This window comes from Columba livia, chromosome 1, assembly GCF_036013475.1.
Source record: "Columba livia isolate bColLiv1 breed racing homer chromosome 1, bColLiv1.pat.W.v2, whole genome shotgun sequence".
NCBI lineage: Eukaryota > Metazoa > Chordata > Aves > Columbiformes > Columbidae > Columba > Columba livia.
In genome coordinates this window covers 91155430-91299608 of record NC_088602.1, presented here as the reverse complement: position 1 = coordinate 91299608, position 144179 = coordinate 91155430, and the positions used below count along the sequence as shown (strand labels likewise).

The 144179-nt window shown below is 43.7% G+C and overlaps 2 protein-coding genes across 3 annotated transcripts; both read right to left on the bottom strand.

Moving 5' to 3' along the window:
- Nucleotides 1-54106: 54106 nt before the first annotated feature.
- Nucleotides 54107-114260, bottom strand: HUNK (hormonally up-regulated Neu-associated kinase). 2 transcript variants are annotated; one of them, XM_065066349.1, is made up of 10 exons: nucleotides 113849-114260; nucleotides 94399-94691; nucleotides 85140-85195; nucleotides 79228-79363; nucleotides 77276-77403; nucleotides 71662-71797; nucleotides 67360-67528; nucleotides 65621-65704; nucleotides 60030-60210; nucleotides 54107-57221 (listed from the first exon to the last, which is right to left on the bottom strand). In XM_065066349.1, the coding sequence occupies exons 1-10, from the start codon at nucleotides 114110-114112 to the stop codon at nucleotides 56575-56577; spliced, it is 2094 nt and encodes a 697-aa protein (XP_064922421.1). In that variant the 5' UTR covers nucleotides 114113-114260; the 3' UTR covers nucleotides 54107-56574. The 2 variants fall into 2 exon arrangements, with proteins under 2 accessions (XP_064922421.1, XP_064922431.1); XM_065066359.1 differs by having other exon boundaries at nucleotides 60030-60093.
- LOC135578248 (collagen alpha-1(III) chain-like) lies at nucleotides 114127-115077 on the bottom strand. Its single transcript, XM_065049312.1, has one exon. It carries the CDS (start codon nucleotides 115075-115077, stop codon nucleotides 114127-114129), a length of 951 nt encoding a protein of 316 aa, XP_064905384.1.
- Between the last annotated feature and the right edge of the window lie 29102 nt (nucleotides 115078-144179).

The window sequence follows — 144179 nt, the reverse complement described above, 5'->3', positions numbered from 1 at the left end:
GTGACCCACTCATTCACCTCCCAGGCACTGGCTGCTCCAGGGACATACAGGGTGGGTATGGCCTGTGGACAGGACAGGCTGCAGGGGCTCATGAGGCAGAGCCAGCCCCGTAACTAACACCCCCAGCCCATCCCTCCCTGGCAGACCCCCAGGTGTGAAGCTTAGATCAGCTGAGGCTCATCTGCTTTTTAGCTCCTTCGTGGCCCCTTGCTGCCACTGATGGGCTTCTCCAGTACCCAAAGGAGTTTGGCTGCAGGTAGTTCAGGTGAACACACAATAGCTGCACAGCAGTATTGGTGTGGCTCTCGTTTTGGAAGGACTGTGTCCCCCCAGCTGCTCTATGGAGCAAGGAGATGTGGTGAAACTTGCGGGATGTGCTGCAGGAGCCAAGTGCAGGTGTGTATCACACCATCCTTGCAAGGCTGAGGCTGAGGCTGCTGGTGTGACTACGGACCTGTGACCAGCCTGCCCTCCTGCTGTCCCCGGCCATTGTCACCATAGGGAGCAGCTTTCACCCAGAGCCTCCATGGTCATCCTGTTGGAGCCATCCTGGGCAGCCCAGAAAAAACAGACCTGAGCTGCTGTGCCTCCCTGCTCCCTGGAGAGGGAGGTCACTGGGAAGGATGTGACACCACTTTTCAGGTAGTTGCTGTCTCTTGAAGCTTTGAAGCACATAGAATCATAGAATATCCTGTGTTGGAAGGGACCCAATAAGGATTGTTGAGTCCAACTCCTGTCCCTGCATATGACAACCCCACAGTTCACACCATGTGTCTGAGGGCTTGTCCAGACTCTTCTTGAACACTGTCAGGCTTGGGGCCGTGACACCTCCCTGGGGAGCCTGTTCCAGTGCTCCACCACCCTCTGGGGGAAGAACCTTTTCCTCATGTCCAACCTAAACCTTCCCTGGCACATCTTCCTGACATTCCCTCGGGTTCTGTTCACTGGTCACCAGAGAGAAGAGCTCAGCACCTACCCCTCCTCCTCCCCTTGTGAGGAAGCTGTAGCTGCCATGAGGTCTGCCCTCAGTCTGCTCTTCTCCAGGCTGAATAGACCAAGTGACTTTAGCTTCTCCTCATACGGTTTCCTCTCTTAACCCTTCACCAACTTTGTAGTCCTCTTCTGGACACCCTCCAGTAGCTTTATATCCTTTTTACCCTGTGTTGCCCAGAACTGCACACAGTGCTCCAGGTGAGGCCGCATCAGTGCAGAGCAGAGCGGGAAATGAGCGATGCAGCAACTCCCTGTGCAGGTCTACCCCCGCTACCTGGGTGCATATACTCAACAGGGCTCTCCCACACAGTTAGAGCTTTGCAGACTGTTCAAATAGAGATAAACACATTTGTCAGAGCAACAATTTCTTCGCCAGCTGCTGGTGGGCCTGGAAGAGGCTGAGAAAACAGCCAGAGAAGGGAAGTGGGAGTTGGGTGCCAGGACCTGCAGGGCTAACTCCAGAGGGAACTGTTTTGGGGAAGCTCCTTTATTAGTGCCTTAGTGCCTGGGCTTGGGAAATGGACCCAAAATGTCAGAAGAGAGGAGCACTGAGTGTCCAGGGTGATCACAGCAACTGGAGTGAGAAAGCTGCTTTCCTAGAGCTTTGTGGGGAGCCCACTCCCAAAAGGCGAGGGCAGAGCACCCATAGGAGAGTCCCCATTCACTTAGAGAGACACTGAAGGCGCTTTAGGAAAATGATGTGGCAGTATGTTATGTGCTCTGTGAAAATCCCCTGAAGATCAATGTTTTGCAGAGCTCCTCAATTTCAGACTATCAGAGAAAAGAATGAGTCATGCTGTCTCCTATTCTTGTCATACCATTGTTCATTCACTAGTTATTTTTCTTCTTATTTTAATTGCATTCTTCTTTCATAACATCTTGGATTGTGATTTAGGTATTACAGCCATACTGTGAGAGCTTGCTTTTATATGCACAAAAAAATGAGCTCAGCTGTTGCGCATATAACATGCAAAATTCGCTGTTTAGGTCTAGGAATTTCATTTCAATCTACAATTTCAGCTGAAAATGTTGAAAATATAATCTTGTTTCCAACCAGCTCTAAAGCTTATAAGAACTTGAAACTGACTCACCATTTTGGTTGCCATTTGAAGTTTTATTTAAAAAGACAGGATGTTCATGATCATGTTTGGTAAAAAATACATTTTTCAATTATATATTTTTAATTCTGTTTTGACTGGCAGGTCATTTATCAGTAGTTAATAAAACTGAAAAGAGTAATCAGCAATGTAAAAAATGTTACAAAATTTGCTTTCTGCTTCTGTGTTTCTAATAATGACAATCAACCAATTTACTGAAGGCATTTTAGGTTGCATCCTTTGGATTTCTTGCTCTTCAATACATTTTTATGATCCAGACTTCGAAGTCATCCAGAGGAAGCTGGAGCATTCCTCTTGACTTGTTTCAAAATTCACCAGAAAGATCAGATCAGACCACCTCTCAGAGTTGGCAGTGTTGCACATACAGACATGTCAGTATGGTGTAAAGCAGTGTTCTTTTTGTTAATCCAGTCCTTCTGCTCAAAGAGAAAATTGGGGTGTGAGCACTTTCAAGACCATTTTGCAGAAGCGGATGTGATGGCATTAAAATTGTGTGACAAGCTGGAAAAAATAAGGGTAAGAATTTTGCTTCATCTATTTAGCAAGCCTGCAGTCTAAAAAAAAAATCCCACCATAAACCAAGCACCTTCATTCTTTTTTCAACAGACAAATGGCTACAGATTATAACATACCTTACAAATTCATAGGACATGTGCTATTCCCCAGCTGTTGTAAAATCTATACGCCAACTCTCAGGAAAGGATTTGTGAAAAGCCCATGTTAAAATAAAACCAACAACTTCTTTGGTAAGATTTTCTGTCACCAAAAAGAAATAAACACAGAGCACATGCCTAAAATCAGAGTCAGAAAAAAAGAGCCGAAGTGTTTTTAGATTGTCTGGGTTCCCAGTCTAAGTATGGGAATGACTTTAATTAAATTTAGCCAAGCCTCAGCCATTCTTTCTGTGGTTGACTTCAGTTGTACATCTCACATTTTAGAACAGCTCTTCTCAATTGAACTCAGGCAACTTTGTTTATAGCCTAGGGAAGGATCAAATGGTTTCCATTTCGGGGGGAAGGGAGAGCAAAGGAAGGCATTTTCTTCTTAGTGATCCTTGCCTACAGAGGAAGCTTTATAACTCCACAAGAGAGGATACAATATGCTCAGCATATGTCAGTCTTTCCTCCCAGTAAGAGAGATGAATCACCTGTTTTCTCCAGAAGTTTAAATCCTCTCTGTTCATTAAGAATAGAGAACAGCTTTCTTATTATAATGCATATTAGTAATAATCCTAGCAAGAATAGTAACATATGCAGCTGATGCTTCACATTGGCCATTGATGCTGGCAGAAGGGACTTTTAGGAAAGGCCTGTTTTTCATGAATAATGCAAAGTACAGTGTTGGCAGTAACAGTAACTCACGGCCCAGGGTTGGAAGCCTGGTTTGTTCTGCATGGAGTCAGACTTCCCCTCCGAAGGAACGGATGACACGGCCAGCAGCCCACTCCAGGCTCTGAAAGAGGAGCTGTATCACCTCAGAGAAAAAATCCGGCTCAAAAGCACATGAAATTAAGGCCTGGAGAGGTGTGAGAGAGGCAACAAGTCTTCCAGGGATGTACGGACTTCAGTCCACCCCTGTCCAAGAAGACATTTCAATACAGTTTAATAGCAACAATTAATGGTCTTAAGTCCCCTCTAAAAGCCAAGTTTCTGTCAGAAACTCCCCAGAATAAGTGTGGTTCACAAATCAGGCTGCAAAGTTAAGGGAAACAGAGCTGTGTAACCTCAAGAAGGGCTATGGAGGCTCTACTGTAAATCAGATATTTGCGATTACTTCTCTGATGAAAACACCCACCAGCCTTAGCTGGGACCTGTTTGTTGCTGGGGACACTGCAAACACAGGGTAAAAAGATACTCTTTGCTCTGGAGAATTTGCAAGATAAGAAAAACTAGTGAAGGGCAGATGGAGCCCAAGAAACCAAAATATTGTGTCAACCAGAAATTATTTTTCTGGTGGATGGTTTGATTCTTTAGGCAATTTGTTGATTCTAACAAACTGCAAATATTTCAGAAGGCTACATACATCATTCTGTGATAGATTTTACTGTTTGCTTTGAACTGACTTCTTTGAAAATTGTCATATAAAGGGAAACATAATTCTTCTCTTGCCTGGAAAGAGCAGAAAGAAGTACTACTTTGAAAAGGCCAAGTGGTTTAAACTGTTTTCACAATCAGCCTTTCTTGGTATGTGAATTGATCAGCCATGTGGGGGCAAATGTCCTGCTTGTGTAGACAGTCGTGCTTGCACTGAGTCAAAGGAGCACACACAACCCAGGGTAGGTCAGGTCCCTCAGAGCACAGGTTGGTCATTCATTTTTATGTGAATAAGAAATAAAAATGAGCCAAAAGGCACCCAGTGTACTCAATATCACAGTTTGCTTCTGATTGTGGGGCAGGGCAATAAGTGAAGAGTTGAGTGCAAAGGAGGAATTGTTGCTCTAAACTCAGATTGAACTGAAATAGTTCAACAAATGAAATTTAGTGAAGCATCCTGAGAATTAAAGTATGGATTTACCTGGGAAGCAAGCAGTCAGAGCAAACTTTAAAGAAAGACCCTTGACTTCTTTAAAGTTAACATTTAAAATGCCTCTTATTGTCTCTAACCCTCTGGTCCCTGGATGGTTTTCTGGGGAAGGAGCATATTTTACCAACCCTGTTCTCTGTATGCCTCTTCTAAACACCTGTGAACAGCCACTCCTGGCAAGGTGAGCTAGCAGAAAGTCTGGATGGATGGATGGATGGCTGTCCTTCTGCCCCATCCCAGAAACATGTGGTGGATGTCGGGTTACTTCTTCTGATCACCCTGCTTTCCAGTCTATGCACATATCCTGTTAGCTTTTCTCTCATTCATGTAATGATAGATTATTTAATGCCTAAGTGTTGATTAGACTGAAAATCTTCCTCAACTCTCAAAGTATTTCACTGTGCTTAAAAAAAAAAGGAAGACAGACACCATCGGTCAATGAAATCTTTAGAATCAAGCTCCTACTGATGCATTTGTAACTATATTATAACTATCTATACTATTTATAACTATAGCAGCACATACTGTTCATGTCAGCAACTTCTTATAGTATCTACTAATCATTTTAATCCTTTGTAAAATATGCAAGGGAGTATTATGTACATAATGTATGACCTAGACTGTGAAAGTGTTAGGAACTGTGTTTCAATAGCTCTAAGATCTTAGGAAATCCATTTCCTACAAGCAGAAGAAAATAAATCTTTCCCCTGACTAATTCCAACGTGTACCTCTGCCTGTCACTGAAACAGTCTCCATGCTGCCTTGGCATGAATATTGTAGGTGGTAAATTTCTCACAGCACCTTGAATCCTGTTTAAAGTTCTTCTGTGGGTATAGAAATGTTCCTTATTCATTTGTGTAAAGCAAACACACGAGCTCGTGTCAGAATAATTTGGAGGTTTATTCTTGTTTTAAAAATATTTCTTTTCAAAGTTGAAAAGTTTAATTGTAGCCCCAAGCACAACACTTGTGGAAAAGCCTAAGGCTGAAACTGTACTGCCTTTGGATCTTGGATAACATACTTTATACGCACGATGTTTTCCTTTTGCCAAGTTTGAGAGTTAAGGTTGTGCAATTCTATTTTGGAATTAAATAAAACATTTTGCTTTTTCAGCTTGACAGTTTATAGGCATTTAGGTAAATGCATAGCAGGAATATTTTACCTTTGAAAAGTAATCTGGCTGAAAGAGCTGGAAGAGTATATTTTGGTGAGGTCTCTCTGGTCACTGACTAGACAGTATATAAAGAAGTTGTGGAGCTTTTTTCAGTGAGAACAGGAGAACCTCAGCCCTCTGACCTGTATTAATTGCCTCCATAAAACAGACTCTAACGTTCAGGGCCCTGAACACTGGTAAGCACATAATGGCTGCTCTGTTTGCCTACAAAGTCAATGCACTCTGCGCTTCCGATTGGCTCTTTACAAAGTGCCACAGCACAGTGACTCGTAAAACCCAGTCGTAGTGAAATTTGGGGTGGGAGGGGGCAAAGGCTCAAGTGCCATCCAGCTATCTCACTTGAGCTGTGCCCAAGGGGTGGGTGCAGGGAAAGTGGTCCCCAGCAGAGGCGAGGACATCTGATGGCCCCTGGGCACAAGGGCTGGTGGCACACCAGGCTGCGGTGGGAAGCCTGGGTGTCTGTACAGTCACATGCCCCGACTGCTGTTTTGTGGGTGATCAGACATCATCTGTAGTCAGTTGTTTTGTCGTTTTGTCCTCATCTGCAGGAAAACCCAGCTTCATCCCTGGGGCTGGCGAGATTCCACAGGGGCTGTCACCCCACACAGCCCCAGAGCCAAGCCAGCTTATCAGCCCCATGTTGGATGCCCATGATCTGACTGCCACCCCAGCTGGCTCTGGTGGGCAAGCAGTGCCCCCTGTGTGGGGAGAAGCAGGGAGAGCCCCCCCTGAGCACTTCCTTCCCTCCGCCCTCCTCACTGCTGGGACAATGCCCTGCCAACTGGGGCTGGGGGTGGCACGGGCGCCTCACCAGCCTTCTGAGCACCCCACAGGGTGAAAGATGTGAGGCCAGCAAAGCCATTGGGACCTGCCTGTCACAGTGGAGGTCACCCACCAGCTACATTCAGGGAGGGTAACCACCTTCACGGGCCTGCCCCTTTCTTTCCCTATGGCCAGGCACTCAGCCCCACAGTCTCGGGGGTCAGGCAGTGCAGGGGAGAGGCAGTGCAGAAGCAAAACCATCAAAAGATGGTCTGAAGCATAAGTCTGATGAGGAGCAGCTGAGGGAACTGGGGCTGTTTAGCCTGGAGAAAAGGAGGCTGAGGGGAGACCTGATCGCTGTCTACAACTACTTGAAAGGAGGTTGCAGCATGGAGGGTGTTGGTCTCTTCTCCCAAGTAGCAAGTGATAGGACAAGAGGAAATGGCCTCAAGTTGTGCCAGGGGAGGTTCAGATTGGATATAAGGAAAAATTTCTTCACAGAAAAGGTAGTCAGGCATTGGAACAGGCTGCCCAGGGAAGTGGTTGAGCTGGGGCTGTCCAGCCGACTGGTCTCCACAGTTTGGTAACAAACTTGATTCTACCCAGGCAGAGACACACAACTTGGACAGTGACTTCAAAGGTGCATGTCCGGGGAGGGGAAGGCATCGTTACACACTGCATCGTGACCCTGAAAGACCTAATAACAGCAACCAAGACCTAATAACAGCAACCAGCAATACGTAGCTTCCATGGGGCCGCTTGAAATTACAGCGTTGGTTGGATTAATAATCTTTTTGCTTGCTTGTTTGTTTGACATTTGTGTCTTCCCTTCCAGGGCTCTAGAGCCTGGTCCAGCACAACCCCTGTGTTGGGCTCCTGCTCCCCAAGGAAGTCCCTTCCTGGTCGCCCACAGAGAGACAGCAGCAGGGAGGCTCACACAGCACCGTGCTGTTCAGTACTGGCCTCACTGGGAGGGAAGAAAGGGCTGGGGGCTCAGGCAGAATGTGACAATTCTTGGAAATGCCTCTGCTGAAGCTATTGCTGTTTTCCAGGCACTGAACTCATGGCCGAAAGGCTGAGGAGTAGTTCCCTGCCTTGCCTGTGCCACAGTCAAAGGTGGTCTGTGTCTGACCTTCTATGAGGGCAAACTCAGAGCTGACTTTACAATAACCTTTCCATTTCACATGAAAACCTAAAATTTAAAATAGCAAATAAATAGTCAACTTTGAGTTTCATAACTGTTGAGTTTCATAATTTAGGTTGAGTTTCATAATTTAGGTTGCTTAAAGATCTTTTTCAAGATCAATTTTGAGTTCATCTATTTAGCACAGTGAATACAATTTCTATCTTTTATTACCAGAAGGAATCTCAAATTCATTCATTTAATGCTGGGCTGTTTGTTTAAAACATCACAGTTTGACTTTTTTAGACTTCTTTGATCACATTTCCTCTTCATGCAAAATTCATGGCAAAATATTTTAAAACTCTGCATTGTATTCAGGTATGTGATTTTATGCAAAGAAGAGCATATGTGTGTCAATGTATAGGTAGTATTTTTGTGTATGGAAAATCAATCAAATACCCCACAGAAAGTTTACAGATTTAACATCTATACTTACTGTCTATGGAGACAACACACGGGGATCAGAATATTCTGCAATGCATCACAGGGACACAGTTTTAAGTGCTTGCTCAGACAGAACTGCTGCTCATTGTGGAGTCTGGCTCTAGGCAAGCAAAGAGTATCATACACAGAAACCACATTCTCAAAAATGTACAAGCATTTCTACAGGAATTATCAGGATTTACAATGTGCATTTGCTCAAGCTGATAAAGGGCTACATTTTCAAACCCGACTTTAAGTGCCAAAATCTTTTGTGTCTACTAATTCACTTTGTATGTACACACCAACATTTTATAGTGTTGTAGTTTCTCCTGCCTGCTATAAATCTCTTTAGAAGGGATCAAGCTATACATACCAAGAATACACAAAGCATATTGAAATCTTGGCCCTGCTAAAATGAGCGGGAGTCTTGCCTTTGGCTTCTGCAAGTCCAAGATCTTACCCATGAAGTTTTAAGAACAGGAGGTTTTCTCTAGGCTTAAGAGTGTTTTTCTTCCTCTTACTGGCATTTACAGTTATACTGCATTTTTTTTTAACATGATATTGCATTGCTTCAATAGAAAGAAAAGGCAATGCTCTAAAGTGAAAGAGATCAGAGTGCCTAGTTTACTAATGAACTGTAATTATCCTTTTATTCAGTGCAAATTGCACTTAGCCCTGAGCCTAATGGGTTGCTGATTCTAAGAAGGAGGTTCTGGGCAAATTTTGTACATTAATACATGCAGAGAGATACCTGTATGTACACACAGACACACACAAAAAGGCTTTCCAGTGCCTATCAGCTCATTCATCTGACTTTTAAAGCAGCAGAACAAAACTAAAATAAAAGTTACGGTAATTTAGCTTTCCCACAAATCCCTTTCAGTGTGCTTATTGTGTATTTTTGTCCATTTTCCCCTGTTACCCATGCAGATGACAAGACTTGAAAATTCTGTATGTCAGTCCTCACCTTGGAAAGACATTGAGATAAGTCCTTGGTCACTAGATTAGATGTCTTTACCATCTGTGTACAGCTACAAAACATCCAGGTACATCACTCAACATAACTAATTTCCATGTTATGCTCATCCTGAATTCCTGTTACATATCTAAATAATTCTATTTACTCTAGGAATACATCTTCAACAGAAATTCAATTGAATTATTACATAATCACACTGTCTGTCTGGGTACAAAAGACTCTGACTCAAGTTAGTCAGACTTGCAGATGGAATTAGCTGGCTTATCTCAGACAAGAAGCTAAAATGAGGTCAGATCTAAATGCTGTCGAGCTCAGGAATTCACTGGCTTTGCTGTGGTGGTAGAGGCAAGCTCACAAAGTGCTATTTGGCCTTTGGTTCCATTCTATGGGTCCAGTTGCCCCGATGGGCCTGAGGGAAAAGCAATTTGATCCCTGGTCACTGGAGAGCTAGGGTAGAGCCACCCAGCTCAATGTAGGACCTTGCAGCTCTGCTCTTGAGGTCCGGTGAGGCCCAGTGGAGACTCATGTGCTCATATGGTGCTGGGGATAAGTAGCTGCACACCAGAGAAATGGCGTGACTTCATTTCGGGGAGTACTTAAAACAAGTGGAGTCTCAGCTGGCTAAGATCTGTGCTGCTTACTCCAGAGCTGAATCTGGCCTCTCCTGTTTCAGATATCCACATTCCACTAAATCCCTTGTTCTGTCAGTAAAAATCCCTTGCTGTCAGCCCAGATAGGTGCAGTGCAGTCACAGGAATATTTGTTTTGTTGTTGGTCCATCTGTATCTATTGTGCTAGACCAAAATGAGTATTTCTAAGAGCGTAACTGGCCATAGGAGTAACTTTTCTTGGAGAGAGTGGTACTATCAGCTCCTTTCAAAGAGATCTCTATAGTTCTCATTCCTCATAAAAGCATCTGAAAACATTACCAGGCAGGAATGATCTGGATAGATTTTGGGGAAGGTTTTTGTAATATCTCCTCCAGACCCTTTGTAAGAGTGTCAGCAGAAAGGCCTTGCCGTGCCAGTGAAGATCAGTCCATTTTTTCCTCCTGTGGGAGAACGCTTTGTGTAACAGATAAGACATGCATCACACACCAACAGAGTAATGTGCTTCCTATTTTATTCCCTTTATCCCCAAATTAACTCTCACAGAGAGGCTGAAATGACTTTAAAGGCTAGCCACTGCAGGACGGTGATTTCCCAAGGCTGCATGCTCTCAAATTGAGGGAGCTGTTATTCATTTGCTTCTGATCAGCCCAGCCTAAATGGAAACTCGATTACTTGTTGAGTTCTTAAGATAACCGTCTTTATTTGCATTCCCATTGCGTGCAGAGATTGTTTGGGCCCATATGCAGCACTGGTTGGTTTTAAGTTTCCATTTTGTTTTTAGGAGCAAGAGGCCTCACATACCTAAAACTACCTGTTTCCTCTCCCTTCTTTCATTAAGCCAACTGGCAACTGACATGTTTAACTTTATAAATTAAAAAAAAACAAAACAACCCAAAACAAAAACCAAAATCATGAAGTTCAGATCTGGTTTATGTGTGGAAAGACTCTCCTTTCCTCAGAGAGCCAGCTGGACCCAAGCCATGTGAAAAACTTCCTGTTAGGAAGACATAACTAGAAAGGAGAGAGGAATTTTACAATGATCCCTTCTGCATTAAAAACAGCTTCACAGTGTTGCCGGCTCTGCCAGCTTGCTGGGCTGGACTCTGTGAGGTCATTGCTGAAACGAGCTTGAAACGACTCCATGGGGGCATTTCTGCATGCATATAGGGCTGGATGCAGCTGCTGTGAGGACGGAGAGCAGGAAATCCTCAGGAGTTACGTGGCCGCTAGCACATCACACAGCTAAGAGAACATGTGCAGTAGCAGACGTGGCTAACAGGACAGGACAGTCGGGCCCTCCTCTTCAGTAAATCTTGACCTGATTGACTTTGTACACACCCATTCTGCCCTACGAGTACATGTAGCGATGATCTGCTGAAGCAAGGACATGAGCTTGGATTTCATCCCCGCTCCGAACAGTCTGACGTGCAACCTCAGTCTACTACAAGGCTTTCATGCTGTGTGCAGGTTTGCTCCAGAGACCATCAGAGTCAAAGGGAGACTTTCCAGCAACATCTATGAGCTTTTAATCAGCCACAGGGTGAAAAGCAGAACCCGTGACCTGAGGGCGCTGCAGTGCTGGCTGTGTCAGCACAGGACAGCATACCTCGTTGCTTTACTCCAGTGGGTAACTCACTGCAGAACAGTGAAAGAGGAGGTCACAGCTTTGTGCAGGACATTTAAACAGTGCATTTTGTGCGTTGACTGGGTCATAAAGCACAGCTGTGTCCGAAGCTTAATGCTGGCTTCCAGCCAGATAAGCCAAGAACAAATCCTTCCTCTGAATGACCTCTGCAGACCGGTATTTTAATCACACTGGGAAAAACATGCCAGTCAAAATTTGCAGGGAAAAATGAAAATACAAGTGTGATGCAGTGCATGTGCTGACTGAACTTACTCCTCCTTGAATTTTCATCGCAGGAGTTGGCAGCTCAGTGAAGCATACAGCCTAGCAGGGCCTGGAGAGTCTGTGTGCTGCACGTGCTATTGGACATAGCTTGGCAAAAGCAGTAGCACATGGAGACTATGATTTTCTTGGCTGCCCCTCCACTGTATTCAGCTCAACACTTGATTATGATTGTTCTACCTTTAGCATGTTATTGTTTCACAATGCTCCCTGTCAGAGCCTATTGTGGACCACGATGTGTAGGCTCTGGATATAGCATCTGTGCTCCTCCAGCAGAGACCACATGCTTAGTCTCCTCTGAGTCACTTTCCAAGCCTCATTGCTTGTAACCAGCAAATTAGGTGGAATCCCAGTTTTCTTGGGCAGTTTAAATGGGTGATGTCCTGCTAGGCGGCAGAATCCTAGCAACTTTGGGATGAAGCAACACGAAGCAGGATACACAGGGTTCCCTGTGGCGTGTGGGAACAGCTGATATCACCTTCCCCAGGATGGGATTTAGTCACCCACACTGGGTACAAAGCATTCAGAGAAATCCACGGTAAACAACCACTGAAGCTCAAAGTAGTGACAGCATGGATCCTTAGCACTTGAATGAGGATATGTCCTTGTCTCTCCCCTGGTAAAAAAGGGCAAAGCAGGGAGTCAGCCTGCCCGCTTCCCTCCAAGGTACAGGACTGAGGCAGCTGGGGAGATCTGGAGGTGTTGGAGGCTCTGGTGGCAGCCACATAGCCCATGTTACCAGATTTAAAGGAGATGGAGTCCTGTGGTGACAAGGAACAGCATGGTGCTGAAAGCTCTGATTTCAGGAAGGCCAGGGTCACCACAGGACTTGAAGGTCCCAGCTGCTTCAAATTGTGTCAGGCTGGAATTTAGCAAACAAATATGATGGAAGAAAACACGCACATTTGCAAAGTATTAAGTGGTATCTTCAGTGCAGGGCTTGGCTTTGCTTTTGGTTGCCATCATAGCTTTCTTTTACAGGGCTCTAAAGCGTGGGTGTGGGTTGCTTTTGACGTTAATATGTGGTTGTTTGCCCTGGCTTTGGTGGGAGTTCCAGTCACTGAACTGTAGAAACCAGTAAAGTCTGGTTCAGCCTCAAGTAGTTGGCTTTCAACTCACTGACATTTTGCGGTGATACCATTTCTTCTCCAGATCAGCTTCCAGGATTGCATTACTGATGCTGCTGAAAATGTTATTTTCCCCAAAACTAACAGCAGGGGTCAGAACTGATTTCTTAACATGCAAATCAAGATCTTCAGTTCAAGAAAACCTATCCATTTAAAAATGCCAGTTAATCTCATGTTTTCATACACCAAAAGATGTCAAACAAAATTAGTCATTATGGGTGTCAACCTGTTCCTTCATATTAGCTGGAGACAACATTGAGGCAATCTGTTGTCTTTGACAGGTACAAACTAAGTCAAAACTGCCCAAAAGCTGTTCTCCCTCCACCTGGGACAACCTGAATGAGAATTTAGACATGTGGATGTATGGTGCATCCTTAGCAATTTATTTTTTTTCCGATGGGAGAACAATTCCAATACAGACTGGAAATTCCTTATACAAAGATGAAAGCACTTTACAGTCTTCTTTTGAAACCTACAGCTTCTCTGTATTTCCCACTTCAGCTTGTAACCAATTTGCAACTGGAGGGGCTGAGAGCTAAAACCCAGGTAATTTAGCAAGCAATTAAGAACAACTCAATTCCACCTGCTAAACGACATGCAAAAGCAGGTTACTGTAACTCCACTGAATAGTTCATGTAGATTTTTATGCCCAAGGGAACATCAGAGAGGTAATTGCCTTTCCATTTAGAATAAATATGTTTTATTCTTTGCTGCTTAACATGGTGTTTTTAAAAGAAGCATCTCCATTAATGTGAGAAAAGAGACACTGCTCTTTAGGCAAAGAAGCCTGAAAGTGCTTGTTAAACAGGAATAGAGCATCTGCCACTAACATTAACTGTTTTGCAGCTGACTTTTTTTTTTCCAGTCTAAGCAGAGTTCACTTGCATAATTTGAAGACTCTCTGTATACTCCAGCATCTGCCACTGTTAGACTAAATATCTTACTTTTCATTCACCTAGCTCTGTTAAGCTCCTCTTCACAATTTTTCCACCTAAATCATCATTCAAAAATCATGACTAACACTAAGTCATTTTTGCTGCTTGCATATGTTGCCATTTTACAGTTTGTGGGGAGTTTTTAGTCATTCATAATATTGGTTTGATTTGAATAAAATCTTTCTGAATGTGCATGTTTAAGTAACCTCCTTCATTTTCAATTATTGAAAGAACAGATCGAAATACTTACCGATATGTTACCAGGCATCCCCTACCAAGATGAAAACATTTACAAAGCAATGATGGAATGTAGGGAGGAAAAATGGAAGGTGAAGACTTGGGTGCCTCTGAAAGGGAAATAGCAGAAAGATGGAAAGAATTCAAGAAGACAGTAAAAAAAACACCAGATGCAGCTTGACTTAGCACTGGGGATACATCAGCTAGAAACTCCTCTGGGGACACTTTTGATCTGACAGTTGTCTGGAAAGAGCCTGAAAAATGTAAGCAAAGAAATTGGCTTCTGCTGTAGGGTTTCAACTGGGTTCATTGCAACAGGGTTTTGTCCATCTTTATAAACAAACAGGTTTCTGTCACAGCTCCCCCATTCCACTATCCGTTTCTTCTCCTAACAGAAAGGGCCAAAGGGGCCCTGATTGCAGTTGATGGCTCGGATCAGAAGGGCTAATGATATAATGAGCCAATTCTTGTCTCACTGTGGGAAGTTTCATGGGCTCAACAGGGCTGAAAGGGACCTCAAGAGGTCAATCTCACAGCTCAAATGCAGGATCAGTTGTACTTAACCCCCCCTGACAGATGTTACTTCAGCTTGTTCTCAAAAACTTTCCCTGCTGGAACTTCCCCAGCTTCCCCAGGCAAGCTGGTCCAGAGCTTTGTCCAAAGCTCATTAGAAAGCTTTCCTCACAACTAACCTAAATCTTCCCTTGTGGCCATTAATTCTTCCTCTGTGCCCTGAGCACATGAAAGAGCAGTTTACTCTTTCCTCTGTGCAGTTACCTTTCATGTATTTGAAGACTTTTGGCATCTTTCCCTTCATTTTTCTTTTTTTTAGCCTAAACATTTTCATTTCCTTTAACATTTCCTTGCAGGTCTTATGTCTCAGACCTCTCCTCTGAAACATTCTCCAGCTCCAGCCCTTCTTGGAGAACTGCCCCTACAACTAGATAGAGCAGACACCAACCAATGTCTTCACAACCAGACCCAATGGAGTGAAGAATTGTTTTTGCTCATCTTACTCATGGCATTCCTGCCTGTACCTCTCACCACTGGGTACTTTCTTCTCAGTGGTTTGTCATTACTGATCCAAGTTCATCCCATTATCACTCAACATTTTTCTGCAAAACCGCTCTGCAACCAGTTGTTCTGTCCTGTGTTTGTGTGGATGGTCCCTCTGGACACACAGAGCAGTGTGCTTGTTCCTACTGGATTGCAGCTAATGTTTATCCAGACAGGGTCCCCAGCTGGGCAAGATTAATCTAAATTCTGTGCCAGTCCTTGAAACGGCTTACAGTCCTATACAGCTTCATAGTATCTATGTAATTTTTAAGTGTCTTATCTCTCTCATTAGGCATCAATGAAATTAGTGAGTAGCATTGACTCCAGGAGAGATCCCCAGGGAACCCAGCTCAGTACCATCTCCCAAGTGGATAGTGAATGACTGAGAAATATTATCTCACTGTCTTCCCCTTCCTTTTTCTTTTTATAGAGTTGCAGGCAGATGACAAGGCCACTGGCTGAGCCCTGGCCTAAAGTTAAGCTTACTGAACAGGACGTGGGAAACCGCTGGACAGGACATGAGAAATTGCCAGACCTGAGAGATAACAATGTGAGAAGCTGACAAAAATTACAGATAGCGCTGTAAGGGTTGGCTGGATTTGGCAGGTGGTTAAGAAGGTGTTAAGTGAGCGGTGGCCAGAAGTCACAGATAACTGGAGGAAGTCACAGATAACTGGAGGGAGGCACTGGGAGAATCTTTTGGGGAGTAGGACCTTGCAAGGCCAACAGCGCACAGGTTACCATATCTAGGAACACCATATAAAGGCAATGTTACCTAGGTACCCATATCAGAAATGTCAAATTTGGTACAGATGTAGCAAAACTGGGTCAAAAGAAGTAAAAGTAAGTAAGGGTGGACTGTTTATTTGTAAGAAGCCTGGGATGGAAAAAGGGACAAACAAAGCAAAACAAAGAGGATTAATAGATGCAAAAAGGGAGAATAAGATACATGAATAATGTGATCAGGATTGCGTGCCAGGCAGTCTTGAGCTTGATTACAACTCAGGCAGGGCCATGTGCCAAACCTGTTGCTCTAATAATACCATACAAGCCCAACCTGCCTCCACCATCAGGAGGATGGAGAGAAGAAGGGCTGCTTTCTCTGACAAATCTAGGGAACATCCAAAGACGGATCAAACATCCTGGCGTCACTGGGTCCATGTCTTGTCGTCACTTGAAAGAATGAATCCTGTCTGTAATTGCTAACATAAAGATATGTAAATCCTTTCAATTTTAGGTTGGTCTGCTCATATAACAAAGAGTGACTTGCAACACCTAGTCACGAACTACAGACACTACTGACCTTGCACCTTTAGACATTTTGAAGCTCACACAATTAGTTGAGTCTCGCTTTAACACATATCTCAAGACTGTTGGATAAAGTGTCCCTTAGCTTAAAGTTGCTTATTATACACTAAAAGGATTATGTAATGCAATATGCAAATGTATAACCAATTGGCTCTTTAGGACTGCCCTGAGCAGTAATAAGATTTTTGTATATAATGCCTTTTACTTTTCTTGCTGGCATGCTGGCTTCATTCCAGCATCCAGGCTTGTGCAACTCTGTAAATAAATATCTGGTCTCTGTCTGCTAATTTGGCTCATTTGTATGCATACCGGGTAAAGAATCTTGGTTTTGGGACAACCCATGCTCATGCCAAGTCTGATGGCATCACCATCTTTCCAACAACTTTCTAACACTCCTGCAGAGCTTTTATTTTTAAACTTGATCAGTTATTTGGGCCTGTTTGTAGCGTGGCTCCACAAATAGTTGTGTCAATGCAGTAAGGGCATATTGTGCTGCTGCTCAGGAGTGGAAATAAGAGCCCAGGAAAGGCACCTATTTAAGCCAGTGTTGTCACTAAAGCCTCCATTCCATCAAACCTTGGCCTGAGAATAAAAGAAAATTATTTTACACTATAGCCTACTCCTAGCCAAGATTCAGACACTTCTGAGTGAAAAGTTACATGTTCCTGCTTCTCATTTCCTCTCTCTCCTTTTATTCAGACATTTATTTATCATCCAAGAACAGAAACCTGAGGATTAACTTATTCCTTACATTGTGTTTTTTTCTTCCAGATCTTCCATATGACTAGAGGAGAATATTTGTCAGCTATTAATTTGTCCCCATTCTATTTATATTTGCATTCTTCCTGTGATAGCTACTTCACTTCACCCTCATGATATTTTTTTAGTCCAAAATGGGAAACTCTGGCCCCACTGACATCAACAGGACTTTAGCTATTGGTTTCACTAAAAATGCAATTTCAAACAGTGACCTGACAGACTGCAAAAAGCTATGCCCAGGCTTTCTGCCTGCAGGGGGCTGTCACCCTCATCACACATCACTTTCATATTCCTCTTATCCACCTCTAGATCCAGCTCAGAAATTCTCATAAGAATCAGTAACAGACTGGAAAGATGTGAGCCTTGATATTAACTATCTGCTTATATAGTTTCTCTGATGCTGGCTTCAGTTACCCGTAACTGGGGGTCATGCTTTGCTGCCAAGTCACTGAGCAACTTCCTCTGTTTAAATAGAATATATAAGCCTTACTCTTTTCCAGAGTTCATGACTCTTTTGTAAAGTGTTTTATGATACAGTTGTTATAGAATCCACCATCACAGTAACAGCTACAGACAAGGCTTCACTGTGGGTCTGGCTACAAGCCCATTTAATTGAATGGAAGTTTTTCCATTGCTATCAGTGGATACGTACATCAAACTGCACCACACATTCCACTGTAATAACAATGCCACAGTGTTTTAAGGGACGTGTCTGGTCACTGTTTTTCTAGGGAAAAATCAGAGATCATGAAACTAATGCCATGCAGAGGATCCACAAAAGGCTCATGCACCTCTGAGGCCCTTAGAATACATTTTGGGTGCATTTTCAGAGAGTCTTTGTGCTGGTACTCAGCACAGGAGCCGTGTTTAATCATTATGCATTAATTCATACAAAAGGCCCAAATTTCTTCTCTTTCCCTTTGATTTACCATTTTCAGAGACACTGTTCATTTGAAATTTAATACTGAGTGTTCAATATTGAAAGGCGGAGCAAACGTGGAATGTGATACATCTTCTTCCCACGGTGTTAGGTCAGGTCAGCTCATTAAGTCATGGCCATGGAGTAGTAAAGTTGGGTGGTGGATTCCAAAGGGCTCAGGACTGCAGGCACTTCTGCCCTTTGAAGTAAGTAGGGGGACACATCCCCAGCATGTCTGTGTCCTAAGGGTGACCATGGGCTTTAGCTGTTGCCTTTCTGCAGAGAAAACATTTCACTGTACTTCATGCTGAAAGAAATACTGCATTTTTGCATGGCATTGGTTTGCATATGCACACCATTTCCTTTGACATTATGTTGGGTGGCATTTAACTCAGCAAGTGAAGCAACAACTGTATGCAAGAGCATTTGGGAGATGGTACCATTGGAGGAAAAGTAAGGAAAAGACTAAATCAGCACATTGTATCATATTTAGTGGTTTCACATTAAAATCAGAGTACCTTGTGAGGGATGTTGGAATTCAGAGTAGGGTTTTGCTGTCATATTTTTAAATCTCACAGAATACATTTATTGTTAGAGGAAAGCATAATCTTGGTCTTAGATAGTTGAGATGACTTAGCTGTTGTGTGACCAGATGAATCAAAGTACATTCATAGTGTTGTTGTGCATGCAGCTTAAGCTGAACACCTACAGGCACTCAGATGAAACTTTTACTGCAATGTAGAGATTACATTTTATAGAAACAATATATCCTCATACTAGCAGAGCTCATTTTCCCATTCCTTTAAGTTCAGATTCATCCTTTGTAGCCTGACTCCAAGAAGTGACCAATGCCAGATGCTGCAGAACAAGGACTGGACAATTTTAAGCATGCTGGACAAGACGAAACCTTTTTCCTAGTATCAGTTTGAAGCACCAGTTGGCCTAACTTCTGAAGCATGTGGGGGAAGAAAAGGGGAAAGGCTGCACTTCCATAAATTCCCCTTAATGTAGATCTGAAATTGTGATTTTTGTTTCCCATGTGAGTTATTTTCTCTCCTATTAAAAAATGATCATGAAAAAAACATTCTGAACCAAAGGTTTTAGGTCATTAAAAGGGTAGAAAAATCTCTCTTGTGACTGGGGAAACTGGACTGCAGCTTGTGTGGAGTAATCAGTGCCCAGTTACCCTGGTCATCTGCTCTCCTAAAGCTGCTTGGAGTGCTCCTCATATGGGAGTATCTGGTTTTTCAGTGGTAACTGTTTTGCCTGGGCCTGAGGGAGCTTAGCCAATTTATTCAACTGCTCTATTTTATTTGCTCTGTTTCTGTTTTTAAAGCAAAACAGCCTGTATTTCAAAATCCCCTCGTAATGGATAAAAAAAGTAAAGAGAGTCCCCCGAAGTCCATATTAACATGCCAATTCAATTAGAGCGTAATTAGCCAGAACTGTTACTTGTTGAAATCCTGTCAACAAAAATAACTCACCCTTCCCCTTCAGATTACTCCAGCACCTCCATCTTCTTGACAAGGATTTTGAAAGAGAGACCACCATCCCCCCGCCCCTTTCATGCTGAAGGCAGGGAATGAAACACAGATGTGTTAACCATCATAAAGCAAGACATGGTGGGAAAAAGAGGAGGTCAAAGCTGGCCTGGCCAACCCACAGTTGTTCTTCCAGGGTGGGATGGGACCCTTGGGCAGGCTGGACCCTGCTTTCCCTGGTGTAACACTGCAGGCTGCTGCTGCTGCCTTCCCTGATTTACACGAGCCCAGACAGACAGGGGCCCACTCCTGGCACGCTTTATCTGCAATTCATTTAGAAAAGAGGCAGGTCCCCCTCCTCTGACCTAATTGAAAACAGGCGGCCTCCTCCTAATTGTGTGCTCTAGCTGGTTTGTGTGCATTAATGGAGGAAATTGGAGAGGAACAGTGTTCTGAGTTGTCATTAATTTCCTGCACTCAAAGGTCCGTATATCGGGAACACCGTCTGTTTATCCATATATTTATCATTCGCATTATTCTCCTCCTCTGTGTAGAAACTTGACCTCAAGTAAAATACAAGCATTAGGGGTTTTTTTCTGGCCTAATAATAGGCAAGTATGTAGAAGGATACTGATTTTCCAAAAAGCACCTCATAATACGTTTTAAATATTTTTCGGGGGGGGGTTCTTTTTTGTTTTGTTTGTTTGATTGCTGTTTTGGTTTTATTTTTGAATATAAAAAAACCTCATAATGCCAGAAGATGACTGCAGAGTTAATGTTGTCATAATGTTGCTCCTTTTCCTGAAAAGACCATTTCTGTGTTCAGTTCGGTCCACCTGCAGGGAAGTGGTCTGGTTTGTTTAAAACAGTGCAAAGCCAAAGCAGAAAGTGGTTGTTTCGGGGGCACAACATTCTTCCAGGCAGGGTGGCTGAGGACACGTGGAGACCCAGCAAAGTGTCATGGGAAAACCCTGCAGACACATCCAGTCTATGGCGCAGTGGGGGCCTGCGGTGTTGGGGGGGAGCAGAGCGTCTCGCAGAGCCTGGAAAGCATCCGGCAAGTCACAAAAATCAGATGCTGGGAGCAGGAAATGTCCTCACCGTGCCAGTCACCACCCTTGTCTGGGGAAGGTGTTGGTCACTGGTGGCTGCCCCCAAACCTGGGGTAGGTGGGAGGTTCTATGCATCTCACCGTCTCGCTGTGTCCCAGCAAGCAAATATTTCAGTGGGGCTTCTGCCTTTGTGTCTGTTGGTGGGACCACCCTGCCCATCTCTTGTGCCCCACCGCCAAGGGCTTGCTCAGGCATGGGCTGCGCCGGCCCCATGGCAGCTGTCTCAGACAAAGACACCCTGGTGTTTCTGTTGGTGGTCCACTTGGTCACACCTTTAAGGAGAAGAAGGCTTCATTGTCCTTGCACTGTGAAAACACTGTCACAACTTCTCTGCTTTTTTTCTTAATAAAAAAGAATTGTTATACTGTTACTCCTGTCCTCCTTTGTTCAAACTTGGGACACTTGTACCTGCTTGAATATGTATGTAAAATGCTGCTTTTTTTTAATTTGTCCTATACCTTCTTTAAAATGAACCCTCTTTTAATTTAAGCCTGGAAGGGGCCTCAAACATTGCTCTTTTTGAACCTGAACTCCACACCGTTGGATAACTGGCGCCATTCAAGCCAAAACCTTCAGCTATTTCAGGACTGAGATGGTCCTGGTGCAGCCAGTCTGGATATGCTCATGGGGAGCCCAGTCCCAGTGGCTCCTGTGCACAGCCCAGCGTCACAGTGTCTGGCGTATGGGATCCATACGGGATCTGCATGTGTCTCTCTGATAGCAGCCTGTGCCTGCCCCCCCACCACACTTCCCGGTTTTCCACCAAGGAAGGCACCAGAGCTGGGTGCAGCATATGGAGCTAAGCTGTGTTTGTTTATATACCTACGCAATAAAACCCGTGATTTGGAACCCAGCTGTGTCTTTATGATTTCCTCACGCTACTAATGAGAAAGGCTCCTTTAACAGTGTGCTGTTAATCGTTATCAAGGCTGAACAAAAAATAAAGTCACAGGCCATAGATAGACATTACATGCACCTGATTTAAGGAGATGACAACATGTCCCGTCCTTCAGACTTAAATTCACAGCTGAATAAAGATATGTGACTTTATCCAATTCCTCCCAGTCACTGCTAGTACGGAAAAGAAAGGATGTTGAAGTAGGAGAGGTCGGACTGACATGGAAAGTTTTCTGCAGTAACTCTAGCCTGAAATTGTATATGCTCATTTTAATAAGTGAATATCCAGTAGAAAAGTTGATTTTAATTTCAGTGAAGCTCTGGATAACTTTGGTCCAGATCTCCTCTGTGTACAAATTAAACACTTCAATAACTAGCCAACAAAATGAGGATGAGAAATCCCCTCTTTAGTCAGCAGCTTCAGGAGGTTTACATCCTACAAAGTCATAAGTACTCTGAATACAGGTTTACATTAAAGTAATACAAAAACAGCAATAAAACTTGAGACAGTATTTTAAGTCTGTGTTTGTATTTTCAGTGTTTCTGCACCTATACAGGTCTCAGTCGTGGGAACTCTCACACAGTCAAAGAACTTAAGAGTTATTTGAAAGTCACCATAGGATTTGGAATCTTGATTGTGTATGCCTGGTCATATATTTAATGTGCTTAAGCAGAAATAGAAATTGCTTTTAATTGCAATCAGGCGACTTACATACCAAGGTCACCACAATATGCTAAGGAGTATGCTAATGTCCCCCAGCATATGCTGATGCAGTGACACCAAAATGGAGAAAAAGAGAGAAAGATTTTTTGAGTGGGAGGTAAACCACAAAAGATGAAATCCTGAAGTTCACTGAAGGAGCAGGAAGTTAAAATCCGGCTTCTTGCCCAGTCTCACGCTGTCTACTGTGTAGCATCCAGACCCTGGGAACCGTGGCCATGGTCCCTCTGAAGCTTGCTCCCAGCTTTCTTCTGTAAGTGGAGTGTGCAGGAGCTACCAGCTACACAAAAGCTCTGCTACAGCGATGGAGGACATCTCACAGCTCCTCACATGGACTCTGCCATAGTGTCTCTTCTAGGATTTTATCCACCAAACAGGGCAGTTTTGCAATGTGCATACCAAGGCAGAGTCTTTTGGAAAACTGCTGCTTATCAGGTGGCATTTCTGGAAAACAGTGAAACTAGGGGCCTCCCTCCAAGTTTGGCATGGGCCACTGAAGCGGATGACACTTGAATTATTACTTGTGCTCTTTGTAGGTCCACTAATGCATGTGAAAAAGGGAACCTGCCTTCACTGTTATTGTTAGCTGTGAAGTTATTGATGGGAATTTTAAAGCTATTTGTCAGGTGGAGGTTTGGGGAACCAAAAGTGGCAAAAGATTTAAAGCAAGTCTGCTGGGTGCTGGCCAGTCATGTAGACCAAGAGTTGAAAGTGGGTGGTCTTGGAAAAGAGCCAGTTGCAATAGGGCCAGGAGATGGTGTCATCCTTGACTCCAACACATTCATACTTTGGCTTTCTAGCAAGGGTTATTTCTGCTCTTTATTCTGCAGTTCAGCACAAGCATCTCTCTCATTTTCTCAAATCTGTAGGATGATGTGTTCCACCTGCCAGGTGCAACACAGAAAAATCACAGCAAATTACTAGAAAGAATAGACTAAGAGCAGGCCTGAGAGAAAGCATCACACCTGCTAAGTCATCCAACTAGGAAAAAACTTGGCATTAGAGTCTCAGAAAGGTGCACAAAAGAATCTTGAAAATTACAAAATAAAGCAGCTTGATGTCAGTAGGACCTGTCTACACACTGAGCTTTGAAACTTACCTTAAAATATTTGCAGGACTGGTGTATAGTGGGTGTAAGGTTTTAGTACCATCCCCTTAGCTGCTGCCAAAGTTTTAAGCAGAGCAGCCTGACATTTTCCTAATGGTAGGAGGGATTTTCTAAATTTTAAATTTGTATTTCTTTTTCTTGTTTTCAGTAGGGGTTGGGTAAGTGCATACAGGTTTTTTAGCACTTTTGAAACACTGCCAAAATTCGATGCCAGCTGAATTGAGATGTGCCCTGCATCACCATGTTGGCACTGCAGGGCCCTTCCCAGGCCACCGAGTTCCAGATGTGCCTCACACTACTCAATTTTGCCCTGGGTTACAAACACATTTTAAAGATTTTAAGTTATGGAGACAATCTAAGCCACACTGTAGTTCTCATAAGCACGGTTGCTTGCTCCGCCTTGCCTGCCTTCACTTGGAAATCAGAGTTTTGCATTGCTGGGACTACAATTAACTAACCAAAAGGGCAAGCATACGGCCCTAACCTCACATTTATTCCATAAATGGTCTCATTCTCAACAGATGTCACCTTGAAAGTCACAGTGCTTCATTTATGTTAGAGCATGATGGAAATTTTGAGTTGTTCCCATAACTGATGCCACTTCAGTTTCTTGTTATTTTACTACTGCCATGTGACAAATATGTCGTGGTAGACACCCAGGTTAATTGTGGTGGTGATTTGGATTCCATGTGATCCTTTGCAGGAAAACATTACACAGTATATTAGATGTTATCTCTGTATCTTTCAGAACGGTGCAGCTACAGCTGTACCACATACAAATAGGCAGAGCTGTCAAAGTCAGAGGATTTGCAATTAAAGTGTAAATACAATTGAAAGAGAAAAATATTATTTTTCCTTTGTAGTTCTTCAAATTCACCATTAAATGACAAGACTAGATACAGAGTATTTCAGAAGAGCTTACTGGATGCTGCTTAGAGCTAAGAAAATAAAAGTGATTTTTTCAGTACATCAGCCAAACAAAGCAAATCAGCTCAAAATCCCTCTGGAGTGAACTAAGTTATGAAAGATTTCAAATTCATTTCTTCTGGGAGAAAAAAAAAAAAATCAAAACAAAAAGAAAGCATTCTTTTCTGCACAAAGTAGCCCCTTCAACCTGAACAAAATGCCGATTTCTGGGCTTTCGGGAAAAAAAAAAAAGCAACTGAAAAGGAAAGATAGGATATTAAAAACTATGAGAAGAAATGTCCCTCTTTTCTCACTGTTTCAGGCTGAAAGAACTCGCTCAAATGTGGGTAAATTTAGTTCTTTTCCTTCCTTTGCTTGAGGAGAGTTGAATCCCATCTCCCAACCTCCAGGCAGTTTTATGAATCTCTTCCCAAAAGAAATGTATTTCCAGCCCAGACAGTTCTAAAGCCACTGATGATTCCAGAAAGACCAAGGCCATATTCTTCAATGAATTTACAATTTGTAAATATCTATTCATGGCTCTGCTTCGGTCTAGCACAGAGTCTTATAAATATCACTCATCCAGTGTGTTAAATGTCTATTTTTAAGTTGCCTTCCAGTGCTCTAGAGAATGAAAAAGCAAGTAAGTTCAACTGCACTGTGAAGTTGGGTTTAAATTTTCTTTATTTAACCATTGAAGGTTTTCAGTGGGACTGGAACAGACATGGCCACCTCAGGACCTCATATGAAAAGCACCAAAGGGGGTCAAATGTCCTGAGGCCACAAAGCGTGCAGGCTTCCTCACTGTACTGCTCTGGGAAAGGTAAAAAACCTTCCTGTTCCCTTCCTTGCTTTGCTTGAGGTTTCCATCACACTTGCAGAGGACAGAGAGCAAGAGGGAAGACATTTGGTAGTCACCCTGCTTCCAACACCAAAATGTCTCCCTGTGGCACAGGTTTTCAGCAAAAAACTCTTGAAATCATTGCTGATGGGACAGAACAACTTCTGCCCAAGCCTGAGCCCAGCAAGTCGGTGCATCCAGCTGTGCAGGGATGGGGATGGGCAGTACCCCAGGTACTGGGACAAAACCAAGCACACCCCGTGCAACAGCAAGGGGCAACCTACCCAGAGAGAATCGTTCCTCTTGGCTGAGCTGACTAGCAGTTGACCAAGGTGGCGAATCCTAAATGTTTTGCAGTCTTTACAAAAACCTCTTCCAGTGTAACAGTGGCTATTTTCCACATCTGACCATTTTTAGGCTGATAGTCATACTTGTGGCATTGTGTTCTTTGGCTAAAGTGTGTGTAAATGGGAACGTATTTAATTTTGCTATCTTAAAAGCTGTGTGATCCTTGTCCAATGGCCTCTTGTTCTTCGGTGACCGAGAACAACACTGCCAGGTCTCTGTGTGTTATGCCCTCATTTTGTGTGCAGCATAGCACATCAGATGGAAGTGATGATGGACTGAAGCCAGTGAGGAGAACAGAGGGTTGGATGGAGTAAATCTTCAATCTCTACCTTCACCTGCCTTGGAGGACCTTTGACACCCTGGAAGAGCAAGATGGAGCCATGGCTATGTCTGCAAGGCAAGATATTCAGCCCAGAAAACACCAACCAAAGAAAGGACCTGACATTTATAGGCTCCTAGAGGCAAAACACAGACATAAACAGGATCTCCTTTAGCAGAAGAGAAAGCAAAGCCCAGTCTGTGTGAAAAGACAGTTTTAGCTATCGGCAGCTAAATTGGTCCTTAGATGTTGCTGAGGTATTTATAGAGCTTCTGGAAAGGGATTTGAAAATATGCTATAATTAAGCTTTTGAACAGGAATAATGTTATGATAAATGATCATATGGAGGTCCCGAACACCTTAAATAGTCACTCTGTGCTCCTAAAGCAGAATGTTATTGGTTCTGATCTTGATTTAATGTCCTCAAAAGGGGCTTTAAAAACAAACGTGGGACAGAGAAGTCAAGCATCAAGGTTTTATTTCAGAAGTCAAAAGCCTAATGAAGTAAGGAAGCTATCAAGAGAACTATAAAAAGAAAGGCAAAAGGTTGAACAGTCAACAAACTTAAATAGGAGGTGCTTGCAGATGTGCATGATATACAACACAGGGCAAATGCCAAACTTTTTATTTAAATATTAATCAAATCCTTTCAAAATAGAAGCAAGGAAAGAAGGACAACTCCTTTTCCTGTACTTCATCAGTTTGCAGTGGAGAGCCCGTCAAATGTAAAGAGGCTGATGGCTGCTGGGTACTGGCCTTCTGTTCTGGTAATAAGGATTGGATGAAGAGTGAGCTTTTTACCAAAACAGTTGTATTACTGTCATCCCTAACACAGATGTTGCTGAACAGGCATAAATGTATCTTTTACCACCAATGCATCAGTCCCTAGTGTACATTTTTCAGTAGCCATAAAATACGTTTTCATCAGTGTAACTTCAGTCATACTAAGGAGACCATGCCAGTGTCCAGCCATCTCAGTTCTTAGCTAAACCAAGAGGGCTTTACCACCACAGGAAAACCTTGCAAAAAGCAGCAAAGGTCACTCTGTGAAAACATAGGATGGGAACAATTTCATGGAATTTTCTCCAAACTGCATTTGGGTCAGATGGCAAAATATCGGAAATTTCTGGCACATGTCATGCCCTTGAAAATTTCAAAATGCAGAAAGCAAAGGCAGAAACACTCCAGTAGTAACCTGGTGCATCTGAACACTTTACACAGATTCTCATGTGTATGGTCAAAGCAATTTCTGCATTACGTGGCTGTACAAGTACGAACCAGCAATGTTTGCAAAAATACACCAGTCAGAACTATGCTAGAGCTACCACTTGAGCCTTGGTCTTTTAGGAAACCCTTTCTTCCATAGGTATATGTTAACTTTTAGAATGACTGGGCAAGTTTTGGAACAGCAAAGAATCCAAAATGGAACCGGCAATGGACAGTTAAATCTTTAACATTTTGGCACATCCTTACTTGGCATGACTGCTTGTCAGTGCTGAACTACAACAATTTACATCTCCTGAGAGACTTCATAGACATTCCTTCTTTACTGTATGACTATAAATAACACAGCGTTTTGACTTAAACTGTTTTTAGGGATGGGATAGCTGGCAGGCCTTTTGGAGTCCAATGTGAAGAGTGACAAGAAATGCCATGGTGAAAATGCCAGTGAATTTTCCATGGGCAGCCTTTTCTCTCTTCTTGCCTGCTGACTTTTCTGACAAATTCAGGATGATATTTTTTGAAGTGTCCTTCGAGTTACAGTTTTTCTCTCTCCATAATAAAAACTGAAGCTCAGGCAGGTTTCCCTGTCCTCCAAAGAGACACTCAAAAAGAAACCAGTTGGGGAATCCAAACAATTCCGATAGCAAGGCATAAGCAATCTGTCTTCCCTCGATACACATGCCAAACAAATACCCTGACATCATCATCATTCACCACACAAAATCTATAGCAAGTGCAAACACCCTTTTCCTTCCTTTCAGTTCAGCTTTAACTATGCAGAAAGTAATCCTACCTCACCATAGGAGAGATGGTCTCTTTTATTTGTATTTTCCTCTTCCTTTTCTTCTATAAATAAACTTGAGTTTTGCATCATTGTCTATTAAGCCAACACTGTTTTCTTTAACCTCTTTGACAGAAAAACTGGACAGGATGTAGCATGTGATCATGGGGTGAGTCTGTGACACTGTTATTTACAGTTAAGTCCCAAATCCTACCAGCAAAGTTTTGCTGACTTCAGTGAGTTGAATCCTGGCATGAAGTCTTGAGCTGAGCAAAGGAAGACATCAAAGTGTGGATCCTAAGGAGACCTACACCTTAAGAATATTAATACCGCTGTAAGAATATTAAATCTGAATTCTCCTGACTTCTGTGTATAGCATGATTAGTTGGTTTAGCATTACATTCATGGCATTTTCATACTGTCATTCAGATGCATAAGCCAAACATGCCAACATGCACATACAAATGTTAAGAGTATTTGAAGATTCTCTAAGACTTTGTAAGCACAAGGGATAAAGCCAAATGGAACAATTACTCTAGCACAGTATAATATACAGTAATGTCCTGAATATTTCCAGATGTATGCTGTCTCAAAGAAGTGAAATCAATCAGTCAAAAGCAATTGGTCCATTGAAATTATGAATGCGTGTGTGGAAATAATAAGACATGAGGGCCTTTGAGTACTTCTGTGATTTTTCAAGAGCTGCTAGATGTTCTTTGTTTGGGGTGAGTTGGTCAGTTAGCATCCTGGCTTTGCTTAAACAACCAGGAGACTTCTATGTGCATTAACACATCTTATTGCAAGAAGCTGACATGGCATATTTTCATTTCCCCTTAATTTGTCTGTGTATATATGGTGTATATATATATATGTATCAAATAAATATATACATGTCAAAATGAATTTCACTGTTAAATGCCTTCTTGTACAGAGTCATGACTAGGTTTCGGAGCCTGGCAGGGTCTTAATCCAATCTGCAGCACAGCAATGACAGGGTATGCCCTGAGCTGTGGCCCAAAGCAGCTCTGCAGTTCTTCCACCTTGTACAGAGGGACAAAATTAATGACCTGTATTTCCTAATGGAATCAGTTAAAAGAAAGTCGTGCCCAGCTGAGGCCACCACCTCATCTCAGCTGCCTGACGGATGAAAAAGCAGTGAGCTCAGATCTGGTATTGATGTAGCTGCTGCTTTGCTGTTTCTTCTCTCTCCCCTCCTCAAGACAAAGCAGGGGGCAGGGCCATCGGAGGCTGGTCTTCCCTCCACTCCTGAAAGCTGCTGCACACACGGTAATTCACCCCAGCCAACCTAACTGTGTGTCTTCTCTCTGCAGCACCAACCCTCAGGGCACAGGAACGTCTCCCTTCCTTCCCTGTCTTCACATCCGCCCACATGGATGGGGCCTTCATCCCACGCCTTAGTGTCTGCAAGGGGCACCAGCCCACTCCATGATGCAGCCAAGCACGTGCAATCGCTTAACACTCTGTCATCCCTTGCTCTTCTGCCTTGGTACCTCACGCAGGGCCTCCCTCCAGGAGAAAGCTTACAGCCCCCTGACACTTGCTTTTTGGAGTCTGCAGTCTCTTTTTTGTGGATTTGGGTTCAGAACCTCAGCCTGAATAAGAGAACGTCTGTGGAGAGCTCAAGTCCATATTCACAATGTATGTCTATCTCTTGTTTATGTACAGAGAAGCTGAGAGGACGATTGCCTCTGTAGATACACATATATTCAGACTCCAGGGAAATTCAGGGTTTAGATTTGCCGCTGGCCTCTCTTTCCTACTGTGAGCCGAAGGGAAAACCACACACCCCACAGAGCAGCTCTGGGTCTTGGTCTGGATCTCACAGCTGGCTGTATTTATAACACGCTTAGGAGTAACTAAATCCCATTCTGTGACTAAGATGGTCATGACGATAACAGGAACGTGCTCCAACTTTCCTGAGCAGTCAAGTTCATAACTCTGGGTGTCGTGCAGCAGTTGCATGAGAGAAAATACAATTTATGGGTTGTACGTTTGTCATCTACGAGAGTAAGGCTTCATAAATAATTCTAATATTTTAAATCAACAGAATCGTGATTTTTCCTTTTAGAGTGAGTAGCTACTACTTCAGATGGCAATAAACACTGTCTGCACAGTAGACCTTACTAATTAGACAAAGGAGACCCTCAGAGATCATCACCAGTGTGGGGAAACTCTTCTTTGGTTTAACCACCAGGTTCTCAGTTTTACAGATAACCATAATGTCAGACATTAAAAATTAGTTGGTGAATAAAAGCTATAACCGAGACTGGCTATGAGCATAATAAAGAAAACAATATTAATCAGGATGAAATATTGCAAATTCACCGGGTTTGTTCCACATAATTCTAGGGCTCTCTGAGGACAAAGCCTGAAGTAACACAAGAGCTGTCGGCAGATCTGAACCGCCAGCTTGCTGCAGGTAAGCCATGGCAGCGCCCCACCAGCTTTCGCCCTTGTCTCCCCACCTCTCATGTGAGAGCTTCCTGGCCAAGCTGGCCAACCCTGAGCAATGTGTGGTGCTGCTCCAGGCCCGTACGCTCTGTCTTGGCTGTATCTTGTGCTGCCAAAAGGAGCTGGAAAGAGTCCAGCCGCCTCACAAGCTTTCTTCCCTGCAAATTACCGCAGTGTGAGGTTAGTGACGATGCAGCCAGGTGGACAGTATGCTGCTTCTCACTTTTGGAAGACGAGCAAAGGACTTGACTGACTTCCAGCTAGCGCTGCAGCACATAAATTATGTTGGTGTGTGGAGTATTTGGCAGAAGGAATCCCCCATAGCAAGAATACAAATGCATTGGCCCGAAGCCCCCGTGTTTATCAGAACCAGAGGAGCCGTTCAGCGCATGCAGGAGCTCCTGCCAGGACAACCCAACTGGAGGAAGCTCAACCTCCAGCCATTGTGGATGGGCAGCCCTGAGAGGCGTTGGGATGCAGAGAGGTTAATCCTGCCAGATGGTTTCTAGAAAGACTCATGCATTTTCGGTAGCCTTCAGTCACGGGGGATTATGGTGGACAGGAACAGCATAGGAATGCTGCGGCTGCTATTTAATAAGGAAGGAGATTTTGCTTTTGCTGTGCTTGTAAAACTAATCGGAGTGTGTTTGTCTTTGGTTTCTGTAACATTTCTGAGGGAGCTGGGCTCCCAGGTGAGGGAACAGGGACTTTGTGTAATTGCACTCATATCTGCAGTGTTGGGGACATTTTCTGAGTAAGAATCATGTCCTGCCAGAGGAGGGTAAGGTGATGGCGAAACGGTCGGTGGTAACTTTGGCAGTTGCTGTACCATTCATCTGAGAGATAAGTGGATTTCAGATGCATTGAAAGCTTCCTCCGTATTATTAATCCTGCCACACAGTATCTGTGCCAGTAACAATGAGAAGATAACAAACAGTTTTCCGTACTCACTGGGTTACATACCTTCACCTGGGGGTGATTTTTCCCTCCTCTTTAGTGACATGTTGGAAAAGTGGAAGCATGTTTGTAAGTGAATGAACAGAAGGGAAGGAAAACTGAAAACCCGGAGACCAGCTCTCCCAATGAATTTTCAAGATCAAACAAACCGTGCTAAAACACGAAATTGTTCTCTTTTGATCCCTCCAGGCAGTCCATTGCGTGAACCAGAACTTGGGGGCAGCAGTGGGTGCAGGTGACCTGTGAGGCAGCCTGAGACAGGCCTTGGGAGCTGCAACGGGGCTCCTGTGGGCAGGGGAGTGCATGGAGGTCCTGAGCGAGGTTGCTCATGGCCATCTGGGACTGTGCACCCAATGCTCTGATTAAGGCTAAATTGGCTTTTGTAGCAAGGAAAATCAAAGGTGGGGGGACCAGAGAAGACAGGTTGCAAACATACAACCTGAGCCTCCAAAGGAGGGTCTGCATCTCCGGGAAAGCTGAGGCACTGGGACTGGACCTGGGAGTGGAGACGGACAGCACATCTCGTAGCTCAAGCACATGCTACAGGAGTCCAAAGGCAGAGTTTTCCAGTCCTGTGCTTAGTCTCTGGTGCATTGTGCATGCCTCCATGAAGGCTCCAAAATCTGCCGCCTCTCCAGCAGCCCAGGAAGAGGCAGAGGCAACTTGCAGGGTCAGTGGGATGGCTGTAGCGGCCAGGGAAAGTCAGAGCTCACCTTTCCTTACGGCAAGCTTTTCTCCTGCTGACGTGGGAGAAATTACTTCCATGTAGTTATGCTCTGCAGCTGAGTATTTTCATGGGACTGTCACCATCACCCTGTCTTCATGACCAGATTAGGTTGGTTTTAAGGCACTTTCAAAGCAGCAGCCACAAGATATTTTTAACTGACTTGTGCTTGCAAGAAAAATATAGTCACTTTTATTTAAATACAACCTGAAATTACTCAGCCCACGTTCACAGGGCATGTCAAGTGGGATGTGTAATGCCAACATGTCCTACAATCATCATGACATAGCTATATACGGTGGAGCATGCATTTTATATAAAAATCCCTGCACTGAGCACAAAGTGAATGGCTTTTCCACACCTGATGCTTAGAGAAGGAACACCATAAAATCAGCTGCTAAAGAGGCTTCTGTTTGTTTTGCTGCCATAATGTGTTGTCCAAAATAACACCCTCCCTCTGCATGCAGCAGTTTAACATCTCCTTGTCATGAAGGTGACGTCTTGCACAACACAGAGGCCCTTCCACTTGGAGGCTTTGGGAAAGAATCCTTTACTAGCATTAACAATTGATAAACAGGGCTGTCTCCACCCAGGCCCTGGTCATCTACACTGGGACCATCCAAAATTTTATCATTATTGATTTGGCTGTCACTGAAAGTTTTTGCCCCAGTTGCAAGGGTAATGGAGAAGGTGGAGTGCCATTTGGTCTGATGGCAACACGTCACTGGTGACAAAGGGGTGACAAACCACCCAGGCCACTGCCCCTGCTCTGAAGTATTTGACAGGCAAACAGCACTACAAGCAGGGGCAGTAAATTAACTAAGCCTGGCTCACAGGAGCTCAGCCAGACATGTCTTTGTGACCAGACCCCCTCACAGCAATTCATTCTTTATGCTTGTACAGGGAAACCAGCTCTTGTGGGCCAAATAGGAAGAGCAGAGCCCCCATAGTCTCAACAAGTAAACACTTTACAGACTGAGGGTTGTCCTAGGACCACCCAGCACTTGTACCATGTTCCTACTCAATGCCAACAATGGTAACTCTGTTGAGGTGGTTTATATCAGCCATGGGTCTGGCCCTCAGTCTTTTCACAAGCCTCCAAGTGATTTTAACTGGATCGTGGCACATAGCATATGGCACATCAAAGGTTTCTCTGTCAAGATTTCACATTATCCACTGTTGACAAATCAGGAAGGCTCCATCCAGTTTAATCATCCCATTGGAACTGAGCTGCTCCACCGACAAAACTGCAAATTAATATGAACTTGGTCTGTAAAAGTAGGACAGTGTAGTATCAGAACCCCTGCCTTCATTTATGATAAAAAAAACCCCACAAACAATGAAACCAACAATGAATTAGAGCAAGCCATTAGAATTACCATCCTTCCTCTTCCAAAGAAAAAGTTACCATCATAGATAACAAAAAACCCAACCTGTACAAAGCAATATTGCATGCTCCTGTGAAGTGCAGAATTAACAGAAGATATCATTATGCCTGTGTTATACCTATCAAACTCAGGAAAACAGGAGGATCTGAAACAGAAGTAATAAACAGATAGGAGAAATCAGCCAGAGGCACATACAGACACGATGTATCATGGAGGGATTATTCAGGCTTTGGTGACAGAAGACATTTGGATTCAGAAACATTTGCTGGGGGCCATCACTTGCTGGGAAAGCTGAGATGAGGACGCCTTTCAGTTCTCTTTCAAAGCAGCCTGGTGCGCATGTGGCCATGCAAGGCTAACACAAGTTAATGAAACAAGTGGCAGCATTTTATAAACTATGCAGTCACTGAAATGATTTTTTCAACATATCCTTTATTGCTGTAGTATTGCTATATGGACTCTTTTGTACTAGGGCAGATCTGGACCTACTGCATCATTATTTACTAAGACAGCACGTTCATCTGATTGTAGGTAATTTTACTGCATGAATGCTTGTTTAATAAATGAATGTTGGTTGATAAAGAAAGAAACCAAGGAGATGGGGAGGAAGAATGGCTCAGTCTTTCGTCAGCTGTGAAGGTTATTGTGGGACAGTGGAGGAACCACGGGTGCTGAGTCGTGTGACGTGACAGTCTGCAGAGCCTCTGACAAATAGACTTTGACAAGAGCAATTGACAAAAGCAAGAGACAGTGCCTGAATTTTAAGGACTCTGCTTTTTTTGCTTTTTTTTTCTTTCAGGAAGGCTGTTGTCAGACAGCTGTTTGATGCAACGCAGACTGATATATCACAGGGTCCCTGTGGGGATCTGAGGGACACAAACGTATGATCCAGCCCACCCTTTGATTGCCCGTCTTCACTGTGTCACACGCAAGGTGCCTGGTGGCCCCTACCCAGCCTCCCGCCTCACTTCAGTGCTGGTGGGTCATCTCCCACCTCTGAGGGGCCTGTGAGGAGAGCTACCTGCATTGCATTAGCAAACAGGCCTTGCCTGATTTCCCCAAGGTACCTGAGGGGAAATTCCCTTCAAGCATCTGTAAAACTAATTTAGACTTCTCCTCCTAACCCCCACATAAATGCTCCTGCAAAAAATAGACACAGCTTCTGGATATGGAGAAGAAAGTTTATCATGCTAGCCAGAATTAACTCCTTGTTATACTGTCCTCCATTTGTTTGCTATACACTGCAGTATCCTTGGGAGAGGAACAATCTTCATTGTGGGTATTTGCACAACACTTAGTATAAATTCCTTGCTGGTCCTTCACAAAGTCCTCCAGGCATTCCAGTTACCCACATAATACATTAAAGCAAGAAGTAGCAATCTCATAGGGCTTTGGCTGGGACAGGCATGCATTGTTCCTTCCTCTAAAATCCAGTTCTCTTTGATTCCTTCTAAATATTTAAACAAACAGTATCTTAACTTCAGGCTCTTTAACTCTTTCCTACACCTTGTGGCATCTTCCCAAAGAAAATTTCCAGGATTCCCAAATCCTGCTGATCCTGGTTAACAGACACGTGCATGTGGAGGACACACAACCAGAGCTTCATCTGTGCCTCAAGAGCTCTATAAAATCCTAGCCCTGCCTCTGTTTTCCCAGCAGATACTTATCTCCTGTCTCTGTTTTCACAGCAGACTCAAGGAACAAGCTTGGAACTCAATCAACACTTGTAGGCTACGCTAGCTTCAAGGTTGCTTTACACACATGGAGCTGCATAGAGGAAAAGCTAGTCCTATACTTTCATTTCAGTGGTTTCACCTTAAAATAGAATTTATAGTTTTGCCTTGAAAAATTAGCAACTTCACAGTGAGCTGGTGACTGATACACATTTCAGTCAAAATACTAGAAATGCAGGATGGGAAGGGACAGATTGAGTCAAGGTGCCCAAACCCTGAGTGGTATGGACAAACAAACCCTACCTGAGAGTTCAGAAAGACAGGTAGCTAGTTCAACCTTCATGTGGAACTGTGCTCAACATGTATGAAAAGAAATGAACATCAGGAGTTAAAAAAACCCAGACCATCACTGCAGTATGCCACAGGGAGAAAACAAGAGTCAGGGAGAAAACCAAGCCCTTAGTAAAGCTGGAGAGACAAAGAAAGCCTGGAGGTGCAGCTGGTGAGAAAGGAAGGGAATTGCGGGCTGCAAAGAGGGCTTGGCTGTGCAGCATCTAGGCTGCGTCTGCAGGGCCTTGCACAAAGCCTGCCCATCAATTATTGTTAGAGTTAGGCTAAGGTTTTGGGTTTAGGAAGGCTGACAGAAAAAGCCTGGAGGTGCGATTAGAGCATGGATGGAAAGGGAAGTGTGGGTTGACAGAAGAGGTTGACTGTGAGATATTTTCAACTTGGGCAAAGCCTTTCTCTAGAGTTTGACTGTCAGGACTACATTTACAAAAGAAAGAAATCAAGGACTTGCAGTTGAAATTAGGATAGAAGGGGGCTGGTCATGGATATTATGCATTGCTCAGAGAATTTGGTTATGTGATATGTTTCCTTACGGTAATACCACCTTATCTGAAGGTAAATCTTCATATTACCATTGGGTTGGCCATTAACAGTCCATTGGGTAGGCCACGAAGAGTATACTTGAAAGAGGGAGAGGGTCTGGATGTTGAGCTTTCATGTGGATGGAAAAGAGCTGCCCAAGGGAACTGATGGCTGCCAAGAGAGCCTGGCTGCAAGATTTTTGGAGGGGTTATGTCTGTGTGACCTGTTCAAAGGTCAGCCTTCATGGAGGGTTACAGTTAGGGTTAAGGTTGAGGGATAAAGGTAGCATGGAACTACAATCATTGTGTGCAACAGGAAATGTGTCTACAAGAGAACTTGGCTATGAAATGCTTTTTGTATGGGATATCTGGAAGGCCATGTCCAAAGGCTGTTCCTCAGGTAAGGTTAGGGGCAAGGCTAGGGTTGAGGAAGGAAGGCAACCTGGGGTTGCAGTTGACTTGAGTATAGAAAGAGACTGCCCAAAGTGTGGTGCCAAGAGAACTTGACTGTGAGTTATTTTTCAATTTAGTCAATGTCTCTGGTACCTTGTTCAAACATTGATCATCAGTTAGTGTTAGGTTTGAGGTTTGGGTTTGGGTTAAGAAACTGAGACGTCTAGAGTTGCTCTTATCTTGGAATGGAGAAGGCACTTGCAAAAGGGAAGTGTGGGCTACAAAGAGAGCTTGGATGCAAGGTTTTTATTATTTGGGTAATGCCTTGGGCTCCTTGCCCATAAGTCAATTGTCAGTGTGCATAAGAGTTAGGGCTAAGGGAGAAATCATGGAACTGCAATTGACACCAGGATGGAAAGGGAAGTGAGGATTGCTGAGAGAGCTTGGCAGTAAGATATATTTTGTCTGGTTGCCCTCTCCTCACTGTTTAAGTGAGGTTAGGATTAGGTTTAGGATTCAAAGTAAGCCTGAGGTTACTTTTGGAAAGGGACTTGAAGGATGCCGCCAAAGAGAAGGCTAATCTGTGGAGAGAGAGAGCTTGGCTGTGAAACAGATTTATCCGGGATCTATCTGCAGGCCCTTGTATAGCTGTCTGCCTTCCACCAGGGCTGTAACTGAGAGGGAAAGCCCAGTGCTGCTTTTGAAAAGGGGCCACCTGAGAAAAGTCTTGGCTGCAAGTCAAAGGCAAATAGTTCAGGTCCTCCTTACTCATCTGCAGCAATAGTCCAGACACCTAATTGAGCAACTGGTATAAACCTGGAGCAATTCTGAACAGCAATCTGAGCTTTTACTGGTTTTTATCCCTATTTGGAGAACAACAGAAAGTCGTAGTATAAGCTTAAGGTTATTCTTACTGCTTAACTTCCTCCTAGTGTCCTAAATGTAAATTTGTTCCCCTGTGTTGCACAGACCCCTTATCTGGATTGCAGGGTTGGTTTGAAAATAAGCATTGTTTCTCTTAGTCATTATTTGGGAGAGAAGGTGTGGGAGTTTTATTATCGTGGATTAGCCCAGCTGCCAAGTTTTAAACAATTGTGTCTAAGATCAGCTCGTTCGGCCTCCCTCCTGCTATACACCATTCCTGCATCCAGCCCCTTTGCAGGGCTATTTGGCTGCTTCTGTCCCCTCTGGCACCTCACGGGAGAGCTCAGGGGCTGAGCCTGGCCCATGGGACATGGTCATGGGGTCCCAGCATGGAACTGCTGCTGGGGACGAGCATTTCTGGAGAGACTGCCTGGGGAACCTTGCAAGAAGATATTCTCCCAGCTGCAGTCTGAGAGGGAGAAGTGACTGCTGTATCTCAGCAAATACATTGATTAAAACACTACCTGCTTAAGCCTTGCTGCCATCATCCTCTCCATTGGGACAGGTCCCTGATGCTTAGGGGAGAAAGAGAGGATGAGGCTCACCAAAGACACTACATCTGTTTGCAGCTGCTCTCTGTTATCACCTGCAGGTGAGCAGCACAGGGGATGTTTCAGAGTTCCCTGAGCAGAGTTAACTTTACCCATCCATCTGGCACCTCCACCTTTTAGAAGGAGTTAATCATGTGCAGAGCTTCCAGGCTCCCCTGAAAGCCAGGCTCAAGCATAACATGAAGCCTAAGACCAGCACTTACACTGTGAGGCTGCCAATATGGTTTTCCTTCTCTGGCTCTACCCTGCTCCACTGTTCCTAGTATCTATGCTTCCCAGTGTGTACATTCACCTTAAAAAAAAAAAAAAAAAAGTGCCAGTTCACATTTCTGAGGTTTTGGTTTTATTTATTCATTTATGTATCTATTTATTTATTTATTTGTTGCCCCATGTGAAGTGAAAACAGTCCAAATCCAAAAAAGCACACACTAACCTTAAATTCATGTCTCTAACATGTCTTTTTCTGGACTGGGGCTAATGTAGACTTTTTCTTAGCTGCTCAGTGGCAGCCTTACATCCATTAGGAGGATGTAGCAGTCCAGTATGATCTATTTTACAGACATGCCCTGAGGTTTTAAATTGTCTTGGTCTTTTACATAACTTGAACAAAAACCACAAAGCTGCTGTGTGGCTCCTGCACTTCAGTAGCTTTAGGGTTGTGTCCTCCTGTGATGAAATACATGAGACTGAAGAAACTTGCCAAGACTCTAAGAGGTAGGAAAAACAGGAGGGAAGAGTCATTAAAACACTTAGCACCTACTGCAAATGCAATTTGCATCTCTGTTTTATTGTAGAAAAACTAGCTAAATTTTCACAGTGACAGTCAGAGATAAATGAGATGTGTCCCCATTTTACAGGTAAAGAAAAGGAAACAAAGATTGTAAAAGCCTGGTTTTCATGCCTATGAAGGGCCCAGTGCTCCTCTCAGAGATAGTGGGAGCTGCTGCGTTTGTGCCTTTGGAAGCACCATAGGAAACACCTGGTGGAATATACATTCAGCCCAGACCCTCCAGGGAAAGATGACTCAGAGTAAAACTGCTCATGTAGGCACCCCCGCTGTGTTCCCACCCTGCTGTCCTCGCTAGACTACATCAGCTCATCAAGAAATTGCAGGCTGCTCCTCATCATCATGGAAACTCTGTTCTGCAAATGGAAATCAGAAATGGTATTTTCTGACAAGCGCCAGGATTTGGGCCCGCTTGTGTTTCCCTCACGATCTCTAACAGGAAACAATGACAGAAAAAATATGCCTGACTCATGCCTTTACTGATTCATGCCTAAGGAGCCCCAGTATTGGGAAGAGCCATGCGGATAGTCAGGGAGAGCTGTTAGTTGGCGGATTAAGGAACATCAGCATTTCTCTTCACTCAGTCTCTTGGCATTTCGCAGGCTGCGATGTGTATAACTGTCCAACGTGAAGTTGTGGAGCACAACTTAGAAGCCCTTCACCCTGAAGTCACACAGCTCCTGTCAGTGAGGAGCCACTTGGAGAAAGCATCCAGGAGAAACAGGTGCTTAGCACAACCTGTTATCATAAGCCAGTAAGCAAGGGACAGCAAGCTAGTACCATCTTACGTGAAGATTTCAGGCCTATCCTGTTTTTGCTCCCCAGTGCAAGAGGGCAGGAAAGTGCCAAGTGTGTAGGACTCCTCACTCTATGTCCCATGCAAAAGCAACCCTGATCTTGGGGCAGCCCAAGAGCTTGTCAGATACCAGCCCTGTCACCTGCAGCTACCAACCCACGCATTGCAAAGAAAGCTTGTACCAGAATACGGGCCTGTGCCCCAGGCTGCTGCTGCTGGAGCCACAGCCCAAGATCACGGCCCACCCAGGGACACCATGGGAGTCACAATGCAGTCCCATCCCCTATTTCACACCTGCTAGTGCAGCTGGGGCCTCTACTTTCTTCTTGCTCATGCAGACCCCAAATAGCTCAGCTTTTCCTCTGCTCTTTGCAAGCCTTAGTAAGCTACACTCCAGGGCCAGAGGAGCTTGTAACCTAAACAGGATGAGAAATACAAACAAGACAGGAAGTTGTCCCCTCAGGAGAGAGGGACAGGGAGGTGATTGATGAGGAGATGGGGGAGGGATAGATTGCAAAGAAAGGTTTTATGGCAATCATTGGCCTAATAGAAGTAGAACAGGACAATTTCTTATTCTGAAATCTGTCAGTGCTGCTTTGGGTGACCTTTGGCAAATCAATTAATCTCTGTCTATGCCTCTGGTAAATGGGAATAATACAGCCTCGCTGTCTCGATGTCTGGTAATTCTCAGATGAAAGATGCTTTATTGGTACCAGTATCATCCTTCATTGTCATTAGCATGATAACAGATCTATCACCTAGCAACAGAGCAGCGACTTTCCCTGCTCTGGTTGTCCATGTATTTTTCTTCAATTTTGGCTCTCTAGCGGTCTGCTTTTCATTTGGAGAGACTTCACAGCCTGTAACTGTTCTTCCCTTAACATTGCCTGCTATAGACAAGCACAGCTGCTACATCCCAAGTACCCCCACACCTCTTATCATTCACCCCTTTTATCTCTTCCCCGGCCCTGCTGTACATGCAAGTGGTGAGAGAGTATCACCATCAGCTGATACAACAAACAACATTTGCTCCTCTTTCCTAAGGCACCCCAGCAGAAATCTTGAACTTTGTAAGTATAAACTTTCAGTAAACTTTAAAATAGAGTTATTTAGCCGATGATTAGCACAAATGACAGGGGGGGGAAATGGTAATCAGGAAACTTTCTAATGTCTTGCAGAAGCAATCATTTTCACAGATATTTCATGCATCAGTTTTATGGACAAAGATGCATGTAAGTAACACCAGGCACTGAAGTTCTGGAGTCCTTCCAAGTCCTGTCATACCTTAGATGTGTGACAAGAGCAGTCCTTCCATCCTGCGGTGGACAGACCAACCAAAACCATTAAAACCAAGAAGAGCCATTCTTATTGTTTGTTTAAGCTAGTTTTCACATCATTACTCAAGGGAAACAGTTAAAAAATACCAAACCAAAACACAACCAAAATCTCCAATGCTTGAACCTGGGTCAGAACCTGAATTTGAGATCAGATCTGTCAGTTCATTACTGTGGCAAGCAGCAAGTTACCTTACCCCCACTGAGTTCAGTGAGACATCACCTATTTCCTTCAGATGGGGATTTGGGCTAAAAATACTTTTATTTATTTTACTACTTTCTCTCTCTCTCTCTTTTTTTTTTTTTTTTTTTTTAAAGTGCCCATCTCTCTGATTTGAGGGAAGATGGTAATGTAGCCTAAAACATGAAAACACACCAGTTCTGCTTGTACTGCAAGATACCTCAGGGACTGGTATCCCACTGCTCTTCAGGGGTGGAAGATCTGGCAGATTAAGCTTCTCTCCTTGGGAATGGCTGCTATAAAACAGTACTGCCCCTGGGTCATCCGTCTGACACTTCGCAGGAGGATAATGTGCCAGCGGGAGGTTTATTGCCCAGTAAACCCCATGCTGTTCCCTTGGGTTGTTGCTGTAAGGCAGAGGGACTGCTGGCATTCAATACAAATGCAGCTCCTCTCTAGGGGAAGGGATGGGGGGGAGTCTGGGTTTCAGATGTTTCTGGGCGCCAGTGCTGTGGGAGAAACCCCCCTTCCTGCCTCAGAAGATGCCTATCAGGAGGAGCACAGATGTTCACTCATGGAGCTGACGCATCCATCATCATTAGGTTTCCTTTCAGAGAAAACTCTTTTAGGACCATTGCTTTTTTCCATAGCATTTGTGCTTTTGAGTGAGTTTATGTGTGTGTGTGTGTGTTTCTTTCTTAAAGGCACTCTGGTCTGATGTGTGAAAAGAATTGATGTGTTTGATGTGTCGGTTGGCTGTCAGGATCCACTTCCCCAGCCTCGGCTTCTCCCAGTCTCTGCAGGTTGCTGCCGATAGCAGCCTTTCTGAGTCCTGGCCACCTTCTCCCCTTTCTCTGTTCCCAAAGAAGTGAGGAAAAAAACCCAACCAAACAACACACTAGAAGAAAAGTAACATGGAATTAACAAGAACTTCTTCTTTCCGCCCCTTCCCGTTGCCCTCTGCTCAAGCACAGCAGCTTTGGAAAGGCTCCTCGCTGGAAGACAGGCTATTTTTGTACCGCTTATGCAGCAGTACATTGAGGAATAAAGGAGGAATAAAGCCACAGGAGGCCAGGCCTGGTGAATGAGAGCCTCAACACACTTGACTCAACTGTCACTAAAGAAGCAGATTTTACCAGGAGCTGCAACTCCTCCAAAGATAAATGTGGAGGCACTCAGCCGCCTCCCTCTGTCAGCAGAGACAGGTCGGTTACTTCCCAGGGCAAAGGCAAATCATTCAGTCGTGCTCCTCCCTCAGCTGACTCAGAGCAGGAGCCTGACTCTCCCTGGTGCCTGGGAAGGAAGCTCCCCTGCCTAATTTAAGGAGCTGACTACAGTGCAGGAGTTATGAATGTCCCCCGCAGCCCTTTGCTGGTCAACATCAGCACATGCATCTGAGTTATGGGTCTGATGAGCAATAGAGAAGGCATTAGATAGATTTGATCTTATCTCCCTTCCCGTGGCTGTCAGAAGCATGGCTTTCACTCGCTGGAAAACACACCTCCCTAGGATGCGTTTTATAGCCTCACAGCTATTTGATCCCCAAGGAAGCTTATACAATAAACACAGACTATGGAGAAATATGGAGAAGTTGTGCACAAGGTTTTTTAGAACCTGAATTAAGAAGAAAAAGGAAAGCCTTTGGTGCTTGCTGGGGATTTGAGAAGGACTGAGATGACAAACTTAACAGTCAGCTGGAAGTAGTTGTCTGCATTTTAAAAGGAGAGAGGGGCATCACTGCCTGACAGAAAGAATATTTGAGTGAGTGGAGGGAAAAGGTTCTTCCCCCAGAGGGTGGTGGAGCACTGGAACAGGCTCCCCAGGGAGGTGTCACAGCCCCAAGCCTGACAGTGTTCAAGAAGAGACTGGAAAATGCCCTCAGACACATGGTGTGAACTGTGGGGTTGTCATATGCAGGGACAGGAGTTGGACTCGATGATCCTTGTGGGTCCCTTCCAACTCAGGACATTCTGTGATTCTACGAGTAATTAAGCCACGCCTCCCACACATCAGTCCCATAGCAGGGGTGTGTGGAGCCCATGGAGGACATTGGCTTTGACTGAAGCTTTCCCATAGCTGTGGTGGTGACAGCACCTATGTCCTAAGCAGGAACTCTCTGGCTTCTGTTGCAAGTTAGGTTCAGTCCATCCTCTATTGAAGTACAAGCTCTACCTTCTCTATCTCTCTATGTATTTTCATGAAACTTCTAGGAACAATGTGATTTCTGCCACTGCTGCATCTCTGTGAACTGCAGCTGAGCTTGGGCAATAGTGTAGAAATGACTGGGGTAGACAGACATAGACACTGAGGGACAGAAAACGGCTAATAATGTTGTGAGCCTGCCTGCTCCCACTTACCTTGCGTGTGAATTAGATAGCAGACACTCATCTGTGAGTTATATATTCATGTACAATAATACATCTGTATAGTAAAAATGCATGAATATGTGACTGTATTCCCCAGCTTATATTACTAGTTATTAAAAAATATGGTGTAGTCAGTAGCTCTTTAAAACTCTGAAGGCACAGCAGCCACATCAATGTATCAATAGCTTTTCCTTTCAAGGATGAAAAAAACCCCACACAGCTGTATCATGTTTCCAGGTCAGATCTGGGCCTAAGCAGTGCTGTCATCATGATGCTGCCTGGGACTTGAGCCCAAGAATGACAAGGGTAATTGCCAGCAATTTGCCTTTCTTGTCCTTAATCACCTCAACAACACAAAATACAAAATTCAATGGTTTTAAGAAACTGAATTTTAAGATTTAATTTTACATGCCTGAAAGCATTTGAGGTGAGGATGCTCAGTGTAAAATGCTTGTAAAAATTGTTTCCAAGGTGTCAGCATCCCTTTAAATAGGCTGAGTCTGATCCTCTATAATTGCCATGTAATCCTATCCTTCTAACATGGGATGCACAGGTAACTAATCGCTTTTCTAATCTGGCTGCAAGCTAGGGATTTGGTGTCTTCATTCAAAGAGGATTGCAGGTAACTGAATAAAGATGAGACAGGACTCCCTAAAGATGACACTGTCCATGCAACCTGCTTTCTCGGCAACCACAATTTGTGAAGCAGAAAATATCCAGAGAAGAGGATGAGCTGTAAAGAGGAGCAGTTGCCCGAGTACACAGATGCTAGGGTCTCCCAGAATGCACCTGCAAAGGCAGAAAAAGTGGAGGATACTTGCTTCATGACAAATGTTTTTTCCCTGTAATGTTTGACCATCCTTAAATCATTCTCGTAAGAAGTTTGCCCAACCGTCTCACAGACCAGGCAGTGAGTGGGCTCAGGTGGATGCCACATCCCCATTTCCTGGAAGGATCATTCAGCACATGCATCAGTGAACACCACGAGGATTTTCAATCTCCGGCACTGTCAGCCTGTGCCTTCTCATTGTGCATTTGGATCAGGTGTGGTAGGCAGAAAAGTCTCATCTTCCATGAAATTGCTTGTTTGGGTTACAGGGGGAATTCCCCATCTCTGCCTCAGCCCCGTGCTGCCATCTGAGCACCTTCTACAGACCTGGAGGGGCTGGGGAGCAGCAGCGGTAACACACAGCAGGTCTGCTGAATTAAATGTGTCTCTCCCCATTTTTTTACAAGCAAGGAGGCCTTCTGCTCTGCATCCGATTCCCCTGCCAAGTCACGATGCCCTGTCTGTGAAGTTACAATTAATCACTATGGAGACTGTTGCAAAGTCACCAATTTGGGCTTAGTGTTTCAGCTGAGCACTAAGCAACAGGTCCTGGGCAGCTTTTTGGAAAGTGGGGGTTTTTCACACTGCTGTGCAGTGCCTGAAGGCAAAAAGAGGTTTTTCCCCTCCCAGCTATCAGTAGGTGCACTGGCCAGGTGCTTAGGTGGGATTTCCCCTCATGCTAACAGAGGGTTTTAACCTCACAGAAAACTCTGCACTGTATGTAAAGCCTTGCAACAGCTCAAAAGGCAAAGAAATCAGTGGGAGCTGCAGGTATGCAGGTTGTCAAGGTGGATCTATGGGGCGGACGCAGGCAAACCTCAAGTTTCCATGTCAGGGCTTCCAGTTGTGTCTGGACCAGAGGCCAGATGGCTGTAATAGCCCAGGAACACAAAACTTGCTGAGGGAAACTGTGCCTTTCAGCAGTTGCAGCGTGCCTGGGTGTGCAGCCCTTGGGAAGCAGCACGTCCCCCTTGATCCCAGCACACAGTCTGAAATGCAAGAACATGACCCAGGAAAATCTTGAGCGGAGGGCTGGGGGGGAGGGAGCATTTAGCTGTCACTTACAGCCACGGTAAGTGTGTTACATGCTTTAATCACAGCCCCAGGCCATCTGCCAGCCCAGCTCCTCTCTCAGAGGCTGGTACAGGAGCATCTCTCAGCACCTCTCATCACTCTACCTGTCACTGCAGGCAGGAGCGGTACACGGTCAAGCACTGCTCTGCCAGGCCCTGCACAGACATGTCTTAGAGCTGAGACTAGCACATACCTTAGACACCTGAGTCCTTTCCTGATGCCTCAGCACAGGCAAACTGGGGGACTGCACTCAGCTGTAGGGAGTTTAAAGCATCCTTCTGGAGAGCAGACCTAAATACGTCATCTTTTCCATTTGGAAAAGAAAGCACATCTCTGACAAGAAGAAAATTTGGAGCATCCACGGGATTTGCCAGATTAGAGACAAACTGCACTAAAACACTGACGGTTCCTTGCTGAATTTGCACAGGCAGCCCTGCCCTGGCCCTACCCCCTCAGCAAGTCCACCTGACATCATACCCGGAGAAGAAGGGGAAGGGCAACTGTGGCTAACAACTGCACGGATTTATGCATTGACTGCTCTGTGCATTTCAGCAGCCTTGGAGCAGATGAATCTACAACCTGATAGGCACTCTGTGAAATAGCAGTTATGAATAACTGCATCCAGAGGCACCCCGGGATAGCAAAGCAAGCATTTTTTAATCAGGTGCTGCTGATGCAGAGCCATCAGCACAGCTCCACGTGAAAGTCCCAGCGCATCTGAAGGTTCATGCCCTCATTCAGTCGCTGGGAAAGGACGGAGGGGTCACATCCAGATGCAACCATGGATAAAATATTTAAATGAAATGCTGTGAAAAGGGCCCTCGGGGCATGGTAATATATTGTCCTTGTAATGCACAAGACAACCTGTCCTACTCCAGGCCTCTACTTTGCCCCAGTTCCATTACTGTAGACATACAGTAAAGACTGCTGATGTAGACCCTGAATAATTGGCCCCTTCCCTTTCCCAGTGGCTCCTTGATGGGACAGACACACTGAAATACCTGTCCACAGTGCAGTTTTGGCTTTGAGGTGTACTGAATACCTCGCAAATGAGATGCTGCAGAGCCCACTCTCTCCTGCTTGCACCCAGAGGCACCTAAGCCCTTAGGGATACACATGTCTACATGTGATTTAAAGCAGCTCTGCAGCAGCTCTCCCTGGGCTAGGCCTGAGTCAGTCTCCAGGCAGCCCTGCCTGGCAAAAACCCTCCATTTCAGCTTCCAGTCCATCCTTCAGATGTTGCACCAGCCACTGAAACTGCAATGGAGAAACTCCAGCTGAACTGAGCATTGTGGAGCAAGTACTGAAAGGTTTGCTGGTTCAGCAGAGAAACCCAAAATACAGCTGCTGGAAAGGATAAGGCACGCTTTTAAAAGCATCAGTTCCAGCTATTTTCCAGGCTCAGGAAGGGGAAATGTTAGAACTCGTTTCAGTTTGTGGAAAAGCATCAGATTCTCATTTTATCTCAATCCATGTTCTCAGACTTGGGCCATATGTCACCAATGCTGTGGTAGCCCCAGAAGATCACGGGTTTTTGCCCTGCTACATGTCTCTTCAAAATAAAGAAGTTATGTAGTCATCAACACTGGCCTAACAGAGGTCTGGGACAGTAAGAGCCACTGGTGAGGCAGGAGTTGTCTTTCTTTAATGCTGCAATCAGCAACCCACCCATAGTTTCCCCTATTTCCATGCAGTTCATACTCAGCTTGCATTGCTTTATTATGGGGAAAAATAGTAATTATTATTATTTAGCCCTATTCCTGCACATGAAATTTTCTTAGGTATGGAGTATCGTTTTGTTTTGTCAGCTTCATATTCCTAAACGCTTTCACTGGCCCAGCATCAACATTTTTTACCTGGGGCTTTGCATCCATCTGCCCAGCCTAGCTGCAGTGTAGCCTCTGGCCGTCTCAAGGCTGCAGGAGGGTGGTGGGCACGAGAAGAAAGGGGTGGATGGTCCAGCCGCAGCCTTGGTTTTGTGAGGTTCCAGCTGCAGGAGAGCTGCCCTTCATCTGCTCCCTCCCTCTGCCTGCCCTCTGGTTTTATTTGTCTGAGTTAATAATCGGTGTGTTGACTCCCAGAGAAAGCAACTCATGTCTGTCTTTGCTGAGATGGTTTCTGCCATGCTTTTGCTGCACATAACCACGAGCATGGGACTTACCCATGAACATCAGTACACAGCAGAGTACAGGCTAAAGTGAGATTTTTCCCTCCTAACACACAAAATAAGGCCAAATGAAGGAGCTCAGCCTGGCTCTGTGCTGATAAAGTGGGGATCCAGCAGATTTTTATCCTGAGGTGATTTGTGCTCTGCTGTAAATGAAATCTTTCCCCCTTCCTCTTCAGTACACCTGGCTCCGAGGGAGGTGTTACTTACTAACATTTCCTTTGGGATTTCACAGTCTCTGTTCACCTCTGGTTCCCTCAAGGCAGCACCAATTGGCTCCACATCCCATTTAAGCCTGGCTGAGCTGCTTGCACACCCCGTGCATGCCCATGCTGCTCTGGACATCAGCTGGCACCAGCAGCACCTTTTCTCCGAGGAGATACCCTACCCTGAGCAAGCCAAGTCATGCTGACCTTGGTGGCCTAAGTCGCTGCTGTATTTTATCCCCATTAAACTTGCAAATCGCGCTTGCTGAAGCGTATCACACATGTCACCTCGTTTGTAGGCTCAGGCTGGTAACTGTGAGAAGGAAACCCTTCACAGGTAAGGCATGAATATTGTGTCCAGTTCTGGGCCCCTCAATTCAAGAAGGACAGGGAACTGCTGATGCTCTCTGGACCAGCTTCCTGCAGCTGCTGGTGTCACTTATCTGTGCCATGACAGCGATGCACAGGTAGCTCTGCCTGCCATCCAGGCGTTACCTTGCAGCTTCCCTCAGTTCCAGAAGGACAGGGAACTGCTGGAGAGAGTCCAGCGCAGGGCAACAAAGATGATTAAGGGAGTGGAACATCCCCTCTATGAGGAAAGGCTGAGGGAGCTGGGTCTCTTTAGTTTGGAGAAGAGGAGACTGAGGGGTGACCTTATTAACATTTACAAATATATAAAGGGTGAGTGTCACGAGGATGGAGCCAGGATCTACTCAGTGACAACCAAAATATAAGACAAGGGGCGACGGGTATAAACTGGAACACAAGAGATTCCACTTAAATATGAGAAGAAATTTCTTCACAGTGAGGGTGACAGAGCACTGGAACAGGCTGCCCAGGGGCGTTGTTGAGTCTCCTTCTCTGGAGACATTCAAAACCCGCCTGGACACCTTCCTGTGTCTCCTCATCTAGGTGTTCCTGCTCTGGCGGGGTGATTGGACTAGATGGTCTTTCGAGGTCCCTTCCAATCCCTAACATTCTGTGATTCTGTGATGAGCTGCATGGAGGGAAAGGGAAGCCCCATGGAGCTCTCGTTAACTGCTCTACAGGAACAATGTGTTTTGGTGTCCTGCTTGCTCCAAGGACTATTTTAGCTGTGGCAAAGAGCAGGAGAGTCCCATCAGCTGCCCCGCTGTGGTCTTGCTGTCAGCCTGCTCCCCTGGACAGGTGTCCTCCACCTTCTCCCTTGCCCTCAGCCAGTGTCCAGAGCTGCCACCTGAAGGACCCAGCCCAAAGGCCACCTTTTTTCCTGCAGCAACTGCCTGCTGAGCGGCAGGACGGAGGCTTGTTCTCTTTCCTTTCACTCCTCTTCACCGGTGCTTGACAAAACAGCTGTGTGTGTTAAAATGTTGGCTGCAACACCTGCTACGCTGTTGTTTTCATAAATAAAGACTAGCTTTGTAACTCGCAATTTTGCTGCGTGCTCAAGTAACTAAATAAGAAGGTTTGCTTTGTGTGTGGTTGTTAGGAAGGTACACCTTAAACACATCAGTAAAAAGCCTGAAGTTTTTATCAATAGCCCTGGGGTTCAAAGCAAAATCTAATTAATCCATAAACCGTCACAAATTGGCGGCCTCTGCAGCGACTGGAGAGTTAAGCACCGACTTAAGACATTTTCTGTTGGGATAGCTAACTCCTCCATTCAGAAGGCATGCTGTGAAAATGGACTTTTTCACCCCGCTAAAACTGTTTTGCACTAACGTTTTACTTAATTGCTCTTTGGAAAGTGATAATCAATAAAGTGAAAGAGGAACTTTTGCTGGGGAAGTTATGGCCAATGCCCTGACTAAAATGTTAGGGCAGAAGATTCTCTCAGTTTTACAGATGTTGTCTGTGAGGGAGCTTCTGCTCTCTGTTGCCTTCGAGGGCGGCTTCCTGCTTCCCTGTGCAGGTGCTTGTGAGGTGCAGTCTGATGGAGGCAGCACTCCCAAACTATGATGGTGGCCTTTCTGAGGATGAGCCTCAAGGCCTGTGGACACTGCTTGGAAGACTTCCCATGCTGGTCACATGCAGCAAGACCACACCAGAAACTTGCCTAATCCTTCACAACCTTCAGCAGCTCCATGTCCCATCTCCAGCTTTCACTTAGATATTGTAGGGGGGTGGCTCTGCTGCCTGCCCGCCCCCTCCCTTAATTCCTTGCTCTTGTAGTGCCGAGGTCTTCAGGGCAGGGTCTTTGGGGAATCAATCTGCTAAAACAACACAGCCTTCCCACAAAAATCTGCTCACCACCATTTTTCAAAGACCGGTCTGATGTGAGTGGCTCCCATGGAGATGGGCCTATCACTCTCCAGCACTAAGCCCACCCGAAGGCTTTCTGGAGAAGGGTTTGTACTCTGAGAGCTGTTCAAAGACAGAAGCTGCAAGAGCTTGTGAGCCTGGCAAGTGCGAATCTGTATTTCCACTTCCAAACGCTGTCCTCTGAAGGGACAGAAACATTTTGCTTAATTAGAACAGTGTCTAAAAAGTGAAGCCACGAAAAAAATCCCAGTAATTTCAAATGGCCGGCCTGCCTGATAGTTGGGCATGTGGATGTCAGCTTGCTGTATGAGTGTGCTCAAGTAATTTCTGCTGTTGGGTAAATGCCTCATACATTGGATATCAGCACGTATCAGATACTCCCCTCAGTAACACTTGGGATGATGTAAGGTGAAAAATACATTTTTTCTGTGGATCATGGATCAGTCTGCCCATCCCTTTGTCAGCCTCCTGAACAACATCTGAGGGTACCTGGCTGCTTTCAACAAAAGGAGGTCTCTGAAATCCAAAGTTTTCACAGATTTCATGAAGATTGGAGACTAGGTAGAGGAGACTCAGATCAGCTGAGTGGGGTGCACAAGAAACATGAGTCCAAGTCCACACACAGGCAAGTCAGAAACAAATTGTCTCGGGGTAGGTAGAGGTTAGAGGAAAAAAACCCAGTTTTATCTAACAGCCATCCCTATGCTATAAGCACGGGACAATGCTTCTGTTTCCTCAGGTGAAACAGAAAAAGGGAAGCTATTTGAAATAAAGCCTCTGATGGCTTTTCTTTGTTTTAGTTTGAGTCTGTTTTTTCTGGTTGTAGGAGATAGAAAGAACCGGGGGATTTTTACATTTATAGGTAGAAGAGTGCTATACATACAAACATTAATAAATATATTTCTTTATGATCTATACCGCAAAAATGCACTAGTGCTGTTTTTAATTAAAATGTTATACCAAGTTTAGTACTTCACGCTTAATTAATAAACCACTTCAGTTTTCTTCTCTCTTGGGCTTTCCACTGGTCTGCCATCAGCAGGCAGACAGCAGAGATGCTCAGGTGAACACCAAATCCTGCTCTAGGCTCTATCCTGACATCCTTTGTTTCTAACAACAGCTAATTGCCTGTACTCAGAAAGCATCAAATTACAGGCTTCTTTTGATATTAAATTTTGAAAGGACTCAAAATGGTTTCACCTGTCTTCCACCCCCCCACATCCACCTGCAAGCCATTTTTGTGAAAGACAATTACACGCAATTCAAACATGCCCCAGGAAACACATGCCAATGTATGCGGTTTAGGAATCAATGCTCAAGCAGCTCCCTTGACAGAAAACCTGCTGCAAATGAGACACTTGCTCACTTCTGATGGAGCACGTTTCTCTCAATGAGAAGCAATGACATGAAGTTGAAGCCTCTCCTGGTATTTCCCCATGCTACTCCTGCTTGAGACTGCCTCTGATGTAAAAAAGTCGTGTAAGCAGGAGGCAGGGAGCATGCTGAAGGGCCATACAGTCACACCGAGTAATGAATTTGCCACACGGCTGTATTTCTGCACGTGAATGATTTGTAGGTCTCAGTCCACAGAGCTATTGTAACTTTTTAATATGAAAACCAGGCCCCAGCGCTGGACCCAGCAGTTTTGTTTTGCTCCAGGGAAGGTATGTAGAGGGGGAAACAAAAGAGAAAATGAACAGTTTGTGACCACTGAGTACTAAAAAAGCAGGGAAGAGGCAGGCAAACTCCAAACTACTGCACAGTGCAAGAGCGTCTGTGAAATTTCTGCTCACTTCTTGATAGGCAAGGCCTTTATGAGCTTGGTGTGCTTCAAACAGCAAAGTTTAAAGCTTAATCACAAATAAGCAAATAAAAGGTCAGCTTCACAGTATCACAGTATCACAGTATGTTTGGGATTGGAAGGGACCTCAAAAGATCATCTAGTCCAATCCCCCTGCTGGAGCAGGAACGCCTAGGTGAGGTCGCACAGGAACATGTCCAGGCGGGTTTTGAATGTCTCCAGAGAAGGAGACTCCACAACCCCCCTGGGCAGCCTGTTCCAGTGTTCTGTCACCCTTACTGAGAAGAAGTTTTTTCTCAAATTTAAGCGGAACCTCTTGTGTTCCAGCTTGATCCCATTACCCCTTGTCCTATCATTGTTGGCCACCGAGAAGAGCCTGGCTCCATCCTCATGGCACTCACCCTTTATATATTTATAAACATTAATGAGGTCCCCCCTTAGTCTCCTCTTCTCCAAACTAAAGAGCCCCAGCTCCCTCAGCCTTTCTTCATAAGGGAGGTGCTCCACTCCCTTAATCATCTTGGTTGCCCTACGCTGGACCCTCTCCAGCAGTTCCCTGTCCTTCTTGAACTGAGGGGCCCAGAACTGGACACAATATTCCAGATGTGGTCTCACCAGGGCGGAGTAGAGGGGAAGGAGAACCTCTCTCGATCTACTAGCCACTCCCCTTCTAATACACCCCAGGATGCCATTGGCCTTCCTGGCCACAAGGGCACAGTGCTGGCTCATGGTCATCCTGTTGTCCACCAGGACCCTCAGGTCCCTTTCCCCTACACTGCTCTCTAATATGTAATTTCCCAACCTATACTGGAACCTGGGGTTGTTCCTGCCCAGATGCAGGACTCTACACTTTCCCTTGTTAAATTTCATCAGGTTATTCCCCGCCCAACTCTCCAGCCTGGCCAGGTCCCACTGGATGGCAGCACAGCCTTCTGGGGTGTCAGCCACACCTCCCAGCTTAGTGCCATCAGCAAACTCGCTGATAGTACACTCTATTCCCTCGTCTAAATCGTTAATGAATATATTGAATAATATTGGCCCCAGCACTGACCCCTGAGGCACTCCACTAGATACTGGCCTCCTCCTTCCCCTTGGTTTGGAGGTTTTTGTCACACCAGCTGTGGAGGGGGTTTATCCGTGCCACCCTAAAACTCCTTCACCATTTGCAGCAGCCCAAGACCCACCAACAGGCTGAATCTACCCACCAGCCTCACGCTCTACCATTGACACTCAGTCTGCCCGGCAGATGTACAGCAAAGCTATACTGACCATTGAGTCTTTCTCCACCCTCCTTCTTCCATACATTAGCCACATCGCTGGCCTAGGCACATCCGTGCTGGGCTGTCTCCAGGGGGTGGCTGACAAACCATCTCACTGCTGCATTAGAGACTGAAAAGTCTCCTGCAAACCCAACCCAACCTTTTTGCAGCTGCACACTAAGGGATTTTGTTGCAAAGATCAAGTGAGGTCAAGTGAAAAAGCATGAAAGTAACTGTTATTTATTTTTAGGATTTGTAAACCTAGATACTTGGGAATTTTCATATTTGTAAGCCCATTTACCGCAGAAATACGAAGGCAAACACCTTTAACAGATACTGATATTTGGTTTTTGCCTTGCTGAATAAATTCAACACCTATTTTTCCAGGTAGAGGAACCTGAATAAAATAACTTTTATCACTATGGATCCTGATCCAGAGATCAGTTAGTTTGTAAAACCTCTTTAAGTGCTTCACAGCTGCTCCACTGACTTCTGCACATGAACAGTACCTGAAAAAGGTCCCAGAAAGCCATGGTGCCTCCACCTTGCATCCAAAGTTTGGCAGTGCTCTTTTTCCCAGTGCACGACCTGAAGTCAAAAGTGTATTTTCAGATCTAGCAAACAGGTTCATTACAGGCTTAGTGCCAAGCCTATTGCAAACACCAGAAAAAGACCAAAGCTGAAGTCTTTGGATCAGCTGTTGTAGGAAACACATCTTTAAAATGGTAGGAGGATGAAGAAACAGTACTTAGAAGAACTGTGGGATCAAGGACAGAAATGCTCCGGTTGAAGTTGCAAGGCTGTTTGCCAGTTTGCATGGTGGTGCTAAGCTTAGCAAAGACAGGACTAACCCCTACAACTTGAAGACACTACGTCCAGAAGTGCAGAAAGCTGATCAGTAAATGCTTTTGTTTATATTCGCATGATTTCCCATGGCTTTCTAAAAGCTGGGTTCTCATCCAAACTGGCCAACCCGATTCCCTCCCTCATATCTGGGAACAGCTACATGCTGCTGAGGAGCAATTCATTCCCACCATTTCGGACCTCTGTTTTAAGGTGGAAAAAACTGGAGATACCTACCAGTCTTCACGGGTGACAAACAGAGTTTGGATGATGACTGGAGACCAGATGCACAACTTGCAGAGGACTAGTATTAAGCATGGGAAATCCTACCTTGTGCCTTTTAGATCACTTGGGGTTTATAAACAAGTCAGCAGCCAGATTCAAAGGGATAGTCTTTGATGGGTGAAGGTAAAGGTGCTGGCAATCCTCTTGTCACCTCACCATCTTGCTGGTTGTTTTTGTACTTAGATAATCCTTGCTACATTGTAACCTGGCAAACAAAGTCAATAGTCCATGTCAATCTTGTTCAAAAAGTACATATATTTAATAATTATAACAAATACATTTTCCCCCTGGAATTTCCTCTACTATATTTCAGTAAGTCCCTTCTATGGTCACTGAAGTTTGACTGTACATAGCTACTGTCTACGGTGGATACATGGGCACGTTTTAGCAGTGTAATACGCATATATTCTCTATAAATATAATAAAAGATTTAACATTTCTGTTTCCATTCTGATTCTTACACATATTTACTGGGTTTTCACAAAAATATGTCTCTTTCCTGCCTCTCCCAACCTTATACTGGGTTCCAAATAAACCTGAGTTTGTAATTCAAGTCAGTATCTGTCATCTGTTCAGGTATGCAAGTCCGATGCATGCAAAAGATGAGATTTCAGTGGTCCCCGCTTGCCAGCTTTGCAGTGCAAACATGTTCTTAGCATGAAGAAAAGGAAGATGCTTTGATGTTTTTAAATGATAGAAGAGCTAAAATACACCCCGTGGATGCACAGGTGCTCTGTACAAACAGAAGATGACATTTTTCAGTCTGAAAATGAGTAATATTATTTCAGGGTTGTTTCTTATCATATCGGGATTTTTATCTATACTATCTTCCAGGTAACTTAGCTACCTCAGAGGTGAGTGTCTTCACTACACCGAAGAGTAAAAGACACATAGGGATTCCCTCATACTTAACTGATGGGCAGCTTCAGTGCCAAGACAAAGGTCCCATCTGTGGAGATAAGGTCGCTTTGGGCATTCACACTCTGCTGGTTTTTCCAGCAAGCATTCAAAATACTGAACTTCACCTATTCTGTCAGTATTTGGATTAACGTCCAATTTTTCTATTTCAGATTTTGGTGTTAGACTGAGAATCTGGAACAAGCGTTCAGCTATGGGCTCTGCTGAGGACCTTCTCCCCTGCCTCTGCTGGCCCTCCCTCCCCACCAGCCCCTGTGTATCTCTCACATGAAACTGGGAGAAATGGGAAACTCTCAGCATTCGCCCAGATACAAAAGCAATGGGGATACAAAAGCATTTGCAAAAATATTGATAAAAATAGGGCTTGGATTCCTACTGATGGTCTCGAGGTAAATCCCTGTCTTCCAGCAACAACCCCAAGAAGAAGACAAAGCCTCTGCTGCCTGGGTTTTGAAATGACATTGAGTGGGCAGCAGTGGGGCATACGTGGGCCAGGGCTGCCCACTTGGGAACCATGCTGGAATAAGCTTTGTTGACATATCCCATACACACAAACACATATGCAAGCACGGTACAGATGAAAGAAAAGAGTAGTCTTTGGCTAAACCTTCTAATTTATAGGAAATGGTTTGAAGATAAAAACAGAACCAAAAAAACGCCGCCAACCTCTCAGATGTATCATTTACTTAGAAAAACAAGACCGGTATGCAGAACATGGTGCCTTTTAAGAAAGTTACCTTCACCGCTCGTAACAATACTGAATTTTTGGTAACCACTGCATTACCAATCTTGCAGTATAAAATGGCATTGGTACAGGCTCATGTGTCCTTTATTAGTCTTTTTCATTCACTGCAACCTCTCAGGAAAGCCCTCAGGTGTGTCCAACGCTGCCTTGCTGTAACAGGCTAAAGCAGCCCTGCACATAGGTGTGCTCTGGAGCTAGTATGACTACAAAAATCAGAGGTGAATGGATTGTTTAAACACAGCGTGTTGCAATCTGGATTACTGTTCGAAGCATCTGCTTGCAGACCCATCATATGAAAGGAATGGGCCTCTAGTGCAGTGAATTTCCATGTGATGAAACTTGTTTTTAAAGAATAATGTTTCTTCTGAATGACATCATTAAATCACCATTTTATTTAGGAAAAAAATGATTCCATTATTAGCTACTCTATGTAATTAACAGTAAAATCTGCTTTGACTTCCAATACTCTCACTTCTGAATATTTAGATCACTTGTGTCTTTATTCAAGCTTCATCTTCTTGGCAGTACTTGTTAGCAAGTTGACCTTGGACACAGAATCTTGAGTTTTTCCACTTGTTTAGCCATGTGAAGAATACCTGTAGCAGTACCATGTACTGTGTGGAACAGGCAGATGAAGCACAGCTAGTCTTACCACAGATCCTGAATGGGACTGGCAATCATGGCACCACGCAGCTTACCGTGGCGAATCAAACCATTAATGTTCACTGCTCTTCCAGTCAACCTTCCTGCAATACTAGATGAGAGCAGTGAAAATACATATTCATGTAGCTCTTTCAAGACATGTTTTACTGTACAGTCAGATGCCAAATGCTAGTATTTAACAGCACAAGCAGAACCCTTTTCCTTCAACTTTATTAGTTAGGACAACACCTTCCTTTCAAGCAGACCTCTGATTTTCTACATTGGACCACTGTAGTGTATTACATAGTGACAGTAACATGCCTGTGGCTTTCCCTTCTTGTTAAAAGTAAAAAAAAAAAGGTCCCAGAGGACAGCAGTGCAAATCCTGGGATGTCAGACTAACACTGGCCACTGACAGCATCTGCCGCATTGAAGGAAATCTGCGTGGGGCTCATCTGCTGCAGCTGAGGCATCCTTGCTTCCAGCGGCTTGTCTGTCGCCGACTGCATCGTCTGGTTCCGCTTCCGCAGCATCTGTCCAATCCCCATCATGGGGAATCTGCCTCTGCTTTTAACGCAGTTAGGGCTGCCCAAGGGGTTGTTGGAAACCAGCTGAGTAGGAGACACTGTTTCTTCCTTTGCTGGATATGCTTTTTCTTCGTATGTGAAAGAGACTTGGGTGGGGTGGATGGGAGATGTACTCCCCGGCTGAAACAGCGGGGACAGTGTCCTTTCACTTGAGCTTTTGTAAGGGAAATTCATTGGCGAGCCTAAAATCCTGTACTGATGAGAGGGGGAAACCTGGTCTATTTGGTCCTCTCTGTCAACCGACTCGAAGGAGTGCACGATATTCAGGATGAGAGGAGAGTCCTTTGCCCGGCCCCCGATCCGGGCTGGCTCCTGCTGCGGGGACTCCTGCCTCTTGAGGAGCCGAGGGGTTCTGGGGGGCGGCTGCTGGACTTCCAGGTACTCCAGGGAGCTGGAAGTGACGCAGCCCGTCTTGGTTGCCAGGGGTTCGTGGAAAGGGCTTACCCCACCGCTGGAGTCTGCAAAGCAATCAGAAAAGGAACCAGAAGACCAGATTGCATTTAATAGCACCACCTTCTCTGCCTTAGGGCAGACAGCATCCAGCATCACCTTTAACAAATTTTAGATGAGCATGACAAATGCACTAGCTAAAGCAAATGGTCTTATGGATACACCCAGGACCTAATTCCCTTACTTTCATTTGATACTTACATTGTTGTTTCATGGGTAATTTATCTGCCACTTTCCTCAAAGGCAGGAACAGTGCTTAAACTGAGCAAGGCAAGGACATGAAATAGAAACTCACAGATGTCTTCAGCTGTTTGTATTAATTATATCCTCTAAGGCCATGTCTGAGAAATCTCACATTTCTCCTTTCTTAGCACAACTTTGCATAGTTTTAACTGGGTCTGTGTACCGTATTCACCAACATACCTAGAGACATAGGGGACAAGAGTCTTCACTTGCACTTTGGAGGAAAATCTCTTCTTGGTTTCACACATGTAAATATGGAGTAGCTGCACCGGCCAGATTCAGGCTGTTACAGTTGGAACAGATTTGCTGCATTGACTTCAGCAAGAATCATCCCCCAGCAAGGACCAAATATAAATGGAACAATCTTTGCAGGATTTAGCCCAGTAAAACAAAACAGCTTATAGAGAAGATCTGCTCAGTTTCTATCAGGATGCTGGCACTCGCTTATGCCAAGTTAGTTGCAAGAAAACATGTTTTGCTGTGTTTATGGAAAGCTGTCCAAGGAGCCTGCTTTGCTAGGTTCCCCCTAATTGAAAGAACAGTGGACCACCAGTTAATCACTGTCCCTGAGTTCCCTGGGTCTCAAACCATCTAAAAGGGATATAAAATAATTCAGGTCTGTCAGGCCTCAGGACACAGCCACAAATCTCATGTATATTTCTTTTGAAAGGGATGATCTTGGCAGGGGTTGAGACCTGCATGGAGGTACAGGATGAAATCACTCACAATGAGTTGTTTGGACAAAGCAGACCAGGCTTAATCTGACTAGTTTCTTACCAAAACTGGTAAAATTATTTGACCACTTCATTTAAGAGGTGTCAAAACATGGTTTCCATAAGCAGAGAAATGCTTTAGCTGAGATCTGAATGATTTTTAGGTTTCAGCTCAAAAAAGCAGGGAGAAACCTAAAGAGGAAAAAAAATGTCCCTCCCTCCCAGAAGAAATGATGAATTCTGAACAAAATAAGCATTTAAAAATATTTTTTACATTTTTCACAATAAGTATGCCCCATTTCTGACCAACTCTGTGGAGTACTGTTACCTTGCAGTGGAGGTGCCTGTGCTGCCTGCTGAACACTATTTTGACTTTTTATTAGGTAGAAAACATCAAACAATAACTTACCAAGTCACTAGAAAGAGTATAAAAACACCATAAGCCAGCACTCTAAATAACCCCTTGACACCACAGCAAATCTTTTACATCACCCTATTTCCCTCCTCTGCTCTGTAGTGACCTGCCCTTGTTTAATTCCCTCATCTAACAGCTGGCTACATCACCTTCCTGCTCCTCAGTGTCTCCCAGACAGGTGTGCACCACTGACACCCCGTTTTCCTTCTCCTCCACTCATTTCTTCTGCCACCTTTTGCAAGCAGCTCTCACCCATCCCTCTCAGGCTGCCTCCTACCCTGTGTGACTACTGCTCTGCTCTCCTCTGGCTGTCTCCTCTTTCCCCACCTGCAGTCCTGCGTCCAGCTTTGGGGTCACCAGCACAGGAAAGACATGGAGCTGTTCAAGAGGGTCCAGAGGAGGCCACAAAAATGATCAGAGGGCTGGATCACTGCCCCTATGAGGACAGGCTGAGAGAGTTGGGGTTGTTCAGCCTGGAGAAGGCCCCAGGGAGACCTTATTGTGGCCTTTCAGTTCTTAAAAGGGGCTTATAAGAAAGACGGGGACAGACCCTTTAGCCCAGCCTGTTGCGATGGGACAAGGGGTGATGGTTTGAAACTAAAGGAGGGGAGAGTCAGGCTAGACATGAGGAAGAATTTTTCTATAATGAGTGGGGTAAAGCACTGTCCCAGGTTGCCCAGTGATGTGGTAGATGCCCCACCCCTGGAAACATTCCAGGCCAGGCTGGATGGGGCTCTGAGCAACCTGATCTAATTGAAGATGTCCCTGCTCAGTGCAGAGGGGTTGGATTAGATGACCTTTGAAGGTCCCTTCCAACCCAAACTGTTGTATAATTCTATTCTATTCCTTTCCCCATTAATGCTTTTCTCCCTTTCTGCTGCCTGAAATTTGCTGGGTTGGCAGTTCCACCTGCGTTTCCTCTCAGCTCCGTTTCCCCTTCCACCACCATCAGCTGCTTCTCACTACTTCTCCAGTCAGGGTTATTTTCCTGTGCTGCCCCTTTTAGCCCTCTTAGCAAAAACACATTCACTCATAGGAAGAAGGGTTTCTACCAGCTTTCGTTTGATAGTGGTCTGGGGTGAGCGTTGATGCTTTCAAAGCACCATTGTGAAGCACAGATGAATTTGTATAAGTATGTATAAATAGAGAAAGAAAAGTTTTTTTTAAAAAACACTGTGGGAAATCTGTCAAATAAAAAGAGAAGTGAGGACTCATGACTGTTGAACATCATCATGGTTTGCTCAGGATGTTTTGTTCAATGTTTGATTACATTATCCACATACCTCTTTCACATACCGCCTGTGGAGCAGACAGCAAATGCAAGACCACAACTGTTTACTACCAATTTACTAACAAACACACAACACAAGACACTCATTAATACCACACATGCCCATGCATGCACATGCACACAGGGACACACCACTGTTTTTTCTCCCACTGACCTTTCTCCGGACCTCCAGCCTTGGTGACTTTCCAGTCCTTTGGCAGAGCCTTGGTGTTCTGTATCTGTGAGATAAGACAGGAAGAAGGCTGTCTATATGAAACTGGACTTTTCTCAGTTTTCTTTGGGAGCTGACGGTGAAGAATCTCCCCTTTCTTTTCTTGTTCTTTGAGTTTTTTGTCCTTTAAGTTGTAAAACAAACAAGAACAATTTGGTTTACTTAAGGGAAGTTTAAATGATCCCCAGACTTACAACTACACCACTTACTGCAGCTGATTTAAAAACTATACATTTACAAGGAACTTATCCTGGCTACTCAAAATAACTAAATCTTCCATGTCTTATTTTCCTCTGATCTGTTTGACATGGATTTCATGGTTCCCATCTGCTCTGACACTCATGCAATGTGAAAGTCAGTTTTGGAAAACTAAAGGAAAATGAAAGCTTTCTCTTCAGAGGCCACTTGTCCTAGGAGACCTCGTTGAAGTAAGCAGATAGAAGTTTGCACTCCTCTATACCTAAAATTTGCCTCCCTATTTAAGCATCGAAGAAAGGTCTTTGATTTCTCTCTATTGCACTTCCTCTGGCATTTGAAAAGCTGAGCTGCAAAGTTTTAAAGACTCTTTGAGTCACCTATCTTTTGTCCACACAAGATCTGAAGGAACACGGTCCTTGCTTTTACAGCAACTCTGCAACTGCAGAAGACATGGAGGGGGAGAAAATTACCAATCCAACCTTTCACTGAACCCTAACTCCTTTTTGTGACAGAGAAGGCAGCTGAAGGTGGGATTGCAAGCGCATACATCCTAAAAGGTAGGTTTGACCTCCAGTGACGACAGAGGAAAAACAGAACCTGGGAGTGGGACTCTGAAGAGGAATCCAATTTTCAAAGTCATATTTTACAGTGAAAATTCATTTTATCTTTTTTCAACAGGAATTGCTAGATTCTGCAAGCTGTGTAACACTGTTTGCCTGCCACCGATTCCTGGGAGAGCCAAAAGTCTTACTTCACTTCTAAAAATCAGGCGTCACATTTGTGGCCCATATTTTGCTATCCCTCAAAGACTTCAAGAATGTCTTGCCTTTCTGGAACAAATCTGTGTGGTCTGGTTTTAGATGTCAATCTCAAAGAAGAGGGGCTTTTGTTTTGGGGTTGTTTCTTCAGAGGAGAATCTACAGGACATTCTTTGTGTGGCTGTAATTCTCATTTAAGCAACATATTTCACTATGTCTTACTCAAAAGTCACTGTAACTACAAGTCTTTTTTAAAAAATGCAGGAAAGTTCCTTCACCTAATTATGTGCTGAGGCCTGTATTTTGTCTGATAATTATGCACTGCCAAAGGGCTGGCTCTCTTGATGATTTTCTTTTGAAAGTTCATTGCCATGCAGTCTATTGAAACCCTCAAATACAAAGTGATGTGCATATATGTGAGAGAGGTGAAAGGAAGACACAGAAGACAATTTAGGTTCTCTTGGGCCACTAAACAGCTCTGGAAACATATTAAGATACATAAGAGGAAAATAACCGTATTGCACCTGTTGTGATCATTCTCAGCTCAGACAGAGTCCAGCTCCCTGCACAAACCGTGCCTGGGCACCACTAGGCTAATTAACCTTCGAATTTTCAGAAGTTAACAGAGTTGGAAGGAAGAGCTTCAGTGAATCACAAAAAAGTTTTTGGTTTCATTACAGAAGTAGTTAAGTGACTTGGGAGAGCAAGAACCAGAGACTTTCTGGGAACTCCTCACTGTTTCCACCTCAGTCTCCCTTCACACACGCGTGTTTTGTCCCCAGCCTTCTCTCCATCTGTCCCTTATCTCCTTCAATTTCTTTCCCTTCAGCTAGCTAAAGCTGGCTAACCCTTTCACATAAACAAACCAATGCATGATGGAGCCATCATCAATTTGCTTGCCTGATACCTCTTTGTCCACCTGATGTCTTTCCCCTTGCCTTTTAGGGGCTTTGACACCTCTGGCACAAAGCATTTATTCCTCCCTGCCCATGCTGTGCTTGGAACAACACAATGTCTGCAATCAGACATAGTATCCCAGGCACTACCTTGGCAAGCAGTCACTACTGATGAAATGAAGTAATAACAACAATAGCAATAATTAATAATAATGCTGTGTGAATAACACAATAGAGCCAGTGGGAGCTGTACAGTTAATTCTGAGCCCACCACACTATTTTTCCTCTCAAGGCTCTGAAACTCTGCAGCCACATTCAGCAGAGACTGGGCTCTACAGAACATCTTTTTTTAAAGGTACTTGTGAGGATGAGACCAAGTGGTGACTATATTAAGCCTAAAAGAGCCAATCAAGATTGTTAGCAGCTTTCTGCTATTTTGGATAGGTGAGGAAAGAATCTGCATGTTGGTTGCTGCAGCATCTGTTAGAATGCAGGACGGTTCGGTGCTGTAGTATTTTTAGCCTAATGGTGCAAGAGCCAAGCCACAGCTCCTCACCTGCCAATGGCACCTGAATTTGTCTTCACACTGCTTATGTGCTTATGTGTTCTAAGCAGCAGTAACACAGTCATGCCATACAATTAAAGCACTCCCGAAAAAGAAAATTCACATACCCGGTGTTGGCAATTAATTAGTTTACCCTTGATGAAAGTTGTTACAAATAGTCTTATAAGTATTTTTAAAACTTACTAACATTGTTTCTCTTAGACGATGGTTGTGTGAGGGGAAATGACCAAAATCCTAAACTCCCAAAGTGCCATACATTATTACATTTTAAAAGGAAAGGAAGATTTCTTTCAGGGGAGTTATGAAAGTTTGCTCTTCACTGTACCGTGCATAGCCGTGCAGTGGCATGCTGTTGCACAATGCAGGAGTTGTACCGGTATGTTATACTTGAATAGGTTTGGCATTACATCACGCTCTGCTATTTCCTGTCCTGACCTCGACCTGAAAACCTACTCTAGTCCCAGCAATAGAATCTACAGGATGATAAAGGATATTTGCGTTGGCCATGTCTGAAATGGTGACATGGCAATGACACAAGCTCTTAAAAATTGCAAATTCCTGGAGTCTGAGCCCACTAGCTACCCTGCAGCAGGGAGGTATGCCCAGCACTCATTCCCTGGATTCACTGGATGGACGGCTGCCCATTACCTGGGGCCTCTCCAACAAGGAGAGATGGAGAGAGACAGCTTGCTGCCTCTCTCCTTCCCTCCCTCTCTCCCTCCTCCCTGCGCTGCTTGTCTGCCCTGAGCACTCCCATGCAACCAGCCACATAGCCAGCTTATTGAGCTCCAACAGCAGCTCTCAGACCTGGTGCTGGTCTCAGCAGCCTAGACTGGGAAACCTCAAGGAGAAGAGGGGCTGGACACGACCACTGACCACCTGCCCTTCTGCCTACCCCGGCAACCTGCAGTGCTGCTGGCTGGCAGCCTTCACCCGCGGCAAAGTCCTTATTCCGCATGGCTGGAATGATGGGGAAGAAATTCAGTCAGCGGCTGAAGCTGAAGCTGACCAGCTCTCCCCCTGCTATTCCCATGGCAACACATAGCTTACGCTCTCCTTGCAGTGCCTGCTGAGGGACCAGTGCCTCCTGGCTCCCCTCTGGAAATGGGAGGTGATAAGGGGACTCTATGTGCAGCTCATGAACCTGCCTGAGCTTACAGAATCCCTAGCCCTGAGTCCCAGTGGCACCCACTGATCCCAGTGGCATGAATGAGACACTACCAGGGTTGTGTTCCTGTCCACATGAAGACATTTTAGAATCATAGAATCATTTTGTTTGGAAGAGATGCTTAAGATCATCGAGACCAACTCTAGCACTAAACCATGTCCCTAAGAGCCTCATCTACACATCTTTTAAACCTCTCCAGGGATGGTGACTCCACCACTTAGGAGAGATGTCTGCCGTAGTTACAAACAGCAGTAGCCTCCCAGGGTCTGTATTCATTCAGCTGTGCTGCTGTAACTGTCCTGGTACAGTAAGGGTAACACAATCCCCTTGTGTAAATACAGCTAAAGCGATATAAAACATGCTTTATGCTCTGCTATGCCCATGCAGAAACAGAATATATGGTATTATTATCCCAGTGTCTGCACTGTGACTGCATCAAGGTAACTATTTCAAGGAAGAAATGACACCCCCTCATCCCTAAATAGCTACACTGGGACTAACTCTGAATGCAGGAGAGGCTTTGGAGGGAGCCTTTATCTCTAAGCATGCCTGCAAACCAAACGGGGGTCATACAGTAGCACTACCATTAGTTTTTAATTATCCTTAAGGAAGTCAAACATCAGTTCCCCTCTAGAGGCACAGAGATTTCAGGGCCACCATGCACTTCTCTATGGCAGACCTTGTTGCAGGCTCCCCTTCATGGGGCAGGTAGGCAGAAGCTGCAAGGTAATGCCTGGAAGGCAGGCAGAGCTACTCGTGCGTCTCTGTCATGGCACAGATAAGTGACACCAGCAGCTGCAGGAAGCTGGTCCAGTGAGCATCAGGATGCACCATGTTAGATCTGCAGCATTCACCTCCAAGTACCTGCCTGTGTTTCCAGGGGAAGGTTGCCCTGCAACAGCTTGAAGTAAGCTGTCAAAGAGCATTTTGAAAGATTACATTCATTGAGTCTACCCACTGTTGATACATTTGAAGTAAGGTGGTTTTTGATTTATGTAAGGGAAGAATGATAAGTACTTTGCCCTAATATTTCCATCTGGCTTGCAGTTCAACCTGTCTTGGAAGCAGTCTTTAAAATAAACAAAACCAGCCATGGTACAAATCTCCTGCAATTAGATCATCAATTTGGCACTGAAAAGTAGCTTTTGAAATAGGTAGGCTCTTCAAGAATACTGCCTTTTGTGTTGGTAGGTAAGACTTGCACAGCTCTCATTACTCTTGTAATATTAATGCTTGGCAAAGAATCAATCAGGGAAGAAAAATCCAGCTGTGAGAGAAGGCTATTATCTGATGTGTAGTCTTTTAATACAAACTATTTTCCCTGTTTGCAGGCAAAAAGGCTGGAGACTGACAGAGCAAAAGGTGACCTGGTTAAATCTTTTCTCTGGCCAAGGGAAGTGCCTCATGATGCATTTTGCTAGTTCATGCATCACTTCTGCTAAGAAGCAAAAAATACTAACCTGGTCAGAGTTTTGTGCAAAAACAGTTTTATCATTTCTTGTAGACAACCCAGGCTTGGGCCAGGACAACAGGAACACCAGATGACTGGGGAGGGTCACCCTGGCTGTCACTCAGCTCTCTGCCCTACACTACCAAGGTCTTGAGACTCAAGGCAACATGGTTACGGTCTTCTTACAACACCAGCAACTTGCACCCCAGAATGAAACTACAGAGCCCCCTGAAGAAGTTTGCATTACTTTGCTAAATAGAGCATTTAAAACTTTTATTTTCTTCATAAAAGCTGAAAGTCACCCTTACACTTCAACCCTAGGTGGTTGTTATTTGTTCCTTCAAAAAGAAATTGAAGGAATTATTTGTCCTGCACAGGAAAGACCACAAGTCTCTTTTTCTCCACAGGTCCAGAAACCCAACATGTTAATCACAATCACCGAGGTTTCTCAAATTCAGTCTGTTTTCAAAGTACCTTAACAAGCTTTAATGAGCTTTACCTCATAGGAGTCTTTATTTGCCTTGTATTTTTCTATCTGGTATAGTTGGTTCTTGTGGCAGATATTGTCCTGGCCTTCAGACTTCTGGGGAGAGAGAAGCACAGAAAAGTAAATAATGTAAGATAATTACAGAAAACTAAAGTTCAATTAATGTTTAATGGATAATATCCATTCTTGGCTTTCAGTGGAGGAGCATCACCTTACAGAGATGGCGAATTTAGTCCATTACATTTTAAATATCATCGATGGCACCATCATTAAAACAAGCTTGCTAAAAGAACAGAGAAAAGAAAAGAAAAAAAACTAAGAAGCTGTTGTGAGATCAGAAGGGCGTTGGGGATAATTTCTCTAAGAAGCAAACACATTATGACAAAAACACCATACAACCCACCTTCCTGCCTGTGCAGTCACGTAGGAGCCTATAGACCCTCAACTAGTTCAGACTCCTTGCCAGACCACAGGCAGTTGTGTGGAGAGGCCAAGGGAAGAGAATAGGCAGCTTGTCTCTGTGTGCTGTACCCATCATAGCACTTCAGCAAGTACCATGCAAAATGGCCTGAGAGCTCCCTGTGAGGCCTCATCTGCAGTTCTGTGTCCAGCTCTGGAGCCCTCAGTACAGGAAAGACATGGAGCTGTTGGAGAGGGGCCAGAGGAGGCCACAAAGATGATCAGAGGGCTGGAACAGCTCTGCTGTGAGCACAGGCTGAGAGAGCTGGGGTTGTTCAGCCTGGAGGAGAGAAGGCTCTGGGGAAACCTTATTGTGGCCTTTCAGTTCTTAGAAGGGGCCTGTAAGAAAGATGGGGACAGACTTTTTAGCAGGGCCTGTTGCGACAGGACAAGGGTGATGGTTTTAAACTAAAAGAGGGGAGAGTCAGGCCAGACATGAGGAAGAAATTTTTTGCAATGAGGATGGTGAAACACTGGCACGTTGCCCAGAGAGGTGGTAGATGCCTCATCCCTGGAGACATTCCAGGCCAGGCTGGACGGGGCTCTGAGCAACCTGATCTAGTTGAAGGTGTCCCTGCTCACTGCAGGGGCTTGGACTAGATGGGCTTTGAAGGTCTCTTCCAACCCAAACCATTCTATGATTCTATGGTTCTAAAAGGAAAGATGACATGTGGCAGCAGGCTCCTGCCCTAGAGAAAGCTGCCATGCAAACCCACTAGCAGTGTTTCTGGCCCCTAAGCCATACTCAGGGGCCAGAAAGGTTGGCAAGAGATTAGACTTTATATTCATATTCTTCCTCATGTAACACTTCCAGCTAAGCTTTCCCCTAAAAACTAAATAAAATATTAATCACTCTTAAGCTTCCCCTTGATTTCCTGAATCAAATTACATTGTGTTATTGATATTTCAAGTGCCAGAATTATCTCAACATATAGACAACAGTACGCCGCAAATCACAAGTAGGGCTCTGCAAGGCAACAGTTTGCTCTCTGTAGGGTAACTGCTTAGCTGGAGGGGATCTCCTATGGAAACAGGGACTTATGAGACATAAAGCCTATCAGCAAGTATCTCTGCAACCTGGGGAATTGAATTCTTATCTGAATTAATGTTATCAGTTTGCAAGAAGTACTTCCCCTTCATAGTTACTGCTACAAAATTAGAAAAACAAACACCCAAACAAACAAACTTGGGTAAAGTCTTGAGATAAAATTCCAGCAAGCAGGGAAACTTTTAGCACTTTTTTTACCTTCCTCACCCACTTATCCAAAGACTTGGCATCAAGCAGTACTTACCCTGAGGCTTGCCAAGTAGCGCTCCAGCTTCTTATTAAGCAGAAAGTAGATGGCAAGTGTGTGACTTGCCCTGTTTGAGAGTACAGTGTTGATGACATCGCTGTTCTTGTAGCCAAGCTTCTCAGTCATATGGAGCAGCACACTTTGGCTGAGGTCCTCCAGGTGAATCCTACACAGAGAGAGGCGGAGCATGCCATTTGTATCGTTCTCCAAGCCACAAAGCCTTGCCAGACATGGGGGACATGGCAGGGCGTAAAGAATGGGCCTGATAGGCTCAGTGACATGGGAGTAACGAGTTCTCTCCTCCTGTGAGCACACAGGAAAAAGGGAGACTATTCAGGCACCACAGGAAGCTGTAATGGCTGAACATTGTCCCCACCATGTCCTACCCTGATGCACAACAGCACGGTGATGCTCGGGATGCCACCATTTTTATTCTACATCTGAACAGGGAAGATTGTCAAGATCATCTGGCTGGTTTTGAAGGAAAAGAGGTAAAATCCAACTCAGGTAGCTATATTTGGCTTTCTGAAATGACCCTTTCCTTGCAATCAAACACCACTGCACTCAGCTTCACCCCTTACCTGTGGCACAATATTAATGCACTAAGCAGGTAGGGAATTTCACGCCAGAGAAATGGGTTGTACAGGAATTGTAATTACAGCAGTTCTCAGAATGGTAAAACTGCTGCTTTACTCATGTTAGTTAAAAGCACAAGTACAAGACATGTTTATGTACATGCTCTCCTATAATGTCAATGACAGACTCAGACATGGCAATAAATGGAGAACAGCAGCCCTGTGGAAATGGCAAAGCATCTTCTCAGTCTAAGTTAAAACCAGATTTTCCAAAGAACTCTGCTCCTATTTAGATCTCTAAATGTGCTGGCCAGCTTCCAAGATGTACCTGTCAGTTCCCATTCATCTCCAAAGAAATGCTGGGTTTCATTTGGTTTCTAAAGGATATCCCTTGTTCCTAATATCAAGTCAAGTATCTGGCTAAAGCAGCTTAAGAGAGCTTAGGTTGTGGGTTTTTTTACAACCTGCCTTCCCCCTTCAAAAGGACCATTCTCCCCACCTTTCCCACTCCTGCCTTGCTGTCCCACTGTCCTGTGCACCTGTGATGTGAGGAATCCCCAGACAGAAGTCTAGGTCTGATGTAGAAGACTTAAGACAAGATGCTAAACACAGTCTGGAAAATATCAAATAACTCTTTTCCTTTTTTCAGCGTGCTTATGAACATTCGTTCTGCAGCTAAGGAATGCTTGGGGTTGTTTTTTTTAAAGTTCAAAAGCAAAACTTATCTTGGCCATTGCACATTAAAGCATCTGGACAGCAAAAGAAATTCAAGCAATTTCTATTTGAAGGGCTCAGCAAAATGGGAAATTTTTGCTTGCCTTCAGGGAATTTCCTTAATAAAAGCAAGCTTATAAAAAGCCTGGGAGAATATTCTTCTGAAAATGCAGTTTCTGCCGTTCTTCTGCCCCATCTCCATGCTCTCCCTTTTCCTACCAAGTTCTTGTGTTGGGAACAACAGATGTTACACCCAAAATGGTGGAAGAGCACTGCAAGAACACAGCGCAGCTTCTTGCTTGTGTTATAAAAAGCATGACTGAGAGAGGAAGTGATTCCTTGCAAATTCAGTAGTGGGTTTTTCAAAACTATTTCAATGCACATTACCCACACCTGCTCACTAACAAAAACTTGGAGAAACTCTGTCAAAGCTGACTGTAGTGGTACTTTCTGAGGCAAGCTCAAAAGGAGCCTAACCATGCCTTCCAATATCACAAACTTAAAGAGTATTTTCCCTATAAGGTTCCAGCATTCTACATAGGTCAAGCTTGGGGCATCAATTAAACTAAAGAAATACTATCCAAGAAATGAAGTGAAAGAAAGAATCTGTATGGCTTTTATCCTTTGCAGCTTCACATAAAATGTGGGCTCAGACAGAAGGAATATCTGCTTTTCTCTTGTTTTCAGATCAAATTAAGATAAAGGCTGTGCAATGAGAAAGAAAAAAACATATTAATAACTGTTTTTTTAATAGCAAAGCATGGCATTTGCCATTGATGTTCCCTTTAAAAGTGCTTATAACAGGAAAGGTTTAGGATCATCACCATATATACATCTATGCATGAGCAAACATATGCTCTCTCTATAGTTCAGCACTGCATCTTCTTTCCATTTGATTTGCTTGTCTTTAGAAGAGAATGATTAATAGGCACTCCATAAATAATGAGCATTGCACAGCTATTCTGTTCAATAGAGGCCAGTCTCTTCTGTAAGTCACCTACCTAACTGCACCAACGAGCAGACCCTAGAAGGGATGCTTCCACCACAACCTGACTAAAGCCTGAGAACTGCAAGCTTGGAAGTCAAAAATAGAGGCATGAAAATGTACCTACAAAGGCAGAAGAATTGTGAAACCACATTCAAACCCTATTTCTGTCGTTTTTCCTCTTTTCTACAAATCAGACACACACAGCAAGAGAATTAAATTAACCATAGAGTTCTCAGTTATACTTACATTCACTTAACAGATGCCACATTTAGTAGATTGATTAGACTCATTATGACAGTGACTTCATTAGCTTAATGACTCATTCAGTTTACACTTGTTTTCCCTTTCTTTACCATACAATATTCGTATGTACCATACTTCAGTACAGTCCAATGCACCATGGAAACTCAGATTTCCTTTTGTTGGACAGCAAACTACTCAACTTAACTCAAGTGCACTTAAATTTGAGGCAGGAATATCGAGATAATGTGTCTGCCTGTTCTCACTCTTATTCTTTGTGAAACAATTGTTCATAGGGACCATCTTTGTATTTGTCCATGTAAGTCTGGGGACTGCAGAGAGCTAGCCTCACATTTGCCCTCCCCATTTCAGTGGATAGCTCTAATGATGCCTCCAGGCATCCAAGCTGCTCAACATCTACTCAACCATCCTTGGAGAGCAGAAGATCTATTACTCTCCACAGATCAAAGAAAGGCATAGTCACAGTGATTCTCCACCATGCAGTACTTGAAAGTTAAGACCCTGCCTCTGTAAGGGAAATGCTTGCTGCTAAATCAGGGCACCTCTGTTCCCTGTCAATGCAGAGGGAAAAGGGAGGTGACTCACATAGGAGCCTGGACCATGCAAGCTGCAACCTGTAAGTCAGTCAACTGCAACATCAAAGGGAAAAAAAAGGTCTCCAAAAATTTGTAAAGGCTCTCCCAGGATTCAGGGCTCAAACTGATTTCCTGTGCCCTGGTCTCAGCAAATTCCAACACCAAGTCATTTTTGGGTGGAGGACAGTGGTTCAGCTGTTCAGACAAAAGTAAATCATCACACTGCTAGGCATACACTACATCTGGTATCTGGCAACTGAGTAAACTGTAGGGGAAAGGGGATCTTCACTTAGGAACACTCCTCTTAGCAAGCTAGGTCAGAAATTTTGGGGTGCTATCAAATTTTAAGCACCAAAATTAGGTTTTAAGTTGCTGTCTTTGCCTCAGCGTTACTTAGGATCTTGGTCCGCAAGCTAGTAACTCCTACAGTGAATCCTCTGCAGGTACTAGAGTGTGTATGAGAAGTAGCTGGAGGGCTTTGATACAGGAATAAGATTTTATCTGATCAAATATAGACATATATTTCTATGCGAGCTGCCTGAGGCTCCATTTGCAGTCACTGGAGAGGAGCTTGGATCTCCTGGGCACAAAGTCATCCTATTACAGAATCAAAAAGAAGACAGATGAATGATTCTGTAAAAAGTGCCTCCATTGACTGTAATGAGAGCCCAGGCTGGCTGGCTCATGTGTCAACTCTACACTGCAGATGTTCAAAATCAAGTAAGATTATTTCTAACCAAAGTGGACCACAAGTATCTTCTTTTATTTTTTGGATGCTTGACTGGCCATGAGATCTGATTGCTGTTTACATTTAGCCACGCATTCAGCATTGCACAGGTATTCAAGGGCAAGAGCAAGATCATCTAACTCTGACTTTTCTCACTGCCTTTTACCTAATCCACAGAACCTCATGTATGTATCACAAACAGGCAGAGCCTCTACTGGAAAAGTAGCTTGGCTTTTACAGACAACCAAGGAGAAGATCAGAGCCGATGAGCTACTTGTCACTCAAGCAACACATATTCAATGTCCAATCCCAACAACTTTTAGGACAGAGTCACAACAGCAATTCCAGAAAATGCAGTGGGATGCTGTCACACAAGGAATGAAAACTTTAGTGCCAAAGTAATTAACATTTTAATGCACATACACCCTGGCAGGCTTTCACCACTCTTTCACACAGTACCTGTTTGGATATGTGACATTAGGCGGTGCTCTCCCAGGGTAATTCTCATTAAGCCATCGATTTGCAAGTGCCTGCTGGATGTTTGGTCTCTTTGCAGGATCTGGCTCTAGTAGAGATCGTAGGAAGTTTATGGCCGCTGTGAAGAAATCAAGAAAAACAAAAGATACGTCATATCTTTATGACTTAACATGGTAGTTGAGTTACTACAGGTGTGGAGGCTGACCAAGAGTATACTAAAAACGAATGTTTTCCTTACAGTATGCTCTAATGTCCTTGAGAAAAAGGGAAAACCCGATAAGGGATTATTAAGTAAAATAAACAATGATTTACAGTCACAATGATTTATAGAGTCATAAAGGAGAGGAGAAAAAGCACCTTTTGTTTCACAGCTCGTTTGAAGTTTCTACACAGGTTAGCCAAAACTTAATTTTTGTGTGAGGACAAGAGGCTGGAATCAGGTCAGGGGTAAAACACTCAATTTGTGTTTAAAGTAGAAAGAGATGGACAGGGGGTGAGTGGAGGGGTAGGATACAGAACTGGGAGGGAAGATGTGGAGAATGGGGCTCCCTTTGACATTATAAGGACAAATTAAAAGAGTACAGTAAAATTAATGGGCTTCATTCTGTTTTCAGATACTTCAACATTCCATGACATGCAACCATCTCTCAGGAGTTTCTTGCAAAACTCCTCAAAAGTACTTTTCTAGTATGTTTAAGTCATGTGCTTCTTATGTGGTTAGGAGGAATGAAATATTTTCATAAAGACTCACAAGAAGTGCAGATCTGAGCCTAAAATAAACTCTGTTTTAACTAGGTCTGGTCTTCATTCCTCAAATTATCAAGGCTAGACTTAGTTTATCAGCTGCAAGATAGTAAAGAATTAACTATCTCCTCTCTAATTCCCTGCAAGAAAGACAACGAAACCTCATTCTGGGAAAACCAAGATCAGAATGATTTTGTAGAGGAGATACAGCCAAGTGAGATAAAGGCAGATGCGTCTCGAATTAAGCCAATGGCAAGCAAGAGGCAGAAGTGATGTCTGCGGCACAGTTTTTTCCAGGTCAGATGGGCAGGACCTTGGGGGCTTTTTTCCACCTTTTCCCACAGCAGAGCTCTGGGCCTCCTCCTACATTCTCCTGAGTGTGTCCTGTCTACTTGTCTCCTGACCAGGTAGCCTGAGCAGCAGTGGGACAGGACCACTCTGGCATGGGATGGTGTCCTCTGAAATGTACCTTCTCGGCAAGCTGCAGTATAGCCTTGCCAACATGGCTACTGCAGCTCAGGGCAGGTAAACCAAACCCCTTAAAGGCTTGTGTTGCAAAGCAGATCAAACTGGATGTGCTAATGCTTCAGTGCCAGAAAACTGCGAAATTATGAGCCAGTCCTCCCATTCGGCTTTACAGGCGTGGGGTCTCACCACCACAGCATGCTCTACTGGCACCACACCATCCTCTATACTGAAGCAGAGCGGCCACAACATGTCTTCTCTACCATCAATACAGCGAAAACCTCATGAACCCGCGTTCCCACATCCAACTTCAGGAGAACAATATGGCTTCTCACGAGTCCTCATCTGAAAAGGCCATAAAAGTTTACCTAGGCACAGTGCTGCTGCCCGTCACAGATTCTCCTCAATGAGGCTGTTGTCCTCCTTCACATTCACCTGGCCATCCCCCTGAGCATTTTTATTTCCCCAACCCCTCCGTATCACACCCCACCCACAGTCTAGGATGCAACAGCTGGGCTGATGTGCCAGGGAAGGGCAGTGGACAAGGGAGGGAGGGTTTATCCTCAAATAAATCAGGGTTAGACCCAATGGGTGCTGACCCCTAACAACGTGGATAAGCTCGGTGTTCAACATCCTGCAAAAATCTAGTATCAGCTAGAGAGGGCCCTGAGAGCCTATCCATTTCAACACATCAATAAGTTTATATGTGGAAGAGAGACAGTTATAGTTACGTATTTACCGGTTCAGATAAGCATCAGCTGGGTTTTTTCTAAGCTCTGTCTTCACAAATCGCTGATTTATGTGAGGTACTTCGAGCCTTTCCCAACATTTTTTATTGTTTTTTTTGCTTTTGTTTTTCCTATAGCAGTAATATTGTGGCAATTGCAGGAAAAGCCCATATCCCAGTTCATAAACCTGCTGGAAGCTGATGCTATGACTGCTCTCTGCATGCTCTGAGTGCCTCCCTTCCATGCCTCTTGGGGACAGACCCCCTCATTAAGACAAACAACAAACCCCTTGTTCTTCCATTTGATCTCCTCTCCAGCACTTCCCCTGTCTCAGAAACCACATGCATCCCACGGGTTCAGAGCAAAATAAATAACTCTTTCCCAAACCGACATCTCTCCCTCCCATCACAACCACCCTCAGTCCCCAAATGAGCTAACATCTTAAAAAATGTTTTTTGCTTTGTTTTGTTTTGTTTTCCCTATGTGGGCAAAAGGCAAGCTAATTAATGAGGCTTGTGAAGCACCAAAAAGATCAGCGGATCCAGACTGGGAGAAACTAATTCTGGAGAGAAGATGCCCCCTGGGAGGCTCCCTGGCAGGCCAGACCTGGGTGACATGGAGGAGATGAGTAGGAGCACCTTGGCCAATTTGAGCTGTCAGATGGTATGGGGAGGAGAGAAACCTTTTCCAGTTAGCCCCATGGCTGTGAGACAGCAAAATTCATCCCCCAGGAAGCAAACATGAAGCTGCCCGATTGATTTTTGGACCTTCTGCACCTGAAGCCATTTTCCCTGCTGCACCAAGTGAGCTGGTGAGCAGAGGGGGCTGTGAACCACCCTGCCAGGGCTTTATTATGTGAGGCCTCATTTATGACGAGCTCAGGCCAGCACTAACCTAATTCTTGGTGGAATTTTGTTCCCATGGTGTGATTTTTGGGCAAACTTTGCTTTTTTGTCAAATAAGATACCAGCATCATGAGAAACTACATTTCTCTCTTAACTTCCTTGAGCATCATGAGCTCAGTGATGACCAGAAATGGAGAGTGCTTCAGTGGGGACTACAAGACGTCTGCTGTCTTCGTGTTCCTTGCCATGAACGAAACCAACTTACTGTCTTGCTCACACTGTCAGGGTGTGTGCCTGGTTAAAATGAGGCGTACAGGTGCTGCTTACAAAACTGGGTGGAGAAAATGAAATTAGGTCATTTCACAAGCCATGAGCAAGGTCCACCTAATCAAATCCTTCCTCCAAACTACACGCATGGATAGATGATGACTCTTCTTATTATCTGTACTGCCTTTCTCTGCTCCAGAAGGAAGACCATGAACACACAGAAGCAGTAAATTGAGGATAAAAAAAGAATGTGTGCTAAGTATATACCAATTTCCTGAACAACTGAACTCTGCTACTTAAAATCAATAATCAGATATCTCTGTTGTTTAAGAAGCTTAATGGAAAATGGTTTCCTAATTGGGAAAATCAAACACTAATTCCAGACTTCCCCTGTTGCTACACAGTTGCGTTGGGTACTCAGGGTTACCCAACATTTTAACTAATACAAATAAAACATACTCTTGCTTAGCGACAAGACTGGCTACCTTAATGGGACTGTGTGTTCAGTAACTGTGATATGAAATATTGAAAGACAACATACTGAGCAAGCAAAACAGAATCCTGAAAAAAATCTCTACTATATATGTGAATTTACAGACAAAAAAGAAAAAAAAGATAAAAAGATCCATAAACCTAAGAAGTTAACAAACACAACAATTGGCAGGGCAGAGGGCCAGAGCTTCTACCTACTGACCCAAAGCCTAAGCGTGGCAAGAACAAATGTCATCTTAAATCACAGTTTGCCATGTCAGTGAATGAGCAAGGCTGCTGACTTAGATCAAGAACTGATGCGTACCTTTGTTCACAGTGAGTAAAGGTTAACACGTTTAAATCTATTCCATTAATTTACCATAATCTCTGAAAGTTCAAGCTGCTATAGTTCTCACAGGATAAACAATACTATTGTCACTGGAGACCATTGTGTCAGTGAGCTACAAATGCTACAGACATGCTTTTGCGAGAAAATCTGATCTCCATTATAAAATGGTAGGATTAATGAAAAAGTAAAATTAAACCTGTTTAAAAGTAATGTTATCTTTTTTGCTACCCAGGTCTGGTCTTCTACAGACCTTTTGTGGGTGATTCAGCCTTTACTACATTAGTTGTCCCACTGAAATCAGTAAAATCTCCCACTTAGAGATGACTGAAAGAAAACAATGATCAGGCAAACAGTCCATTGATTCAAAGACACTACACAGACATCTTATAACTGCTCTCTATTGGTAAAAGCCTCACTCTGGGAGGTAAGTTGGGTAAATATTTTGCCACACTTGGAAAATGTTTACTATGACATGCAAGTCCCTGACTACAGGAGTGACTTTGCAACTGATGAAGGATTTGGCATCTAGATCAGTACAGCACGAAGCAGTCAGTAGAATCTTTCTTTTCATTTACTCGGTGGGACTTTAGAGTGTGTGCTAGAACACTAAAATAACTGTTTTGTGCAACTGAATCCTAACAGGATGTCTCCAGGTGGAAATACCAAACACTCTAATTGCATCAAATAGATGGCAAGACTCGTAGCATCCCAGCTCACTTGTAAACCTGCCACTTTACAACATGCCAGCAATATGAACTGTAGGCACGGAAAGCATACTTCATACAGATGCTGAGTGAACAAGGAACAACATACTCCATTTGAGCCACAGATCATCTGTGTGAGAAAACGCGTAACTACCTATTTCTTCCATATGTAGGTAAATCTATACTTGGGAGAATTCATCTTGTGACACAGTTTCCAGAGGCTTTCTCTTATCCCCCATGACAATGGTTGCTGGCCTCAGTGTGAAGTAAAAATGTGTGCTCTGTCACCCTTTTTCTACTTGCAATCTCTGAATATTTTTGATTGTCCCTTGTAAACAGGCTGCCAGATATGGAGAACAGAAGCTCTCTATGAACAACAAATGTAGCACACAAAAATAAAACCCAACTACAAAACAGAGTTTGTTCCAAATGCTGACAACAGTCCCGCTATAAGATGAAAAATTATTCTGTTGCCTAGTGACATGGCTTTGAAGCAGGAATTAATACTTCTAATACTAATACATCAACAATTCTGCATTTTGTGAACACACAAAGGTTACCACAGGCCACTGTCCCAAAATATCTTTCTGTGTGCATATCATTATTCCACAATAAGTGTGAGGTCATTCAAGGTAGGTTATCACTCAGCCTTAGTCACGATAATGCCTAGGAATTTGTTATTCCAAAGTAATGTGTTCCTGCATCCATGCTGTATGCTAAAATCTTCTGAACGTGCAAAACTGACCAACTACTCTACAAAAGCAACTTCACAGATTTTCACAGATCTGTTCCTCTTTGTGATCAGCACGACCTGGCACTTCTCCAGCTTAAATACAGAAGTCAAAGCCAAAGGAGTTATGTTACAGCAACTCCTGCAGATCTTTTGCAGGCTAAAATGAAAAAAAAAAAAGTATTTTTCTCAATTGGTGTGCCATGTTGGCAGCATGACTCACAATCCAGAATTCAATGCAGTGGTTCTGACCGACTGGATCTGAACAGGTCCCAGCACACCCCCTTGATTACCTGCAGAGAGCTGAGTGGGAAAAGGGTTCATTTCTTTGTCCACCATTTTCTGGTATAAAGCTCTCAAGCTGAATGGCTCCACGGTAAAAGGTAATGTTCCAGTCAACATTGCGTACATGTTCACCCCACTAAAAGAAAACACAGAGAAAAAGAAACCAAAATGTTCAGGAACGAGGAAAAAATTTAGCCTAGGTTTTAGTGACTGCACTTCATCTTTAATGTCTGACATTAACCAGGCTCTCTCTTCTGTCGCACCCAATAATTTGGGCAAGAATTCCCACAGTTTTGCTCGTGGAGGGTCACACAATGTGTACAACATCAGTTGGAAGCCACAGAACTGAGCCCAGATCTTGGGCAACTCCTGGGCTAAATGCCACCCCACAACTGAGTCTCTCCTCAGGCTGCATGAACACACGGCGTTTGGAGGCCTCATCCTGGTGCTGCCCCGGCTGTGGAACAGCTGCCCGCACCAACGGGAACATGGCAGGTCCTGCTGTAGAGCCCAGAGGTGACCTCCACCATCTCTGGTGTAGCCCAAAGATCAGACGCAGAACAATTACATTTTTCAGAGCAGAAAACTTACTGCTTGTTTATGCCCAGACAAGTTAGGGATGAAAAGCATGTTGGGCATTCTTGTTCTTTTTCCTTTTAAAAGGGCTTTAAATTCAATTTGAGTGGAATTCCTCCCTTTTGGAAATTTGTTTCCCCAGTCTGCTGAACACACATATGTGAACAAAAAGAAACCAAACCGGTGAGCTATCATGAACTATGATCACAGACATGATTTGTTCAGCTATGAGGAAGGGTAAGAGTTAAGCGTATTTTCTTTTTTTAAAAAACAATTATTTTTAAAAAGAGGAAGCCTTTATTACTGGATAAATGTAAATGGTTTACAAGAATTACTGTGCTCTGTTTGCCCGTGTTCTTCAGGGGTGGTACTCTCACCCTGGATGTGGACGGATGGCCCACTGCTGGAGTGAGAAGTTCAGAAGCCATACAATGATTGAGCTGTCGGCCTTCTAGGAGGGCAGACTGCAAATTAGGCTTCAGTCGGGGAAGTTCTAAAGAGCCTTGAAGTGCAACAGGGAACTCACCTGGTCAAACTGAGAGATTAATTTGACCCAGGTCCTAGTCTGATACATAAACTGTGGCCAACCTTTCTTAGCAGTAGTAGTGTTTTTCCAGCACTTCACATTTTCCAAGCACTACTGTAATTCTGTTATTTCATTGAAATTTATACAAATGTTGATATCCCCACTTGGTGAGGGAAAATCTGTCAACACTAAAGCAAAAGCTAAAACTCGACTAATTTCAGCTAATGCCTCTCCAGGACCGACAAGGATAACTGACATGTCCACGGCCAACAGGAGGGTAGTGGGAGATGCACAGTCTACAGCAGTACTGCAGACAAATTAATTGTCTCCACAACATCTCTGTAGCTTCTCCTGCCTCTGGCACCAGGGACTTCTGTCTGTTCTTTTGCCTGAACACTAATAAGCTCACAAAAGCTTACATGTTTTCTGGCCATTTTTATTTCCCCTTTAAAAACTGTGCTTTCAAAGTGATGACTTGACTTCATATTGCATTTCCTGTCAGACTTGACTGTGGATAACACCCAGAACCCACGTGAATGCTTGAGGAACCTTTGGAGAAAACAGAAAAAGCTGTTGGCCCTCTTGTGCCAAAGCCATGTCTTCTACTGTGTCTGAACATTATTGATCAACAGCTGTGCTTTACTGCAATCTCTTTATGCTATATGTTCTAGCAAGCTATATATAGGTACATAAAAGATCTATTTCAGAACACAATATCTGTGCAGCTTAGTTCAGAGAGTCATGCTAATGAAACAGATTTTCTTGCTCAGAGTAGCCAAGTACATGAATAATGTTTCTCATTTGAGCAATGGGTTATGATGACAGTAATAACAATTATAAACTAGAGAAGTAACTCACATGGACCAAACGTCTATTTTGGGCCCGTATTTTTTCCTTGCCAGAAGTTCAGGGGCTGCATATGCTGGGCTCCCACACTGGGTGCTGAATGGATCAGAATAACCCAAGATGCCTGCACAGTTGCTCAATCCAAAGTCTGTGAAAGGCACAGAGACAGAGTTATGAAAGAGGCAGATACAGTAAAATCACGCTAGAACACAAGGAAAGAAAGCACATTTTTTTCCAAAAGCTAAGCAACGAACTGCCTAAGAGAAAAATCATGCACATGCAAAAATTCTATAAAATTTGTTTCTCTGAGGTGCTAAATAACCAGAGATTTCCACAAACAATAGAAAAGACTTAGAATATATACACTTATCAATTTTATACACAAAGCAACTACATTTCCCTGGGAACTGAATGGCAACAACTGGAACTGAGATTGTCCTGGGCACTACATGATGTGGATGAGAAAGAAAGCCACTTCAGGCTGTCACGGATCCCATAGTATTGTAGTATGTTATGTAGAGGCCAAGGTTGGGACTTCTTCAACGTTTTCCTCTAAATTGTGTAAATGAGCCATCAGATGTAAGATGAGGTGGGGATGGGGTTGCTTTCTGGGTCTACTGTGGTGATGCACAGACGCAGAGGGTTGCAGAATCAACATTTCAGCTCCGAAACAACACAGGGACATATTGGAGCAAGAAGAATATGTTGATTTGGCTCCCCCCTCTCTGACTTCTGCCTTGAATTACTGTATTTCTGGTCCCTGGGTGTATCTGACATTCTTTTGCTGGCAATAACAATGAGGGACTGGCAAAGCCTGGCACCATGAGCTGATGGGACCCAAGAGGCAGCCTCTCTGCACCGAAGGAGGCTGTGGTTTCCCAAGTGCTCTCAGCCAACCCAAGCCCAGGCTGGCGCCGAGAAGGGTGTTCCCAAAATCTCCCCTGTCTGTTCCAGCCCTGGTATGGCTGCAGGCTCAGCTGGGTTTAGCGAAGAATCTTAACATTTAAACCACTAAGCAAGGAAAGAAAGGCAGGCAGAGTCTCACCAGTGGCAGAAGCAGCTGGAGGCAACATGTGCAGCCAGAGGAGCACAAGCCCACCCTGCCTCATGGTAGTCTATGGTTGGCTTGGGAGAAAGCAATTACAAAACCACAGCTGACATGGAATGTGAGGAGAGGTTGCAAAGGTTCTTCAAAGTATAGTCAAACAACTTGATGTGATAAGGGGAAGAAGCAAGACAAGCTCACAAGAAGGGGATGACACAGGCAAAACCGACAGGCTGGGAGAACAGCCTTTGCTGCAGGGCAGCACATTCAGAAGTAGCGGATCTAGGGAAGTCACTATCAAAGATGTTTGCATTTATCAATAACTTGTTATTGATGGCAGCTGCAACAACAAAAATACTGCTGTTAAAAACACTGACATCTGTTTAATTCCTTGCTTTTTTTTTTTTTTTGATCCAGTTTTCTAAAAAAATCCCAGAATGCATGTGTTTAAAATGAAAACGGACTTATACACAAATGAGGCAGTCAGGAGAAGCAGAACACTGAATTCTCTTCCTATAGAGTGGTGTCTTGCATCCATCATAAACCTGCATATTTCTGGGTGTTCTACCCACCTGCCTGGATGGGCTAAAACCAACACATCTTGCAGGTCAAATGTAGCAGGCAACTGTTGAGCCCATAAAAACTCTCCCATCACAGAGTCATTAATTTGAATCTCTCTCCCTTATTTGCCTACTTATTTGCATAAGACTTGAAGTAATGGCGTGTCCTTTAGCTTTTACCGCCATATTAAATTTGGCTGAAATCAGACAGGAGTTCCGCAAGGTATCAGAAGTGCTCTGCCAGGGTGGTCACATCAACCCTGTTCCCTTAAAAAACCAGGTGAAAAAATTATAATGCTTAAAAAAAAAGCAATTATAAAGACGACTATGTGAGTTGGAGTGCCCAAATGACTGCACAGAGCTTTCCACTTGACTGGCTGCATCTCCAAGAGCGAGACAAGCACAAGAGAGGCAAGAATCACTATATTTAAACATCCAAAGGGGCTCAAAGGGGGTTTGCTGGAGAACATTGTCAAAGCGGAAGGAAGGATCGAAACAATTTCCTTGCCTCTGATGGGAAACAATTGTCTCTGGACACTGCTTAATCATCTCTACTAGATATGTATTATCCCTGGGGCTTATACAAATACTTCTGAGAATCCATTTACTTAATTAATGTATTTACTAGCTATGGCCCGAGATAGGTTATGTCAGCTGTAAAAGACTTTTTAAAACTTCTAGAAATAACATCTCCACACAGTTTTATCCATGGTGTTTACCCTGCTATGTCATACCACCTCAAGATTACTTGACTGTAATATAATCCTTTACAATCAAATTACACAAGGGCTATATTCTGAGATACTGTAAATCACCATCCTTTTATCATTATCAATGGAGGTATACTCTAGTGGAGGTTTTCATTATCTTATTTGCTTAAACTATAAACATCTTACTTTTTTCAGCTCATGCATTTAATCTAGGCTGGTATACTCATTTTTTCTAGTGCTCGTTGAAATGCAGAATGAATGCAAATACATGCATATTGGGGACAGGGATTTTGTTGTGAAAGAAATGGGAATGTTGTTATTAACACTGTGGCAGCACATTGTGATCACAGTGTGACTTTTGCTAAGGATGCACTGCTGATCTTGATAAGAATGATATTACCACCAGCTCTGATAATTTCACTGCCATTCCTGCCTCTGTCTCGGGCTTCCTCTCAATAAGCCGAGCTAATTACAGAATTCAGATCAAAGGCCACACGTGGTTTTCCAAAGTAAATATTATGACATGGAAACTCCACCACCCCCACTGCTCATACTGTGCGTACTCTCGAAGTATCGCATTACACCACTACTCTTTAACGCCTCCAGGAAATCAACATTAAGCTATGGATATACGGCTATCTCCAAAGCTGTGACAGTTAGAATAGGGACAGAGTTATTAAATAGCAGAAGCCTTAGCACCAACCTCATGGACAAGTTTGAGCACCAGAGATCCATAGTGCTCAGCAGAGCTATGTACGTATTGGCAGAGTCCTTTTGGTGGTATCGGTCCTTGAGCAGGATGCCAACGACTTGGTGTGGCCCATGAGTGGCTTTTCATAGCATCTTTATCAGACACCTACCACCATGGGTTGGTAGATGAAGAGAAGTGAAGCATTTCCAGCATTTCCAATCCTGATGTTCTTAGATTTGAGACTTAACAGACAGCTAAGAATAAGGCCGCTTAACACAGCAAATTAATTTTTCTAATAACACTATCTAAGAACAAATTATAAACCAGCTTGTCACAAAATTCTTTATCAGATGTTCTCATGTAGCTAAGTAGTGTAACAAAAGCAAGGTGCTATTAAGCAGCTGGCTGAAAAAAAGGACTCAAGTGATTCAATTCCCATTGAAATCCATGAAAGTCGGGACTTTCAATGTCACTTCCTTCACTTCACCTTCTTTTTCCTTTGCGGTGGGTTTTCTTCATTTCATAGTTATTACAAGAGCAACATTTCTATTAGGTACTCATGTGTTTGCAGCTGCACAAGACACGGAGACCAAGCTCCCACCCCAAAGCAGTTAATGTGAGCTGTTTTTGTAGCTTCAGGTCTCTTCTTCCAAGTAGCAAGTGATAGTACAAGAAGAAATGGCCTCAAGTTGTTCCAGGGAAGGCTCACATTGGATATTAGGAAAAAATTCTCCACAGAAAGGGTTGTCAGGCACTGGAACAGGCTACCCAGGGAAGTGGTGGAGTCACCATCCCTGGGGGTGTTTAAACGGTATTTAGACGAGGTTCTTAGGGACATGGTTTAGTGCTAGAGTGAGGTTAGGTTATGGTTGGACTTGATGACCCTGAGGGTCTCTTCCAACCAAAATGATTCTATGAAAAGCAGTACTTAATTCCTCAAGACATGTTCTTCACCCCTGAGGAACCTTCCTAAGTAGGACTATGCGATAACACAACAGCTACATAAATATTGTACTAAGTGCTGAAAGAGCTGAGTGAGGGAACAGGCAGGGAGGAGAAAGAGGAATAAATTATCTGGCCCATTCTACCAGCCACAGACAGGTGCTAGAAAATTGTCCTTGGGAAACCCTGGTGGTAAGGTAAAGCTGCTTGACAACTCCAGCACTACTGCGACCACCTGGAAAAGAGGTGCTGGTGAGGAGAGGTTGCCCAGGGACCTGAGGCTGGATTTGGTGGCCCCCGCTCCAGCGTTCCCCACAAGCACAGCAGGCAGAGCACGAAGAACAGAGGCACTGCTTCTTCAGGGTGAGCAACCAGAGGTCAGCAGCATTGCTGTTGAGATACAGCATGAGCTGGCTGATATTAAATCTGGTTTTACTTACAGCAAAATTATTACTAATAAAGCAATCTTTATTTTTCTATAACATACCCAGCTGGACGGTGGGATTTAATTGCTTTGTTTTAAAATACATACTGTGTACAATCTGCTTTGCTTAAAACATCAGGCTGCAGACCTGAGGACAATTTATTTCAATGCTAGCAAGGCTACAGAAGATAGAACTGTCTCTTTTCTCTATTCTTCCCACACCACCCACTGCGAGGAGACCTTTCTATGCAACCGAAGCAAATGAAACTGCAGGAACAGTTCTGAAGTAATTTTTTGGCATGTGAGTTTTAATTGTACATGTATCATGTGATTAGGTCTGGGTTTGGATGTCAAGTTCACATACTGTTGCGTAATCAAACACCCAATAACAGGAAAGTTATAGAAATTCTTTATCAGATGTTCGGATAGAACTGTTGCAAACCATCTGGTCTCACTTATCTGCTAAATCAAGATAATGGGTGGTATCCATCATTACTAATGAATGATTCATGGTAACATATCGGTATCCTCTTGACCCATAGCTGAGGTAATGCAGAGTTCTCTTTTGCTATTATTTCACCAGAGTCGGCTGATTCGCTGCAGAATAATGACTAAAAGTTGTAGTAATATTTCCAAAGACTGAATCCCCTAGGTAAATTTTTAGTATTTCAGATTTCATTAACAATCCTCCTCTTGTTTGTCTGGATATGTATGTGTTTTATACATTACAGTGAGTGCTCATTTGACCTGAAAGCTGTGTTTTTCATCACTTTTCCAATTATGAAACCTTTTGAAGAAAGGCAGTTGAGTTTTTAAGTCTGCAACCACAGACACTGCTGTTGGCAAAAGTGTAGGCATGGAGATAAATATAAACAGATGTTTTGGGGTTTTTTTATGAAGGGCATGATTTCTTTTCAATGCCCACATTAGCATTAATGGGAGTTATGCAAAGGCAGTGAGAGGCTATACCCACCGATGATTAATCTAAAACGTCTGCACAAGTTGAATGAATCGAGCACTGCGTACAACTGATACCCGAATAAAATTAAGAGTCTAACATTGATTTTTTTTTATTTTTTAACAGCCCTCTAAACCAATTTTGTATTGGCTGCTGGAAGCAAATTTGAAGAATATAAATATAGGACCAAATTTTGCCAGCTGCTAAAAATGTGTGTAACTCCCACAGACTTCAGCGGAAGCATATGCATATGGGGGCAGAATCCTACCCTTAGTAAATAAGAAATTATCAGGATAATAAAATAAATTACTTCTGTGGTATCAATCCTTTAATTCTTTACAAAGTTCACAGTTTGAATATGAAACCTGTTGGTTAAAAGATGAAGGATTATGCCCATACCCAGATAAAGCTGAATTATTTGGAACATTTTTTTCACAAGATGCTGTCAGGAACAGCTTGATTGCTATCTATGCTCTCCCAGCTCCTCTCTGCAGCAACATTAGCAGTTGTCACATGGAGGATTATGAAGTCTCAGAAACTCTCTGTATATAACTACTAATTTTAATTACTGGAATTGCCAAACTGGTTTCATACCAATAAGCTTGATATTGTTGTCTTCATCTAGCAACAGATTTTCTATCTTCAAGTCTCTGAAAGAAATAAAATATTTTGAGTGAGCCTCCAAAATAATGAAGCAACTTATCGTCACTCTCATCAGTGTATTTACAAGATTCATATATAATAACACGTATAATGAAAGCAGCACACACAGTTCCACATCCAGAGCAGAAAGCCCCATACATTGTTTCCTCTCCAGAATTACCAGTGCTTTCATACACAGTTTCACACCTATTCTTCAGGCACAAAATAACTTTATAAACATTTGTCAGTACATCCTGTACTTAATCAGGTTCTTCAGATTTCTCCCGTACTTAAAAATTTGCAGAAATGTTATACATTGGAAATATTTCAAATATGTTTTTGGAACTGGAGGTCACTTTCTCATCACTCTTCAAAACCAAAGGCTCTTCACTGGCTGCAGCTGAAGAATAAACCTTCTTCTGCAGAGATCTGAGGACTCAAACATCTGGTTGTTGTCTACAAGGGAGACCAGACTCAGCCCTCCCTGGTGACGAGGCACCCAAACTCCCTACAGAGGTGGTCAGCACTGGTACTTTCATATGCTAGAGGGAAAAAATGAGGCTGCAGGACTGAAATGATTTGCCCAATGCCATCCAGAAGGCCAGTAACGAAGCCAAGATAAGATGTCACACGCGCTTTCTGAGTGCCATGTTAGTACTTTCTCCACTGTGCCATGCTGCCCAGCTCCACAGAGCCACTGCATGGAGCAGGGCTGGGACCAGTTTTGGGGGAGAGAGGATAAATTTGTGGTGTCCCCCTACAAGATGGCCAACCCTCCTTCTGACAAGCACGTCAGCACATTGTTCACACGTGCCCTTTCATCATTAAACAATGTGGTCGTGCTTTCCTAAATCATGTTCTACCCAAGAAAAATATCCCAGAGGTTATGCCTCCACACCAAACAAAAACACCCCCAAACTCCAAACTGTACAGACCAAGCATTAAATAGAACATAAAGAAATCATTTAGGTTGCTACATTACTTGTCCGTGACTTCCGGCAGTTGGCTGTGTCTTTATCACAATAATTATTTTCCCTATCCAGAAATAAAATATTTCTAACAAATAGCATGCTGGGATTGCAATAGTTCAGACGGGCAGCAATGCTTCTCCCAGCATGCTTCGGAAAAATCTGGATAATATAGCCATCAGGTATAATTATGGGTAGTCGGTGACATCCATGGTATTTCGCCTTTGTAAGGCAAAAGGAGTAATGAAGGATGCCTCTATTACAGATGAAAATATAAGGCTTAATAAAATAAGACAAGCCAACCAACCAAACCAAACAAAGCACTTTCACAAGAAAGGATCTGGGAAAGAAAGCAAAACAGCTGTGACCAACTCTAAGCCTTTCTTAAATGCTCCCCTCCATTGCATTTTATGCCCATGCTGTGTTTCAAATCAACCTGTGGCAAAAGACTGCTTGCAGGTAAGATGCCACTCGCTTCATCAGTACAACCACAAGGACCTTCTTGGAACTGAACAGATGTTTTTACACCCCTGTGAGCAATTCTTGAAGATTTTCTTTCCTCCACATGTAAAAAGAAATAGGAGAAATACTACATAAATTTACTAAAGGAGAGTATTTTGCAAATTTGAGATGTTCAGGGGAGATATCCAGCTTTCTTTGAGTGTCCAGCCAAACAATAGGCTTCCTAAGGAGAGGACTGTGTTCTGTGCTCAGTGGTGAAACACATCAGCAACCGTCCCCTTCACAGAAAGGTAACATAACTCAGTCAATAAAGCAAGAGACAGGAGGAGGGGGTTATATTCCCTCCTCTGGCAATAACCCAATGTGATGACTTGAGCAAACCAGCCACCTTGAAAGTGGCAGCCAGTTTCAAATATCACGACAGAGATGGAACCGCGCTCGGCTGCATTATGACCAAGATCCAGCCTACAAAGAGCCTGCTTTCCAGCCCTGTTCCTGCAACAAGCACTGGCTCCAGACCACGCACCCCATGAGCCCAGCTGGAATCCACAGCACCCCTTCTCCTCATCCACAGGAGACTCCATGTGTAATGACGGTCCTGCAGACCCACCACCCTGTGTCCTCCAAAGGGAGCTTCTCTTGCAGGACAACTGCTGCCACTGAGAAATGGCCTGATACAAGGAGGATATGCCCTGATGATGGATCCTGACCAACCCACTTCTGCTTCCCTCTACTGCCAAAAAAGGGCTTGTTTCTTCAAGTCTCGTGCCTTTATTGCTTGCAGGTGAAGGTTTTCACAGGCAGTATGGGAAAGAGGGAAAAAAACATAAATAAAAAAACTAAACTGAACTGATATCAACACATGGAGCTTCAGCCCATACATCACAATGCTCAGTATGACGTCTCAAAGCAAGAAAAAGGACCATTTGGAAGCTCTGAGTATATTAAACATTATCTAAGAAGAGGCAAGTCTTTAAAAAAAAGGCAAGGGAATGGAAAGATGAAAGCTGTAAGTTGAGCAGAAAAGACACACAGACAATAGGAATAATACATGAGTGATAGAAGGGCTAAAATAAACACAAGATATTTAAAAGGATCCAAAGTTAAAAAAAAAGAACCACTAAAGGTAAATGTTACAGGACATTTTAAAGCTATCAGAGGGATAAAAAAAGTTTAAATATAGCCTCAGTATTGACTGCAATCAGACCTGGTTAATTAAAGATGTTTACCTGTATGCTTGTTGCAGATTTGCCAGTAAGTGTTAACTGATCTAATAGTCCATATGCACCACAGTTTTGTCAACTCATGTCAATAATAAAACACTTCTTTTCAGTGTGACACTGGGAGCTGGGACAACAGGCTTTTACTCCTTGATACAACCTAACAAGAAGCTTCCACATGGACCAACCTTAGAAACACAAAGCAAAAGCTATACGAAATCAAACTAAAAATCCCCAGACTAAGCCATAGTTGGAGAACTGCTACTAAACAGATGTGGACCCTTGGGCGGGCACCGGGCAGGACCCCTGGGCTGCCTCATCCCCTGCAGCTGGCTGGCAGTGGGGCAGAGACAACAAGTACATGCAGCCAGGTAGGACAGCAAAAGTGCAAATAGAATCTTCCTGTCTGGGCAAGACCCATGGCTGCCAGGACAGAAAGGTTATTCAGTAAGTACTTCAGGCAACTTTAACAACACACCAAATTACCCTCTTTTTAACAAAAAGTGTAGTGGCATAACCCAATTGTATATCTGCTCATCCTACTGAGAGACAGGATCAACTTCCCCAAAGTTCCTAAATGCTTTATTATGTCAGTTCTATCCAATTCAAACTCTAATTATTTTTTACAAAGAGGGGCTTATCTGAGCTGCTGATTTGTTTGAATGTATGCATTAATTCATTGCAATGGAAAAACTAGCACCATTGCACCTGAAAGTGTTAGGGAACCCTGAATTTCATGCACAATATTATAAATGGTTTAACAAATCAAAGCAAACATACCACTTTATTCATTTTAGTCAGCAGAAGGGTTTGCATGTTTTTAATTGCTGCATGCTGCAAGACAGAATGTGAGTTACCACCTATGACACACACAGCAATTGAAGTCCTTGCTGAAGTCAATGGGAAGACCCAGAGCATTGAACATCAATTGAACATCAGGAACACATGCTGGTCACTGTAGACTCAAAGGCCCTCACAGTTTTGCATGTGGTGTGCACTTCTTGGTGCGTTCCTGGAGCTGGACACAGCTGCTTTGTGATTGGAAGGGCTGGGAAGAATTCCCTTATGCCAGCAGCACATGCTGCTGTGTGGCCTTGAGGCGGGCAGAAGAAATGCAGTTGCTGGACACCTTCAGTTTCCCTCCTTGAAGTAAATCTGATCTTGTTCCTCACAGTCACAGCTTCTCAAACAACAGGACTAAAGGATTTTTTTTCCTCCCCTTAGGCAAATTTCTGGCATTCATTGCTGAAAAAACTTTAAAATATGCTTAGTGATTACGTACTAAAGAAAAAACAAATTCTACCTTTTCCTGAGGGGTTAGTTCTGTGATGCTGAGAGTTTCTAACTATGGTACAAGTTAGTCAAATCTATGAATAATGAAGACAGTCAAGAAAGATCAAGCTGCCTTTCCACAATGTGGAGAATCAGCATATATTTATGCCTTGTCAGCTAGTGAAGCTAGCAGCATGCAGTTAGCGTTCCCTGTATTTGAAAATAGGCCTTCTTCATGGGATCTTTTACAGAACCACAGAATGGTTGGGTTGGAAGGGACCTCTGTAGATCATCTAGTCCAAACCCACCTGCTATAGCAGGTTCACCCAGAGCAGATTGCACAGGAATGTGTCCAGGTGGGTTTTGAATGTCTCCGGAGAAGGAAACTCCACAACCTCTCTGGGCAGCCTGTTCCAGTGCTCTGGCACCCTCAAAGTAAAGAAGTTTCTCCTCATGTTTAGATAGAACCTCCTGTGCTTCAGTCTGTGCCCGTTGCTCCTCACCCTATTGTAGGGCACCACTGAAAGGAGTCTGGTCCCATCCTCTTGACATCCACCCTTGAGGTATTTATAAACATTGATGAGATCCCCTCTCAGCCTTCTCCTCTCCAAGCTTGTTGGGGAGTTTGTTCTGCTGTAGGTGGGGCTGATTTGTCTCTGGCTTTGATTAGAGCTTCCCAGACCATTTTGGAAACCCTGACTCCAGCCAGTGACTCTCACAAGCAACACCAGCCTGCTCCACCGAGAGAGCTACTCCAGGCTTCAGCTGTCAGCTCGGCGTGCTTTTGAAAGCAGCTTATTCAGTGCCATTGCAGGCATCAGACAGCAAAATTGAAGTTCTTGCATTTCACACTTTATTTCTTGTCTGGGGAAGGAGGGATGAGAAGAAAGGTTTTACCAGCAAGCAGCTGCAAAGCAGCAGTGGTTGGCTCCTGTCTCTTGCATCTGATTTGTAATCAGAGCAGCATAATAAAAAAAATCACTCCTTGACTACCAGCCCACTTTCTAGCCCCATGCAAGAGCTGGGGGTGAGCTGCAAAGGTTGCAGAGATTTGGGTTCATCATCTTGTCAATACACATTTTGAAGGCTTTGTTATCAAAATATTATTTATTGAGGCTGATTCTTCTATCAGTCACATCACTGAATTCAATGTGGTTGCCTCTGTAAAAGAGGAATTCAGTCTATTGTCTTCACTAAAACAATGTTTAGTTTGTTTACAGCAGAGTACTCCAAGAGAGAATGCCCAAAGGTAATTTTAAAATCTGACATAAAATAGAAAGACAAACCAGCTTTGCACTTCAAAAGAAGACTTTGGTCTGTAGTGCAGGATCTGTCATAAATATTGCATCAGCAGCCAGACTACTGGCACTTAAAATTAATAGGATGGAAGTTATCAAAGCCAACATGTTGAAAGTAGCAGGTACCACGGCAGGAATCCTGTAGCACCCTGAGCAACTGGATCATATGGCACCACCTTACTCTGCTAGGGAAAGAGATTGTGGAAAAATACATAAACTCTGCTCAAAACCTCAGGTCTTTCAAGCTCCTGATCTGCTTTTAATTACAAAATGGCAGTGGAAGGTACAAATATGCTGCCACGAAGACAGAAAAAGGGGGAATACAGAAAGCTATCTTTGTAACCAATACATTATTAAATTCTTTTCTTTGACATCCTGACAGTAATTGCACTGAATGGGATTGAATTTTGTTAAAATTACTTTAAAAGGGTTGTTGAGAATTTCCTGTGGGATGCAGTGGCAAGCACCAAGGCTTTCACTTCATTTTCCCTGTTGTCCTTATGCTCCCCAGGGGCTTATTGTTCATCCTGCTTTTTGACAGCGTGAAGGCCTATGTAAACACCCTCTGAAAAGAGAAAGCTTCACCAGATACTGCCATTTGGGTTTGTTTTCCTCTGTCAGAGGGAAAGATAAATATTCCTACCTGATTCACAGCTGAGCTTGTTGCAAGTATATTTTTAGCCACCAACCAGCTCTTCTGATAGAGAGAATGAAACAAATGATTATATGCAATTATATATAGAATAGTGGCATTTCTTTTTCCAGTGAGCGGCCAAGGAGTCCTGAAACCTGGACACTCCTCACCAAAGATGCAGCTCCTGTATTCAGGAACGTGCAGTCTTCATCCATCATAGCAGATGAAATGTTTATAATTTGATATACACCTACACAGTCAAACCTGAGTATTTTTTGTTTTAACTTCTCTAAATAAATGAGGTTTCTTGAAGTTTTTTAATTTTAGGCTGTTTGCACATTGGTGTCCCTTAAAAGAGGCGTTTCCATTGAGTTCAGGGTCCCACCTCTTGTCCAGAGTGTTCTTCTGCCATGCCAAGTAAGTCATGACCATAAGTCATGAAGTTTACAGAATAATATTAATCAAATAATGTAATCAGATTTCATGCAACTTATTTAATCTGGCTTTTTTTCATCCTCAGTTATGGAACAGGACAAGTATTGTTCCCTGAATGATGCAGACGAAACTGCTGGTGACTTTCACAATAAAATAGCCAGTGAACACTTCCAATGTGAATGATGAAAGCATTTGGAGAGAGAAACAGCAGACTGCCTTCTGGCCTAGGATGCCATGTTTTGTTTCACACACAGTGAATGCGAACACCCACAGATCACCACGCAGACGAAAGTGCTGTTATTTTTACCTGTTTTAAAAATAACAACAATAACAACAACAGAACATTGCCATTTTATCCAGGGTGAGAATGAATCAGATTTCTGCACTATTTTTCCCCCTCTTCAGGTGCCGAACGAGTAGTCTTTTTAGAGTTGCCACAGTCAAAAGCCTGAGATGCTGAAGGACATCTCCTGGGGTAACTATTTTTCTTCCTTCCTCTCTTGCTTGCAGAGAGTCAGAAGAATAAATCTGGATCACTCCAGCAGTGTTTTTCCTGCATCTCTAACACTGTTCTATAGACTTTGCAGAATAAGTCAAGACATTGAATGGTTAAGCTAGAGAAAATACTTCCAGATATACTTACTGCCTGTGATTCTGACAAATTTTAACAGTTTAAGCAGAACTGGACATGCTCATTATCTGGATGGAAGAATCCTAAGGATGAGCCCTGCACTGCGCTGCGATTTGAGAAATGGAGTGGATGGAGTACACTGCCGTTGGGGTAAGGATTAATCCAACACCATGGGGCTGGACAGAGAGAACTCAGCTGCCAGATGCAGCAGAGCGTATCAGTTATTTCCAGGGCTGCTTCCTCCCTCTGCTCATGAAGGTCCCTGGGCTGCACTTATGTTTGCAGAGGCAGCAGAGAGAAGAGGGGGTGAGGGCCAAAACGGCCTCGAGCACACAAGCATCCATACAGGAACTCATCCTCACGTTCTCTCTGGACCCCAAAGCCTTGCCTTCTTCCCACCACAGTAGCCCGTTGATTCTAGCTTGTACCAAAAGAGCTATTTAAGTACAAAATGTGAGGTTGAATCCTCTCTGAAAAAACACAGGGAATCAAAGCCAAATCTATCAACCCCCATAAGTGCTTCGGCCACTATGCAGAAGGCAAATTTTGCAGGGAGAGGAACTGCTGCTGAACTCAATACTGCCCTCAAAAGCCAAATGCATTCATCTTGTTCCTGCCTGGTTTTCTTCTGCCCACCTCAGAAACTTTGACCTTTTTCCTTCCTCTCTCTGTACGTACCGGATATCAATTGATCCCTTAAGGCAAAAAGTAGACTTTTTCCTTTTCCACGCTCCAAATCGTGGGGTTAATAATTTAAAGAGGTCAGCAGTTAAGCTGTTGATAGAGAACCTGCAGAATAGATCTGGTGGCTGCTCAAATATTTATATTGTAGTGGTACCATAAATTTAGCTCAAGATAAGACCTCAGTACACCCGAGGTTGTGTGCGCATGTAGCACCTGTCCCTAATGGATCACAGGGAACATGCAGAGAGATTCACGACAAAAAAATACAGTTTTCAGAGCACATGGAGTTCCACCAAGCCAGAGGCACCCAACAGAGTTACACAGCAGCAGGCAGTTCAGCACACAGCTGGGCACAGCTGGAGGAGCTGGCTGTGGGCTGCCTTCATGCAGTTTGCAAGCTGTATAGAAGACCTGTGCATGGGTGTGAACCACAGCTCTCCATCAGAGTCATACAGAGTCAGTGCAGCCAAGGAAGTTAAGATCCAGATCCTCAAAAGTGTTCAGGTGTTTAGATCCTACCACGTGCCTGGGTAACCTAAGAGGATGGGACCTACACAACTTGCTCAGCATCATATGGGAAGTATGTGGGAGTCCAGACTTAACACCAGTTGGCCCAAATTTAGAAAGCAGAGCCTCCTTCTTAGACAAGACCCTATAAATACACCGAAGAATGGAAAAAGAGACATAGTGGCTCAGACCAAAGGTCCACCCAGCCCACCATCCCCCCTGTCTCCATAGCAGCCAAGAACACATAAGTGGAGAAAGGAACAGGGATATGCAATCCCATGTGACACCTCCACCTGTACTCTCCTAGCCTCTGCCACTTGCTGCTCAGGGACTTCAGGCAGAGGTAGTTACTCCTTATTCAGCAACCCTCTGTGGACTTCTCTCTGATGAACTTGTTTCTCCTTGAGCCCAGGTAAACTTCACAGCATGTTCCTCCTGCAAGGAGATCCACATCCTGCCTATACACTGATTGAACGAAGGTCCTGAAGGAAGAAAGCGATGTATCACAACATTCTGCATCTCTCCTGAGAAGACACTGTGAGATGAACAGCTGCATACTCTGCATTGTCCTGCACAGTAATCAAACTTGTGAGGTCCTGTGGGGGCAATATAAGCAACAGAAAAAGCACAGAAGTAGAAGCAAGGGACTTCTGTGGTCCCATTCAGGCTTTGTCCCAGCTGTGTCACTGGGAGGCTTTGGGCAAATCAGTTCATCTCCCCATACTGCTGTATTTCCACCAGCAAAACAACAGACACAACCACCTCCTCAAAGAAATAGTATAACGATTAATTAGTTAATGTTGGTACAGCGCTTTGAAGAGGCAAAATAGTGCTACTTGCGGGAAAAGAGTCCTACTTTTGGAAAGCACAGGCTTATCTTTAAGAACATGGAGTCAGCACAGCTCCTGTGAGCTCACCTGGAGCTTTCTGACCTTCTGACATCTACAACACGAGCACCTAAACAACATGATGAAGATTAGCCGAAAAAGCTGTCGAGAACATGTTTTAATAAGGAACACTCCTTAACATACAAATAAATGCCAACATACCACTTAGAGGCTATGAGATAAACTTTACCCAGAGAGGGTTTTTAAGATTACCTGTGAACTACTCCTGCCCGGTGAAGATGTTCAACTGCCAGGATAAGCTGCCGGATATATTTGCGCGCTTCGTGTTCCTCAAGCCTTTTTTTCTCATAGATCTTATGCATCAAGTTGCCACCAGGGCACAGCTCCATGACAAGGTAGTAGCTGTTTTCAGTTTCGAGTATATCCAGCAGCTGAGCAATATTTGGGTGGCGGATCATTTGCTGGATCTGCCCTTCCCGTCGCAGATTCTTGGTGACATAAGTGTCCTTTTTGGCTCTTTTCTTGTCAATTACTTTCACTGCCACCTAATAAAAAACCAGAGGAGAGGGGATTGTTAGCTGTCACACTGATGATTTATTTCTCTAACCTTGTATAAATAACATTTTAAAAAAAGAATCAAAAATATGTCAGTCTCAACAGATACACCATGGTTTCAGGCACAACGGCCCAGGTCAGTGAGATAGCATTTTTCCAGAATCACTGACAATTTATCTCTTTATTCTCTTGTATGATGACAGACAAAAGTTATTGCAAGGAAACAGGTAACAAAGGAGTGGAGACAAACACATTAACCATACCCAAAGAGCACACTTCATACTGGGAATCTATTTTTCCAGAAAGTCTTCAAGCTGGTGTTTACAAGTTTTAAGCGTAATTTTTGGCTTTTCCTAGTGTTGGATATACGACTTGAGATTATATGCTTCCATGACAAGTTTCTTAAAATACAGCCAAGTGTTAGTTTTGCATGATTAAACAGAATAAAAACATACTATGAAAAACAAAATAATTTTTGTACCACTCTCCTGGCACATTTCTTTTTTCTCTTTTAAAATCTACATGAAAGATGATCTCCTTGTGACGTCTAGAACTGAGCAACTCCGCAAAACCCACAAAGGCTAAACTTTCTTTCTTTAATGCGAGTTCTCAGTGGCACACCTGCTCACAGCTGTCCAAGTCAAATGAAGCCCGTCATGAAAGTGCATAATAAAACTAAGGGAACTCTGTACCACAATCTACAACACAGCACATGCTAGTGCCTATCCAAGTGCTTTCTGTCTCCTTGTTCTTGCAGAATGCCACATGAGAACAAAAGGATGGGACTGGCTGCAATATCACTCTGTTCTACACTTAAAAAGTCTGGTTCCTATTATTGTTTTAATGGATTGACTAAATCAGGGGCGTCAAACTCATTTTTACCGGGGGTCACATCAGCATCACGGTTGCGTTCAAAGGGACGAAAGTAATTTTAGGACTGGATAAATATAACTACTCCTACATTTATGAATAGGAGTATAATATACATATAAGATACGATAAAAGTACCTGCCTTTTTCTGCCTGAAATTTATAGACATTTATTGAGATTTCTTATTTAGATTGGGTGCGGCAGACAGATTGGGTGCCCCAGACAAAGATTTAACAGCTTGTGCCAGGCTGAGCAACAAAAGGCTCCATGAAATCCTCCTCCCGGGCTCCTCATTTCCTCAGAGCTCTGCAACAAAGGGAGTTCTTCACCACACACACCCAGACCCCACAGCTCCCCCATCGTTATCCAAGTGACAGCTGCTTGTTTGTCAGGATTAGAGCGGGGGAAAAGTGGTGCTTGGCATTCCTGCCTGATGCTGAATATTACATGATGTGAATGAGTCTTCTTTGCATGGGTACAGTCCCAACAAAACCACAGAAAATGCCACATCTGCCCCCCCCAGACAGAGGCACAAAGATGCTGCACCCACATCGTTGCTGTCTGCCTTGATTTGGCCTTGGAGGAACTCCCACATTACCTTACTCATACAACGAGAAGAAATAACAAACATGGGGAAAACCTCAGAGTTTTATTTACCCCAGCCTTAACACTCAGACAACAGAACAAGCCCAAGAGGCTTCCCTCCACCTCCAGCTCGTACATCATCCCCCTCATGGCTGATGAATTAGCTACTCACAGCAAACTCACTTGCAACTATGGCGAACCCTACCGTGACAATCCACAGCACTGCGTGCTGGTGGGCTTCGGCAACAGGGAGACAAACTTAGCCAGAATGTTTCTGGCTGCCTTCCTGGCTTGAGAAAGTGCCAAGCACACAACAGCTCTCAGTCTGACTAGCCTTACCTATATTTTTTTCTGCAAGCAAAGGTTAAATTAGCGAATATTTTTGTTTTCCTTTAGAGAACAAAAACCACAAAAAATATGGTCTGGAAATACAATAACAAAAATAGATCCATACCCTTTGACATGAATGCCCTGGAATCAAAGTCAAGTTTCATCAGCAGAGGAACCGAAGAATAAAACCACAGGAGTTAGGGCTTCATAGTCTGTGCTAAGAGCCAGAAGTCAGTATCACTGGGCATGTTATTAACTGGATATATTTCTGCTGCTAAAAGATCATTCTGATTAAATACCCTTGATAAAGAGATAAGGCTGAACACCACACACAAGACAGCCACCTGGGTGAAGCCCTGAGCAGCATCAGACCATAAATGCCTGGAAGCTGCATTCCTGACTAGTCACATTAAAGAAAGATCATTTAGTCATAAGATAAAACAACAGGTAAATTGGAGCTTAACTTCACCATTTTTGAAAGCCCCAGGTGATTCACCAAGGAAACAGTCTTAAATTAGTATGTTCTTCTATATAATAAGGTAGAACTGAGAACATATAGGCTTGCATGGATTATTTAGGCAGAAAACCACAGAAGTCATTCTGGTGAGGACAAACAAATTCATGGGTTACAGAAACATGAGATGCCAGATTGTTTGCTGGCAGCACCATACAATCTCTGCAAAGAATTTTTCAAAAAACCAAAAGAAAAAAAGCTGATACTTTCCACAGCTGCAGGATACAAAACATGGAGTATTAACAGTATGGTGCAGTAATCTGTTACCCATATTTATAAGTCATCCCCAATTCATTGACCAAAAAAAGCACTTTACTACACATGTACACATCTGCTGCCCAGGCTGAGCACAGCTGTGGAGATGGGGCAGTCAACTGAACCAAAAAGACAGAGCCAACTATGTGACTACCTGATGACTTTTTTACTATCACAAAGAATTAGCTTTCTGTGCCTTAGAGACAAATTTTTTCCTTGATTTTGACAGATACTTGGTCAGGTATCCTACCTATCCCACAAGACAAGTGAAGCTGCTTTCAGAGCCACCCCTGACTCCAAGCTACCTTGCTCCCTTCAAGGCCTCTTGCATCAGGTCTGGAGAGATCCACCAGCACAGCTGACAGAGCTGACAAAAGTGGAAACAACAGTTTTGTTTTGGCAACAGCCTTACATAGGGGAAAAGAGAAGAGTGAAAGAATAGGCAAGGCTAGGACAGACTTGCACGTCCCACAGCAGGTAGGAAACCAGCTTCATGTGATATTGCTTGCTCCTGGGACAGATGCGCATGGGACTTTGCATCCTCTCCCAGGTCTGTCCTGCAGCACAGGGCACCCCGGAAAGATCACAGAGAGATGCCCACCCACTCTCCATCTCAGGAACTATTGAAGAGCCAGGGTCTTTAAAGAAACCCCTCTGTATCTATCTATCTACCTCCTTGTACTCAGTGCTGGTGAGGCTGCACCTTGAACACTGTGTTCAGTTTCGGGCCCCTCACTACAGGAAAGACACTGAGGTGCTGGAGAGAGTGCAGAAGAGGTCAATGAAGCTGGGAAAGGCTCTATGTATGCATACACCTGAAAGTTTCTATTCCTTCAGAAGGAAAATGCATTCAGCGGAGAAAACACTAGATGTTAGATAACCATAAAATAAACACATTTGAGCTTTCACAGCCTGCCCAAGACATGCCAGTTATTTAGTCTTCCTCTCCCAAGTTTCAAGCACAGGCTCTTTGTCTCTGCATCATGCTTATCTCCTGACTTGCATTCTTGGCCTATATTGGCACAGAAATAAAAAAATAAATGATAAAACAAGTAATTACTCTGTGAATATGTTGCGACAGTGGCTCTTGACATTCAACACTTTGCTTTTGGCTAAACCTTTGCTGTGTAAATAAATGAATGGTTTAGGTTATTCTGTGTTATGAGATACAAAGATGAGTAATAGGACATATTTTTGGTTCCTGAGTCCTAGAATTATACTGTTGGAATGAATTACTTTCCTGAAGTTTATGGTGTGACACATCATATGAGCAATCGCTGCTTTTCTTGATCGTTGCACTAAAATAGTTCAGGTTGGGCTAAAGCACACTGAAGCAGAGGTGAGGGGGAAGCACAAGCACCCCTCTTCTTCCCAGATCCTTGGAGGAGACAGTGACATTGGTTACTGAACCAAGCAGCTAAAACACCATCAGCAAATACAGGCACGTGTCATCACCCAAACAAAGGCACACATTTGACACACACAGGCGGAGGATTTTTGCCAGCTGGTGTCTTAGGAGGGTTTGTGAATCTGCAAGAGAGAGAGGCGTAGGGGTGGAGCTGACTGGCACCAAACTGCACAAAAGCAGTCACAGCAAGGCCCTGAGAAAAAGCAAGAAGACAGTTTAAAGGACCAAACGTTGCCTGGAGAAGTCTGGGAGCCAGGACTTCAGTTGCTAGATCACTGCTGCATCCAGAGAAAATACATTTGCATCCTCCTTGTAAACAGTCATGCCTCAACGTATGAAATTGCAACAAAGCATGGCAAGTGGCTCACACACATCCTAAGGATGCCCCAGCGTAGCATCCATGTGCCCATGCAAGAGGCACATTTCATGGTGGGCAGCTTCCCAGATCTGTGCTCCGACAGCAGGCTGAGCCCACAGCAGGTCTCCCTCTACCTAGCTTTCTCTAGTGAATCTCAAGCTTCAACCAGTTCAGATTCCACCTGAATAAAAACCACGTAATAACCACACGTCCAGCAGCGACTTCAGTCACACGATATGTTAGCACTCAGGGAACTCAGGTCCGAGTTCAGCTTCGGGTTTCTTGCTCACCAGATCTGGATGTCTTTGCACTGGCTGTCTCTTGGCAGAAGGAAACACCTCAATGGCAGCAAGCCCTCCTGATTGCCAGAAAATGGGTTTTTGCAATGGCCTGTTCGCCAAGGCGAAGTTAAAATGTTTTGAACAATACATCAGATGCTTGCAATAACATCTGGAAGAATAACTTTATAGCAATGGCCCTGCCTGGCAAATAATGTCATAACATGTTTAACTTTACAGAGAACAGAAGACTGCACGTGACCTTGCAAAATCAGGGTATGACATTTTGAGGACTTTTTAAGAGTTTTCTCCACTTACCCAACCACCTGAATTGTTTCCTTCTGCAAATTCTTTCCTAACTTTAAATAAGAGGAAGGCAGCTCCAGCAGAGCTCTGCCAAAGGGAGCTCCAGCTGAATTGAGAGGAAACTGGATTGAATAAGAATCCAGCAAGCACTGTGGGATTTGGCCAGGAGAACAACATAGCACAAGAGAAGTCACTTCAATTACTGAAGGGATCATTCAACTATTGGAAGGACAACCCCCCTGCCTTTTTAGTTCTCCTCCTCTTTTTGTTTTTGCCAGAGTCTACTTCTGGCAGACCTGCTGGAGATGACGCCAAGCCAGGCAGCAGTGCTGACTCCCAGCACTGTCCTGGGCCATGGGAAGCCTGGTGCACCCTGACCATTCAGATGAAGTCCAGAGCTGCAGGCTACAAGGTGCAGCTCTGGGGATGTCAGTGGAAAAGCCTGAGACTTGGATTTCTGCACCTAACTTTGCTGTCTGGTTTAAGCCTAGCCAGGAGAATGAGATGAAGAGCCAGACCAAGTATGCAGTTTATAGCCATCGTTAGTGCAAGTCCATCTCTAGCTCTTTTTTAAGTGCCCAGGATGACTTATTCAATGAATTCATTTTCTTTTCTTCTTTTCAGTGTCTGGCATCACTTCTAGCTTGCTTTGTATTTACCACTGTTCTCACCACAAAAATCTGAGCTTAGTTTTCAAAACTGGCTGGTGATTTCGGGTGGCCAATTCAAATCATATTAAACAGACCTAACTTTGAAGCCTGCAGAGTTGTCAGCACAGTTCTGAAAGCAATCCCTTCAAAGGTATCTCAGTTTGGGCAACCAACCAGCTTTTCACCACTGAATCCAAGGATTAGAAAACGCCAGCTTCATTCACTGGGTAGCATTTATTCTTTCCTTTAGCTGTTACAGCTTTGCAAATTTTTACAGTAGAGCAAAGAAATATTTTTTTATATAGCAAGTTCGAATATTTTAAGAAATGAGCATTAAAAAAGGATCACCCAAGCAAATGCACATCAAAAAACAATAAACTGTATGCCTTCAGAAAGAACCACACATGTCCCACTCAGGACAGAGAGAAATCACAGCTCTTCTGTTAGGTCCATCAGACATGGATGAATCAAGACACCATCACAGTAAAACAAACTTAACTTTCACCATGGGACTAAACACAATGAAACTGTTAAGAAAGGTAAGATCCTTGATGTTAGGCATTTGCCAAATTATCTTGTAGCCAATAACCACCCAATTCAGAGAAAGCCTGAAGAGGCTTCCAGGTCAGCATTTTTGGTGGGACTCCCTTTGGCTATCCTGCTTGGATTCCCAGTTCTCTAACAAATGTAAGCATCCTATTCACCTTTCAGGAACAGCTTTCAAAGAAAACCACAGAGTACTTCTGAAAGTATCACAAGAAGGTAACCACTTGCTAACCCTTCTTACAGTTTAGCCATTTACTTCAAGGAAGCCAGCAATCCTCAGTTCAAGAAGGGCCCCTCAGTTCCAGAAGGACAGGGAACTGCTGGAGAGGGTCCAGTGTAGGGCAACAAAGATGATTAAGGGAGTGGAGCACCTCCCTTATGAAGAAAGGCTGAGGGAGCTGGGTCTCTTTAGTTTGGAGAAGAGGAGACTGAGGGGTGACCTTATTAATGCTTATAAATATATAAAGGGTGAGTGCCACGAGGATGGAGCCAGGTTCTTCTTGGTGGCAAACAATGATAGGACAAGGGGTAATGGGTTCAAGCTGGAACACAAGGGGTTCCACTTAAATTTGAGAAAAAACTTCTTCTCAGTAAGGGTGACAGAGCACTGCAACAGGCTGCCCAGGGAGGTTGTGGAGTCTCCTTCTCTGGAGACATTCAAAACCCGCCTGGACATGTTCCTGTGCGACCCCACCTAGGTGTTCCTGCTCCAGCAGGGGGATTGGACTAGATGATCTTTTGAGGTCCCTTCCAATCCCAAACATACTGTGATACTGTGATACTGTAATCCTCCAAACCCGCAGCAATGTGCAAAGGCAGACTCCTCCACAAGAATAACACCTGTCCTACTCATCAAGGAGAGAAAAGAACTACCACTCAGTGATGGCCATCTGATACCTTTTATATTTACCTTGTATGCTCGCAACAAATGGAATAGGGGGCACAGAGGCTGACTTAAACATGCGCATGCATGTGCACATACATGCACTGTGAAAAGGCTGCTCAGTAGCTATGCAATTAGAGATGCATTGAGGTTTTACGTTAAAAGAAGAAGTACCATCTCTTTGCTTCACATTGGAGTGGCAATGTTCAGTCTGATAGTTTTTGTATCTGCTCTTTGTAAGACAGCTGAATATATAGTTTTTCTTTTGGATTTGCCCTGACATAAGTGAAATCAACAACGAAAAAAGGTAGAGAGGAGGCACTTCTGCTAAAGTATTCTCTTTTTTTCTGAGTCTCTGACAGTGTAAGCCAAGAGTTTTGAGCTTAGTAATACATAAAACCAGTTGCCGTAGACAAGTACAGGATAGATGAGTAGGCAGGAGGCCACTCTCTGTTAGCAGGCTAGACAGAGTCAGGAAAGCTTCAGTGCCTGAAGGAATGTGAACTCTTTTAAATAAGAAAGTAGTTCTGAGTAAACTCACTCGTATACTTCAGATTCAAGGTGGCTTGAAAAGACGGAATTAAATTGTTAGGGGATAAAAAAAAATATGAAAAAATCTAAAAATCTTAACTTACCTACAACCCAAAGACAACAGTATCCAGCAATGCAGAAAAGGATTCAGGAGTACTTTAGATAAGCAAATGAACATAAGCTCTCTTGATGCCACAGCCAACTTAAACATAATCCCTAAAAGCATAAGCAGGATGTATTTGTTAAAGTAAGAAAAGGTATTAATTACACCTGTCCAAGGCACTGGGAACTATTATTAGTTTACTGTATCCAGTTTTGGTGCCAGGAATTAAAAAATAATGTTAAAAATATGGAATGAGTTCTGAACAAAACTTCAGGAACAGTTTGAGGTCCAAGAACTGTTTATCGTAGTAACTGACTGAAGCTCAAAATACTTAATTAGGAGAATGTTAAGTACTAACTTGATCATTTTCTGCAAGTACCTACATGAGGAAAAGATCTCTGATAACCGAAAGATCTCTAATCTAGCCAAATAAAAATTAACTTTGCAAAAGGTAGATTGGGCAAACTCAGGCTATAACCATGATACATGTTTTTTAGGTGTGGTGAAGTAATGATAGAAACATCTTATCTTACTGAGATGAACGTAGGTCTTGAATTTCCCCCCCCTCTCTGAAAAGTAGGCAATAGATCAACACAACATTGATACAGATACTCCTGAAGAGAATACCAGGGCTCATCTTCTATAGGAAGTCAGGCCTTATGATTGCTGTGATCCCTTTGGGCTTCAGTGCCTGTGTACACATGCGAAGGGTCTCTGGTCCTGGCAGACAGTGGGGGGACAAGACATGACACAGAACGGTGGGGTTTGACCTTGGCAAGACACTCTGGGAGACATCAGCAGTCACATCAAGGGATGTAAATTTTACAGGCTCTCTCTGACATCCTTTATGGAGCTCCTCAGCACAGAAGACAAAGTGTCACAGAGAGTCATGCAAATATTGATGCTGCTGCAGACAGCCCAGCTCACCCACGAATCTGCTGCCTACTGTATCAGCACAGTCAAATTAGTGTTTCCACAAGGAGACAGAGTTTTAATGTGTCGAGGCACTGGTGTTTGTAAGGACACACTATGGAGTTGCTCCCGCTACTCTAAGAGCAAAGACAGACCACACAAAGGTTTTAAGACTGTCAGAATTGCAAGACTGTGTGCACAGACTCCTCAGGGCTTCCTCACACTCTGCCTTAGTGCCCTTCCACATGGTATGGCATCCTCTGTATTTCCACAGCTCTTCCTTCCTTTCCCTCTTACTTCAGTCAGGAAGGAAGGAAACGAAGCGGAGCCAATTGCTGATTTAACACATGACTAATGCCTTGTCTGATGTGGTCCATTTCCACAGAGCAGCTCAGCTTCACTGGAGGAAAGCTGTTCTTGGCCAGATTTCTCTTCAATGTGCTTTTTACTTCACATCATATTTATGGGTAACTTCACACCATACTTCATGGGCAACTATTGTAATCCTCTCCTGGACACGCTTCTACACTGCTGCTTCCATAAAGCCAGCTGTGCCCTCACTCTCATCTTCTGTTTCACTCCCTTTTCAAGCAACTGAAAGAAAGACATATTCTTATCTGCTAGTGTCTCTGCCACCTGAAATGGCCAGACCTTCAGAGCACAGGGACCAGCAGGAGATGGTTTTGAGGCAAGGAAGATGCCATAATTCTGGCCCTACCCAGCTGCTCTGAACAGAAACACCCATGAATCACATTTTCCCTTGGTGCTGTGTGTCCCAAGCAGCAGAATTTTTACATCGCGTGGATGCCACAGGGGCAGAGCACAGACCAGCAGCCTGAGAAGCACGAACCTGTGCAGCTACAGCACAGCCCCATCCACAGGAAGGAACCCATGGCTCATCCTGAGTGGGTCATGGAGGGGATCTATCTTACCTTTGTCTCTGGCAGAAAGAAACCAATTTCAGTGACCTTCCAGCACTCTCCTGGCCAACTAAGAGGGCAGCCATAACTGCATCTCCTGAGGGACAGGAGCATATTTTTACCTCCCTGGCCTCTAAACTTATCTACACAAGTCAAGAGAGATTACACAGAGACTGATGGAAGCAGTGGCGGCAGAAAGCCAGATACAGAGATACGTGAGGATGCACTAAAGAGGTTCCAAAAGAAATCCTTACAAGCTTGTCAAAACCAGCCTCCAGGCCAGAGACATCCCCTGCAAGGAGAAAGTGTGTTTACCTTTCCATTTGCATGTGAAATATTCATCAGCTATCACTTTCCAAATATGAGCTGTTTTTCAGAAAGGGGCTGTTCATAAGGCAAGACTGACATGCTGAAATACCGCCCAGTACTTAATGTGAAAACTCTTTGAGCTCAAGGTACGACCAGCTAATGTGACAGACACTTTTCAGGGCCTGTCACACAGGGGCGTGGGGATCCTAACGTGTAGTCACTGCAGCAGATGGAGAGCAGCAAGGTCCTTACTTCACATCAATGGAAGTTGACGGCTGCTCACAACCCCTCACAGAGAAGGTTGGCGTGAGAAGTGCTGGAAAACAGAGGTCTTCTCCACTCCCAACATGGCCCTGGTGAGCTGTAAGGGCAAGAAGCAGCCACCAGAGCTGAAGAACGGTGGATGCCTTGGTCGCAAACAAACCATATCCCATCTAGCTGTTTCTGATAAACCATAACTTGCCTTCCGAATGCTGAAAATGTCTTCTGTCACAGTGAGAGGGATGAAGATCTCAGGTTACGCGTGGGGAAGCAAAAGCAGAGGAGCGAGACCAAAGGACATTCCTCCAACACTGATCCCTATGGGAGAAACCCAGCAGCTCATGCCGCTTCCCATTTTCCTGATCTCGGATTCATAATGTGTTTCCTATTAAATAGTCCCCGTTTCACATTTTAGTGATCAAATGCAGAACCAGACTTAGGAAAGACTAAGTGTCCCTGATTTAAAGTGCTTTAATACCAATACAGCTGTATGGCTTTAAGGAGTAAAAAAACCAACAAACAAAAAGCAAACAAAAAACTCATAAACCAACAAAGGAAAACAACAACAAAAACCCGAGAGCCACTGCTTTTCAGGCCCAGGTAATACCCTCTCCTTTGTAGTGATTTAAAACACAGTCAATAAAACATTTACAACTGTTGAGAGTCAAGAGAAGGGTGTCTCCTATAAAGTTTCTTATATGTAAATAATATGTCCTCTCCCTTAGCTCTGTGGACATTATTCACAGAAAATAAATTTATTCTCTGTAAAAAAAAAAATGTTTCCATGACAATCTTCCACAACAGGCAGAGAGCAAAGGAACTTCATTATATATAACTTATCTTTTTTTAGTTCTCTTTGTTGCAATGATTTTTTTCATAGCACTAGTAGCACTAATCTTGCACTGCAAATGAGAAGAGCCCTGTTGGACTTAGCATTAAAGGTACTGGACCTAAAGCTCAGCAGTGCCATAGTGGAGCAAAGCACTGACAGAAAAGGAAACTTTGGTCAGGGCAACACCAGTTCTCTGTTCTGTTTTTGCAGGTGGTCTCCTTGGGAGGCCATGGTAACTCCTCCTAGACTCTTTCTGTGAGGATGAGGTTTGATCCTGCTCCCTGCAAGCACCGATCCTAAATGCAGATCAACAGACAGGTTTTGCAGGGATTCAGTTTATCAGCTTAGAAACAGGTACCTCCACCCTGGCGTGGGCCCCACAGCCATGCTTGTTATGGTGGCCTCTCTTTTACTCCTGTAAGGCTTACTAGAAAAATCTACCTGGTTTTCTTCATCAGCATGACTTCCATTAGCCCACCAAGAACACTGGCACCCCTAAGTTCATACCCTCAAGATTGGCCAACAGAAACCCATCAGGGAAGCACAGCAGAATTGAGAGGTTTGAGTTTTCTGCTCTTTAGCTTATCTGAAAATAACAGCTAAACCAATCTGGAGTTGAAATTATGCAAAGTGTGGCTAGATGCCAAGCAGAAAAGTACTTGAGATGGTCTGAATCTAGCCAGTACTAGTTTGCTTCGGTTTGGTTGTATCCCAGGCTGCTAGGTGAGCACCAACACTGCAATCCACCTAACTCTTCTTCTGGCTGGTATCTACCTAATCATTGGCTTGGGACAGTTTTAGATGCTTCTCCATAACCTTAAAGAGTACCATAGTCAGCATGTAAACTCTCAGCTCATTTTTCTATTGTTCATACAACACAACAGCTCTGGGTTTAGGCAGACTATCACGATTCAGTTGCCAGAAGGTTTACCACACCATCTCACGACTGCTTTTCTTCTGGGGTTATATCCTTGTGACAAATCAGTGCTGCTCACTAATAACATCCATTTTCCTAAGTGCAGGCTAACAAATAACTCACAAGGGCGGATGGGCAAAGATGTCTAATGTGTTATGTCCACCGAAAAGCATGAAGCTACGGTAGCATTCTCCACCTCATTGGCAGAAAAGGAGACATGGCAAACTGCAAGATGTAGGAACAAGACATAGTTTAATTACCAAGACATTTATAGGTAACACACGCCTACAAAAACAGGCATACAGCTTTACGTATCATTAAATACGTTAAAAATATAAAACTTGCAAGAACAAATATAAGGATCCAGATGTGAGCACCGCATAAGAACTACACCTGGTATCAATTCAGCATAAACACTTGGCTTCCCTCAATCCTGCATATGCCACTAAAACTATATCAGTCTATATGAAAAGCAGCACATTGCTGACATGCACTGTTAGTGACGTTCTTAAAACTGCTGAATGTAAACTTTAAAGCAGATTATCTCAAGAGGATAAGCAACTGCCACATGTGCATCAATTCATCTCATTGCAGAACAAGTTGCAAGCTACAGCTGAAAAATATTAAAGCAATCTTCCTGGAAGACAGACTGCACTAATGAACAGGCTTTCTTGTCTATTAAAGCCCATTCCCACTTACGCCAAGTATGCAAGAGAGAAAAGGGTTGGAGGGAAGAGTGTGGCTTTATAACAAGTGCCTGATGCAACCAGTCATTCTCCAGATGAACAAACTGTTAACAGGTGATCATATAGCAAACTGAGCAGGTAGGTGCACATCAGCAGTTTGGTGTTTATTCTGCCTTGTGCTCAAGTCCTTGCACGCTTCATATAACGTATGGGAGAACACTGTACTGACACAGCAACCAACCTTCTGGTCCTGCTTCCAGCCAAATCATTGCTAATGCAATTGCAACCACGACACTGTCCTTCAAATCATTTTCTGAAGTATCGTATGTTAACAAAAGCATATGCTTAGCAGCTTCAATAAAAATTATGCATCTGCACACACACACAAACCTCTGTGAAAAGAAGAGTGTCAAAGCTGTGAAAGCAAACACTTAGAAGCAAGGAAATGTCAAAATTCAGGCTCCAGAAACACCCTCATTTTATTCCCTCGGTGCATATAATTAAGAGTGGCATATCATCCAGGTGCAACAGTTGGCAGCTGTTAATAAAAGTGAAAAGCATGCTGGGAGAAAGCCACCATGCAGATTTGTAGTAAGCACTTTTCAAAACAAGGGGGTTTTTTATAGCGATAAAATTTGAAAATATGTAGAGAAACGGGTAAAAAGAGAAGTACTAATTAAATACTTAGCGTGAGGGAACAAATGCATCTAGGAAACTCATATACAAGTGTCACTGGAGGAAGAATATAAAATAACAGATAAAATTTAAAATTAAAATCCTGTGGTTTTACCCTCTGAGCCACTGAAAGCAATGAAGACATTCCACGTTTCACAGTTTCACCTGCAACCTCACAATATTTGGGGGGAGGGGGGGGGAAGGAAAGGGTTCAAATGAAAGACCAGCAACCACCTTAGAAACTCAACTTCTGTTGCAATGAAGTAACTTCCCAGCCCATTTCGTTGGCAAGAAGGTTTGTAAGTGAAAGTGACCCCACACACACACTCACAGCCTGCAAAGCTCAGAAATCAGATAGAGGTAAAGTCATAGGACTACATACGAGCATACACCAAATTTCGCAGCTTTTAAGTCAGTACTACCACTTGGGCAACTCTGGATTTTGAGATATGGACAAGACTGACAAAGCCAAGTCCTGGTGCAGACACCCTCAATGGGAAGCCCCCACCAGCCTTGGTTTCCCAGATGAAGAGCGGCAATGCCGCTGGGAAAGGCATGATTGGTTACCAAGGGCATTAACACGGCAAGATCTCACCTGCCAACACACCAAAAGGCCTTTGGCCATCAAGTCTCCATTCCCTGAGGACTACGGTGGAAGACACAGGAAAACGGTGAATTTAGTCAAGGCAAAATTAACACCATGACATGAGAAAGGATACATAGCATTGTAACAGCTGCTCTTGTCTACTGGCACCACTTGTTTCCGTTTTTCTCAGTGTCCATTTGCCTATATTCTCTTAAACTGTGGCTACAAGACAGAAACTGTGCAAAACAAGTAGCTCTAACCTTTGCTTTGGGTAACAAAGCCCGTGACAGGAAGGGGATGGAGGCGTCTGCAGCGGCAGGGGGCTTGCAATGGGAATGGGGGTGTGCAGGGCCAGGGACCAACACCGCCACATATGGACTTCTCTATAGCCTCACGTACATAAACACTGCTTAAACAGACAGCCTGTGCCTGGTCACGGGAAGCATTTTAGGAGGCTTGGCTGATGTAAAGCAGGCACATAACCTTCCTGACCACCTCTCCACCTCCCCTGGGCTCCCTGGCAGCAGCTCCAGCCCCAGCTGCTCCACACCTATTGAAAACGCTGGGAGCCGCACCGCTCCCACCGAGCCCATTGAAAAGAGCATCAGGAGGCAAAAGCAGGGCAGGAAGCTCACACAGAAACGCTCCTGCTATGCCAGTGTATAATTTTGCACAACGCAGGCAGTGCAACGTGCCGCTAGCAGGTGCCCTTTGGAAACGCCTCCCTCCTCCGAGCAGAGCCTACCGGGGCCAAAAGAGGCATTTCCAGCTCCCTGCAGGGAGGTTGCTCTGCCCACCTACCTACCCCAGCACTTCTAGGATGCTCAAATGCACCTCTTCTGTTCTGTTGTTGGGGTTTTTTTGCCTCTTTAATACTGAAACACATTCTGAACACAAAACTGTTTTGTGAAAAGGCCACTGTTAATATTAATTGCTTTGGCTCCATAGAAGAAACTGGTAAATTGTATTTTTAGACGCTGCTTCCCACTGTTGCAGAAAGGCCCTTGACTAACTGTACCTAAAAATGTTCCTTTCCTGAGCTTAACAATAGTGCTAAAGAAAACGACAAACAAATCTTTTGGTGAATGAGAAGTCAAATGATTCAATTTGCTTCCATGACTCTTTTTTGTAGTGCTAAAGATTACACTTCAAAGTAGTTAAATGTAATCTCGGTTTAAGTTTGTAAGAACTTTGGCTCAATGTATTGTCCTTACATTGTCACTGCAACACTCTATGGAGTTATTTGGACATTTCACCAGGGTCCACAGCGGGTAACACCATCTATTCAGTCCACTAACAGAGCCTCATACGACCTCCACCACATGGCAACATAATCTCAGCTATCTAAAAATGCAACAAAATCATTATCTTGCAATATCTGCCTTTGCCCGATTCCCATCACCCAGTGGTTGACCCTTCTGAGCCCCAAGCAGAAGGCTCGAAACAATCCCAGAATATATTGTGCACAGGCTCCCAAAGTTAGCTGAATACAGCTAACTCAGCGGGGTTTCAGAGCCGCAATTTAAAGCTAAATTGGCTTGCTCTTCATAGAGGAACTGTGTTTCCTTAAGATTAGCAATAAAGACTGCCTGAGCCGATCTGACAAATCAGCCTTTTACCCAAAAATGTCAGATTATAGGCTGCGATATTGTTATTCAAAAGCAATGGAACGAAGAATCTGTTCAACATTCTCCTGCACTCAGCTAAAATACACATAATTGCATCAGGCACTACCAAACATTTTTCAAGCCCAGAAAATAGTAGCATGCCTGCCATTATGGCAACATAAACCGCAAGAAATACTGTAAAAGATTTGAATTAAAGTCCAACGCTAAAGACATTCATAGAGAAAGTCTGAAAATCTCACCTCAGTTCACCCTCTCGTGCTTAGGTGCTTTATAGGAGCTGCTGATTCGCATCCCACACAGGTCACTCAAAATGCATCATCCATCAAACTGTCCACGAAGCAGCTGGTAAAGTTAACTAGAATTTGGCCCAAAGTATATAACATCCCATGCTCTCTTGAAGACCTCTTTAGCTCCTAGCAATTTCAGAGTGAGGTAATGGCAGATTTTTGGCATCCACTCCACATTGCCTTGATTCTGTACAATGCATTGTGTCAGTGCGATGGATCCAAGCCTAGCTGGGGACTCGCTAATCCACAGATTTCATTTATAAACATACAATTTTCTGAAACAATAATGCACATTAACTCTTCCAGAGTTGCTAAGGTCTGCTGCAAATCAAAACCTGTTTGGGCCTCCCTTGCTGAAGTTGAGATATTTTGGTGACCATAATGGCCCAGATCCTGCCAGAATAGCTACCAGACATTAGTAATAAAACCCCTACTTTACACTATTATGGCAATTTTATTGAAATTTAGGCAATACCCTTGTTCAACAATGGCTTTACCAGACAAAAATCAGTTTTTTTTTTTCTTTCAAAATACATGTAGGCACTAATCTTGGAATAACAGGCTCATAAAGCATCAGCTTAAAAAAATGCAGCAAATACACTGATCCAGCAAGCTGTCCACGAGAGACGGCTTTGTTTCCACATTTTGCTTCGCTGAACTCCACTTGTGAGCACATTAAGTATACACTCCTGCAGATAAACTTCTCCTCTGCAAGTGAACAGACCAGAAGACTGTACATGGGCAATTTCTGTCTCACCCTATGGAAGGAGAGACAGCACCAGGCCCTATCAGAGTGATCTTCTCTTCCAGCCTCTGGAGGAGCATGGTGTCACTTTTGGGAGATTTTCCTCCAACACAAGTTTAGGGGTGGAGGTGGGTAGGGAGAGATGACAGAAGGGAAGCGCCACGTGCAGCTACTGATGCCACGTCTCAGACCCCTTAACTCCAGCCTTACTTTGGCCACTTGATGTCTGGAGGAGGAGGTCAGTGCTGAGCATCACAGAATAGTTTGGGTTGGAAGGGACCTTCAAAGCTCATCTAGTCCAACCCCCTGCACTGAGCAGGGACATCTTCAACTAGATCAGGTTGCTCAGAGCCCCGTCCAGCCTGACCTTGAATGTCTCCATGGATGGGGCATCTACCACCTCTCTGGGCAACCTGGGCCACTGTTTCACCACCCTCATTGGAAAAAATTTCTTCCTCACATCTAGCCTGAATCTCCCCTCCTCTAGTTTAAAACCATTACCCCTTGTCCTGTCATAACAGGCCCTGCTAAAAAGTCTGTCCCCATTGGTGTCACCTGGGCTCAGATGCTGGCATTGTCATACCTAACTCTCCAGACCCTGGTCCGCTTTTCACTGAGATTTCTCTAAAGGCACAAATATAGCATAATCAATGGATCTGGCCCTTTATGTATCAGGGTGCTCTTCTGGAAGCACTTTGCCATGGAGATAAACCATTTCTTATGTAAAATGTCCTATTCCCATAGAGCCTCCTCCCCTGTGGTGGCTCCCCACCCCCACTCCACCTCATGCTTTTGCTCCCGATCCTATTCCTACCCTTGCCAGCCTCAGCCTCCTCTTCACCACAGTTTTGCACTCTGAAAGAAAGGAGCCTGGGTAAGCAGATGTTGTTCTTCTTTCCCTTATATCGCAGGCAGAGCTTAGTCGCCCATGCTGGGCTCCATGTAGGCAGAGCTGCCAGCAGCTGTGAGGCAGCCAGTTTGGGCACGTTTCAGCTGCCTTTGGCTGGAGGACACGTGAAAGCTCAGCTGAGTGTCCATCAGCTCTCTGCGCAGGGCAAAATTCTCACGTGGGGCAGAAAGCATTCACCCCTCTGGTTAGAGGGAGGAACCTTGCTGAGATAGGACCTCAACTTAAGCAAATCATTAATTGCTCTTGTCTCTTATGTATTAACTCAAATTGCTTATCCATAAATACCTGGAATTAAATAGGCAGATTTTCTGGGAAGATGGACCTTTGATTAGTCAATTTGAAACTATGCATCTTATCTTTCACCAACTGAAGTCGACAGCAAGTGCTTCCTTTGATCCCGTGGTAGAAGATCAGATCAGACGGAGCTCAGAGATCATTGTGCCTGTCCACAATGATGGGCACAGTGGCTCAGCAGGAAGGAAGTGTGATTCTCCTGGAGTTTCTGCTTGTCACTTTGTCACAGTGTGTGTTATTCAAGACATCGAGGGGGGGAAAAAAAAAAAAGGCAGCAGGCCTGGGAGCTGAGACAGAGGGGTGTGTGGTGAATCTTTTTATTTTTTCCCCTCTTAGCAGACTGAGATAAATGTAGCAATCCAAAAACGAGGAGGTGGGAAGAGCGTGTATGTGCATGTGCCTTTTATCAACTGGAGGATCATTGGATGTATCTGTTACCAAGGAGAAGCACATGCTTGGTAACAGAAGAGAGCAAAATTTTTCTTTTTGCATTCCGATATGATAATAATCACTAACCTTATCATTTTTCTCATGATGAAATTCAGAGCCCTATGTTAAATTTCACTCTGTGACAAATTTACTGGAATGAAAAAAAGAAAATACAAATATCCAAGAATGCAGGAATGCAAACTACCAAGGTGCAATTGTAACAGCAGCACATTTACAGTGATGCCAGAGATGGAGGAAATTACACTGTACTTAGCCCCACTGGTCCAAGGAGCTTTCAGTAACAACAAGGCATCCTGCCTTTTGTAGCCCTCTGTTAAGGATCTGATAAAACAGAGCTGATAGAACATATAGCTCAAGCAACTCTTCATCTGCGAGCCCTAAGAGGCTTGTCCTTGCTCTGTTTACCACCCAACCAAGCCCCTACAACTCTTTATAGCATTGTGACATATCCTGATTGATGGGTAAAAGCCTCAACTGCAAGATTCCAGATAAACAAAAAGCAGAGACCCTCCACAGACTTTTCTTACCAGCACTCTGGGGAAAAAAGAAATCCAGAGTGCACCTCGCATCTTTTGCCATGCGGTGATACCAACAACTTCTAATCACGGAACTGTACACCCTCCTCCAAACACACGCAGCATCTCCTATGGCTTTGATGACCAAGAAGTACCTGTATGTATCTACACATTAAACGTCGCAACTGGGCTGCACACTGTGACTGCTCCTCAGCAATACAAGTATTAACATTAAAAACACATTTCCGACCAAAAAAAAAAAAAGGAAGCAAATAGAATAAAGAAAGAAGGCAGCTGAAGGCAACAGAAGTATTTCAAGAGAAAAACAAAATTACAGCCAGGGAAAACTCGGTATGCGAAGGGGAAGCGCCGTTTTCACGCCCGCAGCGTGAGGCAGTGCCGCGGGGAAGTTGGAGCCGGGCGCCGAGGGGACCCCCGCGGCTCCCCCGCCTCGGCGCCCCCCGGCGTGAGTCTCCGCCGGAGGGCTCATCCTCCCGGCCGGCAGAGACCCAGCACACTCATCTCACACACCGCCCCCTCCCCACTTCCTGGGATGCCGGCAGCCACCCGAGGGGTGCCGGCCGTCCCGGTCCGGGCGCGGTACCTTCTCTCCGGTGAGCACATGCAGCCCCTCCCGGACCTTGGCGAAGGAGCCCTCTCCCAGCTTCCTGCCGATCAGGTAGTTGCCGACCCGCTTGGTGTGCTGGAAGTCGCGGAGCCGCTCCCGCGGCGCCGCCGCGCTCAGCCAGGCGGCCAGGAAACTGCCCTCCGCACCCGCCGCCGCCTTCCGCGCCTCCCCGCCGCCGCCGCCGCTGCCCGCCACCGCCGGCGGCTCGCTCAGGAGCCCGTCGCCCGCCGCCGCCGGCATGCCCGACCCTGCCGCTACCGCTGCTGCCGATGCTGCTGCCCCCGGCCCGCGGGGCGGTCACCGGGCGGGTAGGAAAGTTGCTCGGGGGAGAGCGCCGCCGGCCAGGCTGGGGCGGAGGGGCCGGGGGGCGGAGCGGGGCTGGCGGGGGGCCGGGGCTGGGGCGAGCCGGCGGTGCGGTGCTCCGAGCTGCCGCCCCTCATTGGATCCGGCGCCTCTCCTCCTCCTCCTCCTGCCCGCCGCTGGTCTGCCCCGCGCCGGCAGCGGCTGCGGGCGTGAGGTTGCCGCGCCGAGCGGGGAGGAGGGGACCAGGGGAGGGAGGGACCGGTGGAGGGAGGGGGAAAGGGCTCATTCAGTTTGAATTTGCGGTAATTTAATCCGCTCGCACGCGGCGGGAGCAGATGCGATCCAAACCCGGCAGCCTGGGTATGTTCAAATTCGGCTGGCCCCTCCTTCCACTCCTCCACCCCCGGCATCCCAAATCGGGGGTGGCAGCGCATCCCTCCCTGGAATTGAACCAGGGGTCCCGGCTGCTGGGCAGCGCCGTGACTCTGCGTGTAGCTTTGTTTTATTGCTGCCAGCGAATATCTTTTGTGTTGCTCTTCACCACCTTCCTTCCCGAGCTCGTCTGAGTCCTTCTCACTCCCGTGTCCGGGAAACGTGCTACCGCGACGCGATCGTGACCGCCCCGCCCGCCCGCTGCTCTGGCGGCGCCGGCGGGCTGCGCTCCCCGCCTCGTTCACCACCCGCTTCTCCATCTTATCCCTCCCGGCGCTCGGCTCTCCTCTGCCGGCCGTCCTCCTCCTGTTTGGCAGAGCGGGGTTCCTGGCTGAGTGTCTCCCCCCGCAGTCTGCATTCCCCAGATGTTCTCCGGGGCCCGGTGGAGCGGGAGAGAGGAGGCGACCTGGGCACCCATCCTCCGCAGGCTGCGTCCAGGGGACACCCATTTCCCTATCGATCTTCCCCATCGCCTGGAGAGGGAGAAGAAACGGGTATATTGCCATTTTTCACTGCCCTTCCACCTTGCTGGAGGCAGCGCTGGGAGACAGGAGGCACCCGGAGAGGGAGAGCAGGGACGGGAGATGAGCCAGAGCCAGTAGAGCTACTGCGCCTTGAGTTTCCGATGGTCAGTAATGCCAGCAACCTTCAGCTCATGCTGTGGACGATCTATTGAAACGGTTAATTAATTGAAATGCCTCAGAGATCCTAAGGATTTTAGCCTAAAACCTATCTTTGGGATGGTATCAGCAAAGAAAGTAAACAAGGACCCTTATTTATGTTCAAGCTTAATCTACTTTCAAGTATTGACTGCGTGGCTGTGTGTTAGTTAACAATTTGAAAAAAAGAAATCACTCGCACCCTAGGAGGTGCAAGCTATGTCAGCAAAACCTCCTGTAAAGATGCAGCTGTACCTGATAAAAACTGGTTTAGAGCTCTGCTGCAATCGCGCCGCCGCTCCATGTGAAGCTGTTTTTTCCCCTAGAGGGCTGGCTAGCACAACTCTTCCTCTGCACACTCTGCCACCTCTTTTTAACCTCTTCTTTTACTCCTTAAAAACGTCAAACCAATTGTACACAACTCTGCTGTGCATTAGCCTTTGCTTCTATCTCAACTCCACTTCTATCACTTCACTGGGACACCTGTACCCCTCTGGTCCCTTCTGCTGGAGTTGTCTGCCTGCATTTCTAATTGGATTTTGGCTGGCACGAGTGATGATGTTGTCCTTCCACACTACCTTTCTTGACATCACTGCTTTGGTAAAACTTTGGTAAAACTTCCTAATTTAAGACAGAGCTGAGCAACATCATGACAGGCTAGACATGAAGAAGAAATTTTTAACAATGAGGGAGGTGAAACACTGACACAGGTTGCCTAGAGAAGTGGTAGATGCCCCATCCCTGGAGACATTCCAGGCCAGGCTGAATGGGGCTCGGAGCAACCTGATCTGGCTGAAGATGTCCCTGCTCATTGAAGGGGTTTGGAATAGATGAGTTTTGAAGGTCCCTTCCAATCCAAACTATTCTATGATCTACGGTGCCAAATGTAATGGATAACAATTCATAGTCTCCTCCATGTCAATCCAGGCTTCCCAGGTGACTGATAATCAGATTCAAAAATACCTAGGTCTGGCTTTAGGCAAGAGGTGGGCAGCTGCCCAGGGAGGCTGGTGGTGAAGAGCTCTGGGCTGCCTGCATTGGAAGAGGTGTCGCTGCCGCCTGTGCTGAGACCTGCCACCTCCTGATGACCCCACGGCTGGGCCTGGTTGGGGTGCAGCTGGACTATGAGTCCTCTCCACCCACCTTGCCAGCCCTCTGGGCCCTGCCATGTCAGGAGTCATGACAGTCTCCTCCCACACTTTGGAGCTGTCCTTACATAGACCCTTCTCTTTTCTTGCAGGGGTAGGAAAGCATCTCGTCTGCTGGGAAGAGGAGATGGAGGGAATGGGTGTCCATGCTGCGTGGAGGTGGTGGTAGATAGCTGTGTGGGATGAAGGCCCTTACTGCAAGGCAGAATATGGGAAAGGAACTGGGGAAGCACTACAGATTTCTGGAGCTCAGCTGGCCATCTTCCATCATCCAACTTCATGTTCCCTGAAACTTACATTGATCCCTCAAGAATGTATTTGCTATGTCTAAATATAGAGCAGTTCCATTGCTGAGAACCCTGGGACCAGCTCCACACCACCACACTCACATTACAGATGTTTTCAGGTGAAATTTCAAACAAAACAGAAATCCAGCACTGTCCCAGCAGGCAGAAACTGGAGAAGGGAAAGCTCCAAAGCCAATAATATTTTGTTTTTAAAATACACACTCATTCCATGCTCTGTATGCCTTTACAAATGTTACAGTACACCTAAAACAAGATTCTGTGTGTTCTCCAACCTGCCACTATCCCAGGAGCAGTTTGGGCCCCTGTGGGAAATTGTAGGGACACAGGGCCATGACATGCTGCCTGAGCTGGTGGCTGCTGTGCTGAAACTGTGCTCCTCATAGCTGGGATGCACTTTGACACAACATGTCCCTAACAGTAAAACTGGTCCTGCCCGGCTGTCCCTGATGTGTCAGCATGTTTGTGCTGCTGTGCTATAAACAGGGTTGGTGAGGTGATTCAGTCTCTTTAAAAGTGCCAGGAAGTTTTAGACAACTCCTCGACTGACCTGGCCACCAGAGAAATAGAAGTGGAAGCACACAGTGAGGCAGCGGAGGTACCCCTGTACTACACTGTGCCATGACAATGTCATCCTCAGATTATGCCATTATCAGACCTTCCTTGTCCTCCCGAATCAACCGGGATTGATAAAACTGGCTCCCACCAAAACTGAATCGTTCAGGAGAGGACTTTTTTGGTGTTTCCTAAATCAAAGCTGGAAGTGGGAAGGTGCAAGGAGCATCCCGGTGTGTTTGCAGGGAAGGTGACACAATCTTTGCACAGGCCAGGACAGTGGCAAGCTGAGATCGTTCAGTGGTGAGCCCAGGTCTGTTTCAAAGACTTCTCTTGTCAATGTGAGACTTTTAATAATACTGTCAGGGAGTCGGGAAGGTGAGAAAAGCTGTACTGCAGACAGTTACATTGGAAGAATAAAAAGTACGTATTGTTTTCCAGTTGTAGAGAGGCTATCTTCCCATATTATTTAAAGATATGACTATGCTAAGAGATTTTGCAACTACATCTGCTATATAGCTGTTCTTGTAATGGACCCAATACGTTTCAGACAGACAATGCAAGAATTCCCACGTGTCTCCTATGCAGGGAACTGGAACAAGAAAATCGGAAACGTGGCTGCCCAAGAAAATGCTGGAAGACATGCCTGGATGCAGCTTCTGGCTAATCCTTATAGGCAGCGATGGAGTGCAGAGGAAAGGCGTAGCCCGGCTTCAACAGGGACAGTGCGCCCTTGAGCGGGAAGAGCTGGAAGGTAAAGAAAGCGTTAGTTAGCAGCAGGAGAACAGCTCGTTGTTTAAATGGCAATATGCCATTTTCTGCTTGAGTTTGAGGGAAGAATCTCTCTGGGAGAGAAGGGGTTGGTAGCCAGCAAAGCCTCCTGCACTCATGTTTGTGCACTTCCCTGGGGATGGACAGAAGAAGAGGATTGTTTAGCTGGGGTCCAAACTGACCTTTCAGGTAAGGAAAAGGGGTGCAGGGTTTCTCCTTGCCAGGGGTGTTGGGGTATTTTCTCTGAAATAGGTTGTTCCCAGCAACCTGGCTTGTTTCAGGAATAGTGTGGCCAGCAGGACCAGGGCAGTGACCATTCCCCTCTACTCAGCACTGGTGAGGCCCCACCTTGAATCCTGTGTTCAGTTTTTGGCCCCTCACTACAAGAAAGACATTGAGGTGCTGGAGCAAGTTCAGAGAAGGACAACAAAGCTGTTGAGGGGTCTGGAGCACAAGTCTGATGGGGAGCAGCTGAGGGAACTGGGGTTGTTCAGCCTGGAGAAAAGGAGGCTGAGGGGAGACCTTATCGCTCTCTACAACTACCTGTAGTATGGAGGGTGTTTGTCTCTTCTCCCAGGTAGCAACAGGATGAGAAGAAATGGCCTCAAGTTGTGCCAGGGGAGGTTTAGATTGGATATCAGGAAAGATTTCTTCACAGAAAGAGTTGTCAGGCATTGGAACAGGCTGCCCAGGGAAGTGGTGGAGTCAAGTCACCATCCCTGGAGGTGTTTAAAAGATGAGGTTCTGAGGGACATGGTTTAGTGGTGGACTTGGCAGTGTTGGGTTAACAGTTGGACTGGATGATCTTAAATGTCTTCTCCAACCAAAACGATTCTGAGTCTATCTGCTATGCAGCAAGGAGATACTCAGCATGCACAGACCTGTATGCCCTGCTCCCTGGCTACAGAGCTTGTCTCAGCCACTCCCTGGCTACAGAGCTTGTCTCAGCCACTCCTCAGCATCTGTAGGCATGGATGCCCAAAAAACGGGTGCACATCAGTGTCCGTACATGGCTGAATGGAATCACACAGCACCTTCAGGATGGACAAGGGATCAGACCCAGCCAGCATGGGTTTAGGAGGGGCAGGTCCTGTCTGACCAACCTGATCTCCTTTTATGATCAGGTGACTCACCTGGTGGATGAGGGGAAAGCTGTGGATGTGGTCTATCTGGACTTCAGCAAGGCCTTTGACACTGTCTCCCATAATATACTCTTGCAAAAGCTGGTAGCCCATGGCTTGGACAAGTGTACTCTACGCTGGGTTAAGAACTGGCTGGAGGGCCGGGCCCAGAGAGTGCTGGTGAATGGGGCTGCATCCAGCTGGCGGCCAGTCACTAGTGGTGTTCCCCAGGGGTCAGTGTTGGGTCCAGTCCTGTTTAACATCTTTATTGACGATTTAGATGAGGGGATTGAGACCATCATCAGCAAATTTGCTGATGACACCAAGCTGGGAGGGAGTGTCGACCTGCTGGAAGGCAGGAGGGCTCTGCAGAGGGATCTGGATAGACTGGAAAAATGGGCTGATTCCAATGGGATGAAGTTCAACAAGGCCAAGTGCCGGGTGCTGCACTTTGGTCACAACAACCCCCTGCAGCGCTACAGGCTGGGCGCAGAGTGGCTGGAGAGCAGTCAGACAGAAAGGGACCTGGGGGTGCTAATTGACAGGAAGCTCAACATGAGCCAACAGTGTGCCCAGGTGGCCAAGAAGGCCAACGGTATCCTGTCCTGTATCAAAAACAGCGTGGTCAGCAGGACAAGGGAAGTGATCCTTCCCCTGTACTCTGCATTGGTGAGGCCACACCTGGAGTATTGTGTTCAGTTCTGAGCCCCTCAGTTCAGGAAAGACATTGAAGTGCTGGAGCGGGTCCAGAGAAGAGCAACACGATTGGTGAAGGGACTTGAACATAAGACCTATGAGGAGAGGCTGAGGGAGCTGGGGTTGTTTAGTCTGGAGAAGAGGAGGCTTAGAGGTGACCTCATCACTCTCTATAACTACCTGAAGGGAAGTTATAGCCAGGTGGGGATTGGTCTCTTCTCCCAGGCAGTTAGCAATAGGACAAGGGGGCATGGGCTTAAACTCTACCAGGGGAAATTTAGGCTGGATATTAGAAAGAAATTCTTTACAGAGAGAGTGATCAGGCATTGGAATGGCTGCCCAGGGAGGTAGTGGACTCGCCGTCCCTAGAGGTTTTTAAACTGAGATTGGACATGGCACTTAGTGCCATGATCTAGTAAACGGACTAGAGTTGGACCAAGGGTTGGACTCGATGATCTCTGAGGTCTTTTCCAACCCAGTCGATTCTGTGATTCTGTGATTCTGTGATCCTTCCCGGCACAGGAGAGGTGAGCTGAGACCACACACCTCCATCTTCTGCTTCACTGCTGGTACCACGTGCGGATGGGGGGACCTCACCCGCAGCAAAACAAACCAGACCCTTCCCTTGCTCAAAGAAATACACTTTCAGACAGACAGAGAGTCAGAGGCATGTGCCTTTGCTTAGGCTCATGGCTCCCACTTGGCTAATAGAAACATGGTTTTGGCCACTGTGATGATTGAACAGGAGTTAATGGTATGTTTTTAAGTCAAACACCTGAAAAACAACCTCTTTTAAAAACAAAACTGGCAAGAAATGGCCATTGCAGCAAATATTAGGAGAGCTCTGAAAGAACCTAGTGAATATTTTTTTTTAAATTGACTCAACTTGAGGACTTAATGAGTTGACAGTATCCTTTTAAACAGGCGAGACTGCTGCCTTCTCATGATTTCTATCCTGTCCAGCTGTGCCCATCAGGGTGCAGTCTGGATGGAAGGGGGATCAAAGGCTGCATTCACTTGTGTCCATGCTTTAATTTAAATTTAACTCCAATGTGCTTTATGTTGAGCCGCAGTGCTTCTAGGTAATGACATTTTCTGATTAACTGTTGAAATTACTAATGAATTAAAGGCAGTAGTCTGTCTTCAGGTTGCAAAAGCTGTAATAGCAAGTTACTAAAAATAAATTAGAGCCTGATTTAAACCCACGAAAGTGAAGAAATTTAGAGTTACCTGGACTGTATTGTCCTTTGCCATCCTCAGCACTTAAAAATATTGTAGTAAAATGTATTATCAGCTTGCAGACTGGGAGTTTTGCAGACATGAGGAAGATGGAGGCCCCCACACCCAATCCCCAATGCCAAGGTCTACCTGGGCTGAACCCTTCAGAGGGTCAAACCCTACAGCCGAGTTCCCAGGCTACAGTACCCCATCCAAGGAGGCTGTGGCTGGGGACAGAAATGGAAAACGCTGGTCCAGCAGCAGAACATGGTGCTGCAAGGGAAACGTTTGTGAGCCTGAGAGCCCATCAGCAAATTGCTTCGCCTTACAGTGCTGTTGCATCTTCTGGTGGCAGGTGGTGGTGGCAGCTTTCCAAGCGCTTCTCAGGGAAGCACGGGGCTGTCGCCTGGGATGCTCGAATCCTCCTTATGCCTCACCTGCCTCTGTGATTCACATTAATTGCTCTCACTCACTCTTTCGAAGAGACTCAAGGTCCTTGAGTGAAGGAATGATGGAAATCTCAGCTCTTTTCAACAGTACGATGGTAAAGGAAGAAGCAAGTAAGCTCATAATTATGCTGCACAAGAGCAACATGTAAATTCTGTTCTGGTCAAATTAAAAGTGAGTAATTTACTATTTACCTGACACACCACCAGACATTTTGAAGTCAATGGTTAACTGCTAACTTCAGTCAGGTTATAGGAGAAACCTTAACTTAGTCCTGATAACTTAGGTTAAAAAAAGAAAAGTCATCCTGTTGTTGCTTATGTTTTCTTTGGTATTTCATTCTGCTTTAAAATAACTGGGTTTTTTTGGTTTTGGGTTGGGTTTTTTTTTTGACACCTGTCTACTTTTGTAATATTTGGGTTTCAGATATTACAGGAATATTAACTTAAACTGGCTGCTTTTATTATATTTTTTGAAGTGAGAATGTATTCATATTTGTTCTTAAGGAATTTACAAGACGTGTTTTTTACAGCATTTAAATCTGTCAGAGTTCAGACTGTCAAGAACCCAAGTTTACAGGCATTTCCACAATGACAGATTATGTACCTGGTTCAGCCCCTTTCTCACCTATACTGCAACATGGATAGCAGTGAAGAAGACAACTCTTTCAGTAGGACAGTGATGTCCAGGATCAGCTGATGATGTTGTGACTTACGTGCCTACATACGGGTACTGCAGATACCATTCAGGGGACAGTGACAGCGGTATTTCTAAATCCATGTAGTCTGGTAATCATAGAGATGGATGTACTTCACCCTTCAATGGTCGCAGGAAGAGGACTTCTACAGCTAAGCTTTCATAAGCTTTAAACTTGTATTTGAAAAATATTGAAAAAAATTTGTCCTCAAAAATATTCGGAAAAAAATGCAAAAGTACTTGGGTAAGCATTGAAACTATTTGATAACTTTTACAGAAATATGTTGGCAATGAGGTTATCTGTCACTGTCTGAGCATCAAAAGCTCTACTTTTCCTGTGCTCCCACCAAAATCTCCAATTTGCGCTCTGCCCTGTGGCTTCTGCAATATAGTTCTCTGCAGCCAATATAAAAACTGAGAGCATGTGATGACTTGGAAGTACCATAAACCAAATTGAATTTCATATAAAAGTAAACAGCAGGAGGATGCTGTATTAACATCATTATTCTTTTTCACGTTTCATTAATTAAGAAGTTCAATTTTTTTAATTTAAATTAAACTGCTGTGAAACCCTCCTTGCCGTGCATGGTGTCATAAAATTTAGGACCTTGAATTTAAGTTTCGTTTACAAATGAGAGAACAGAGGAGTGTTGTATAATTATGCCTATGTGTATTTTCAAAAGACTTTAGATACCGGTGATGGATGACATGTAAAGAAAAAGGAAATCAGACTTTTGTAAATCCCTGGAATTAGTGTATCATGCAGAAAAAAGGTGTGAGTTATTACAAGTTCTGACAAAGTCCCTTCAGTGGAATTCTTGGGTCACTCCACGGTGCCACGTTGGCACACTGTTATTGTGCTCTAAGAGCAATTTAAATGCATAATGAGAATGAAGATGAGTGTGTATTTGAAATAAAGTTTTGCATGCGGGTAGGGACAGATGCTAATCCAAACAATCCTGCCAGTGTTATGCCATGCCAACATTCAAGCAAATAACCTGCCACAATGGAAATTCAGAATCAAGACACCCTCAAGCCTTAAGATTGTACGTCCTTATCTTTTTTCTTGGCAATAAGTCAGAATATATTCCAGTACCACAGAGGATAATATAGGACTGGTGGTTTTCTCATTGTTGCTGCAGGCTGAGCACCATCAGCCTGTGTCTGATCTGTGCTTGCATCTTTAGTAAATGTTTTTTCAGTTGAAGAAATTCAGCTTATTTAAATGCTTTCTTGCAAGAAATGTTCCAAACACCTTGTTTACATCCATGCTAAAATGTGAACAAACCAGTGATTCACTCCTGAACTAAGATTTCTCTATTTTGCTTAAGCCTGAAGTAATTTTTGACGTCTGAATGAATTGTTGGAAGGCAGAGTTGTACAGCGGTAAAAGTACACGTTACCACAAAACTGCTGCAGGTATGTACTCTACACTCATGGGATATGGGAAGACAACTACTTAGGGACCGGATCACAGAATCACAGAACGTTAGGGTTTGGAAGGGACCTCAAAAGATCATCTAGTCCAATCCCCCTGCCAGAGCAGGAACACTTAGATGAGGCTACACAGGAAGGTGTCCACTTGAACGTCTCCAGAGTAGGATCTGCAATGCCTGCGTCAAACTGCTCCCCGTCTTCACTACCTCTGCTCTCATCTGCCTGTGTGGACTAATTCAGCCACGTTCCTTCCCACTCCTACCCAACAGCCCCTGCTCCTTCCTATAAGGTGCGTAAAGACCTGCTGCACAGAGGTGTACAGCAGGAGCAGACACGCTTGCAGTTCCACTCAGGCTGGCTTTAGTGTGAGTTACCTGGATGTTACGTAGAGCAGCTCCACTCATCTCGGCTCTGGCCCAGGCTTCCTCGGTTCTTGATAGCCGCAGAGTAACGACGCTGTGCTGTCAATAAACAGGTTCCCATAGGCTCATAATGTACTAGAAATGTAGTGTGTTAACTTGAGCAATGCTTCACCTATATGCAGTGTGTGGCAAGGAAAAACAATGAAGAAGTTCAGCCAGCCATCATTCTGACTGTTGCACACAAATTCCGTCGTGAAACAGCTACAAATACAAGTCTTGTTGTATATTTATTTTTAATTCAAATTTGAGAACCCTTAAACATTTAATCAGATTAAAAATCTCAAAATGAATACAGTCTTGTACTAAGCTATGAAAATTAATCTTGGTGCTTTGCAACCAAAAACATTAATTTTCCAAGTGTCTTTGTTTGTATATGGATAGATTTGCTGCATGACTATTGCAAATCGCATTTGGAAATCATAGTTAACTTGCTTCAGTCACGTCTCTATATGCAACTTCCCTAACTATTGAAACCACATCAAAAATTCAATGCTGGAAAACCCAATTATGAAGCGCACAATTTTTTACAGGTGAATACTCTGGCATACATTCAGGACCTGGCATAGTGACATTAGCTTAATAGTAAATGAATTACATTTTAAATTATGAAACTTGTTTTTGTGATTTTTCCTAAATCGGACTTGGTATCTGAAATCTCTAACAATTCACAATTAGCATAAAAATCTATATGGGACTATTCTTAACTCACAAAAAGAAAGGGGTGCACAGCCTTCTGCAAACATGAAAATAAGTGTGGGGCCAATTCCCAGTTTCTTTATTTATGAGATTCACATTTTAATAGGACAGCCCATGCAAGTGAAAAGGCAAAGATGTGGCTTTTGATCCTTGGTTCCAGAGCTCTGCAAACGCCAAAAGGCCAAAGCAGGTGCAGAGGATGAGCGGTGGAAGCAGAAACAACATGCGGAAGGATGTGATGCTGCTGCAGGGGAAGCAGGCGGCCACGCTGAGCGTAGGAGAATGGAGGGATGACTTGCAGGATCACATCCAATTTCAAGTGGAAACAGATGATTCTGCAGAGTCAGAGCTTTTCGCTTGGAACACAGTGTGATCCCTTTGTGATCTAGGCTACTTTCTAACAAGTTGTTGACATCTGATCCCACCAGACTTTGCATCTATGGCAAAAGCCACCATGAATTAATTAGTACTTGTTTCCCACCCTCCGTTTAGTCCACTGATACTTCAATCAACAGGTATTTCAGCTTGATGCCAGACTTGCAGTTTTTTTCCTTTGTGTGCCTAAAACAAGGACTAATTTAACGGACCTCAAAAAAAAAGGGGGGGGGGGGGGAAGAAATGCATTTGTTACCTTGAAATTCTTTCAGTGTTAATGAGGACTTTCTGTCACATGGGCCTCTCCTATTTTCTGATGCAGTGTTGATTTAATCCTGAGCATATATATGTCAGTCTGTTGTCATGGAGGTAGTTGTGATATACTTTCTTTGCAGGATCAAGAACAGATGGCCTGGGAGAGATCAATTTCTCACTCAAGCATGAAGAACCTTCATAGCACAGTTACCAAAATCTGAGGGATTTATTTATTTCAGTAAATTTATTTATTGTAAAACGCCTGTAAGGTAAAAAGATTTTGTTTAATTTCCCTGTAAAAGTCTGGACGCATGTATATTGTTTAAAAACCCAGATACATACCAGGCTGCCCACTGTTCATCTCGCACAGACTCCCATAGGACAAGTTAACCATGAGCCTCCCTGACAGACCCTCAGGCAAAAATTTGGGAAAACAGATGGGCCTTACATTGTGCCCTGAAGGTCAATGGACATTGGCTCTGCTAGGCCACTGGGAGAAGTAAATTCCTGAGCTGAGGACGTTTCACAAAGCAAGCAGAGCTTACACTCTCCAGATGTTCAAATTCAGGGTGTGTCAGCAAAAGCTCTCTGGCTGGTCTCAGCTGTCAAGATAGTGCTTAGAGCAGGAGAAGAGGAAATTCCTCAGGCAGCCTCAGTCCAAGCTACGCTGTTTCACTGCTCCAGACTGGTGGTCTTGGGATTCACAGCATCAGAATCGATGCAGGAGCCAATGCCTGGAAACAAACACGGTATGCAAGGACTCTGTATTTCAGAAGAAACCTCTCTCTCGATAGTGCAGCTCATACACGATTTTCTTGTGTAAGTATTTAATAAATTACCTGAAAGTTTCCTGCAGTATGAATTTTTTTTAATCTCTTTTGGTCAACCATACTGTTTTGGTTTTCCTTCCAAAAGCTTGGGGATGCACTGTGCAAAGCCTTCCTTCCAAAGCTCGTTGGCATCCCACTTGTGTTTTAGTCCACAGCCGAATCTCTCAACGTTGCACGGTTCCCTTTCTGCACAGCTACATATCGACCTCAAATCCCAGCTTCTGTCTCGGGCGTCTGAGACTGCCACGCTGTGGCCGCAAGCAGCAGCTCCTCCAGAAGCCACCACCAACTTCCTCATGGGGAACTTGGCCAAAACCAGCCTATCTGAATGATGCTCACTGCATATTCAATGATGCTCACTGCATATGATGCTCACATCTGATCCCCTTTTTTTGTTTTTCTCCAGGTTATTTTTGCTTGCTTGCTTATTTTTCAGTTTCATCAGTATTACTGATGATTTACACTATTTGCCCATATCTCCAACTCCCACACCCCCAAAAAAAAAAAAAAAAAAAGAAAAGGTTGGTGAAATAATCTTTTCCACAAAATTTTGTTGTCCTTTCTCTTACTGGTGCTTGCAGTACTGAGATGCGTCTCTTGCCCTGAGCTCCCACTTGGGCTGCTGCTTTGGTCATTCAGGCTCTGGCTCCAGTGATGGCAGGGGAGGATTTGCTTCAAGCACTTAGAGAGAGAGATTATAGGGGTTGGCCAGCATTAGCAGAAGGAAAGTTGCCCAAACTGCTGAAGCAGCTTGGCAGGCTACCAAGCTCGGCAGAAAACAGCTTCAGCAGTGGCCTGCCTGGCAGCCATCACTGTAGCTGCTTCAGCAAGACACGGTGCTCAGCAGCTGGTACTGCACAACACTCCCCTGCTGCAACAATGGCATCTGGATAAAGCACCTAAGGTGCCCTGGATCTCGCACCACCACCAGATGCATTTTTCATACCCCTCGACAACAGGCAGCCGGCTCCACCACCAGATGAGGGATGTCCAAACCATCTTCATAATCCTGGGCACCCCTGCTGAGGTCCTGAGCTCTTGAATCTCAAGTGTACTGAGACAAAAGCCCCGAACATCAAGTGTGCTGAGATAAGAATTTTGGAGAGGGTTTTGTATGGCTCCAGCCTTGTCTCCACATGAAGATCCTGAAGCTGCAGACTAAATCCAGCCTCCCAACACCACCGTGAAGGCTGGCATTTGCACTCCTGTCTGATTCTTTAGCCAGCTCACCTGCAGAGCCAGCAATAGGGAGGCCCTCATTCAGTAATGCTCATTCAAGCATCCAAAAAGTCATTACTCACAACTACAAAAATCATGAAGCCACCTTGAAAATAAGTTTTAGCTCTTTTCATCTTCCCCTTCTGGTTTCTGTTTCATTGTTGTTGTTTTTGTTTTGTTTTGTTTGTTTGTTTGTTTTTAACTTAGTGTTGTACAGGTCATTTAGTGTAGCCCTAAGCATATGTGATCTCTCAAACCTTTGTTTACACAGGTAAATCATGCCCAAATGAACACTCCTGTTTAACAAAATCAGACTAGTCCTAGTGAGGAAGTTTTACAAATTAGGCCTTAAATGTGTACAGAACAACCAAATCAATTTTGGGTGTAGAAACTGTTATTTACACATTTTCTGCACAGAGCTTCCAATCAACACATTCTTGTAAGTCCTTCAATGGAATACTGGAAGCCAGTTCCTGCTAGGTCCAAATAAAGCTTTTAGATTTTTTTATTAGTAGACTTTCTAGAGAAACTGAAAAAACAAAAGTAAATATAAAAAAAACCCACAAAACCATGCCCCCCCCAAACAAACAAACAAACAAAACAACAACCCACACAGTTCTGGGTTTGTGTATTTACATCATTACAGCATCACTCAGAGATGTGATTGAATATATCAGGATAACATGTTGATTATTACAAAATCCAATAGGTTAGTCTCTTCTGCACCTGTTTCTATGTCAAACACATACTTTCTCCTTTGAATCAGCACAGATTTATCCACCTAGCTGATGAATGCTAAGTATCCTGAAAGATTTGGCAGGGAAGGGGAATTACTCATAAAAGCTTTGGTATCACTTTCAGACCCTACTACTCCCTGTTTTTAACTTAAATGGCCGAAAGAGATAATGTGACTGAGTCACTGGGTGGGTATTTCTGCCTATCAAAAATAACATTTAGTCCACCTAAAATGTGGTCCATCAATACATACACAAAGGAAAAATAACAAGGAGTAAAGAAAAAAACCTGCTAAATTATCAGAGTAGTCTGCGCTCCTGTAACCCCATCTGGAAAACTGCATCTGGTTCTGCTCTCCACAATTCAAGGAGTAAGTTGGTAAACCAAAGAAAACTCAGAAAAGAGATATGAAAGTGAAGGAAGACCTAAATAATACACTTTACAGTGGAAGAAATTGGTCCTTTTAAGACTAGCAAAGGGAGTGGGGTGATTGTTCATAGTCTGTTTGTCTAAGTATGCACACAGGCTCACAGACAAAGCTATAATGAGATCCAGTGGTTGGGAGCTGAATCTAGACAAATTCAAGCTATAATATAAGACACATATTTTTAACAGTGAGGATAATTAAGCACCACAGCAACCCAGCAAGCCATTATGGCAAAGTCTCCTTCTTTGGAATTCTTTAAATCAAAATCAGATGTTTTTCTAAAAGACATTGTATTTCAAACAGGAAGAAGCCTGATGCTGTGTGTCAAACAGGAAGGCGGGCTAGAGCATCGCAGTAGCCCATCTGGTATTATGAACCACAAAGTAGAATTATTCTTTTGTAATCAATCAGATCCTCCAAGGAGAATCAGGAAAAAGTTTTACCATCAGAATTGGAAGCTACGTTGCTACAACAGGGAGACTGGAAGGGTGAAGCAAAGCATCATTTATAAGGAGAGACACTATTTTTTATTCAATCAACTGAAACACTGTGATCAGCTTTCACTAGCTTGTCTGGAGTTTTTTCCAGCTATATCCATTCTAACCTAATAAAATGTTTTATCTCCTGATAAACCCAGCTTCACTTATCATGGAAGATGACTGAAGGACTAGTCACAAGACTGCCACTAGGAAATTCAAAGGGAGTGAGAAGCAGACTTACAGTGAAGATGAGGAGAAGGTGTAAGACATGGAAGGATGAAGGGCAAATGGGATAAAGTTGTGTTTATGCAATGAATCCAGGGCCATATTTAAATACCTACTGACTAGATACGTAGTCAAAATGCAGAAATCCTTGGTTAACTCATGACAAAGGTACTGACCTTCTAAGCGCATGTGGAATTTTGCACAAATATTAGAAAAATGACAACAGCACCATATCTTCATCTTCCTTTCAGTCTGGGATACTTATGACATTGATGAAAATAAGAGAACTAATCTCTAATGACCTTGTGCCCTTCTTCCCTTATGTATATTTCGTATGGAGTCAGGAGGGGCCTGGCAAATCGGCTGCTCACTCTCTCTGTCAAGTAACTGAAAATTCACAAATCCTTAGACACAGTGACCTCCACAATACAAACCCTCAACGCAGGGAAAAGCGTTAGCTGAGCAGGCAGCAAAGTGATACATGATTTACAAAGAGAAAACTAGGATGGCTCCATCCAACATAAGGCACATCCTATTTTTCCAAGACAGACCTTTCCCACACCCACATTATATTGTGCGAAATTCCTCCCCCTTCAGAAAAGAGGCTATAATGGTTTAAAATTGCTGCTTTGGCACGAGCCATCAGTAACAAGCTCGATTTGCAGGAAACGTTCAATTGCAAGAGTCAGGGCACTTCCAGCTGCTTGATGGCCCCTGAAGGACCAGAGATGGAGCAGGATACTCCACTCCTCATCATCAGCTTGCTTCTGATGCCAGTAATCCTGCAAGTCCCTGACATAAATAGCGAAGTGTTTTACTGTGCCAGACAATCAAAGTGGGTATGGAAAAACCAATCAACTAACTGACAGACAGTGAAGATTATGTGGCACGAAGATTATAATGAAATACCTAGTTATTGAGTGAACTGCAGCATTATGAATCACTTACAGTTATAAGTACTCCTTTAGTCTGTCCCCTAAACTACAGTAATATAGGATAAGAAATAAGACAGATGGAAAAAATAGATCATTATCTCGAAACAAATAGAAGAATAAGCAGTTTTAAGTCAATCAAAGTCATACATAAACATATTTAAAGCATAATATTAAAAATGAATCCATTCTTACCAAAGTTTATTTTTAGAAGTAACCCTGTTGACATGACAGGACAATTTTTATATATATAAAGATTACTATTTGAGGGGGTTAAAGGTTTTGACTCTGAATAGTCAAGGTTTTACCCAATCAGTTAAGCAATAACAACAAATATAAATATGTCATCCTGTGATGACATGGTCTCTCAAAAACCCCAAAATGTGTGCAAAAAGCATAATTACATGAGCTTCATTTTCTTAGTATTCTAAATAAAATGCTAACAAACCTCATTCAACACATAATGCATACATCTTCACCATACATGCCAAATGTATCTCATTTCCAGTTGGTTGATTTTAAAATAGTGTAATATCAAAAACACAGAACAGTTCTAAGAATCTTTCCAAAATGTCAGAAATAGTTACTTCTACAGTATGTCTCAATCACTATATTCAAGTAAAAGATCTAAAGAAAATCTTATTTAGAACTACTTGTGTTCAACATTAATATGTTTCCAACTATATCTGTATGCTTATGACATGATATTTTTCCTAGAATCCACTATAAACTTACTTATATTTTTATAACATCTCTCATAATTGTGGATGTAGATTAATTACAGGAAAACAGACTGAAGCAATGAATATATAGAAAAATACCTTTGCAATGCATGTTTCTCATCACACATAAATCCTCAGGCATGTAAACATTAGTAAAATTGAACACAGGCATACATGTATGCAGGACAAGGATCATGCTAATGAAGACATCAGGGCTGCAGTTAACATATCAGTAAAGACCTCACAAAAATACTAAGATTAAAAGACAGATTTATACTGGTTTTCGATTTATACTGGTTTAACTTGAGGATAAAATATTTTATATTATGCTTCTATTTATATACCCACTTACATGGTATGTCAACAGAAAACAATGCACGGATCTCAAATCAATTATTCACTTCAGCTAATACATTAAAAATGCTCCTTACAGAAACCCCTTAGTCATACTCCAGAGTACAAATGGCACCTCTAGAAGTACAAAGGATATCAAGAATGGCAAGAAAAAAGATGCCACAAGCCAGAGCCTGCCTGGAAATGCCAGCCAAAAGGTTCTGCTGGAGGAGATGCGTGGCAGTGCTGTGGAGGGAAGGCAGCTCACCCGTGAGGCCAACTAGTGCTTTCAACAATACTGTTCTGGTTTGAGGAAAAAACAAACAAAACAAAAAAGCAAACAATGAAACAAAACAACAACAACAAATAGAAAAACCAAAATCCCTCTGCTATGAAAGGGCTTTTCAAACGCAGGTACAACCATCAGGTACTTAATTTTCATTGTCAGTCAGTAGGAATCAATGGCCTATGTGCTGCTGCTGCTGCCTCTGAAAATCCATCCTGAGGATTGTGATACTACCAAAAGAATGGCTGGAGAGCTTAACCTTTCCCTGGAAGGTTTCCTTACATGCCACAAAACCACCTAGATTTCACAAGTGTTTGAATTGCCAATGCAGCATCCCAAAGATTAATTTTTTTTTACACAGTCTTCTGTCAGTTGCGTACAGAGACTCATCACACAAATCTTTGGCCACACTCTTATTTTCTGTCCTTGAGTGTTTTTATGCTTTCAGGAAGTGAGGATGACTTTGTGACACTTACACTCTGTTTCATATAATCATTTTGGTTGGAAGAGACACTCAAGATCATCAAGTCCAACTGTTAACCTAACACTAAACCATGTCCCTAAGAACCTCATCTACACATCTTTAAATACCTCTAGGGATGGTGACTCCACCACTTCCCTGGGCAGCCTGTTCCAATGCCTGACAACCCTTTCCGTGAACAAATATTTTCCTAATATCCAATCTAAACCTCTTGTGGTGCAATTTGAGGCCATTTCCTCTCATCCTGTCACTTGCTACTTGGGAGCAATTTAAAAAAAAACCAAAAAAGTTTCTGTCAATATTCAATTCTTACATGTTTCCCAATACCAAACCACATACAGTAACTTGGTTGAAGCAACACCAGAGGCAAGAGGTAGGCAAGCAGAAGGTTGGTTGCAAACCATCACATCACCAGCTACAGCTGGCACTAATTCCTGCATATTAATATCATCTGAAGAAAGGGTCATGCAAATTGCTGTTGGTGGTTTGTTGCATAGCAACAGCAAAGCGAGCTCAGAAACCCAAATATTGCCAGTACAGAGAGCCATGGCAAGCTCTCTGAAGATAGCACAAATACATAATTAGTCTGCAGAGAAACAGGACAAAATAGAGGAATGCTGCTCTTTTAACAGGAATTTAAAGATGAAAATCCAGAAAAATCCAAGTGGCTTCCCTGCTTCCATGATATGTGGGAAGGTTTACGACTAAACATCACATGCACTTGCAACTGTGGACAAACTGGGCTGCATCCAGGAGGGCGATGGAGGGACTCTGCAGCCACTCTCCGACTCCTACACTGCACATGGACCTGGGGGCGACATTATGAGGTGGGTGGCACTGGCACATCTGACAAGGGTCCCTCCCCCAGATGCCCATATTGCCTCCTCCATACACAGACCTGGGTGCAGACACAGCACATCACGTGGCCATCTAGTTCCTGTGGCTTCTGTGGGATGCAGCCTTCTGAGAGCTTTCACGGCTTTGGGAAATGCATTTGTCTCTGCAGCTTTTTGAAGAGAGCTTTGAGGTCACCTTCAAAATAAAGTTTGCCATCCTTGTGAAGAGCAACTGCGACTGTTACGCATCCTCCAGAGTTTCTAGCACCCTTCAGGTGTTATGATGCTTGAGACCTGAATGTGCTACTGCTCAGGCCTGGGAGGGCTGCCCGGAGTACCGCTGTTGTCCCCAAAACAGGGTTCTTTACCCAGTGTGCATGGAAATGAGCCCAATTTAGCACACTGAGACAAGATATTGTTTATTACAGAGCTGTACAACTCTGGATGCTGCAATAAGGCCAGCATGCTAGAAAGGAAAGCATCCCTACATTCACACCCTACAGAGCATATTGGTTACATAATCATTTTAGTGTACAATAAGAAATGTTCAGCTAAGGACACTTTACCCAACCATCTTGAGATATGTGTTAAAGCAAGACTCAACTGATTGTGAGGCTCCAAAATATCTAAAGCTGCAAGGTCAGTAGTCTCTGTAGTTTCTCATCAGGTGTTTTGCAAGTAATTCTTTGTCAGAGGAGCAGACTGGCCTAAAACTGGTTAACAATTGCCTACAGGATTAATACTTTTAAGTGATGACTACACCTCCACAAAGTAACCAAGGATCACCCTACATTCACAGTAGGATTTCAAGAGTCCTCTTCAACTATTTTAGGTACTTCAGCAACCAACAAACCACCTTTCTAACTAGAACATTCTGGTTGTCCCAGCAAAGGACATAGGCTGAATTTCCACCTCAGCCATGGTGACAGGACACCTAGGTGTGCTATGTGACACACTGGAAGGCATTTATGCTGACATCAAACAGTCTACTGCTTTTCTGCAGAAAAATACAGGGCTTCCATCTGCAAACCTGATTGATGAGCACCCTGCATGAGTGAGCACCAACTTTACATGAACACAATGGGAGTTTTTGTAAGTTAAAACAACCTACATATGTTTTGTAGGAGGCTATGTAATTAGCTGAAAAAATCACCTCAACAGTATATTGCTATTTTGATAGACTTAATTTCAGTTAATGGGTTCAGAAGCCACTTTTCTCTACCTAATGAAATGCAAACATACCTCATGAGATACTAGGCAGAGTCAAATGCAAGCTGATATGTATTGATGTTTCACGTCCTCTTGTTTTGCAATGCACAGGCTCTCTAACCTTCACTTGGCTCATAAGCTCTAATCCACCTGGGATCCCAAAGTGAGCCATGAGTTCTCCTGAGAGAAACCACCACCCATATCTGACAGAAGGAGTGCCAGGGCCAAGTGGCTGAGCAGCAACACAAGGATGCTGCAGGACAGCTACGAGAAGCAGCCAGGTCTCCCAACTCCCACAGTACATTAGGTCCAGATCTCAGCTACGTGCAACTCAGGCTCTTACAACACTCCTCTCTTCATAGTACTTGAGTTTTTTACAGTAGCACATGAATCAACACACCCATCATATAACTAGTTCTCTCTCTTTAAGTAGGGGAAGATTCACACATGCAGAGTAACATTTATTTTGGCAGGGTCTGTTTTGCTCATTATTTATGTTTGAAATGACTGTGTTTCTACTTTGCCAAAAATCCCCAGTGTGTTTTGCAGATGAAGCATGTAACAGTTCAGCTAACAGTTCATCGTCAAAGAAGGCCTGGTATTACACATGCATTTAGTAGCAGGTACACACACGCTGCCAAGAGCTGCTTGAAGCCTATGACCCACACAGTTGCATGGTGCAGAACAGCAGCAGAAGGCATAAATCTCACTGCCAAGCACCTGCAGCCATCCACTCAAAGAACTACTGAGACCTGGTTTACAAACAAACAAACAAAAAAGAGATCATGCAGTCTGGATAGAAACTGTGCCTCATTCCAGCTAAGACCCTGTTCTGAATCCTTGACAAGCCAGAACTCCAGCACTTAAACTGTAACCTTCCCAAGGCCAGTTTGGACACAGCCAGTGCACCCCTAGTGCTCCTTGCGGTCCTTCCTCCTTTCACAGCTCACAGTCTTTTATCTCCTGCCAGTGGTCAAGTATTTGACATTGGCATGCAATTGAGACCAGAGGTGTTTTCCAACTGCTTTCCCTTTCCAGACTATCAATTGCAGTCTTAAGACTTCATAAGGCCCAGGAGCCCTCTCAATTGCTTATAGGCTTAGCACTTGGACATGGATCTTCAAAGATTGGGCTAGGGTTTCATAAGGCTTAATGTGGTCTTGGATCACAAAAATTATCACCAGAGCCAGGGGATGAACTATCCTCTGCAACAATCCTTCTGCATGCAACATAGAAAATAATCTGGTTGTTAGCGGTCATGGTGCAGTATACGTGTGTGTGTATATGTAAAATACATACATATAATGATTTTCCTACCAAGAAACATCCGATGAGAATGGCAAATGAGATATGTTTTCAAGTTGTTCTCACACTTCGTTTTCTGACTGAAACAGAACTTGTGCGCTGGGAAAGTTTGGATGCAAGCTGGTACTCTCCACTACAATGCTGATTGCTGTTAGAGAGAGAAAAACAAAAGATCTAGAAGTAAATCCCCAGAATAAATCAGTGATCAAAATGGTAGTGGGAGGAAGGCTGTGGGCAACAGCAGGTGAAAGGGACAGAAGGTCATGAAGAGTCAGTGACTCCAGCTGTTGGTGTGATGAACTGATGTCATCAGACCCTGATTAAAAGTTTATTTGAAGAGCCAGGCTATAGGGAGGCTGGATCCCAACCCTGTGAGAGTGCCACAGGCACGAGTCCAGGGATTTTAGGCAACACTACCCCATGCACAACAGGCCACTCAAACCACTCTAGTTTCTGCACTGATTTAGATGGGCCCCATGATTTGGCACAAAATACACTGACAGTCTCAGGAAGTTGCCTGAATGAACTGCAGCCACTTTATATACTCCTCTCACCATCTCCTATGTGCAAATTCAGTGCCCCATACCTTTGAACATGGCTGCAAAGAAGAGCTGTATTGTTGTAAAAAAGGCTAGTTCAGAGCAATATCCCTGACGCTTGTCAAAGATATACTGGGATAAAAAGGTTCATGTTGGGATGGCTTATCACAAATGGGTATGAGAAGTCAGTTATGCTGGAGAACAGTACAACTCAGTCTCAATGAAGGATATAAACCCATAATTTGAGAAAGAAGGCCAAGTAGAAGTACAAAAAACATAACTGATAAAGCTATTTCAGTGCAGTATCATCTTTAGACCAGGCCTTAACATGTAGCACAAAATCTCAGTTGGAATAGGAAAAAAGGGCTAAAAACTGCTTTTAGATTATTTTGCTTAAAAAACCCTAAAAAATCAACACACAGGATTTTTGTTTCCTGGTTGCTTTCTGAGTTCAGGAGCATATCAGATTACTGAATAAGGAAATAAAGAGTTTCTATGTGGAATAATAAGTTCCTGGACTTTGTTCTTGAATCTGTGCCACTCATGTGCCACGAGATCAAAGTGATCTTTTATCCTGGGAGTTATCATCTGCCCAAGATATTTACTGCCATTCCACAAACACAATTTCAGCAAAGATAAATGATATTATATGAGCCTCTTTTACTCCTCCTTATTGTGTACATAAGTGCCACCTTCTGGCCAGAACAAGGACTGTAAGAGAAGCAGCAAAGTAGTCTATTTTTAAGTCTAAGGAGTAAAGCCTGTGAAAAACTGTTTTCTCTAGAGATAGTAATGGACAAAGAACAAATGCCTACAGATTTAATGTGAAGAAATTTCATCAGGAAGGTGAATGCTTCTTCCTGAAGTTCAGAGCTGTCTCATTTGCAAACATCTTTCTAATGTTGGTAGAGTGGGGAAGGATAGACACAAAGCTCTGCTTTTAGGTGTATCTTCATCTGATAATGTCATTTGCCACAGTTGGCAGCAGCTGCAGCCAGTGGCCCAGAAAGTCTTTCTTATCCTATGTTACAAAAAATCAACACACTGAAACCTGAAAAGCCACATAGTTGCCACAAACAAGGACTGTGCCACTGGTATTTCTCAATAGTGCCAAGGAAAAGGGCTCAAATCCCTCTTAGGGCATTTCAATTGAATTTCAGAGAACCTAACATTTGTCACCCCTGGACTGTGTTGCTGGGCTGCAGCAGCAACACAGAACCCTACTGAATCAAGTGAATCTCAGCAATCTGTCCATGCATCTCCCATGAAGACTGACATACCTGTTGCCACAGTTTATAAGCTTAGGCCTAAGAATTGTTGTCTCTTGCACAGGATTTCTTTCTCCTCCCTCAAGCATAATCTGAGTAGAATTTTTTACCAGTATACTGCAAAACAAAAAATGCTTAAAAGTTAATTAGTTACACATTCCTTCTTAAACACTTTATGGTTACATCCCATTGTAAATCAAGCATCACTGTCGGTACACAGAATTTTACTGCACCCCATGACACTCAGCTGCCTTGTAATCTCATCTTCAGAAGCAGTGACTACATCATGACTACTTGAACATCTTGATGTTAACAAACAAACAAACTTTCTCATCAGTGTGAGGAAGAAATTAAAAAAAAAACAAACCCAACTTCCAATTATTACATTATTAATTACAAAATATGTATCTGCTGTTCTTGGTGATTTTTAAGTCTCACTCCTTATGGGAGAAGAAAAAAGGCCTGAACGTGTTTTTTGAATGCCTGACACAAGCAATATAAAATAAGGCACTTTAACATAGGTTCAATAGAATGAGTTACTGTAAACATAAATGATACATTATACTGCAAACAGATTACACACAAATAGAAATCACTTTAAAACCCAGAACCTCTTTTATCCTAGATAATATGGAGAGGGGAGAAACTAAAAGGAACAAGATGGAGGTAACCATTGTTTCTGCACGACATGTTTGACACAAACTCTTTTAAGGTCTAAAGTGAGTTTGATGGGGTTTGTGAGAATCAGGAAGGACAAAGCCCCCAGTGCTTCTTACCTACCGATGCCAGTAGGAGGTTAAGCACAGATTAAGAGAACTGAGGCCTTCAATAAGGTATCACCAAAACTCACTGAAACCTCTGGAAGACTTATCTTGGTGAACTTGCGATGCATAAAACTTAAATAAGGACAACACAGTCCTATTTAGAAATTATTTTGCAAAATAGGTATCAGTGAATGTTCCCAGGTTTCACTCACAAGAAACACAGTAAGCTGAAAGCTGGTTCCTTGAAGACAGTATTTTCTGCTGTTGACTGTGTAATCTGATTTTTCTTCTCCTAAATAAACAAGAAAATACACACAATTCCTACCCAGTTGGACACAAACAGTTTTTTGCTTCTTCTCTTATAGAGAGTGCTGCTGCACTTAAGGAGAGGCTGGGAATAACCCTTTGAAGTCAAATTCAACTGAATCCAAAATTAAATACTTTGTTTTAAAATACATAACAAGAAAGAGGATAAAGAATGAGGACCACAAAGTTACTGGAAAGAGACAAAGGTTATAAAAGTGGTGAACAGTTTCACATTTCTAAAATTTTTATTGCGCTTGGCTTACATACATGCCTGGAAATTAACACAAACTCAGAATAGTGGCTGCCTTAGAATTGCAGGCTTTATTCAAATAAATGATTCACTACAAAACTTCCATTTGTGATTGCTAATTTAAAAAAATCCAACTTCCTTCCTATTGTGCAGGTTTTCTAAAGCACTAATTAATTTTATTGTGATGATATTAACACATTTGTTGCAGTTGTTCTTATAAACCCCATATTGTGCTAAATGGACTATCAACCATCACATACAATATACCTATTTCTGTATCTGTTTCCTTGCCCTGTGTCCTAAATTCCATATGTTCACATCATCTCTCAAGCCACAGTTTAAACATGACTTTTTCAAAATAATTAATTAGTCTTTGTTTAATGGCTGTTAGCTCTAATCAGTCTCTGTGCCTCCAATGGACAGCAGGAACAGTAGTACCACAGTGTTACCAGAGGAGGAAGTAATTTCTGACATACTTTGATCTTCAGTTTTGCACCTACAATAAAACCTTGTCTAGTCTCATGATCTTGCCAGCCTCCACATGAAACCAAAGAGGTTGGTGAGATAACTACGAAGGAGCAAAGAGGTAAGTCAGTTCTCACATGTCTACTGGCAAAATCTAGTCTAGATTGCACAGAAAACCTGAACAGCCCCTTGTCTTCTACCAAGTTAATATTCTATCCCATAAGCTTTCAAGTGCAAAACCTCCATTCACTTAATAAGGATTTGCACAGAGATGTTGCAAAGTGAGCTCCTTATTACAATATTACCTTGCTGTATGATTTGGAATCTCTGTAAGCACTGGAGTAATACTCTAGATCCACTGGAGGCAGGGGATTAGCGGGCAGTCCCATTTCCATAAGGTTATCCAAGATATTTTGTTAAAGGCAGAGGCTTCCTCCTATCCACTAAACATTAAAATAAATGGTTATACTAAGCATCAGATATAGACAACTCACACCCTCAGTGGTTAGCTATCCATCAACAGCAGTTTTAGATATGGTGTCATCAGAAGTAGAAGGAAAAAAAAAGTACTTTTTAAACACTAAAGCCAAGTCTACAGCAGTAACATTATGGCAGAGCATGAAAATCTAAATGCTCACAAGAGACAAAAAGCATAAATTTTCCCTCTTCTACCTTGCCTCAATAAGTAGTTCAAAAGTAGCCCCTGGGCCAGAAAAAAGTATTTTACATCAGGCTCAAATTTTGGTATTCACTGAGAATACAAAACTGTCCACATCAGAAGGCTGCTTGCAGAATCACCTTGTTTTACTTTGGTCACTGCGCTGGTTTGACTGAAAAAAGTTAATTTTTTTCAGGCAGTTAGAAACTCTTCTCTTTTGTAGCTAGCACAGTCATTGTTTGGATTTAGTTTGAAAACAATAAGGCAACACTCCAGGACAGAAACCATGTTTTTCTTCCAAGTAACTTGCTAGTGGTTATGAGTTGGAACAAAGAGAATGTAAGAACCTACTGTTACCTTAGCTGTCGTGTGGGACACATAGGTCTTCCTGGGCTCTCTCTCTCTGCATGTGCTGACAGCTAAGAAATGGGACATAGATGGGGTACACCTTGACTGACACCCAGGCTGACCAATAAAAATACTCTGTACCATTAGCATCATTGCTTCATATTTAACGAGAGTCAGGTTTTGGGGCTCAGGAGACCCCTTCCAGTTCTGTTCCATTCTGGTTGAGTTCCATTTAGGAGTTCCTTTAGTTTGACCTTTACCATCCTGCCATTTGCAGAGGTCTCTGGGCCTTTCTGCCTTTTTCTCCCTCTCCCCAGGCTTGGCTGTTCAGGACCAGGTGCTGCTGCCTGGGGCTGGCTGCTCAGTGTCACCAGAGTTTGTGAGGAATTGCACTGAGTAACACTTATTTTATATCTTCATTTTATATATATTAGTAGTAGTATACCAGTATTATTTTGTTATTTTATTGAACTGTTTTTATTTCAATCCACGACTTTCCCCCTTCCCTTTTGATTCTCTCCCCTACTTGGTGGGGCAGGGGGCAGTGAGCAAGGGACTATTGTGGTTTTGATTACTAGCTGGGGTCACTTATATCACTTCAACAGCGCAAAGGACGAGAGTCAACCTCTCCGGTCACCAACTGTTAAAAGTTTACAAAGTTTTCTAGGTTAGAACCCAGGACCTTAAACTATACCTGCATACTCATGGTAGATCTTAAAATCCAATTGAAAGCTGGCTGTGTCCAGAGCTTCTGCACACTCCACAAGGCAGGCAGGCAAAAAGCTACCCCTCCTATGAAGTTTCCTAAAGCCTTTCAGAGCACAGTTCCAGGACAGCCTGCCTGTCTGTAATACCCGAGTTTACAAACAGTAAAAAGTAAAATAAAAGATCAGCATCGATAAGCTGCTTCATCCTGTTTCAGGCATCCGATTTTAGCATGGCATGTACTCAATGCCAACATTTAGAAAACAATCGGTAAATTCCGCTCTGTGGTGTGAGGTAGATCTAGCCAGAGCACCAATCACATAGCAAATACTTACAAATCATGGTAAACACATACAGGATATAATATAAAGTTACAGAATATAAAGTCACAGCAATATGTTGAACACGGCAGGAAAAAGAGTTTTGACTTTCTACAGAACATAGGATTCCAGGAAATTCTAGTCAAAATCCAAAGTTGTCCCATAAAGTAAATTACAATAGAGAGTGATAATGCACCAGTGATAACTGATCCTTATCAAATGAGTCAGAGAAACACTGATAAGCAGACACAGATAATCAAAGAACAATGAGTATGACATTTTAATGGATGATCACTGTCAATCACCTTCTTTGTCAATGATGATGCACAATGCTAATAATAATTTAGGACACTGTGCAAGGTTTAGGATTCTTAACATCTCCAAAGATCAAGACTTAATGTTACTGCAAGAAAATAAAAAATACGGACATATCATTATGTAAAACCCTTTAAGCTAACTGATAATCACTTGAACTTGTGATTGTGACATTATGTGCAAAATGACAAGGACTATACTGAATGCAAAAATAATTCAGATTTCAGCAAGCTTGAATAAGACTTGCACATGTATTTCATCAGCTGGTACAAAGACAAAAAGAATCATTACATCACGTAACTGTAATTTGTTCTTAACAGTAATTTCCATACGTTAGTGAGCCCTTCTATTGCCCATCTGTTACAAACAAAAGTAAACAAGCTGAAGAAACTAAACCCACACACCAACACAAGTCAAAACTGTTAAACAATACATTTGGAATAATATGGAACAATATTTTTAAATATATATGAACAATAAGAATGGTATTAAATGTTCTATGAGTCATACCGGATTACGTGGTCTTTGAGGCAAGGACCATCCTTTATATTGCACGAATATATAACAAAATGCTGAGCATCGTACATCATTTATTTGTACAATGGCTAAGGTTGCAATAAAAGCAGCTTTAAATAATAAACTTGCTGCAAGCTCAAGTACCTTCAAATTTAAAATTGACAAAAGCATAATGAAAATAATATGCTTTTCATTAAGAAATTATATTATTGTCTAAAGGTAGTTATAATACAATGTAAGCAATGGCAAATTTTACTTCAAAATTACCAAGCATATTATCTTGATGAAGCAGATTTGCTTTGAACAGCAGAGCCATAGCCTAGTAAAACCCAGACTTAAGTCTAAGACTGCAGTAATTAACCTAGTTCACCCTATCCAACCCCGAAATCCTAACGTTCAGCCCCTGAGGAATCAGAACATAATTCTCAATGAACCAAAGTTGCCCAGGATAATTCTACAGACTCTAAGGATTTGTTTATGCTGCAGGCAGAACCAGCAGTGTGTTCTAGGACACACAAGCACACCAGATTTTGGCTTGGTAAGGGAATGGGCAACGGAGTTCAGCACTGCATGGCAAGCACTAACGCAGTGAGGCCATCGAGCACCGCGGCACTGTGGCTACCAGCACCTGAACTAGACAATTCTGAAACATACTGGGGTACACCTACATTATTTTTTCCCCTCTGTAGGTTACATAAAATCTAATTATGCACAAATTCTGACTATAAACATGCTACAAAGGCAGATGTTTGAAAAAAATAAGATTAATAATAAAACAATACCTAACACATAAATAGCAATGAGGAAAACTGAGACGTATTTAACACTCAGTTTTTAGACAAGTCACCTCTAGAACCTGTAGTGACACCCTGTGAAAGGCCAAATATATAATATAAAAAACTTGAGAAGTTTTAATAGATAAAAAACCTCCAAATTTAATGTGACTTTCCAGAACCACCGGGAGCCTTCCCTGTCCTGTGAAGGTTTAGTTTTCCTGTACAAGTTACTAATAGTTACTAATAGTGTTTTGAGAGCACTGCATATACATTATAAAGTACACACTGGAAGGAACATAATGTCAGGTACTCAGCGCTATAGAAACAGCTGTCACCATTTAACACCTAGGTTTGAAACCTCAAAATTAATTACCAGTGCAGGATGTCCATTCTCACTCCCTAAGCCAGGAGCCCTTAAAGAAATCATTCTTACTTCTCAGAAAGCTTTTTAGCTGATGCAAGAACTAGACAGAGATTATTTGCGGTTTTTTTTCAATCTCTCACCACATACTTCAGTTCTACCTTTGCTGTTCTTATTTTTCAGGTGGCAGAACAAACTACCTTTTGTGAGTTTTTGGACAGTGACATGAAAAAGAACAGTAGTAAAAGCTACATATAATATACCATGTTTAAACTGGCAAAAATTACAAAAAGCAAGGACAATCACACTAGATGGGCAATATTATCTTTCCCCCCCACTCTTTTCTAGCTTGGCAACTTTCTTTAAACAAGAACTACAAAAGCTATTTATTTTTCCAGTAAAAGATCAACCTACAGATACTCATGACAACTGTTAGAGCTTTCTATTTGTCACTAGAACCTATTTATTTTAAAAACTCCTCCAACTACCAGACATATAACTGTACACCAACTCCTTAATCTACTCATAATCTGAGTAGAACAGAAGTTCTTCTTACTCTGTCAACTAACTTCGAATTTCAAGACATTTTCTTTTTAAGAGGACTAATTGCTGCAGAGCCATATGTTGATGACCGGGAAAAGAGACTCCCAGTAACAATGTGCACCTGATTAACAACTCAGAGTTTAACAGCAGAACACAAAATAAAGCCAAATGCACTTTCTGTGAGATTTCTGTAACATTCTGAGTTTCCTCTTTCCGATTTACTCTCTTGTTGATGTACTAAACAATGAAATTCCAAGTTAAACAGTAACATTTTGAACAGACTGTATCAGGCAGTACTCTGCAAACTTGAAACCACTATGATGTGACACTGATACCAACACTTTACTAGAGCACTTCAGTGCACTTGACAAATGTGCTCTTAAAAAGATGCCAATAGGCAGATAATGTTCTTGAAAACTACACTTTGCAGTATATATGCAGTTTTCTCATGAACTTCAACCCCCATTGTCAGCATGGATGCAGTAATTTGTCAACCATCTTCTTCAGTGTTCTGTTTGAGAACAGCCTTTCAGTTTTGTTCTGTTTCATGTTTAAGCAAGTAGTGCTGTTTTCTCCCACTGTGATAGTATCTGGAACACAGGAGGTTCCACTTAAATAT

What these genes read in the sequence shown, in the direction of transcription:
- HUNK (XM_065066349.1), bottom strand. Translation starts at nt 114,112, where the DNA reads ATGCCGGCGGCGGCGGGCGACGGGCTCCTGAGCGAGCCGCCGGCGGTG. An exon ending in CGGGCAGGAGTAGTTCACAG is followed by an intron (nt 85,196 to 94,398) that starts GTAATCTTAAAA and finishes TATTTCTTTCAG; the next exon opens with AGACTTGAAGATAGAAAATC. An exon ending in TCCCACTCAGCTCTCTGCAG is followed by an intron (nt 71,798 to 77,275) that starts GTAATCAAGGGG and finishes ATTTCTTCACAG; the next exon opens with CGGCCATAAACTTCCTACGA.
- LOC135578248 (XM_065049312.1), bottom strand. Translation starts at nt 115,077, where the DNA reads ATGGGGAAGATCGATAGGGAAATGGGTGTCCCCTGGACGCAGCCTGCG.